Source organism: Hippoglossus hippoglossus, chromosome 24 (genome assembly GCF_009819705.1).
Source record: "Hippoglossus hippoglossus isolate fHipHip1 chromosome 24, fHipHip1.pri, whole genome shotgun sequence".
Taxonomy (NCBI): domain Eukaryota; kingdom Metazoa; phylum Chordata; class Actinopteri; order Pleuronectiformes; family Pleuronectidae; genus Hippoglossus; species Hippoglossus hippoglossus.
Genome location: NC_047174.1, coordinates 14,665,680 through 14,809,858, shown reverse-complemented (window position 1 = coordinate 14,809,858; position 144,179 = coordinate 14,665,680). Strand labels below are relative to the sequence as shown.

At 42.3% G+C, this 144,179-nt stretch overlaps 4 protein-coding genes and 2 long non-coding RNA genes across 16 annotated transcripts; 3 read left to right on the top strand and 3 right to left on the bottom strand.

Moving 5' to 3' along the window:
- Positions 1-32,812: 32,812 nt before the first annotated feature.
- LOC117758423 lies at positions 32,813-34,371 on the bottom strand. The gene is made up of 2 exons (XR_004613284.1): positions 34,166-34,371; positions 32,813-32,915 (listed from the first exon to the last, which is right to left on the bottom strand). It is a non-coding gene; the product is annotated as an uncharacterized LOC117758423 (long non-coding RNA).
- A 55,309-nt stretch (positions 34,372-89,680) lies between these two features.
- Positions 89,681-105,223, top strand: agbl5 (ATP/GTP binding protein-like 5). Of its 9 annotated transcripts, none has more exons than XM_034580073.1 (18): positions 89,698-89,868; positions 90,688-90,742; positions 90,945-91,243; positions 91,847-92,018; positions 92,195-92,361; positions 92,530-92,707; positions 93,225-93,403; positions 93,948-94,479; positions 94,576-94,745; positions 96,630-96,765; positions 96,974-97,191; positions 97,273-97,475; positions 98,093-98,269; positions 102,329-102,471; positions 102,606-102,658; positions 102,781-102,977; positions 103,743-103,876; positions 103,973-104,666. In XM_034580073.1, the coding sequence occupies exons 3-18, from the start codon at positions 91,029-91,031 to the stop codon at positions 104,048-104,050; spliced, it is 2,952 nt and encodes a 983-aa protein (XP_034435964.1). In that variant the 5' UTR covers positions 89,698-89,868; positions 90,688-90,742; positions 90,945-91,028; the 3' UTR covers positions 104,051-104,666. The 9 variants fall into 9 exon arrangements, with proteins under 9 accessions (XP_034435968.1, XP_034435964.1, XP_034435965.1 ...); XM_034580071.1 differs by having other exon boundaries at positions 89,724-89,868; positions 90,688-90,716; positions 90,969-91,243; positions 97,270-97,475; positions 103,973-105,223; XM_034580070.1 differs by having other exon boundaries at positions 89,724-89,868; positions 97,270-97,475; positions 103,973-105,223.
- Positions 105,224-105,650: 427 nt separating this feature from the next.
- On the bottom strand, positions 105,651-107,258 carry ost4 (oligosaccharyltransferase complex subunit 4 (non-catalytic)). Its single transcript, XM_034580085.1, has 3 exons — positions 107,041-107,258; positions 106,106-106,243; positions 105,651-105,785 (listed from the first exon to the last, which is right to left on the bottom strand). The coding sequence occupies exon 2, from the start codon at positions 106,240-106,242 to the stop codon at positions 106,129-106,131; it is 114 nt and encodes a 37-aa protein (XP_034435976.1). The 5' UTR covers position 106,243; positions 107,041-107,258; the 3' UTR covers positions 105,651-105,785; positions 106,106-106,128.
- A 167-nt stretch (positions 107,259-107,425) lies between these two features.
- On the top strand, positions 107,426-115,454 carry selenoi (selenoprotein I). 3 transcript variants are annotated; one of them, XM_034580081.1, is made up of 10 exons: positions 107,426-107,587; positions 110,259-110,327; positions 110,898-111,006; positions 111,299-111,373; positions 112,344-112,606; positions 112,688-112,796; positions 112,874-112,922; positions 113,011-113,191; positions 113,767-113,946; positions 114,172-115,454. In XM_034580081.1, exons 1-10 carry the CDS (start codon positions 107,531-107,533, stop codon positions 114,277-114,279), a joined length of 1,200 nt encoding a protein of 399 aa, XP_034435972.1. In that variant the 5' UTR covers positions 107,426-107,530; the 3' UTR covers positions 114,280-115,454. The 3 variants fall into 3 exon arrangements, with proteins under 3 accessions (XP_034435972.1, XP_034435973.1, XP_034435975.1); XM_034580082.1 differs by having other exon boundaries at positions 107,437-107,587; positions 114,172-114,237; XM_034580084.1 differs by lacking the exons at positions 113,767-113,946; positions 114,172-115,454 and adding exons at positions 113,332-113,385; positions 113,428-113,458 and having other exon boundaries at positions 107,437-107,587; positions 113,011-113,205.
- A 10,768-nt stretch (positions 115,455-126,222) lies between these two features.
- Positions 126,223-137,784, bottom strand: LOC117758419 (hormonally up-regulated neu tumor-associated kinase homolog). The gene is made up of 11 exons (XM_034580080.1): positions 136,996-137,784; positions 135,889-136,011; positions 135,581-135,750; positions 132,863-132,918; positions 132,583-132,721; positions 132,253-132,380; positions 129,996-130,131; positions 129,174-129,351; positions 128,932-129,015; positions 127,632-127,902; positions 126,223-127,545 (listed from the first exon to the last, which is right to left on the bottom strand). Exons 1-11 carry the CDS (start codon positions 137,245-137,247, stop codon positions 126,767-126,769), a joined length of 2,316 nt encoding a protein of 771 aa, XP_034435971.1. The 5' UTR covers positions 137,248-137,784; the 3' UTR covers positions 126,223-126,766.
- On the top strand, positions 135,941-137,102 carry LOC117758422. The gene is made up of 3 exons (XR_004613283.1): positions 135,941-135,963; positions 136,491-136,583; positions 137,071-137,102. It is a non-coding gene; the product is annotated as an uncharacterized LOC117758422 (long non-coding RNA).
- Positions 137,785-144,179: the final 6,395 nt, after the last annotated feature.

Here is a 144,179-nt window from a genome sequence, read left to right as displayed (position 1 = left end):
CTGCTCTGTCTGGCTGCTATTTCATTTCTAAATTTCCTACATGGCTTCACAGTTAGCCAATCTTCCTTTACGCCACACCTGATCTACTTTTACTGCGGCCAGTCACAAAAATCCCCCTCAAGTTATTTCTACTATTTCGTCCTTCCACACCCCTCATGCCTTTCTTCTTTCTTTTTTCCCCCCTCTCTCTCTCTTCTCGTCTGTTCCCTCTGCCTACCTCCTTCTCTCTTTCTGTCTAAACTTGCTTTCCTTGATGAGTCCTAGCAGGGAATCACAGGCTCGGAAAAAAGGTAGGGGCCTGACAGAGATTGATGTCTGAGCGCTCCCCCTGATTCGCTGATTAAACCCATCAATCAATATGCAGAGGAGGTGTCCAATGCAAATGGATCCAATCAGGCGGAACGGAGTGGTATTGTCTGTGCGTTGTGGCGAGTGTTAAAGTTAGAGGTGGAGGACGGGCACTTCAGCCCGCTTTGTCTCACCAGGACAGGGACTGAAAATGGATGCGGGCGTCAGAGGAGGACAAGGATTTGAGATTGTAAAGATTGACACCGGATGGTTGTTAATTGTATTCCAGCGGAGAAACAATGGCGCCGAGAGGGTGGCAGACGTTCATTCAAAAGAATTACACAGCGCGTGATCAGTGACTCTCTCCTGCTCCCTGATATCACAAACACGTGCGCGCTCCCTCTCCTCTTGTGTAAACAGGAGAAAAATGGGCTCATATGACTACAGCTGCTAATTTCACATCACACACAAACACACTAACTCACGATCCGTCTCTCGGCTGCACATAAGCCGTGCACGGGATCGCGTGCATAAATCACGACGGCGGCATTCTCCTTGCTTCGTCCCCATCAGCTCGTACACTATCATATTTTCCATGTCTCCATCTTCATCCAATCTTACTGTAATGGTACAGCAGGGACTGTGGCTGGATCTCCCCTCTGGGCCCGGCTGCTCCCTGAAGTATCTGCCTTGCTCTCACTTCAACCCTCATTTTAATACAAGTAGCATCCTTGGTCATTATAGTGAGAGTGTGTGTCCTGCTCGCTTGTCATTGAGATTGGTGTGTGTGTGTGTGAGTCGAGATGGTCGTGAAAGTGACACAGCCAGGATGGATACCATTGTACCCAGGGGTCACGTTGGCCTCTGAGAGCTGCTTGGCATGCAGTCGCTCCGACTTGTCGAAAAATATAGCGGCTGTCGCAATCACCCTAACCAGCTTTTATTTCTGTCCAGTTCAAGTTCATTATTCATGATTGTTCCATCAGTGTTCTATCTCTATCATTCAGCAGTCTCACCCTCCTCATTCAAACCCCACAGAAAGAGAAGGCTGGTCATTTGTTTCAGTAAATGACACAGATGCCTCTCACTCTCCTTATAGACTTATTCCTCCCCTTTTTTGGGTAAAGGGTGGGGGTGAGGCGGTGGTGCATGTGAGGGAATGATACCGTGACTCGTTCTTCCCTCCCTTTTCCTCCTCCTTCATCCCCTCCTCTCTCTCTCTCTCTCTCTCCCCCGTCCACCTCTCTATCCACACCCCTCTTCCTCCTCCCCTTCTCCCCAGCAGGAGACAACGAGCCCCCAAAATGGCTGCCTTGGTGCCAGGGGGACCACAGGCTGCTCTCCCATCTCCCATAATCACCGGGGCGATGCTCGGATGCCTCCCCCATTTGCATAATGCCATCCTGACACTTTCACTTCCGCCATCCATCACCGGCGGCGTGAGTCCCGCGGCCTGCTCCGTCGCTCCGTCTCCCCCTGATTGCGTCCTGTGTTTATCTGCCCAAGCACAAAAGATTGATTCCCCGCTGTCTCTCGGCCTTATGTTCAGCAGATAGGGATTTTCGCCGAATGATGAAGCACCCAGTCAGCTAATGATAAACAGAAAACACATATTCAAAAGGACGGTCTCCCCCCTCTCTCCGGCTTTAGTGTGGCTGCCGCTCGCCTTGGCTTCTCCTCTGCCATGTGTGGGGAAGGGAGGGATGTCAGGTTAAGGAAGTGAACACACTCTGCAGGGAGTTCAATTTGAAACGCAATTGTTTTCCTGTCAGTCCTTTTACATTTTTTCTGTTGATTTGCTCCAGGGGTAAGGGAAAATGAAGGACCGGGAGGAAAGGGAGATAGCAATTAAAATAAAACTGTCGTCTTGATGGCTGCTCTTGTTCTTCTACACACCACAGTGCAGGCGGATCTGACAGACCATGCTTTAAGAACATATCCTGGCTGAAAGATAAAAGCATACATGAGTGCAGCCCAGTAGCTTTTAAGAGGATGGAATTGGTACAAGAGGATTCCCATACAGCTGCTCAAATAGGTACAAACCAAACCCAGTAAGTACATTATTCATTTAATTACCAAGCATCTAACATGATGTTGCATTTAACCTCTGTTTCAGCTCTTACATCCACTGAATGCACGTTATAAGAAAAGCATGACATTATTACATCCATTAAATCAACAAATTAAACATTTTGACACCATGCTCTGCTTTAATGAAGTGGGCTGCATATCTTAAAATGTACTTGTGCACAGTTTACAATGCGATAAATATCCCTCACTCCTATATGTAGGCAGGCGGTGCTACTGTATGCGGGTGCAGAATGCCAATGCAAAGCATTTCAGCAAGTGCACTAAGTCTGCAAAGTTTCACTCCACGATAACAAAATACTATTAGCTGCTGTCACGTACAGGAGAAGAGAGATTATTTTATTTATTGAAATGAGATTGAAATGATAAATCTCTCTCCCCATGATAAAACACTGGGACTCATAAGCCTAGTGTGGGGGATAGGGATTAGAAAAAGATGGAGGCGAGAGAGAGAGAGAGAGAGAGAGAGAGAGAGAGAGAGAGGGAGAGAGCGAGAGAGAGAGAGAGAGAGAGAGAGAGAGAGAGAGAGAGAGAGAGAGAGAGAGAGAGAGGGAGGAGTGAGAGGGGAAGAAATTCATAATGCATAATAAAACAAAAGGTGTCGTGGGAAACATCACTGATATTAAAATCAGAGGCAGACAGATCTATATGAAAAATGCAGATTTGAAAATGTAAATAACCATGGCCCTAGGGGGGAGGGGGAGTGATTCAAAGATAGGATGACAACATGAAGAGAAAGGCATTTATATGGGGGCTTTGATGTTCCTCACATCCAAATTTATGCTACTGACGACCAAAATAATGCCACTGAAGGGGATTTTACACAGTGCACTGCTGGCCCTGTTTCATACCATGATGATATAAAATACATTATGCTTCACATTATCTCAGTGTGAGAATGCCTGGTAATGAGATGATTCACATTCAAGGGGGATACTTAAGATTGCATTTTTTAACATTTCCAAACAACAACATGTTATCTTCACATTAAAGTCCCGCTCAGAAACAAAAGGCGCCCGGATCAGTCCTTAAAACGCCTGTTACTTTCGTGGGAAATCCACACAGTGTGCCTAACCTTAGCCTTTGACGATGACCCCCCTCACTTTAATCCAAATGGATCCCAGATTGCTTTGATTCTCTGCCGGAGTTGAGCTGTCAATCAAAATCAGGAGGAGAACAGACCCCCCCCCACTGTGTTTGGATGAAATATCCCTTTTAATAAAGCTGACCGTCATCGTCGCTCAAAGGGCAAGAGAAGATCACTCGGAAAACGTGCACCCGTCTCTGCCGCGGTGCCAAAATGACAGTGTAGTTAAGTGAAATGTGAGCGGGGGCTATAGTGTTTCTGAACGTATAATTTTGTTGTGTTCAGGTCCAGCGGCTCCACAAATTTAGATCCTCTGTTGTGCGTCTCGCTCCCATGATATTGTTGCATGTGACAGAAGGTTTGTAGGAGTGTGAGAAAAACTATACGAGGAACGCCGCGTTGCCTGTTGCACATCTTTTATGTGTAGGACCACCACCCCCCCCCCCCCCTACCCCCCGCGACTTTTTTTCCTCACAGGAAAAGAGTGGGAGTCGCTGGCTATTTCCCCGTGTAAAATCCACTGCACAAGTTTAGCCCTGTCGCCATGCTTTATAATACTGCTGAACATTACCATTAGGAAGCTGCTCCCACAGCCATTATTTTGAATTTATCATTGTTCTGGCAGCACCATCCATTTTTCACCATCACCATTTTTCTCCATTTTTTTGTTTTGAACAGAAGCTTCATGAGAAGTGAGCATGAAGTCACTTGACACGACTGGATATCCAGATTCATTTGCTCTTCAGGTTTAACATAATGCTCTCCAGTGCTGGTCCACGTCTTGCTCAGTTTTGAGAAAAATCTCTCTTATCACAATGCTGCCATTTGCTCAGAACATCAAGGAATACAATCCTGCGGTGGCAGATCTATAGGAGTCGGGGGTAATGAAGGGGCCACAATTTACAATTATATGTCCAACATCCATGCACAATTCATGATACAGTAAGGTGCACATTTAAGTCATTCCTTGTTTACTGTTGGCTCAATGGTTTTGATTCAAAGCCACACATCATTGAAGATTTTTTGAAAAATGTTCCTTGTTCAAGCACATTGTGTTCTTCAATAAAAAATGCAAATAAAATTAAATGTTTCAAAAAACTTTATATATAACTGACTTTTTTTTTCTTTCTTTTATCATATTATTACTTTCTTTTTTTTATCTTTCTTTTACATATTTTAAACTGCTGACAGGACAGGGGCCAAACAGGTTTCAGCTGGGGCCTGTGCCCCCCTGCCCCATCCCTGTGATCCACCCCTGCAATGCTGATAGAATATATCACAATTTGGATCTTATTCTTTGTAATTCTGGCAATCATTGGTATCACTAATAATAACATTAAATTGACTATGTTAGTTGTGAATGTTACAAAGAAGTTCAATAGGGCAGAACCATGATCTTATTTGGGAGGATACGATTTATCCATAGCCAACCATTTCTAAAGGGATTTAATTAATAGCTTTATCTGAGGTTGACAGATAATTTTCGGAACTGTATGCCCAAGACTGAGAAAAACATTTGGATTGCCAGATTGTTAAAAACTTTGACTAATTGGATTGTATTAGATCACACGACCAAAATCTATCAACTAGACTTAAAGTATTAACAACTTATTAAGCATTCATTCATTTTACCGACACTGCAAAACACTGACCAAGCAGATTTCCACAATCCTGTGAACAAAATAGTTTTCGTAGTTTTGGTTTTTGTTTAATCTGTAAACCATCTGTAAAGTGAATAATATATTAACCATTGCCAAAGCCAAATGCAGTATTAAAACATTTTTTTTAAGGGATTAGAAAGCGTGATTTGGAGAGAATAAGAGGAAGTGAAAGCCTTGCCTTTAAATACAGTGGTTTCGACATTCTGTGCCAGACTACATTTTAGCAATGTTTAACATTTTAGCAATGTTTAACAAGTTAACATAAAAACATTAGCCAAAGTTAAAAGACAAAGTAAGACTCATAGTAAGAAAATAAGAAACATAGTGGGCACTAAAGTGATTAAGACTGGAGCTGTCTGCCAAGTTCACTAACATGGACGTCTTAGCACTTCCACGTGTAGCTCTGCTGAGGTCAGTCTTCCTGAGCCCTTTAAGAGCACACAGGGCCTTCACCCCCGCTGGCTCCACAGCTGCTTTTAGTCAGGGCCCGAGGTCCCTCCATCCTCTCCCTCCCCTCCCCTTCCCAATCTCCTTCCATCCCCTCATCCCTCCTGCCCCTCAGCTTTCTGTTCTTCTGCCAGGACTGTAATCAAGCCTTCAGCTTGTGGCCAGGGCCTATACCCCCGTCCCAGCCCGAAAAAAGCCACCAACAGACTAAACTATGAGAGAAATGAAGGGCAGACACAGAAGGAGGCGAGCGGGGTGTGAGAGATAGTCATTAAAACTGTGCCCTGTATGCCCAGAGAGAACAAGCATAATGTTTTAAATACAGGCATCGCTGCAGTTTGTTTGGGAAAACATTATTGTCGAAAAAGTTCTGGCATCATTAAAGATGGCAGCGCAGCAACAGTACACAAGTGAGCGCTAATCAAAAACATGTGCACCTCAAATTCCACTCATAGCATTGTCTGATTAAGGCCTTTGTCAGGACATTTGTTGGCGGTGAAGGGGTGAGAGTTGCGATTATGAACATTGTCAACATCTTCCAGAGGAATTAGGCCTTGGCTGCGTTTTGGATACACTCTCAGGGGCCGACAATACCTGCTTTCTCCCTTTTTCCAGTTTCATCTTCTATGGCCAGAGGGGATGGTGAATCCACAATGGTCATGTCCAAACAAACCCCCATCGTGTTCCTCGCTGCTGCTCCTGAACATGACGCTCTCTCAGATGACACGATCTGCAACAGCAGCCCATTATTCTGGACAGCCTTTTAGTCCGCTCAAGGATGAGCTGTTGTCAGTGCTGCCTTTCAAGGCTTGGTCCATGTACAGTCTGCCAAGGCCACTGAAAAACAATACTGATCATTACACAGATATGGACAGCCATAATCCACCTTTTTTTGCATACAGAAGATTTGGGCACTACCGAGCCGTATGGGTCATATGATGGTGACAATACAGTTGGCTTTGAATTTGATGGAAAAGAAAGTTCATCTTTCACAAAAAAAAAAAAAAAAAAAGATTAGTGGAAAAGTAAATGCCAATATGGGCAAAAGAAAAAAAATTCAAATAAAGTTCGGTCCCTACTTCAGAAGATCCCTCTTCAATATATTTAGCATCTAAATATTTGTTTGCCTTCTTAAACCGAATTTAAATAAAATAGGTTCACTTTATTTTCTAAAGACATTTGTAAAGGAAAATCCATGGCAGGAAATCCGCCCAAATCCTTGGAAAATCCAATAATATTTGCATAGAGCTTAAAACATGCAAAGTCCCTGCGTACGAATTAAGCTGGAAAGGAAAGCCCTGCTGGTTATGCATTAAAATGGATTGGAAGCAGGGTTTGACTCCTACAGGTAAAAGCCCCGGAGTGACGACTGATTCTGCACTTTGAGGAGACAAAAACCAGAGATGTCCCTTCACAGCTGTCCAACTCTTCACTGTGCTGCCGGATAATCTGTTTGGCAACGCCGCACGCTGCTCCGTGACCCTCTCCAGCTTTCACACCTACCCAGCGAATGGAAAAGACGAGCACAAAGAAATCTCCTTACTGTACGCATAGCACAAGGCCATTGACGTACAGTGCCGATGGATAGATTCTTTTGTGACAGAAAAAGGGAGAGAGACAAACGTGCGGACAATAGACCAAGAGAACATAAAGTTAAAAAGATGAGAACGCAGAGGGGTTTTTCTTTAGCTGAAGTTCTCCCAAGGCCAGGGCTGATTACAGGACAAGGCCTGACACAGTGTGCCTGTGTGCTGTCAACTCGGGGAAAACAAACATGGAATTTATAGCACATTAAGAATTCAACAGGCAATCTATTCAAGCAATTAATGGCATATGAAAATAAGCTCTGTTGGCGTTGAAAGCACTCCAACACGAATGTAGGCCACGACTGTTGTGTGCTTTTGTTTTCCGCTGATTCGCCCTTGAGGATCACAGTTCCACAGCTCACACACTTCACAAAGCTTCCCTGCAAGTTGTTGTGCCCCGCTTTCATATTCCTGTGTTAAAAACGTACAGCACAACTACAATTACAATTCCTCCTCTGTTTGCCCACAAAGCGCAGTCAAGGTGATTCTGATTATACTAAACCATGTTTGACATTGACAAGACATTCAGGACTCGACGTCTTTTGTCATCTCAGAACTGAGAAATTACACGACTTTGAGTAAGCCGCCATGTGACAGTTGAAACTGGGCCCGTAGGGTGAAAGGAAATATGGCATCCAGATATTCTTGTAGGAAAAAAAGCTATGTAAAGTACTGGACATACAGATCTACCTAATTTCCCTGTTTGCTTTAGTGTGTTTATCATTTGTATTTAATTACAGGTTTGGCAGAAACGCTGATCCTGTAGCTGGCTGATTAGTTGTAACCACAAAAATTCACACACACACACACACACTTACGTTTGTGCAGCTATCCTAATTAGGACTTTGCATTGACTCCATTCATTGTGGACAGACTAACCAAAACCTTATTCCTTCCATTTTTTATTGCTGTATCTTCTGCTCTATTGCTGTGTGATCTTTTACTTGCTCTTGATTGTTTCCTAGTGTTTGCTTTTTAACAGCTTCCTATAGCTATAGCTTCCTAGTTTTTTTTAATCTATTAACTTGAGTAGCACCTAGTTACTGTTTTTGAAAGGTGCTATAACATTTTTATATTAATAATATATATTATCATCATTATGATATAATATAATATAATTCACATTTTACCACTAATCTCAGCTAGGACTTTAGAAATGGCATTTTGCCTCTTAAGGACCAGGCTTTCGTCCCCATGAGGACAACTAGCTCAGACAAGGTCGGTGTTTGTGGTGGAAAACGTCTAACAAAAATGAGTACACTCACTCACACACACACACACACACACACACACACACACACACACACACACGCACACACACTCACACACAAACACACACACACGAAGAGAGAGAGAGAGAGAGAGAGAGAGAGAGAGAGAGAGAGAGAGAGAGAGAGAGAGAGACACAAACATACTTTAGGCCTTTGGGCATGCAGGTACAATAAAAGTGACCCCTGACCACCTTTGCAGTGTTCTTTTGTCACTCAGATACACATTCCTGCCATATTTGTACGGTAAAGCCCTAAGTATCTGTGGAGCGACTTTAAACCTCCCATTTGCAACTTCTACTGGACCACTGGAAAACATGTTATACACTATGTATATCTTTTGAGTGAGTATATTATGTAATGTAAGCACATCGGTATAAACTCCCAAATGAAATTCTTCCAAAACCCCAACAGAAACATGCAAGATCGTCATGTTAAAAAAGTCACCTTTTATTTGACAGCATAATAAAATGAAGGTAGCAATGAAGCCACCTGCGCAGTTGGCCTGCAAATTAATGAGTAAACTTGTCTTATATGTCTTTTAAAGCCACAGTGAAGCTAAGTAAGAAAACAGTGGAAGGCTGTACAGTAAACTGGGTTCTGACACCGTGTCCTGACCCGTGAGAGGGATTATGGTGAGGCTTTGACAGTTCAGGAGTTACACAACAAGCACTTAGGACAGGCCCAAAAGCCTCAAAGAAAATATACTTGTGTTTTGGTTCCTTTTTGCCCCAAGGTGTCATATGAGGGTCAGGGTAAAAGAAAAACAGCCGTGAGCGACACTGATTTTGAAGGAGTGCAGCTCCTTCACTACACCTCAGCGGGTGATTTCCAGGTGAAGGTTAAGGTTGTACACACAATTTGCAGGATCCCTCCTATACATTCTTAGAGCTTACTGTATGCATAAAAGTATGGAGACAATGAATGTGTAGCTTAAATCGCCTCATTGTATGGGTGGCCCATTAAAGACAGCATGTACTCACATTCATGACGACAGTTCCAGCAATTTACACATGATAATTCCAAAGATCCACACATGAATGACATGAAGCGATCGTTTCAGCTCTTCACACATGCACAACATTAGTTTCACATGTTGTAACCTCATGAAATGACTCTCAAGGAGAGCCTGGTACAGATTAACACAGTATACATTATAGACCACTGATGCCTCCCTGACATGTGACCAAAATTAATCAGATTTAGATTCAAGTGATCAAACTGTAATTAATCATGTGAAGAGGGAAATGATCCTTGACGCAGCTCCAGCTGCGAGATGCCTCTGTTTGGTCCCGCGTGCCCCTCTTACAGGGGGTCCACCGGGGCTACATTAAGAGGCTTTGTGCCAATGTCACCTAAATTACAGTCACTTAACACAACAGATGTACTGAATGTCGAGCAAATGATGTGCTCGGGTTGGGGCGGCACATTCGCATGCATGGAATAAATTTTACCCGATGTATCAAATGTTATTGTTGCATCCTCTCCCCCTCTCAGTGAATTTGCATTTTGCTTTACGCATTGCATGCTCCACTAACCCACACTGTCTTGTGTCTCAATCTCCAAACAACTCCATCGATGGCTCCTTTATTTGCCGGCCTTTACGCTCTCCAATGCGGCTTGTGCGTAGGTAAATTAAGCGTATTTATTTCAGTGCATCAGTTTGAGGAGATTTTCTCTGCTCTTATAGACTCAGCTGTGGATACGCCAGACGAGCTTAGTTCTGAAGATTATTTTTCTCTTTGTGTGTCAGACTCCTCAGCGGAGGCACAGTCAGATACAGGTATTCAGATGGGAGCCAACACGGACCGGGCCATTGTGCTCTCGGGCGCGCAGGAACAGAACGTTCTGGCATTGCAGGTATAGAGGGGGACAATAACCCAGGGTTGCAGGCACAAATTACATTCATCAAGTTTATCAATAGCAAGTTGGGATTAAAGCCAACAAGCTCACCCTACCAACACCTCCTCCCCCTCCTCTGTAAGTCTGGCTTTCAATGCACAAGTTAATTCTGCATACACTGAGAGGAATGATCTGCTCACAATTATACCTCCTCGGATGGATATTTCATGAAACCAACACAGCTCCTGCCACCACTCTGGCTGCAACTCCTGAGCAAACATCTCTCATCTCTGGGTATAAATAGGAAAAGTAATGCACCGATACCATAGCCCCTCTTTTCATGTGATAGAGAGAGGGAGTGAGACATTACAGGCAGTTTAAAAGATGACACCCTTCAACAGTCTGTAATTGTACTTTACTGGAGGAAAAGAATAAAATAAGGGAAGATATATTCTAAAAAAATCATAAGCCATTATGCTCCAGAATGGGTTTGTGGGGCGGGGCGTGAATCCACATAAAGCGCTGCTGAGAACCTCCAGCAAATTACCCCGCAGGCCTGTGAGGAGGGGGAAATATCACTAATTGCCCTCCATTCTGTCAGGTCAATTGACTCTAATTGGAAAAATAATAAAAAGCATACTACCCCGGGAGCAGCAAGCTCTGAAAACGACAGGGTCCTTTTTGGAAAGAGAGTGAATGAGGGGGGGGGGGGGGGGGGGGGAGCTGAAATTCCTCAGTGCAAATATGCCATCTGAAATCTATCTTTTCCATTGCCATTCCTCCCTCAAAAACAATTACAGCTTGCCTTCCTCTTGCCACTCGGCTGCTGTAATTACAGGAAAACGGGGGCATGGGTTACATACCAAGTGAATATAATAAAATGACATCTGATTAGGCATTAATGTGCATAATGTGGCAGTTTTTACACCTTGGTGTGTGATCACTGAGAGACATTGAGTGTCTGCAGACCTGTGAGTGTCTGTGAAGGAGGGGCGGGGGGGTCCGCTGGTCAGCTGCCGTAGAATTGCCTCCCCGGGGAGCTCGGTAATTTGGAGTCAAATGAGCGTAGTGGGGAGGCCAGGCCACCTACAACACCTAGAATACAGTAGGGGAACAAGGAGGTATTGAATATGAGCTATGCCCCAGGTGTTGGCAGGCAAGGGGGAATAGAGCTAATCTACTATCTACATTACCAAATTATTGGAGATGAATGGCTCTGCTAATATAATCTCCCACCCCGGGGGATGATCCTAAGATTAAGGGTCTGACTCTGTATTCATTGCAGTATTCAGACCTTTGAGTCACTCAAAAGTTGTAATTTTGTTTAAGCCCAGCATTTACCACAAACCAGTCGAGAGTTCCCCAACATGTCCATCCTCATTTGGCGAAAATATAAACAGTCAGCGAAGGAAGTATCATTTTCTTCTCTGTCAAAACTGAGTATTTGATAGGCGATTAATATCACAGTGATCAATTACGTATCCACGTTTTTTAGAATTGAAGGTATTTGGCACAGCTTCTGTATCTGTTTTGTACCAGAAATCAAATTCCACATAAATGTCTTGTATTGGTGAGAGGTTCCATGTGTGCTGTGTTCAATTTCAGTGAGTCATCAGAGGTCATTTTTTTCTTCCTTTGAATTGTTCTTGATTCATGGATCAGGAGCTGCCCTGACCTGAACTGAAAGTAACTCTTATTGTCAGTAATTGAGTGATTAATCACAGTCGAGAATAACATACTGTACATAAAGAATTCTCTGAGAAACAATGTTTTCAGATTCATTTGGATTCAGTGCGATTGCAGGTCGTGCATTGCTTGTGATTAATTCATTGGCATGTAAGGCTTCCGGATGACAAAGACATTCTCCTGTGAGACTCACAAGGCACATCCCCCGCCAGCGACGTCTTGCCCCTAGAGACAAACTTAGGATAAAACAATGACAGGAGCCCAGCAGCACACAAACCGGTGCCAAACAGCACACCCACCTGCTTATGATCAATGAAACCTCACCGTATACTATCTCGGCGTACCACGCCAGCCACTGATGAAAGGCCTCATCGTTAGTGACCGTCTTTGATCGGCTCATCGCTTGTTTTGAAATGTAAATCGACGGGAAGAGGAAAGGGCTCCGTGAAGGAGTGGCATGCAAGGGAGAAAAAGGGGACCCCACCCTCTGGGGAGATTAACGCCACCCCAGTCAGACATGTGTCAAGTGGGGCTTGATGAGTCCTGGGAAAATGAAAAAAAAAGGAGACAGAGGAAAGAAAGCCCTTTCTCTCCCTTCTTGCCTTCTTCTGCACATCCGTGCCTCTCAGATCATCATCTCCCGCCCTTATTCTGTCAACGCCCTTCTTGATGGTTACTGTCAGAGGTGCGCATCTCTTTTGTAGTGTGGTGTTTTGCTGCTGCCACAGTGGAGATGCATCCTTCCTCTGCATATGCACAAGTAGGCAGGGGTAGGGTGGGGGTTGAGGAGAGGGTGTTGGATAGGTGGGGGGGGGGGGGGGGTGAAAAAGCACGGATGCCTGTGGTATCTGCCGATCCTGACACACCTTTGGGAATCAGAAACCAAAGGACAGAGAGAACACATCTCGGGAAATAGTGGGAGCATGATATTTGGAGTAGAGGGATTTGGGTGGTGGAGGTGGGGGAATGTATCAAGGGCGAGACACACGTCTGTGCCATTGTGGATGATAAGACAGGGATGACAGCAAACCAATGTGCTGCAAAACTTTAAAGGTAAAGGTCAAAGACGCCTAGTGGTTTGGTTGTTTAAAGGCCTAATCCCAATCTATATATGGTCAGTAGGGTAAAGGAAAGACAAAACAGGGAGGGATGCGATTGTGTGTTTTGCACACACCCATCGGTCATCCTGTGAAAAAGGAATGTCCCTCCTGCCGCAGGAGCGCGGAGGTGTCACCTTCCCGTTTCACTCCTGCGTCTGTCTGCCTGCGCCTGAAAAGACCATTGCATCATTTGAAGTGACGATGAAATAGAATAGCTAAATAATGTCCCAGCAGGAGGCCGTTTGCAGAGATGATACAATGCGCAAGGTCTGCAAACTAATGGCCAGCTGTCTTATAATGAGCTGCGGCGATCTAGGCCCGCTGATTACCCCATCGCCCCATCGCTGTCCCCACTGTGGGACATTACAGGCACTAAGGGGAGAAGGCAGAGGGGGAGTACAAGTGCAGAGGTGGAAGATGAGGGTGGGACCGTCCCTCTCCCTCGCAGCCCACACCCCCCAAGCCCTCCATCACCACTAGTGAACGCCGAAACCCTCCCAGTTAACGAACTGAGAGCCGTCTAATTAGAGCTCAAAAATTCATGAGGGTCCTCATTAATATTGAATATCTGTTGTGGGCCACGACTTCAAAATAAGCACTTGCATATGCAGATGGAAGGTGAGAGAGAAGGAGGGTGGGGAGGAGGGGAAAAGAGGGAAGAAGTGCATTGTGTGCCGCCAAAGTAAAGGTAGTGATGTAAAGGTGGAGGGAAGGAAGTAGCGAGGATCTGAGGGGGTAGGGAATGTGAAGTACATGAAAAGAAGGGCGACGGATCGGGAGACAGACGAGGAGAGGAGATGGAGGGAAAGGAGAGAAATGAAAAGGGGAGGAGAGGGATAGGGATGAGAAAAAGTGAGGGGCCCCAGAGAGCTGTACCTGTGGAGAAGAGTTGTAATGTTGGAGGATTCTCCTGGGAGAATATGCATGGTCTTTAATGAGGAGGGTGGAGCGCAATGGCGAAGAATAACAAAAAAAAGAAAGAAAAAACATTCTGCGCTTAATCCCTCGCTGAGAGGAAAAAACTCTTTCAAGCAGGTACGCAGAGGTATCACTTTTCAAGTCCCTCACTCCTTCTGTTTTACCCTGGAAAAAAGGTACACAGATGAAAGATACAGTCATTTGAAGATCGTCTGCTACCAACAACCATCATTTGCCTTTGAGATAATTCTGGGTTTTCCACTTCAGATTTAGAGGCATATGGGTAAAGTAGGGGATGGGGGATACACTACATTAACTATATGTCAGCCACTGTGGAAGACATCAAGAAAGTCATTTTATGGTGAAGAAGAAAAAGGCTGACACAAATAAACAATTTCTCATCACATTGGATGGTTGAGCTTTATCTTTGTATCTCTGCAATGATATTCTATCAGAAACTGAGACGAGGGGTGTACATGTCTGCCCTCAGGCCTCAGTCAGGGCATCAGGTCTTGGGACAATAGGTCCCATTTACACTTGTGAACGTGTCACATTTCTAGATCATATCCAGATTATATTTTATCCACCTTTGTTTGTTCATAACCATATAAATGCCTCTTCATTGGCCACATCATACTTACTACGTACTTGTTACGTACTTTCGTCTTGTATGGCTATCCAAGGCCCAAGATACACAACTGCAGTATTTCTATAGGTGCTGTCCTTTATTTGTGGTCTACTGGTTTACATACTAGTATCTAATTTGAAAAACTGTGTTTCAATTGTCTCAAAAGTACATTTCCACTGCCTTATTTATCAAGTTCAGCCATAGCTGTAGCTGAAGTGCGAACTAATCATGTATGTGTGAAATAACGCTGTGCTGATGATTGCGTGACAACTTGTAATTTACCACGGAATCTCTCTAGCTCTTCTGACTTTTTCTTTTTGTCTCTAAAGCTGTTTTCCAAATATGAAATAAAGTTTTGACATTTTCCTGAAATATTCCAGAGTGGCTGTCTGTGAGAATGCAAATATTTGCTTCTGATATTATCTGGAACTTCTCCTGCCAGCCCCTCTCGCAAAATGTCCGGAAATGTCCAAGTGATGTGAGAAAGAAAATGTCTGGGAAATTCACGTTTTTAACACGGGACGGACACAAAAGTGGAAAACCCCCCCCAAAAGAATACAAATACCTCAAAGCGAAAAGAGGAGCCATACATGTAGAAGACGCCTACAAAGATGTCAACTTAGAACGACAACGAGATTCAAGAGCGCTTGGCGATAACAACCAACACCGGTGTCGATGTTGGTTGTTATTGTAAACAAAAACAAATGCTTTATGCAATGGAATATTCATGTCCTGCCTCCTGTATGATCTATTCAGGCTCCACCCCTCGCCTGAATGTTCTGGACGTTTTCCTGTTGTTGTCGTCTGACACGTGCGATCTCCTGCTGCGTTCTTCATAGGTGAAAGGAAAACGTTCTTGTCTGAAGCAGCTCGAGTGTGAGGTAATACATCGTCACCAAGCAGGGATGGATCTTTGCCAAAGTCTAATTTAGCGAACAGACTGGGGGGAAACATTGGGAAACAACTAACATGGTTCTGTCCAAGGATATCAACATCTGCAAGGTAACACCTAAAGCTCACTAATTACTACGCCATATCAACCAAAGTGCAGTTGTTTTCATTGGGCGATATGCTCTGTACTTTTCCTGAGTTAAACACAGACCTCTTAAATTTTAGTTGTCACCAGGGTTGTTAAGCAGGTATCAATCTTCCCATAACTCTTAGCAAGAAAGAAAATAATGTCAAACTTTTCCTTCAAGGGAAAACGGTTAGGGAGTCACTCTGTGAATTTAGTTTTAAGCTCTGTGTGCCTGTGTACCCACAGTATGTGCATGTCTGCAAACATAAACATGCACGTAGGTGAATGCACGTTTTCACACATATATCTGTGTGAGGGCGAGTCTGATTGCGTCAGCCCGTGCAGGCAGCTGTTTGTCCGTGTGTGCTCAGCACTTTGCTTGTGTCCATGTGTGCATGTGTTTGTGTTTGTGTTTGTGGGCGAGGTGACTGTGGCTGGGGCCAACCTGAGCCCTCCTCCTTAGTGTGTCTGGGAGGTCCAGGGGAGTCGAGGGCTTTGGAGGGCGTGGATGTGTCTGCGCTGAGAGATTTATGGGCTTCAGCCAGGATCACTCTCTTTCTCTGGTGCCAAGTTAAGCAGTAGCATAATTAAAACCTCGGAGGAATCTTTTTGAAGTCAACAATGGGCTCTTAGGCAAACCTTAATGCAAACACACATACTGTACACAGACACACACTCAAAGTCATGCACCCACTTGTGCTCCTGTCTTTGCTCTCACACATACAGAAACACACATGCGACCACACACATATACTGTTTGTCCATGTATCTTCACACACAGTGGAAAGATGCAGGACAGATTAGATTAGAGCTCTATTTGTTGCCGAGGAGGAAATTCATTTCCACAGCCAGCCAGTTACAGGTACATTCATACAAGACAGTTATTACTCCGGCATATGATTTGACACAGAACAACACACAATCACAGAGGGAATGCTCTCATATCGAGAAGTCATAAGTGCAGTAAAAAAAAAGGGAAGAAGCAGTCCAGGGTGCTATTAAAGGTAGTGAAAGCATATGGGGCAAAATTATGCATCAATAGTAAATGTGATATTTATCCAGTATGTGAACATATAGGAAAAAAAGACGTGCTCTCCCTCAGTGTACGTTAACATTGCCCTTCTATACGCACACACACACGCACACACTTACTGTACAGGACAATTACTCACATTAAACACCAACAGATGCCATCTTGATTAAATTTGACCGCACAAACACAAATGGAGGCTAGCGGGTCTGCGTTGAGGGTTCCCAGAGCATATGCCGCGCAGGTCGTCAGGAGCCCAGGAAAAAGGGAAGGATCTGAGACCGCCTGCTGTTGTTGGCGTGCTGACAACACACCGTGGAAAATACCCTCTGAGCCCAGAGACGGTGCAGGATCATGACCTGCCATCCGGTCCTGCTCCGAGACTTGGCCCAAAACACAGAGAGATGTAAACACGGGAGGCGAAACTACAGCGGATGTTGGTAATTCACAGTGCATACATAGGTCCTGACCTTGTTAGGCGAACAATAGCATTACTGTGGGGACACGATGAAAGTGTAAATTGGACAATCGGGGCTTTTTCTATAATGAGCTATTTCTGTGTATATGTTTTTTTTCACAGCTCTTGGCGCCACATCAAAGTGAGACATGGTGTCGCTTGTGTATCCCAAGGTTGCAAAGTCAAGTTAGATTCATGCCCTGGACCCATAACGGCGCAGATCAAAAGTATTGGGCCTTGTAATATGATCACAGTGGGAGTTCACAATGTGAGCTAACTCGCTCTTTAGAAGGAGGAAATGAGAAGAAAAAAAAAGTGTGATCCTTATCTGCCATCGCCCATAACCCATGGCGGCGTGGTGGTGGTGGTATGCATCGATAAACTCATAAACAAACTGTAATTACTAGCCCATTAGAGTAAGAAGACCCTCACAAACACAGGCTCATAATCCCTACACAGGAGGGATGGAGGCTTGTCACACATTTTCACATAACCCACTGAACTGAAAAAAAGTGGAGCCAAATACTTAATGATTTGTGACTGGGGGACAAACAAACCGTTTTGATATAAGAAGCTTACGCGCTCTCAAAAGAGATGTAGCGATGTTGACGCTCGCGCTCACCATTGTACACATCGCCTGTGTTTGAGCCTGAGCCCAGCTTAATTTATAGGGGAGGTGATCAGAAAATTGAAGGCAAATTGGTGTTTTATTTGAGGTGGATAAACATGTATTCCTCTGCCGGCAGTAATCAGGAAAATAATCACTGCGGCCTTGACAACAAATCTACTTGAGTGAGTTTATTGATGATAGCCTCCTTGTTTGAGCTGGACCCTGTGGAGAACGGATTGCTTTCCCTGTGTGTCTAGGCACAAAGTCTCTCAACGGTCCTAGCGATGCACAAATCCGTGCTCAGAGAGATTGAAGGCAGGAAACCTGAGTTCATTCATTATACAAGTTCTCACTGCTCTCCGGATGTCACTCTCCGACTCTAACCAGGCCTGTTGTGTTTTGAATGATACCGTGGCTTTTTTATGACATTTTGGACATTAATATTGCAGGGATTCCTTATATCCCCTCTCGATGCCTTTATGTATTCTCGTGGACTTCAAAGGTGCTGGTCAGGTCCTCTAACCTGGGATATGTGAGGCTCCATGTCCTTCCCTTGCCTCCTAGTTGGACAGCAGGGATATCCTATGATCCACTGCAGCGTTTGTGAGCCCATGTGTGTGTGTGTACAGCTCCTCTCCCTAAATCTGCCTCACTCCTAACCTTCTGTGGACGCGGTAGGACTGAGTGATCAAGCAGATCAAGCCCGCGTCTACCTCAGCTCCTCTCTGTGGTGACATTTCTCCAAACCCCAGGCAATCCAGGGTGCCCTGATCCTCCGCAGCCCATCTGGAGGCAGGAGGTCTCGTTGAGCCCTGAGACTTAAGACCAAAGAAAAAGGGACATGGATATTATTGTTAATAGCACGGGGAGAGTCGGGGGAGCGGGGGGGGGGGGGGGGGGGAAATTGGTGTGAAAAGCACTGTATAAATATACAGTATTCTCTGATGGGTGTGTAAAATTGCAGATATGCAATTTGTAATTTTTGCTTTTGTCTTTAAAAAGCACCTCCACTATTTTAGTGTTCCTCAAAGGAGCTAATCATGGTTTATTCATTATGATTTCATAAAATGCTTTTTTCATATCTCTTGAGAAAGCGATGATCAGGGCTACAGCAAAAATTCGTTATTGTATTCCACTCTTTTTTTAGCATTATTGATTTATACAATAATCATTGATCGGGCAAACGTTCCCGTTTCAGCTCCTTAAACGTGAGGATTTGCTGTTTGCTGCTGTTATTTGAATTGAAATATCTTTGTGGTTTGGGAGTGTTTGTCAAACATTACAATCAATTTGAAGAGGCTATTTCCTCTGAAGAAAAGTGCCTTTTTTTTACCATTCTATTTCTATTCTATTCCATTTACCATGTTTTTTTTACCATTAACATTAACATGTTATTGATAATCTGAAAAATAGTTTCAGAACACATTTCTTCTACTCAATTCTGTAAATGTCAATCATCGTTTCACACAAAAAAACCTGCTTTTTGTCAATCTGACATTTTCACACCAAGAGGAAGCAGATTAAACATTAAAATAATATCTCACGCGAACAATAACTTCCTGAGCAGTAATGAACTAGAAAAGCAGTCTCTTTAGGTCGCATGTGGTAAATAATAACTGGTGAGTCCTTCGCGGGTAGAGAGGTATATTAATTATAGTACGTGGTGATGTGTTCAAGTGAATGGTATTAGCCTTTGGTTGCTAATGTGGTTGGTGTTTGACCGGCACTGAGCTCGCTAATATGTCTGTGGGGACACGGGAGGTTCTAATTAATCCTGAGCTGACGGCCGGGCCAGGACGTCCCCCGGGAGGCATCATGGGAAAGAAAAGCGTATCGGCACACTTATCCACAGATTAGACTCAACACTCTCACTGGGATGCTGAAATGGGACGCCGGGCTAAAGGTTTGCAATTGTTCTTCCCCCTACCTGGATAAGTGAAAACAGAAAACGCTTTTGTGGTGTTGCTCAGTAAATCTTGTGTTGTGAGAAAAACTGAAAAATGATCCGTTTTTATATTCTACAACTTATCTGTCAGTCAAATGAGAGCGTCAGCAGATTGAAGCAATAATAATAGTGGGAAGGGGGGAAAAAAGCAGAATATTCATGTCCTGTCTGACTCGCTCAAAGTTTCCTGCGCTGAAAAGGTTGTCTGACAGAGGATGAATCTCATGCATGTTTGTCAATATAATTTTCCCTCCCCTTCACCCCAGAGGAACACGCCAGTCCCTTAAGGTTTCTGACTCAAATGCCAACATCTGTCTGGCAACGGAGCCAGAATGAGACGGACTAGGACACCTTCATCAGAGGTATTCTCCGGTTGACAGAAGCCACAAGGTGGAATTTCAGAGATGAAATAATGGGAGATGTGAAAGAGGCTCGAGTATGCAAATCCCCCCCCCCCCCCCGACACACACACACACACACACCCCTGTGTTAAACAATCCATCTTGATTAATATTTCATGCAACGAAAACGTATTAATCAGGAAGAAAAAAAAAGTTGAAACTTTGCTCCATTCCCAGGAGAAGCCGAGCCTCCTGTTTGTGCCTTTTTTCTGTTACTTGTATAGCGTGATGTCATTTTTCTGGGCGACCATCTTGGAAAAAGCGGAGACAAAACATCTTGTAGTAATGGCCCACAAAGAAGCGGCTTCTCTCTTCTGTCTGGAGCTCATGATAGTTTGAGGAAACCAGGCCAAACGTGCTGAAAGTCCAAAAGCATTGGGATCCACAAACAATTTGGCACGGCTGCTCATACTTATCCCCCCCATTCACAAACCTTCTTTTATGTACGTTTTACTTGGCACCATTCATCACTCCACCCCCCCCCACCCCCCCCCACCCCCCCCCCCAAGCCTACTCCACTGATAGACAGAGCGGGTGAGAGTAGCACATCACGGTACCACACTGCTCTCTACCTCACCGCTTTCATTATATTGTCATTTTGAATTATCAGCTGCGATGGACTGGCAAGGATGACTGACACATTCCTGCGAGCGGAGCAGCTACAGCCTGGCTCTCCAGCGTGTCCTGGCAAGCCGCGACGTGCACCGTGCCAGACGTGAGAGGGCCGGCCAAGTGTCTGGCCAAGGGGCTGCACTAATACCGCATAAATGGGGGGAATCCCCTGCCCCCATGTTGGCTGAAGACAATACATCTGTGTTGAAATGGAAGTCGATATACCTGGGAAGACATGTGCTCATCCTATGATTATATGTAATTGAGTAGGAAAGTCACATAAAAAGGCAGCAATGCAGATATGGTAGGGTGAGTACATTTTAATATCAGCACTGTATCCATTACCAAATGTCAATTTCCAGTCAAGTGATATAATTGAATAAAACAGATGCTCTCTTGCCAGAAATATGAGGCACTATAACTAATGTGTCAGTGAAATCTATCTGAAACGAGCGAGGGTGACAGAAAAGATATGACTATAAAATGTGGTTTTAGCAGCAAATTAGATCGTGGAGCAACGGATTTCACCATAATTTGCATTTTGCATGTAAGCAGTGTCGAGCCAAAAATACTTGGCGCAACACCACAGCGGTGGTCTCCGAGGGCTTAACAACACTGACGGTAGACAAGAGCGAAGATGGGCGAGGAAGACAATGAAAATTAAGAAGGGGTGCAATAAAAAAAGAAAGGACATGCTAATAAAAAAACGAGTCCCCGGTGCAGCAGGGTGACGGCCAGGATGAGGTCTTGTGGGACGTTACATTTCACAAGACGCTGGGATCCACATCAACCAGTTAGCAGCGGTTTTACAGCTATGACTCTGTGGTGAAAACCACTTTGTTGCCTTGGATGTAAATTACGTGTTCATACAGAATCATGGGCTCTGACACTGGAAGGACACGGATTCTGGGTATTTTCTACACCAGGCAGCACTTCAAATCTGTATCAGGAAACTTAACAAGGTGGATGGACGTCTCATATGTAGAAGTCTGGGTGTGATTAGGGTTTGTGATGTGGAATCAGGATAAGAGATGAAGTGAACATGAAGGAAATTCACCCTTCTCTCCTTGCTGTGCTACTTTTCTAAGTAGAAACACAAGGTTACTCACTGACTGCATGTAGTTCTTTTAATGTCCTCGGGACTCCAACTCTTAAAAAGACAAAAGACAGCTCATCTGATCCCCTGCAGTTCACATAAAAATAGTTGTTAGTGAAATTCTGAGCTGATTAGTCAAACAGACACAGCAATTTGTTAGCTCGACAACTAAGGCCGTGAGGTTAGGACAATTTGTTTGAATAATTTTCCTAAAAACAAATTTTTCATCTGGAAAAAGGAAAACAGACGTAAATGACAAAATGAGACATTATAGGTGAACTAAATCAACTACCTCTCCCCTTTTTTTACCTTATCCCACGCTGATATTCCATGACATTCGGGCTCGTGCTCGTCTGAACATATTTGGAATAAATCATCAGTTTCCAACAGTGTGAAAAAGCAAAACAAGCCCTCTCTGCGAGACACGTTCACGTCGGTTTCCCCACACCCTTCACTGAGAATATTGTGAAATCCTTTACTAATTTGTATCAGGGCAAGGCTAGAGGAGGATTTGTTTCACCTCATTCGATCCACATTATCTTTTTGCATATCTTAGCAGACTTTTACAACCACAGACGCACACACACACACAAACACACACACATGGTCCAACGTAAGAGCCTACACACCCCACCCCTTGTGAAACCACAGCTGAGTCTCTTGCAAATCAAACTTGCTGTCTACAGCTTAACAGGGCTCTGCCATCTCTCTGGCCACGAGAGCAGAGGTGGGCCCCAGGGCGCGCACACACACACACACACACACACACACACACACACACACACAAACTTTCCGCACTGGCACGTCTGCGAATGCTTGGTCTTTTTCCAGTGAAAATCTCATCCTCGGGGTTTGCGTGTGCATCATGTCAGCCCCCAAGTCCGTCCTCACCTCTCTGTGATTCTTGGATGGCTCTCAAGATGGGTGTCAAACTTCTTGGAAGCAGACTGCGGCAGATAGAAGGGCATTGTCAGCCATTTAATCCCATTCTGGTGCACATGTACATGCATAAGTGGGCGTTCAGAGGAAAGAATGCCTTGGAGGACCTGTTGACTTCTCACACTGCAGGAATGACTCTTGCCGCAGACAAACTGAAGCAATTCGAGTGAATAAAAACTGTCCTTTGACTTTGGTGTGAAAAGATATTTCCTTCTTATACAGAAGACGTCTGAAGGCTGAAAATGAGCGCTCGTTTTTTTCCCCCCTCTCTCTCTCTGCATAATTTCATGTATTAAAGAGAATGAGTGTTTAAGGCCACAGCTGAAGTGACTGAGGACCAGTCGCTTAAACTAACTCTGCCCATAAACATCCTGACGCCAGTTAATTGTTGGTTTGAAGATCACCCCCACCCCTCCTTCCCCTCAACCTTGCTTTTCTTCCTCTCACTCTCTCTCCCTGTGAAATCTCCCCCATTCTCAAACAATGAACGTAATTTTTTTTTTACAGAAAACGTGAGGTAAAACGGGTGAGGCGAGGAGGGAGGAAGCAAGAAAGGGAGAGCGCTGGAGAGATCGCAGGCACTGGTGGTGTGAGAAGGGGCGTATGGCACCCATTATCTTGTTTATTAAAAGCAAGTTTCTTTCCCTCTGCTCCCTCCTCCCCATGCAGCTGACCGCAGATATTTCCAAAGGCCTCGCTCTGCTGCTCTGTGCCTACTTCACAGGCTGCTGCAAGGGTCACAGAAGTTGAAACCAGAGGGTGTCAATCGCCTGTTTCGCTTTGTGACCCGATGCAAGAGTGTGCATGTGTGTCAGCTGTGCCTGTTTGCATGTGCATGTGCATGTGCATGTGCATGTGCATGTGCATTGCTGTACATAGTTGATGTGTGTATGTGCATTTATTGATGAAGTCAGAGTAAAAGAAACTGCAATGAAAGTCAGATTTGTCAGTTGTTGTAGCAGAATTATGTTGAATTTGCACTCTAGATGAAAAAGGTGCACCAGCTCCAATAAGAGCAAATTCATATTATTTAATCAATAATCAGTCTCAAATCATGAAGCCAATAATTACTGATTCAATGGTGCTGCAATTCCCTACAACAAGCCGGTTGAATAATATGAGATTAATAAACTTATATCTACTGGGAAGGGAATCTTTGCAAAGATGATAATTCAGAGAATATGCTAAATGGAATAAATGAACCACATGGATTTATAGCGGAGAAATTGAGAGGTGATGATTTGGGTGACGGTGGTAGATGATATGTTTAAGTGTGAAAACGTTAACGGCAACAAATCTGTGAGTGAGTGGATGAATCAATGAGTGTAAATTTAGAGGTTATAATTCTGGTAATGACATCAACCCATAGCGGAATCGGATAGTTGGACTGAGCCCACTTGGATTAGTGCCACTGTGCTGTGGACATCTTTGGCTGGAGCTCAGACCGTGGTACAGTGTCTGACCTCAGCTTCAGGTGGTCTGTTCCAGAGTTCTGCCAGCTGACCAGGGTGAGGCCTTGATCCTCTGCAGGCTCTCAGAATGAGACGGTCGGTGCAGGCATGCAGTCTGTGTATTTCTGGGGGCTTGGTGTAGGAACCGGCTGATTAACTAAGTTTCATAATCGACTTTGTGAAAAACTCTTGAATTGGTCATACGATACAAAATTCGTGATGAAGTTATTTTAAAAGATTTATAAAACAGACCATTTGATGCAGTATTCTTCCAAACAGCTGGCGAAGATATTGAGCACGAAAGTTACTTAAACACGCAGCTAAGATAAAGGAATTCTATAGATAGACTTAAACTGGGAGACACTTTAAAAAGGAAAGATGATTTGAACAAACTAAGTATATAAAAGAAGAAGAAAAATCAAAAGGCAAAGACAAAAGGAGGAAAAAGCAAAAGAATTAGAAGCAAGATGTGTGTAAAGAGACAAAAATTGACTGCTGTTTTTGTCCTGTGGGTTTGTTCACACTGTGATCTTCACTTTGAGGGAGAAGTAATGATTTTGTATATTCAAATTTTGTAACCTGATGTATAAAGGATGAGGCATCTCCACCAAGACCCAATAAACATTTGCTGTTTGGAAAACGTAATAGAACAATGTAAGGCAAAAGATGATCTAGAGAAATGTAGGTTACAGGGAATCAATGATGGATCAATGTACAACATTATAAGTTCTTCTTCTACAACAGTGTCATCAACATAAAATCAATAACATTCCTAACAGACATTTATAAATGCATGCAGCGATATGAGTAGGAAAATAAAATATAAAATCACTAGTTGCAGTTTATTTATATGGTCAATGTATAGTTGTATGCTATATTAAACAAACAAATAAATTAAATTAAATTAAATGTGAACATTATTCTCACTTTGCTTCAGTCATTAAATAAAATGAGTTAGTTTTCAGCAGAGACTGGAACGTGGTTTTATGGCCTCTCTGTGATATCTCCTGATTACCCCCCCCCCCCCCTGTAGAAGAAGAACCGGTAATGGCTTGAACATGGGTTCTGGGCATCTTTGCATGTTGACCGCCTTCGGCCAGTTCCGTTCCGTGTCAGACATAGATCCACTTTGTCAGGTTAAGAGCAGTTTGTTTGGAAGAACCACGTCCCTTGTTTGTGAATCCTGTCTGAGATGGACGTTTTATGGGATGAGGATTGGGTGGAGGTCGAGCTGCAGGTCACATGGTGCACCTCCCGCTTCAGTGATGTCTGAAGACTGGCCAGGAATGTCCGCTGCATTGTGCAGGTTCAATGGTAACAGAGGGGAAAGTGCAGAGGCCACAGCACAGTGCGCAGCAGTGAAGGGGAGGTCTATATTTTAGAAGGTAGAGTGTCAAACATATAACAAACATATATTATACACATACAGGTGTTTATTCAAGGAATGTACAAGGGCTACTAGCTAGGGTTTTGGTGTTTTCAAAGTAAATTGTATTTCAACCTTCCCCACACTGAATAATCAGCAACAACTGTTACTAAGGCCTTTCTAACTTTGCATTCATCCCTGGCTAATAATGTAAAAACAGATGCAGATTTACAACTCAATGTTCAGATGATTATAAACAACTGTCCCTTCCTTCCAGATAGAACAGATCCATGAATTCGCACACGTAAGCGCTTCTGTATGCATCAAGGCGTTTTCATCAGGATGAGGGTAAATTATTTAAGAGCTTACCACATCTACCGAGAGCACCTTTTGATACTATTGGTTACCATGAATGCAACATTTTTATTACTGAGTGCAGGAAAGCGTAAGTCTCCTGAAACTCTTCAGACTGTCTCTTCAGCTTGACAGGTAACTGTCAGCATACTGACATTTTCTATAGGAGAGAGTCACCAGTGTCTTAGCCTGTTACGCATGCCTGTGGCTCATATAGGGTGGCAACGCATTGATTGACTGACACACATACAGACCAATCAGTGTTAGATTCAGATGTTTAATGTTTAAAAGCATTTCCTGTTTTGTGTAGTCTTAATGACGTCATGGATGACATCACAGGAACAAACCAAGTGGAGGGAGTTTTCTTTTCTTCAGGAGAGTTTGTTTTGTGATTCCCAAGTAGTGCTTGTTATGTTTTCATTTTCTTCCCTTTGAAAGAGCCATTTAATAAAAAATGTATGAGCTTTTATAGTGGGGAGAACAGGTGGGAAGATTGTGTTTGCAGGAAGTACCTGCAGGAAGTACCTGCCCTTGATGGTTCAGGCTGAAGGTGGGAATTGCACACCCTATTTAAACAGCCTGGAGTTTCTCATTCCAGAGGGAGAAGCAGAGGAAGCAGTGTTGCCTGTCTGGTGTTGCTGAGACTGTTCACTAAATTATATTTTTCTTTTTTTACCAATTTTTCTTGGTACTTTTATTTTGGAGAACACTGTAAGTAAACCAATCACCTTAAAACCAACTAAAAGTCTGCTCAGTCTGCCTACCATTTTTTTGGGCTACTTTACACATTCCCAAAAGCTTTCAGAAAGAGGTTTAAAACGAGATTTAAATAGAAGCTAGAGAGGTAGTGTGTCTGAGGACAGTGGGCTTAGAGTTCAGGGTCCAAGAGCAAAAGCTTGACTTCCCTTTGTCACAAACTGTGACCTTTGTGGTGGAAATGAGTCTTTAATATTGGCCTGTTAGTGTTTTCCAGTAAGTCACTCCTTTTTTGCTGTTAGTTCAATATCAATAATAAACATTGTTAACAAATTGTCATATTTACTGTTACAATTGTAAGTAAGTATATATACTTTTTTTTTAAAGGACTACTGACACAATAGGGATACTTCAGGGGCCATTTAGATTTCAGCTAGGGCCGGTACCCCCCTGGCCCCACCCAGGGATCTGCCCCTGTGGTCACGGTATCTAAACCTGCATGTCCCAAGCAAAATATCAGCCTCCTCACCAACTAATAATCCTTAGATACTGAAACAAAGAATCATGGTTCTAGTATTTTAGTGACGTTACTCCTACGGTTGATATACTGTAAAAAGGTTAAATGATAAAATGACTTTAACTAATATGATGAGGAGAAATTTAACTTATAACCTATTTGGCTGTTTATCCTCCACACTCCACACAGAGGTTAGATCTATGCTTCATTGTTCACATGCTCAAACAGCATGATTTACATTTAATGTTACACGAGAAGAGGCTCTTATGATGAGGGCTAACCAGTGTGATTGATGTAGTACGAGTGTAAACTTCCTCAAATCTACTTAACCTAACTACTATTGCAATGTACATTTGTTGTGTAATGATATGCTCCTTGGCCTTGGCTGCGTCACTGCTAGCGGGTAGTTTAACATTTGCAGCTCACATTTGATTTGATTTTATCTTGTGCTTTTTTTTTTTAAAGCCTAAAAACTGACACCACTCTCCATCTACTTTCTATAGGCTACAGAGTGTTCTTCTCATGGCAGCCGCATGCATGCAGCTACAACATGTGGAGAAGTCCAAAGCTGACATGTCGAGTTACGGTTACAAGGCTATGATTGGACAATCGCTGCTTGAGGGAGGGGTCGTGTAAACGGTCAGTTTATACATGTGTCATTTCCTATGGTCAGTTCTCAACGTTGGGTTAACCACTCTGAAGACCTCTAGAGGCCCCCAAAGCTCCAGGCTTCCTGAGAGTCGGCTTATTTGTGGGAGCATATTGAAAAATTGACCCTTTGCACTTGTGAATAACAGCATCACCTGACATGACCAGGGCCCTAAGGCGGCTCCTGCACTATTACCTGAAAATGAGGACCCTTGTTAAAGAGGGGGCATGTGTGCAGATTGTTTTTTCCTCAGTTGTGCTTATATGCTTCATAATTTAATTTTAATTCAAATTAATATACAGAAAATCTGAGACTCAGTAATATTACGGCATAGAATAAAACAACACACAAACAAATGGGGGCTCCACAGCTAATTTATGCCCCAGGGGCCCCTAACAGGTTAATCTGACCCTGTATGATAGCAGCTCAAACTGTCTCCAATCAAACATTAGCACAGAATATTAACTTCATTAACATCAGTGGAATATTCCCTCTGGTAACACTGAGGATATCCAAGACGATGGTGCAATTTAAAACCATTTAACTGTAATTACCCTAATAAATTGTAACACACTTATCAATTTAAATCAGCAAGGACAACATGCAGGAACTGTGTCCGTGTTCAAACTCAATCAGGAAAAATGAAAAGTATGAATTTCTCATCCTCGCACTGAAGCTTTTCTGTGCAGCTGACTCCTTGTGGCCGGAGTGACTCATGCATTTAGAGGTGAATTCACATGTTATCCAAATGTTATTCCGTGTAATCAGTAACACCCCTCACGCCGCCTGTGGTCTGGCTTTATATGTTTTCCATACTGTATCAAGATGCCCGCATTTTACCAAGCAGACACTGAGTGGTCCTACTGTATATGAAGTGAGGCAATTTGACTGCTGCTTAAAACGGCCTGTAAAACATCAGAAGAGTTTTTGTATATCTTCCATCTTCTGTTGATTCAGACAAAGTGAAAATCCAACCCCGACACAAAACTACGTTCATGTGTTTTTCATTGGCAGCGATCGGTCCTCAATATGAATCGTGCGCATGACTGACTTAATAATCCCAGAGCTGCAAATAAGGCAAGAGGCACTTGTGACGCCACTTGTATATTTTGTGTAGATGAAGTGTTGACACTGGGTAGACATTTCTCAGGGTGACGTTTTTGTGGTGTGGGTATTTTTTCGCTGGAAAACTGTTAACACAATACAGATTTTAAACATGAGTGATTTAACAAAAAAAGAAAAACATAGTCTTGCCCGTCGCAGTTGTAGCAGCTCCAGATCATTGTCATAAACATCACAAATTAACATTTTGGTATGTGTGGTTTACAGTTTTGGGCGAGACTGAGACATGTTTGCACACACAGACCCAAGTGTCATCAGGAGACTGTTAGAATAAGTGCAACTTAACTTTTTAAGGCAGTGTTTTGTTTTCGTTTTTTAAAAAGTTTTAACACCTTGACGTTTCCCAATTTAATGTAAGTTGCTTTTAAGCATGATTTTAAACTGATAACTAATGTTTGCTCCAGTGGATCCTTGTTTACACACTGTTTGTTTTTGAAATTGTGTTTTAAGAGTTTCACAACATTTAATTCATAGGTAGTCTAACATCAACTTTGACCTCTCTAATGTTCTGATTGACCCTAAATATAGCGAAGGAAATATACAACAATTTATCTAATATCCATAGCATAACTTATTGTACATTTCAACACGTCATTGTCTATGAATGACTTTTTGGAAAACAAAAAGGATTGTATATTTCATTGTGTATAACCACAAACATGTGTTCTTCTTCACCAATAATGCTGCTGCAGCACGAGACGGTGTCTAATGTTACCTGCCCACTCTGATTGGATCCTCTTGTTATTGATTACTTTTAAAATGTAAATGTGCTTCATTACATCCGACATTCGTATATTTTGTCAATATTTTGTATTAGGTGCAAGCCCATTGTAGCAAAGGTGGTAAAAGCACACATATTCTTTACATACAAGTTGAACTACAGATACTTTCAATCTCTCTATTAAGTAGAATTATAAAAGTACAGGCTGTGAAATGTATGAAGTTTCCCTGTGAAGGTCATTTCTAATGACTTTATCTGCAAAGCAAACTGAGACTAATAATTGAAGAATTGATAAAGTTTAAAGGCTATTAAACTTAAACCACTCTTACTTCAAATAAAATAAAAAACAACAAACTAAAATCAGGGGTTAAAGCAAGAAATGATTTATTAGCATGCAAATTGTTTAGGGGGAAATGTGTACAATGTATTGAAATTAATATTCTTCATTTAAATAAGGGGGGATAGGGAAAGATTCGTTGCTCTGCTTCGTCGTGAACGTTATCAGTGATGTTGGCTGATTCTTCACATTCTTCCATGTTGTTGCTTCTTGTCACGGACATATGCACCACACCTCTTCTCCGCAGTTGAGTTTCCCTCTCTTGACTCTTTTGCGTGGATCTTTTACGCCGTGTTACATCTGTTGCGTGTGATATGCACTGATAGATAGATAGATAGATAGATAGATAGATAACAAGCAATCATCTTTACTGCGTTTTCTTCCATTTAGGTCCAAATCTGTCTTGATGTTGGGAAGGTGGTGCTCGATGATGCAAAATTTAAAAAAAGATTATATCCCTCAAATACAGTAATAAGACAGTAATAAGCTTGTTCTGAAAATGTAAGGAGCAGAAAGTACAGATATTTGTGTTAAAATGTTGCAAGAAAAGGTAAAAAGTCACAAAGTAAAGTCTAGATGACTGAAAAATCTACTTAAGTACACTAACACATTTTGCACTTTGTTACTTCCCCCCTCTGGTTGGAGGCAAAGGTGAGGACGACCACTTCAGCAATTTTTAACAAGGTCAGAAGAAAAGAAAAAAACAATTTAAATTAAATAATTGGTTGATTTTACAATTGATTTTGGAAGTAAAGTAAAAGTCACTAAAGCACAGAGGGCTAAACTTTGCATTTCGTGACATATGTGAGGGGTGCACAAAGACACACAAATACACATATACACAAACAGTGTGTGTGTGTGTGTGTGCGTGTGTGCGTGCCAGTGAGTGAGTGCGTGCGTGTGGTGTGTGTGTTCAGGTCATTGTGTCGTATCATTATCTGACGCATCTACAGCAGGAAAACAACTGTTATTCAATTTGCACCGAACAAATCTCTGAGGCTGTTCAATTCATCAGGGCCAATTACTGATACAAAGTGCTGGAGGTTATCTCCCCTCGCCACATACTGCACTCATTCAGACATCGACCATCGGCTCTGTTATGAATCAGGGTGCTGCCTGCCCGGCTGCACAATGGCCTTACAGTGCCGGCTAGACACTGGGTGGTCCGACTGTCTGACAACGCCCGGCGACTGCTGGACTGGACGGCCGATGATTTCTCTCAGGGACACTGATCTCAGATGTCAGATGAAATCCACCTCAAAAACTGCTGGTGAAAACAGATCAGCAGCGGGGGAGACGAAGCGATGGCGGCGTTAGCAGCAGTCGGAGCGGGCCGCGTCCACGCAGCTGCTCCGGGTCTGTTGGGTTCTGTTTGCCTGTCCTGCTTCGTGATCCCTTCTAATTGGCCGTCATTACACCCCACATTACCCTATCAGGGCATGGCTAGAGGGGAAACAGACCATGGTGGTGGAAGGTATGCTTTGGTAAGTCTGAATTACACAACTCTGGGGCCATGACCAATATTGGCGCAGTCGATAACTGCTAATGTAAGCAATGTAACAGATGCCCACGGTGGAATAACAACAAATATAGTCCGGTTAACCTTCTCGCAAGGCTGCGTTCGACCAGTCAGAGAGGCACAGGCTCAGTCAAGCGCACATGATGGCTCTCATTCAGCTCTGATTGTGTTTCACTCTGTTGTGTTAAGTATTTATTAGTTTTGGCTGTTTGTTTTTTGTCTCGTTTCGCGAGCGCAGATGCATGTTCGTGCTTCTCCGCGCGCATCTGCGTCTCTTCTCCTGTGTTGTCGATTGCGGTTGGATTTAATTAACGGCCGGTGTTTATGAAACCCGTCGCCACGACTTTCAAAGCGGGAAAGCAATCCTTTATGGTAATGATTGGTCCTCAGCCGAACAAACAAAGGTGTGTTTATACAAGTAAATGTACGAACAAGGAATCACTCGAGACGGAGCAGAAAGTGCGATAAAGACGAAACAACAAAGATTACTTCCATACTTTTTTTTCTCTTTTTTTTTCTGTGACTCATGAGTTTAATTGTTTGTTTTTGTTTGGAGAGTCTGCTTATGTTAATTACGCTCTCCTCTGTTTCAGAAAAATAAGAGTCAAAATATTTTTCAGCCCAAACACAAACACTTTGACAGAATGCAAACATGAGAAGCCCCCTCCCCTTCGACAAATCCACACCTTTCAGCCCCGTAGTCGCACACTGAAGGAAATTAAACATCTGTCTTTTCTCTCCCTCACTCCTGCAAAACTTGGCATCTTTGAGTAATTTTTCTTTCTTCTGCTTGTTCTTTTTTTCATGGTCAGGTCTGGGATTCCCTTTGCCGCAGCCGAATTCAATTTACTGCACTTTTTTTCCCCTTTCTTCTGCGGGAGCCCAGTTCTTTGGGATACTTGGGGATAACAACATCAGGGACCGAGACCTCAGCCCAAACCACTACAGGACGAGCCTCGGTCGCCTTTTGACGCGATAGATGACACCGTGGGCCTTGACCCATGTGCTGAGCTGTTGGGTCGCTTGATTGAAGTGCACCACACTTGAGAACATCAGCGCCTTGCATCCATTGAAATAATAAGCTGACCCAGAGAGCTGCTCGCCTTTGAGCTGCAGCCAAGCCATCTGAATCCACTCTGCCCAAATGAGGGCTTATTTTTCAAAGCGTCTCTCTCATGTGCGCCGGCCGACCCTGCACCCATGTTCCGTGTGCGCTGCTTTACTGTATGTGCGCAAGTTCGTGAGTGAAAGGGGCGGCCGATGGCTTCGCTGGAAAGGAGCGCGATCACGTCTGTGGCTAAACTGTTTGTTTGGTGACTCACATGTTCCTGGATAGTTGTCTTTTTCTCAGTTTGGCAAAGTCAGAGTTTTTTTTTCCAGCTGTTTCCCCCAAAACGTTCGGTTTGGTGTTTGTTCATAACCTTTGAGTCAACATTCCTCTGGTCTCTCCTCTAATGTCGTGCATGGAAAGTCCAGCTGAAACAGGATGAGACACAATGATGTTAAAAAACTAAAAACAGCCTTATGACGGTAGTGTATCATGACCTTTCTGTGAAGTAGCTAAGATAATGTGCACAGGATTTTAAGAACATTTCGAAATTTTTACTTCAAATGTCCATTTTTCAATATTTTATAGACCAAACTGATATATATCAGAAAAATAAACTGCAGATCAACTAAAATAATTTCTTCCTTGTGCCTCCTTGTCCTTAGAATAACCAGATGTGAATACAATAATTTCCATATAGTCCAGAGGTGCCTTCATTATCTTTAAACTCAAATAGAAAAGTCACATGGTAACCTGATGAGTCCGGAGACTTTAAATCGCAGTCATTGTTTGGGTGAGAGAAGGTCAAGAAAAGTGAATCTCACCTTTATTATTGTTTAAGTCTCTCAGTGTAAACACATGGAGGTGCGGAGGGATTTGTTCTATCAGATATTGCACTGAAGAGCTTCTCAACATGGTTTCCATTTTCAGTAATTTCAAACGGCCCAGTGAGACGTCCCGAGCTCAGGTTTCGCTAATAGCACTCGCTAACCAGCGTGTCCCGGCGCTTCGTTCCCCCTGCCCCTGTTTTTTTTCCTCCCCAATTTGACAAGTCTTTACAACATCTGACATGTGTTTGAATTCCAAAGGCCGACTGGAGACTCCACTTTTTCCATGCTCATCTACCCTTTTTAAATCTTTTTCTGCATCTTGTTTTTGATTAGAACTGTCGGTGGGCCATCGTCACTCCGCGGCCCATAATCTGCCCCACCCACGCAGGCTACAGTAGCCAGTCAGCAGAAAAACATGAATGGGAATTAATCTGCCGTGGACATGTTGCGAGGCCAGTGAAGTTTTTTTCTCCCCCTTTTTATTTGTAGTGGTTGCAGAGAAAGAGTTCGATGTGTGGAAAAAAGAAGAAATATGTCAGTCGGCGGTGAATTCCAACACCTCATGAGAGGGAGGGAAAAGAGAAAAGGAGAGTGCACGAAGAAGAGAAAGAGAGGAGAGAAAGACGTCACCGTGCAATCTGCTCCCTCAGCACAGCTCCTCAGATGTGGTCTGGCACCTAGTTCACAAAGCCAACCAGATCCACACATTGACTTCATATATCTCTGGAAAGGGGTGAGTAGAGGGTGTGCGAGGGGAGGGAAGAGAAAGTGGGAGCGGCGGGGAGGGGAGGGGGGGGGGGGGGTCGTAATGAAGAAAGGGGAAGAGCAAGTCTTTTGTGTTTACTCACAACGAGTCCCTGCCAGAAACTTTAGACCACATGAACGATTCGCTTTTGTCATCTTTGCTGACCCGGTCCCATGTGAAAGATTGATGAGGGAGATGATGAACTAAAATAAACCAATCTCGCAGTCACTCACGCAGACAGGCAGCCGGGGAGGAGGACGAGCAGACAGGCAGGCCCTCGTCACTGAGCGAAACCAGGCCCCTGATCCTCCCCGGCCAAGTTCCCCCTCTCTTCTCTCTCTCTCTCACACACACACACCCCACACACTCGGGATCTGGCTGGTCATTCAGTAGCAGCCTGCTGCCCTCTTTTGTCAATATTATGGCTGTGCTCAATGGATATCATGTTGATCACAGTAGAATAAGTGCAAATAGGACATAGGGGCCAACAGATTTGTGATCCCTCTGTGAATAAATGAAGCTTGTTCAGTTTTTTTTTTGCTTTTAAACGCAGCAAATAAAAATGCCGCAACATATTACTCAAACTGACGCTCCTGCTTTTAAAATATACTCTCTTACAAGAATAATAATGTAGTGTTATGTAAGTAACATGTAACAGAATATATGGGGTGACTACCACAATTGTCCCTCCGTTGCAACAGTCAGAACTGCAGCTTTTATGAATCCATAAAATGATGTCTTGTTTTAACGAGAAAAGAAATTCATTGCTACCGTAATTGGTAAGTGCCCAAATCATTAAGCCCTAATGTGGGGCATTTTCTTTGGAGGTAGTTTCCATTTAAGAGACAAGTGTCTAATTGGTGAGTTGTTGAAAAGCACCACTACCTCCCCAGAGATCGCTTCTGAAATCATATAGAGGATAATTCCCTTTCAATTAAAAGCTACAGTATTCCAGGTTTTGATTTAATTGAATGCGCTTATTCAAATTGCAAGGGGAGGAAGGGGTGGCGGCACCGTGATTCCATTAGGGGTGCTGTAATATCATGAGGCGGGTGTGAAGATTTCACTGTGTCTAAAGGAAAATAGAGCAATATCAGAAATAAATTGCTGGAAAAACAGAGCACTCCAAAGTAGACGGCGGCCGGCCCGGGCGCAGATTGAATAAACAATGTTCAGCGCAGAAAGCATAATGCTGAATAAAGATGACCTGCTGCTTGCCGCTGCTGCCACTGTATTTGAATATTATTGGAATTAATTTGTCAGCCGATACCGAACACTGAGTATTTGTCAGGAGCGTGAATGGATCTCCTGCGGTTTTCAAAGTAGTGGAACACAGCCAGGGGAAAATGTCTCTGTGTGCGTGGAGCTGCAGCTGGGATAAATCAGGGTCAGGGCGACATGGGTGGCAACCAGAGCAATGGACGCATTGCTGAGTGTCGCCCAAAACAAATTCAGCTTCATCTTTCTGAGACTGGAAGTGTTGGTGCTTCGTCAAACCTCAAGTCTAGACTCTTGCCAGTGAGAGGTGAAGTGTTATCTCATTCTCCTCATCTCTCGGTTTGTTCTGTTGTTCCTGCTCATCTCTCGTTCTTCTCACCCGGCTCTCTCCCTCCCTTCCTACCCCCTGGCAGGGTGTCTCACCCACACTGTGGCCTCTGGGCTGCAGTAGCAGTGCAGCGCACAGAGATAAGGCCTGTACGGAGACAAGCGCACATCCTGTATGAGGTTAGGCCCCCACCGGCACATACATGTTTGTGTGTGTGCGAACCGCAGCTCCTTCCCGTCTCCACGCCAATGAGGACAGGGCCTGCGGTTGCAAGGTGCAGGGTGTGTATTGTGTGGTTGTGTGTGTGTGTGCGTGTGTGTGTGTGTGTGTGTGTGTCGACAAAGAGAGACCTGAGAAGCTCTACCACGTTTCTGATCTCATGGTCGTTTTGATAAGCCTGCGAGCGAACAAGGTCAGAGAGGGTGAGGCGACCCTGCCGTTATGCCGGCTGTCTACAGATGTCGGGGTCTCACCGGCTTTCAACTCCACTCTGTGAGGCTCGTCTGCGGTTTTACAGTGTTTGACACTGTTCTTTACAAAGTTTGCTGTCTCTATTTCACAGTCAGATATCCTCACTGATGTTTTTACATGCTGTTTGGCACTGACGGAGGCGGACTGCTGCAAAAGGTGTCGGTGGCCGAGGACTGAAATTCAAATCAGACTCGCAGAGCCATTTGTCCAAGATGGCGAGTGTGTGAGTTGAACTTTGACGGCAAAGAAATAAAACAAAACAAGTTTAGCCACACTTTCCTCACACATCTGGGACTGCAATGCCCTCTCATGGCTGCAGGAGTACACACCACGTGTAAATGGAGAGGAGAGGTAAAAGCAAACCTCCCACAACGCAGCAGTGAGATACTGTGTCCAATGAGGGTGGACGTGTTGGAGGAGAAACATCACATGTTGTCAATATGGAAAGGATGTGGCGCTTCCTGTTCTGCACTGTAAATTGCCTTCACGCGAGCCGCGCTGTGAGGAAGGAGGCTCCTAATGTGGGCATCATAGCTGCTGATGACGTGTGCATTACGAAAAAAAAACTGTTTACAAGCTTTGTGTGAACTTATGAATTTATGTATGTGGGCATGTGATAACAAATTTTCCGACATTCTTAAAGCTGTGATATTACTTGAAAGTACTGAAGTTTGTGCACGCTCGCTGGCTCCCGTGCACACACACACACACACACATCTACATCTACAGGCCATCTTACAGGCCATCCCATCAAAGCAGGGACTATTTCTCCCACTCCCTGCCCGGCATTTTCTCTCTAAATCTGACACCGCTCTCATAATAAGCAGCCTTGCATATCAGCTCCTTGGAAAGAGATGCAACTGCTCAACTGAAGGGAAAGGGGGGGTCGGGGGGGTTGCAGGGAAAGGAAGGAGAGAGAGAGGAAAGGTGGGAGGGAGGGAGGGAGGGAGGAAGATGGTGTGTGTGTGTGTGTGGGGTGGGGGTGGGGTTGGGGGGGTGATAGAAATCGCAAAGACTTCTGTCACTTCATGAAAAATAGCTTCCCCTTTGGACGGAACTTCACAGGCCACAATCAAGCGGTGCCAAGACGCTGCAATCGTGGCAAATCAAGTCAGCATCTATTAATAATATTTCTGGGGCTGCTGCGGTGAGTGCGTGGCGTGTCCTCCCGCTGTCACAGCCCCGTGATGGAGCGCTGCCTTTATCTCAGCCCTGGCACGCTTCTGTCACCGTGATAAACAATTCACACACAAATATGAATAAGGATCCTCCCAGTAGGCCCCTGCACACCCTGCCTTTTCCCCTCATTTTGTAGATGGGGGGAATGTAATCTTCGGGCTTGGTCTTTCTTTCTTTTTCCTCTCTTTCTCACTCTATCCATCACTCTCTTTCTCTCCATCTATCTCCCTTTTCCTCCCACCTCTCTATCTTTCCACTCTCTTCCTCCACACCTCTGTTCCCTCCGTTCTCTTTCTTTTCAATCTGTCTTTCAAAGATATGTAAATGACCCTGAGATGGGACCCCAGTGCGTAGGTGGTGTAGCGTGAATGTCAAAGCCCGGGCCTGTGAACCCTGCACACACACGTGCACGCTCGCACGCGTATGAAGACACGCGCACACCTGCACTGTAGAGATGTCTGCTTTGCATGCTTATTCACAATCATATGTAAGAGTTTCCTGTGGGTATGTCATGCACACACACACACACACACACACACACACACACACACACAGTATATGACAGACAGAAACAAAACCTAAGGACACTGGTTTCCTGATTGTCAGAAATCGAAAGGACCTTGTCATCCACCGCTCAGTTACACAATGCAGCTTCATCACGACCATTGTGAAAATGTAAATATAATCTATCAATTATATTTTCTTGAAATGACTGAGTGAAAAATTATAATTAATGAATAAACCTGTGTTTCATTTCACTGCCTACACCAGCTGTGCTGAGTGTCACCACCACTAACGTTAGATTATTCAAAAATTATTCCTCCTTCACACATGTTTTATTGAACAAAAGGATTTACTATATGATGGAATTATAGGGGGAGTAATTGCAAGAGAATATGTGATGTATAGGAAAAAAAGGACACGGTGAGTTACCTGTAATCACCACACACACACACACACACACACACACACACACACACACACACACACACACGTAACAGGGAAATAAAGACAAAGAGTAATATCACTTCACTTATTGAAGATTAATGTTCTGACTGTAGATAATGGCTGAGTGTCTGTCAGATCGTGTAAAACTCTCCCCTATTGCAATACCTTACTCCTTCAAGGTGGCACGGTATTGATAAACTCAATATGCTTCTGTTTAACTGCAGGTGCCTCCAACTTCCACTGCACAAGAATGAGTGTTTACGCTGCAGGTGAGGTGCTGTCAATTCTGAGATATCAGAACCCATTACAGCATTATGAGGTCAGTGGTGTTTGTTTATCACACAGTGCAGTTTCCAGATGAGTAGTTTACTAATTTAGCAGATTAGTCCTTTGACTTCTCCTTTCTCACTGGATGTGATGCCTATACTGACTTTGCAGTTAGACTCAAATATTGTGCAGAATCATAAAAATATGATACATGAGATTTACACGTTACATTTTTTGTTTGGCGTGTTACAGATTGTGGGCTGCAAGTTCCTGAGGTAAATGTCAGAAAAATTAAGTTTACACTCCAATTAGCTGTGCTGTAAAGTAATTATTATGTAAATTGGGGACATTTGAATGAATAAGAAGTGGCAGAATTTAACATTGCAACAAACAGTGCATCACACTCAAGTAGTGTATGTAAGTAGTTTAAAGGTGCTTAAATTGAGTATTTTTACTCCATGTTACTTTAAACTTCTTCCATGACATTTCAGAGGGAAATATTTTAGTCTTATAGCCACAAGTATTTGATAACTACATATCCATACGAAATACAGTGACTCGAATATTAAACTAAACCAAACTAAACTAAACTGAAATACCCAAATGTATATAATTATAATTATAAGGATAATAATTGTTATTATAATGATTCTTACTTTACTGCGATGTACATTTAGCCTATACGATAAATACAAACTAATACAGGACTTTTACTTTTTGTAATCGACTATATTTACATTGCACTATTTCTGCTTTAACTTTAGATACTTGAAAATATCGGAATATACTGAATGTTCCACCCCTGTCAATAAGTACTAGAACTCTGTCCATAGATAGATAGATAGATAGATGGATAGATAGATGGATAGAGATAGATAGAGAGAGAGAGAAAGCTAGATACAAAGAGATAGATAGATAGATAGATAGATGGATGGATAGATAGATGGATAGAGATAATGTTAAATGGACTAAAAGTCTTTATAGACAGGTTTCCTCCCTTTTCCCCCCTCTTCTTCTTCTGTGGTGTGTCGCAGCACAGTTCACACCTGGTCTGTTTGGTGTCTAATTGTTAGTGGCTGCTCCCTGCCAGGCCTGGTCCCTCCATGTCCGTGATGTAATTGCGTATTTCCGCAGTGAAACATCCAAAGAGGCCTAAATGAGATTTCACTCAGCAGGACGGAGCCTGCGGTGGGGTGCTGATGATGAATGTATTGTAAGATTGATTAGCGCCAGTAAGAAGTGTGGCGGATATGGCCACCAGAGGTTTGCGTGTGTGTGTGTGTGTGTGTGTGTGTGCGTGTGCGTGCGTGTGTTTGTGTGTGTGTCAGAGCAAGACAAGAGGTTGGTGGTGAAAGTGAAGAGAAGTGTGTGTCTGTGACTATGTGCACAACTGTGACTGTGCTCATTTGCATATGTGTGTGTGTGTGTGTGTGTGTGTGTTTGGATGGACTGCAGAGTGTCATTCAGGTGAGAAATGAGACATGGGGAGGAACAGAGGTGGAAGAAGATCTCAGTTGTGTCGTGAATTCAGTACGTAAAGACACACAGACAATAAAGTAACATCCACCACAAAACACATAACCATCTAATTTTCATTCTTAAAGTAAAAGATCAGTCAATGGATTCCTTCTCTTTTTACCAACATTTAATATTAAACCTATAGTTTCATGACGTGAGTCTTTGTTAATGAACCAATCATATGGAGGAGAAAGTACGAGTATGTTCACTCGTCAAAACTGACCAGATTCAATTTCAGCAGAGATAGGAAACCAAAGAGAGATATCGTGTATCAGCACTAATCACACCAAACCACAGGGTAAACACTACAGTTCGAGGCACTATTTTAAATGATCAACAGTAGGCTACTTCTAATAATATCATAATAATGTCCTTTGATTATTACTGTTACTAAATGCATCCTAAATAAGAAGAATAACAAGTCCTTCATTAGTCCCACAATGGGGAAACTTGCAGTATTACAGCAGCAAGAGTCAAAAAGACATCAGCAAGTAATAAGTAACATGCAATACTTAAGTGTAAGGAATATTATAAAATATATAGAAACATGTGAATGTAATTAAACTAGTATGCAGTGTAAAGACGGGGAGAAATATATGCAGTGTGAGGATATTTACAGTGAATGGATTGCACATGAATCGTTTATATTGCACAGACAGATGAATATCGCAAAGTGAATATTGCACAGTTGAGACTTAAAGTAACTTTTCTATAGTTCTTTACCACATTTGGACTCTGTTGTACTGTACTGCATGTGAATAGTTTTTCAGGTGACTCTGCTTCAGTCACACTACGCTGCCAGGTCTATTTTGTAAAAAAAAAGATAATTCAATGTAATAAAATAAAATATATTGGCCTCTTGTGTTTGTGCAATGTGTTCCCTGCAAATTGTTATGTTGTAGTTGTAGTTTTTAATTAAATTTTAACAAGAACAAACAAAGAACAATTGCATTATCTTAGGATGAAATAATAAACAAATATGTAATCTCTGTCCCAAAACAAATTAATAATTATTCCTAAAAGTGGTTAGAGTTCAGATAGTACATAGTATTTATAAAGCTGTAGTAGCAGCTATATGAACTGTTACAGTATTACATCAGTGACAGTAATAGTAATACTGACAATAGCAGCAGAAGTTATGGAAATAATGTAGCGGTTGCTGCAGTAACAACAATAACAATTTTAACAATATTTATTTATTTCATAAGAAAGAGAAGATACTTTACCGAACCAGAAGCTTTAAAGAAAAATCCAAACTCTGCTCAGCTGAAATCAAATCTGTCAGAGGCTTTGGTAAATCTTTAATAAGCCAAAGGACACAAAATAGGCAACAAAAAAAACCTGACTGTCCAGATAAATCATTTGATAGCCAGGTCCCTTCACGTTATGTCAGATTTAACGCAAAATACATGGTGTATGTTCACATACTCATTTACTTGTTTGATTGTTATATGGCAGTAACGATTCAGTGCAGAGGGAGAAAAGGATGTGCTCTGAATTCAAACCCTCAGTGGTTTTAGATTGCACTGCACCTTTTTCCACAAAACAACTGCACCTACACAGATACCACTCCAAGTCCATATCAACAGTTCTCAAGTTAGCGCAAGATACTGCATAAGCAAATAATATCTATCGACGTTTATTCGATATTCCATCAATTCTGCAGCACATCAAGTCTTTGTTGTCTTTACAAACCTGATGCTTTTTGATTTTTTTCCTGAAAAGAAACGAGTCCTCAGATTCCATTTAAGCATGGCAGTGGCATGGCAGGACACAGGCCTCTGGGCTTTGGCAAGGGATCACTGTACCTCTTTCATAAGAGGCAAATGTCTGTGCATCCCTCTGTACTGGAACCCAGCCACAGAACACAAAGCCAGAAACGCCACACGGACAATTCCCCCCACTCTGGTTTTTAATGGTGGTACACAGAGGCAATAATCATAAAAAGCCAGGATCTCTTTCTGAATGGTAACTGACATTTGTCTCCTACAGTAACCGCAGCACTAGCACTGGGCAATTTCCCCTCAACATGCAAAACTGTGGGGACAAAATGTGGGACCTGCCATTCTCCATGCATATTAAAGACACTTGTCATCAAGACGTCACCCAGGAGCTATGAGAACAAGAGGTACAGTTCCTCTGAGACAGACTCACTCACCATCAAAACCATGAAATTAGACCCAGGAAAATATCCTTGTGATGGGAAAAATGCTACACTTTAGTGCATTTTGCATATAAAAAAAACTGAAACGGATGCATGTAAATTGCCCGTGCCACAAAGACAAATTGGTAATTCAGGTTTGGAATGAAAATGACACTAAAGTGCAAAAAGGAAATGGTGCAGCGTGAAAGGAATAAGGGTTGTTAAAATGTCACATTTGAGATTCTGGGCCTTTAGGAATCGAGATGTATTGTTAGAGAAAATGTGATAAACACAAGCCAAATGTACGGGGAGCAAATAGAGCTCCATGTACACCGCGTTGTCTTAGTCAACGTGTTCACAGCGACGCCCACAGAACAGACACAGTCTGATGAATGTACAATTTGTAGTTATATACCTTCTCGCACCTAAGTCATAGGAACTCATACGTTTTGTGTATAATGACAAAAAAAAAGGAAACATGTACCCACACAATGACATTGAAAGTGTAATTCTGAGTAAATGAAAACCGAATGCTAATGTGTTCAAAGTGTTTACAGATCTGAGAAACACATGCTTATGTACTTACAATGAGAGGTGGCACGTGGCCATTTTCAAACGGTTGATATCTGCGGCGAAAAATAAATAGTTTTCATTTGTTGCAACGTGTTAATTCCACGTTCGACGTGGCTGATAATTTTTCAGCCACTCAAACCACTTTGCACACAGTTAACACCTGAACCTGCAGTCGGTGAACAAAACAATAGACTTTACTTTGTTTGTTGCTTGTATTCAGACACACACACACACACACACACACACACACACACACACACACACACACACACACACACACACACACACACACACACACACTCACACTATAGGTGCTGGTGACACAGACCCCCCTCGGTTTGTCCCTGGGCTCCTTGGGGCTCAAGACCAGTGCCCTCCAAGATGACAAATGGCCTTAATGAAATTGGACAACTCAGCATACATGCATAAGAGGATGTTAAATATTGATAGTCAAGATCAACGTAGCGGTGCATATTCCACTCTTTAATATTTTAAGTGTCAGACAGTCCTATTGTCTATCTATTGGGGGGGTAAATCACTGTCTGTGTCCCCCCCAGTTCTCTTCTGAGACACATATGATGATGGCCGGGGCAGCGCTCACTCAGCTACGGATGAGAGCACCTAGGCCTGCACTTTGCATATATGCTCAACAAAAGCGGGTTAGGTGGGGGGTCATCTTTTCATAAATTTTCATTCTGATGGAGTGGGGTTATGCATTTGAAAAACCTCACATCCAAGAAAACCGTATATTCCTTAACAGATTAGGCAGCGACGATGAAAAGTCCATCCTGACTTTTCCACATTGAAGAAAATAAAAGGATGCTCTCAGATCTGGCTGAACTGAGGATAAACATGAGTCAAAGGATGAGGGGTTTTTTTTGTGCTTTTAATCAATTTATTAATCAAAGTAAAGGCTTTGGTTTCATCCGTTGGACGAACATGTGTATTTACATATTGTTTATTATTATTAATCATGTTTTTAGTTCACTCAATTCTATATGTGTAGACATGAAATTCTCTGTTTACAAATGGGCTTGATTTTTTTTAAGTCTTTTTATTTTGTTAGTACGAGTTGGTTTCCCTTATGACATCTCGTGCTACACTGCTAACAGTCACAATAAACCCAGGTGCAGTATTCTGTGTGCCACACAATAATAGTGCAGAAAGTGTTGTGGCGTGCCAGGTGGTTCCTGGACCTGGTCAGGTGTCGTTGGTGGAGCCACGGCCAAGCGCAGACTCAGGGTACCATTCAGACACACACACACACACACACACACACACACACTCTTGGCTGCCTCCTGATCCTCCACTTGTACCTTTGTACAGTTGTTCCTCTGAGACATGTCCGCTGGCGTCTCCTTCGGTGCTAGGGGCACCATCTGAGAGGGATTGACAGTGTTCAGCAGTGTTGTCACCGAGTGTGGTAGGCATGTGTGTTGGCAGGTGGTGCCAAGCTGTGGGACTAAAGTCATTTTTAGTTTTTTCTCTTGCCCACAAAGTTGCTTGGGGCCAAGGCCGGGGTCCAGCCAGGAGCACATCACTGTCTTTGCCTTCTGTGTTAACCAATAGCGAAGCCCAGGGCAGGGCACATACAAAATAGTAGTTATTAGATATAACTCAAGTTCTACGAGTGTACTGGGGTTTTATAGGAGATGGCAGTCTGCAGTTGCAACACCCTGATTGGGCGATGAGTGTTACCATCTGTGTGAGAGTGAAGAGGCAGAGATGTGAAGGGGTTAACCAATCAAAGCCCAATAGAGTGTAACTCATAGAGTCGGAGTTGCATCCTGTAACAACATTTTTTTTACGTAAAATATGGATAGTTTAGGTTTCAAATATGTAGACATGCCAACACTAGAATATAGTACAGTGTACTTATCACAGTGGCGGCGCTACACCTCAAGGGCGTGTTGTTGCGCAGCACAGTAGCAACAGCAAAGATCACATGAATAACCATTATTCAAATCGATTCAAATTACGGGGGCATTCAAAGTAATCGGCTAATATCCTACAAAAAATCAATTCCACTCCCATTTGGACACAATTGAATGCGTCTGAAGAGGGCAATTATTAAACACACAGATCAGATCCATAATTGGCAGGGGGGGGGCATACATTGTCATGAGGACTAATGCACTTCCTCTGAGCCAAGAGCCACAGCAGGCACTTAGCGCAGCCTTGGTTGCATTGTGGGGGCTGACGGAGCTGGCAGCGGATAGGCCGAGGGACTGCCAGGACTTTATGAGGAAGGGGTGAAGAGTGGTGGGGCAGGGAGGGCAACTGGGGACTTTGCTTAGCGGGTCCAATTCCCCCAGCAACCCCCCCCCCCCAGCTCACACCCCAGCCCTCCAGTCGCCCCCCTCACCCCCCACCCATCTTCCTCTACATCCCCTGGAGGCTTGCTTCACTATGGGTCCCTGACACACCGGAGGGATGACCCTGGGAATCTCATTATGCATACAACCAAAGTGTGCCCCCCCACCGCCACTACCACCAGAACCACTGCTGCCGCCACCCTCAACCTTACCGCCAGCCGCCCCCCACTAATGCATTTGCATACAGAAGACAGACCAAATAAGGTAATAAATCAGCGGCCTATATTCAAATGGTTTGCAGGGAGATTGAAACCCCTGCATACACTACCTCGAGTAAATTCACCCACATGCCGTGGAGCAGATACCCCTTCTCATCAGTGGACACAGGCACTGCGTCCACCGGACACCCTAGATATAAATATATATCCTGCTCCACTGCATTGCCGAAGGATGAACTACCTCAATATATCAATATACATATGCTTATATCTCATATGCCTTAGGCAAACTAACTGCCTTGGTTATAAGGCTTGGCTTTCATGGCACCCGAAGGTCACAGCTCATACTGAGAGAGGGGGACAATTTGAATATTGCACTTAATGTAGGTCGTTGGACACCACCTCTACCAATTCACTTTGCCTCATCAATAATGAAATTGCCATGAACATGGAAATCAAAGTAATTTCCTTAAGGTGGAATTATAGGGGTTTCAATTTTCTTTCAGCGGGCCCACATGTAATCGAGCTGCCTTTATGTGTGGGCAACAAAGTGATACTTTCCCTAAACTGATATGATTCACATACAACACGAGGGAAGTGTGTTACAGCGCGGCACACGCTTGATATGGCTGATTATAAAAGTCTCGGAATAAATAAATAGGAATGTCTGGGCTGTTGTGCATGCTTGAATAGGACACAGTGAGACGGAATAATAAAATCAAACCCTAAACAGAGTGAGATGTATTTGTGTGTGTGCATGTGCTGACTGGCACAATAAAGCCAGCCCACTATGATTGCATTATGATCTGGTGGAAAATGAATTCTGCTTAACAAGGCGACCCCCGCACCCCCCACCCCACACACACACACAGGCAGCCCCACCTACACGCACCCACTTCTATTCCTTTATTTTTCAATAAAAATGGGGAGAAAAAAAGATGCATTTTAAGATACATGCAAATAGCTATCCATCAATCAATTTGTTGGTCCCAAAACCACCATCAAAGGGGCAGAGGCTGTGAAGTATGCAATTCCCCATCAACAAATGGAGGATTGAATCTGAATCCTTCAAGCTTAATTAATGGGAAGTCTGCCACTATTACTTGGTTTGTTTAACGCGCCTCACACAGAGGGCAAGTTGTCCTTTTTTGACTCACTGCACCGAATTCCACTTGTTCAACATCACTGAACTGCTTTTCATGCACAAAAAACAATCCATCTCATTTTTAATCCTTTCCTCTCATGGGTCGACATGTCATTATTTTGATCCCTACGTACAATGGCTTCACACATTCATATCGCATCACTCGGAGAGTGTGTGGCAGTAATTATCACGAGGCGGAGATTTCTATTTGTAGAAAAGCTACCTACAGTTAGGCAGAGGCACTGAGGCAGTAATTTCTGTTCCATCCCAAAGTTCAGCCCCACACCAAATACCTTTCTGCACTAGATAGCCAATTACATCTCGGTAAACACTGACTGGAAATCCTATTTTTACTGACGCATCATCGCAAATCTATAATAAAAGCTAATAAGAAAAAATACAGAAGTTTGTTCAAAAATGTCAAGCTTGAACTTTCTGTAGGGAACCAAAATGGAAACGAGTCAATGTAAATAATGGTTTAATAAAATCCCCTCCCGTGTAAAGCCAATGTGAATTTCACCAAAATACGGGAAACTTTTCACCCTCTTGAGCTAATAACAAGTGACAGGGAGAGGGCTTAAACAAAAGATCAGTCAAGCTGATCTTCATTTGAATATTCAAATCCTTTTTAATAAAACTCAGCTTGATTCATTTCCCATAGATTTGCCAAAAACCCTCATTTTGCATTGGAGAGAACATCATTTGAATTTTAGTGGAAAGGAGAGACAGAGAGGGAGACAATTTCAGCTGTTTTCCAGTCGTTGTCCCAAAGTACGAAGAACGACTACTTTCCCAAATATTAAAAACTTGTCTTCTGAACACACACGTTAAACCAAGTTTGCAAATAAGCTGCTACAGTAAGAACATTTTAAACCATCGGTTATCATCTGACTTGTTGTCAGTGGCAAAGTATCAGCTTTATCATTTTGAGAAGTTTTTATGACAAGGTGTAAAACAAACATTGCTTTTATAGTACATAAAAAAACAGAAGTTCACCCAAAGTGCTTTACAACCACACTAAATGAAAAAGCAATGCAAGTGTCGATAAAAAGAGTAAGTAGTGTGATGATAGAATCAAAATCAATTTGAGAAGTCAAAGGTTTAAGAGAGAGTCGACAGAATAAAATCAGGAAAAAGATAGATAGATAGATAGATAGATAGATCGATAGACACAGTAGCATAACAAAGCTGTCACTGTAAAGAGGTATGTGCTAAAGGAGATATTGACAATACAAATATTTTAAATATAAGGTGATTAAAAGACACAAGACATTAAAGATACGGTAAAATAAATAGAATACAATAATAATAATATCACTGGACATTAACACAACAGTGAGGTTGACTTGGCCTGAATTAAAAGCCAGACAAAGCAGGTAGGATTCAAAATTAGATTTAAAATTGTGAATAGTTTGACGGGTTCCAATGTGGGACAGGAGCTTGGGGACGGCAACAGAGAAAAGACTGATCCCTTTAATATAAGGACGAGAGTTGAGGACTGGAAAAAGTTGTTTTGAGGATGTAATAACTGACCTGGGAACAGAAAACTGAATCAGGAGATCACTAATATATTGTGGGGCTAGAACATTAAAAGGCTCATAAACAAATAGTGGAATTACATAGTTGTACAAGTGCAAGTGAGCCTGAACAGCAGTGGTGTGTTGTCTTTGTTAGTACCAGGTTAGCAGGTTATCCACACTTTAATAGGCTGCGGTTACAATAATATATTTTTATTTTAAAGTCAACCGTTTTAGCTTTATAGATATTCTTTGTCCTTACTAATATGTCTGACCATTCACATGCATTGGTCACTTGGCAGTTAATTTATATAGTTGCACAAAATACTACAAACGAGGAGGAGAAATAGTGAAAAGTAAGACCTGCGTATTCTTTGCTATGAATTTAAGAGTTTCCAATTCTTGTACTTTGTTATCCATATTGCGTTTAGTGGTCATAGTAGAGGCGTGACTGATAAGACCCAATCAGGAAGCGTCAATTATACAGATTTCTAGACCAACAGGCAACTTTCGGGTTTTCAAACTTGAACGGGGACAGCAGTACCATCTAAAAAGGCAAGGGTCACCAAAATTAGCTTATCACGGTTGAACGACTCTCACCACGTAGGTCGCAACAGTCATTTTAGAGTCTCTCAGCATTCGGTTTAAAGACCAGATTGCTCGTTCAACTCTGACCTGTTGTACTTCACGTAGCTGTGAGCACATTTTTCTGTGAGACAATTCAGACGTTCTAACTTTTTTTGCTCCAAACAAATTGCTACTTTATTGTAGCAATGTTTCTGTTATTCCCAGGCCTCTGTGATTACAATGTACATAACTACATTATTAACACAACAGATAGAGACAATCGATTAAAATGCAAAAAAAATCAGATCTTAGTACATTAAACCAGAATTTTCATTGTTGTCTTTTTTTTTTTTTTGCCTTTTACATGGTGTGAATACGTCTCCTTTTTGACTCCCCTGTTCTCAAGGCCTCAGCACTCATAAACAAAGTGATTTATTCAAACTTTCCATATCAGAGTTCTGCTATCTAATTACTTCAGGGGGACAGCATATTCCACTCGCCTATGAGTTATGGAGAACCTTCTTTATGAGTGAAGTTGATGGAGGATCAGGCGAAGAGCTCATCATAAATCCTCAATAATGCAAACGTTTGAGGAATATCTCAAAATAAAAATGCAAATGTGATTAAGAATGGGTTAGCCTGTGCTGATATGGCAGCTTGTATCATCTAAAGAGATGCAGAGCTCCTACAGGGGGAAAAGTGCCACATACTTAGGTGGCACTCAGATAAATAAATAACACTTGCATAGATGCTGTATGGTAATATCTCCTCTACAGCACGCACATATGTCCTGCACATGTAGACCCACGCACACACACTTGCAGCCCCACACCTATGAATGCACACACTCGTGCAGCCAGTACACTTGTGAAAATGAAAGTGTGCCCAACATTTTAATCTCACACCTACGTGGCCCTAACGAGAAGGCATAAACTTTTAGGAGGCAGGATGAAGTGGAGGTTTGCAGATGCAAATGGGGCACGCAGAAAATGGCGGAGGTACAATGCAGAAGCTTGTTAGTGACTGAGAGGCGAACAGTGAGGACGATCGCGACACCTCGTCACTCGCCTTTTATCTCTCGTCACTGGCAGATGAAAAATCACTGTGAATCTGCCACATCCGTCTGCATTAACATAACAAAGCCTCGGAGGAGAGAGCAAGGGAGAGGTAGAAAGAGAAAGTAGAAAGAGCGAGGGCGAGAGAGAGGCCATAGCGACTGTCCTTCTCAAATCAACCCAACGTCCGAGCCGATGTGCAGGATTGACGAAGTCTCTGTGCTTTTTAGGCCATTATTATTTATCCTTTCTTTCCCTCTCACTGGCTTTCACACACACACGCACACACATGCACACACACACACACACACACACACACACACACACACACACACACACACACACACACACACACACACACACACACACACACACACACACACACACACAATCACACAGGATGCAGACAGTGAGAACAGATGTCGAGCTGCCACCTAAAGAAGATCCTCCCCAATCTTAGCATCATCTCACCACTCAGCCAGTCTTGTCAGCACAATAGACAGGACGGAATTACACACAGGTCTCTCTCTTTCTTTCTTTCTTCAAAAAAAAAAAGAAGGCAAAAAAAAGGGAGTCTTCACCTCTTTCTTTTTTCTATCTCGCCATTCCTCCTTTCCACCCCCCCCCCACCCCACCCCCACCCCCCACCACCACCACCACCACCACCACACACACACACACACACACCCCCCCATGCATCTCTCCATACAAAGCTCATTGGGTGGAAAGAGAGAGAAAGAGGAATGGGAAGGAGGAGGGGGTTGAAAGACATTATGCATATGAAAATGTCCTGAAAGAGGTGTGATTTATGTATGCATTAGATGCAGATTCCATTACGGGCCAGTGGCTCAAGTGAGATCTTTCCAGGAACACCGAGGCGACCTGATCAAACTCAGTCTCATTACTGGCCATGCGGGCAGCGGGGGAAACGACTGACGGATGAGAGAGAGGGTGCAACAGAGTGAGAAAAGGAAGGGGGAAAAAAGAGAGATAGAGGAGGCATATTTACAACCTGGACACACACACCTCACCCACAGGGAGAGAGTAAATTGCAATCTGCCCTCCAAGACTGAGGCGGATCACAGACAGCCGTTCACCTGAAAGACGTGGGAGAGACAGAGAGGAGCAGAAATTGATGACAAGAAAAGCGTGAATATACAGTATGGCCCTGAATAACTGTGGTCAACTGTGAACATCACTGGCTTGTGTTCAGGTGTGTTCACCATTCAGCTGCATAATTTCCCCCCAAAATGGCCTCGCGCGCCCACTGAGTGTGTACTGTATGTGTTGCAATCCATATGCATTCTTAAAAAATATATATGCAAGTGCACGCCTGTAGGGAGCCCGGGGGGGGGGGGGGGGGTGGTGGAGGAGGGTTGTTTGGCTTGATAATCACGTGGCAGCTCGAGATAAGGAAAAAGTGTTTTGTGAAAAGAAAACATGGGCGGCAGTCCTCCATCCCGGCTGACCCCGCCGCTGTAGCCCCTGTGATTGGGGTCACCGTGGAGATTCCTCTCTGGCCAGCTAATGTGATTGCATCGGAGCAATCCCCTTAAACGCCATCAGCTCTGATCTGCATAGTAATTGGCTTGACTCTCCTTGGACGTGACCTTGGGGAGGGGCGCTGTCACTCCCGCCGCCCGCTCCTGTACCGGCAATCATACATGCACATACACCTAAAAACACACACACACACACATGGACGTGGTACGGCCAAGGATGCAGGAATGGACGGAAAAGGTGAGGAGAAGTTGCCCTACACGGTTTGCTGGGAATTGACTGTGCAAAGTGAAGGAAGAAATTCAGTTGACAGGTGTTAATAAACTACCAGGAAGTGGGTGATATCTCGCAATCAGCGTGTACTACAAGATAATGACAAACAAAGTGCTGCACGCAGATGTCTGTCACTGCGGTGCAGGGGAGCCGTGTGGAAACACAACACTTTAGGTGAGTTAGCACAGGTACAAGCTGAAGTTATCCGCTTTCTAAGCTGAGAGGAAGTAAGGAAAACAGAGCTGAAAGTGCCCTCACGTCTTCTTTTAACTATGAAACAAATCCCTTTCCACGATTAACAGTAATTCATGAAGAAAGTACAGTGAGATATACGGGGTTAAGTCATGCTGCTGCAATCCCGTTTTTCAAACACCCGGTAACCTTCTCTCTTTTTGTCCTTCTTGCATCAGCACTATTTGTTGAAGATCTTAACGAAAGACAAAGAAGCAAATGTATATTTTATGAATGTGCGCCTCTGGTTTATCTTCCTTTGTGGGGCTTGTGTATACAATCGAAACCAGCTCTCGGAGAGAAAAGCGCTTTTTCTTCTCCTGTCCCCCGATGTCAACGACAAGGTAAGTTGTGGCTTTGGCTGGCTTTTTGATATGCATTTCAAACGGGGGAGAAACTTCACAACCATTGAGGCTAATTTGCAATGGAGATTTTTTTTATTTATTATTATTATCATCCTCTGCTTCGGAAAGCAAAACAGTCAAGGGTGTCAAGCGAGTGACAAGTTTGTTTTCCTGTGATGATTTCCGCAAACTTGAGGTCTGTTCTGTTTTGTTCCTTAGACAGTTTGACCTAGTTGGAGTGCGAGCACGTCCCCTCTCTCTTTCCCTCACTCATGCATTGTTAAAGCCGTGGGCCCGTATTAGACACTCCCAAGTCATCACATGTCAGAAGACGCTAATACAAACTGTGGGTGTGTATGGGGAGGGGGAGAAATGTGAGATTTTGTTTGCATTAAGGAAAAAAAGGAGCTTTCCCTATAAGGTCAAAGAGAATCTAATCAAGAATCAAGATTTTTTTTTTTTAGGAAATGACTCTGAAGCAGCACAAGCAAACTGTCACCGCTGTGCAGCTCCACTACAATGAATTAAGTGACACTCCCTCGGCTCTAAGTCTGACATTAAACCGCCATCTATCCTCGCTCCCCGAGTAACCCTCCGCATGGCCGCAGAAGTGCTGGATAATTCATTTGAAACATCAGCAGTGAAACAGGCCCAATGTCTGCGAGAAAAAGTTTCTGAGGCATCCTCAAATGGTTGGGGGGGAAAGACTGGGACCCAGAGGATTTGACTGGAGCGCACCCAGCAATACTCAAGGAAGGAAAAAAAAAAAGGAGTGCTTTGTTAGAAGAGCGAGAGGCATCCCTTGGGCTGTCTCTTTGAATAAGCTAGGAGTAAAGCATCCACCAGCACCACCAACCCCGCCACACACACCCCTCCACTTCTCCTCTCACTCACTCACTCCGGCTCCGTACCCACCGTCTCCTCCCCCACTACTTCACCCTCCCTCCCTCCCTTCCTCCCTCCCTCCCTCCCTTCCTCCCCTCCTCTCTCCCTTCAGAGCGACAGAGGTATAATTGTGCCACAGGGTTTTAGGTGGTGTGACATATCTGTCACCTGCCGTATCGTGCTCTCCAGAGGAGCCTTGCCTTCCTGTTGGGTATCGTGGGGGAGAGAAAGAGAGAGGGAGAGGGAGAAAGATGGAGAGTGGAGATGGCGGCGGGCTGTTTGTTGACTTTTGTCACCGCATTGATGATTTGTAAACTTTCCGCCGCCCCAAAGTTTTGTTGCCACGCTCGGGTGCAGGAGGTGGCGCGGCGGCCACATCGTGCGCTCGGTGGCTCTGGCTCATTTTGAGTGTCATTAAATCTAATACATAGCCACTGGGAGCACACAACAGCCCTGTACCCTTTCATAAACTCCGGGAACACCAGGTATTATTGCCGACACGTCATGCTCCTCAACATATGCTAGACAATATGGCCCTGCCGGTTGTCCCTCCTGAGGGGATCGTCTGACTTTAAATGAAAAGTCCCCATTTTTACATAAATTATGAAATTATACGTGGTCCTGAGCCGTCTCTCTCCAAGAGGCCTCCGCTCTCTTTCTTTCGCCCTCTCACTTCACAGCCAAATCAAGGATTCTGTTGGCAGTGAAATATATTGAATTTGACAACTCCAAGAAAGACTTTCTGAAGGATAGCGTTTTATTTTGGGTGACCTAATTGTACGCTCCCCATGGCTGCTCCTTGTGCGGTATCTCACTCACTCCTGAAACAGCTTCATTTCTACATTCAAATTATTCATCATCGCCTGGATTTATTTCCTCCTTTCTTCACTTTTCATACCTTTGGTGTTCTCTGCGGGGATTTGAGATGAGGAGGGAGTGAAAAAAAAAAGTGATTCTTTGTTTTTTTTTTGTTTTTTTTCCCTTTTTCGCGAGCTATTGTTGAAACACCTTAAGTCTCTGGTGTACGGCAGAAACTGAAGTGATAGACAGGGCTGCCCTATTTACAGCCAGATTAAAAAGAATCACACAGGAAGACTGTGTTAAATGATGATTGTCTATGACATTTAACAATTGATTAAAGAAAGATAAGTTTTAATAGGTGGTGGTGGATGGGTGGGTGGGTGTTGGGGGAAGGGGGAGGGGGGAGGTGTTCTTCTCGGCAGCAGTGTTTCTTTATGCATGCCATGCGCTGCTGCCTGTAACAATGAAATGATAAATTTAACATAAAACATCTAAGTGTATCAAAAAGAGAGTCTAGCTACTAAAGCAAATGAGGATTTAAAAAAGGAAACTTGTACAAACACAGTGGGACTTTTTCCTCACATACTGCACACAGAGGAGCATAGCACACATTTTTATTCGAAAAGTAAATCAGATTTGTTGGAAATATCCTCTCTGTTTTGGTCCGAGTTGATTCCATCAAAAGTGATTTTGTTTCTGGGTCTGCAACATTTTTAGAGTTTAATCTTCACCTTTAAAAGCTACAAATAAGACATAACCTGCCTTATAATTAAGGTTGATCTTTGTTAATGTCATATGGAAGAGAATGTTTAGCCTAACTTATTGGACTATTTGCCAAAATGAGAAAGAGGTTAACTTGCTCCAATTTTTCAAGAATTTCCTTGTCAAGCAATATTTTTCTCTAGAAAAAATTGTTTTATTCTGACTTTTCTGTGCTATAACTACAGCCAAACATTTTTTCCAGAACCATATTCTAGTCGAGTGTGTGCATCAGTAACATCTGTCACACATCATGTCAGTCCATGTCACAGCATGCTAATTGCATGTGCACTGGCCCCAACGTAAAGAATAAGAGCACCTGACACGACCACAGCAAGAAAACACTCCCCGACGAGAGAGTAAGTAATAGACGTGCGCTGACAAAGAGGCACTGAAAGACAGACAGAGGTGGTGGGGAAGTTACTCAACTAAGTGAAACTCCACGGTTTGTTTTTTTTCCGAGACTAAAGGACAAAAGTGACAGATAGCGTGGGATATTCGTGTTTTCAGAAATAGAGTCGCTGGCGGCAAATGTCTGGGTCAGTGGTTATCAAAGTCTGACTCAGAGCTGCAAAGTAAAGATTTGAATGGTATAGGTATTATTCATTGTTTGAATTTTTATCATGAAAATCTAACTATTTGACAAACTTCCAGAGAACTTGCGTGTTAGTGTAATAATACACTATACACAGGTGTCTAACAAGATGAAAGTTCCATACGTGAGCCCACACAGAAGCATGTACAGGAAGGCCTGGAAACAAAATCAGGGAGTTTTTTAAAGACGACACAGTCATTGAATGTTCAAAAAGTTTTAATACTGACTGAAAGTATGTTACACATGATGGAAATGGATCTTTTTTTTTCTTCTGCCTGCCGGCTGAGTGTATGTGCTGTGAAATATTTCCATCCAAAACGTTAAAACACAAAAGCACAGATGTAGAAATTTCACAGGAGCAAATCCCGTTTTCCACTAACAGCCAAACACTGACAAATACAACTTCATCTGAGAGTTTAATGAGTTGAATTGTATAGTGCTGTAAATAGTTTCTCTCCGTAGGGCACTGCGTTGGCCTGCGGACGGTTCCTGGCATGTCTGTGAAGTGTGGCGGTGCCCTGTGGGGATGGGAACACACACAGACACACACACACATGCACACATTCAGCAACCCCACCAGCATCCCCCCTCGCAACAGCTGCCGTGCTGCAGGAGGCAGCCGTACCCCTCGCTGATCAAATCTTGTCCGTCACATTTCCCCTAATTAACGGGCATCTGCTTCCCCCATTTTCCCTACATGGCTACACACTTTCCCTCTGTAGCTCCAATCATCTGATCGTTATGACCTTTCACCTCTCCGAGCTCGTCTGGCTCAGAGCGTGCCTGCGTTTGCACCGCCTGCCCACCCTCCTCCCTGCTTATACCTGCCCGCCACACACCAGCTGGGGAAGATGCAAGGGCACGCAAACAAACCAGTGTTCATCTGGAAGACAGACGTCACACTGCTGTCTTTTCCAGTGGTTATTATTGCTGCCAAAGTTGTGGTAGAAATCCCTCATTTTGAGAAATAACAGAAACTTGCAGTTTTTTATTTCGTTTATAAAAAAAATTTTGTTTCTCAGAACCGCTGGCTGTGCACGAAATCACTACCAACTGATCACAATATAATCGTTAAAATATTTGTGTATTTAAAAAAAATAATTTTATGAAAAGACAAATCTGAAAAAGCAAACAAGTGAAGAAGAAGCAGCGCATCACGGCACAAACCGCAGCAAAAAGTGAATTCCTACATTGAAACATCAACCTGCTTTTTACTCCAAAGTATTAATACTAAGTGTAAAATGAACATTTCATATTTATTATGGGATTTTCCACTGGCCGACATTGTTGTTGCACATATTAATCCTGCGACAATGACGTAATTAGTCAGAAAGCGTTTTTTTGCCAAGCTCAATTTATAGTCCTCTACATAGAAGTTAGTGGATGATACTGGACACTGTCTCACAACAGAGTAATGAGAAGTGGAGACAAACTTTCAGATTCCTTTACAAAGCCAGGAATGCTCCAAAACAAACCAAGAACTGAACTCATCCTCCAATCCTATATTTTTCCAAAGAGAGTTGGCTCCTTCCTACTGTCAAGAAACTTGTGCTGATCTCATTTTGCTGACGAAAACTTACAGAAGTCTTACAGCACTACAATGATTTTTTATTTCACTCCGACGAATGACCCCACAGCCTGTCGTCAGTGTGAGGAAATCTTGTTTTTCAAGGGTGTTTTTGTGTTAGGGTTAAGGACAGAGGACGACGATGATGATGATGATGTGTGTGTATGTGTGTGTGTGTGCGTGTGTGTGTGCATTCCGTCATTTACAACACAGAAGCACCTGAGCAGGCACCAGCTGGCAATGTGAGAGGTGCGCTCTAATTTAAAATGCATCTCATTAGAAGCAGCAACCCATAGCCCGTCACTACTCTTCCTTTGTATAAAGACACAGTGTGGAAGAAGAAAAAAAAAAATCTGCTAATATATTTCTCAGAATAAATAGTTGACACAGGAAATTTACAGCTAATAAGTACTATTTTTCATTTTTAAATATATATTTGTTTTGACCAATCGCAGTTTTCGTTTTTCCCCGTTGAAGTTTGACCTTGAATTAGCCTCTGTGCATTTCTATTGAGTCGAGATTGAAGGCTTTTGTTTGTTTGTTGCTATTGTTTAAAACCCATTTCCCATTTGCAGGGAGAAATATACTTAAGAGAAGTGTTTATTCATTTGTAGAGATGGCTCCACTGCCAAGGAGAGGAGACTTGATGGAAGCTCAGATTCATTAAAACTTAATTAATATGCATCATTATGTAAATGAGGGTGCAGTTAATGAGTTTTTAAAAGAAGCATTCCTTAATTAGTTCACTTTTAATGGCATCATCATTTATCTTTTTCTTCTTTGAAGCAGAATGATGCACTAGATGCGGGCAGTTCTCAAATGCTAATCTACGTTTTATCATCTTATTTTTCTGATTTCCATGTGATAGCGTCGACATCTCGAATCTTGTCACTAATGAGGGACGTTTACACGTTTTAATGTCAGTTATTTCAATTCAAGACACTGCAAAAAGAAAATATCTGAAAAGGGGAGGAAGGAATCCAAACAATCACAGAATGCTTATCACACATCCTGAGAAAAAGGAAAAACATGTATAATTAAAAAACGTATCGGCCAGGAGGAGTTAAATCCAGACCCATAGGCTACTCATGAATGTGGTCTTTTTTTCTTCTTTTTTTCCCTCCCTCGGCTCATTTTGGAGAAGAAAACCTCTTTAACAGTTCCATTTCCCAGAGAACAACACTGGCAGGGTGTCAGAAGACTTGACAAAAAGTGGAGACTTCTGACAGTGTCACACTTCTGGATAATTGGTCCCCGGCACTTCCTGTAAAAAGTGAGCAAACTTCCTCCTTTGCAGAGGGTCCCAAAAAAACTTTCTTGACAGTGTTTGCACCTTAACCAACACCGCAATTTCTTATTCGCTGCCGTGCATGCCACAATGTTGTCGAAACTATAACTGCACATGCAGGAAGTGTTTTTTTTTCTTTTTTCTCAGTCATTATCAAATCCTGATAGCGCGTGAGTTTAAGAGTTTTAAACACCTCATTTTTTAAAGGAGATTGTTTTTGTGTACGTATCTAATCTTACAGCGGTGCACATTTGAAAACTTAAACGTAAAAATAAATAAAATGCGAGCTGTCATTTAATGTTTTGGAGCTTCTCATGAGGTGTTTTACAATGTAAAAAAAACATTATGTGAAGTGTATGACCTGGGACTAGTTCATCCACACACACACACACACACACACACACACACACACACACACACACACACACACACACACACACACACACACACACGTCCCCACCCTTTCACATCTTCTCCTCTGATGAACATTTTGATTGTTCCGCCTCAGAAGGAATCAGTTGCATCATTTCTCTTAGGGCATCGGCACTGGGCGGTACAAGCCTTTTGCATTAACAATAAATTTATCATGCATGAGTACGGTCCTCTCCTGTGAATTGATAAGTGGATGTGAATAGGAAAATGCAGTATATTGGTTGACACGCCGCGCCTCGCAGCCCTAATGTGGACACCGATTTTATGTCCAAATTCACATGAGATGGTTAGGGGGTTTTTTTTTTTTTTTTAGGAAGAGGCATCATACATTTTTATATAATTTCTTCAAAACAATGTGAGAGTACAGGACTTAACCGCAGTTTTACAGGAAGTTTAACTTATTAATTTGTAGCAGAAACAAATATAATAAAATAGGATTATTATTATTATTATTGTTATTATTATTGTTATTATTATTATTATTATTATTATGATCATTAGAATCATTATTATTATTGCTGCTTCTGTTGTTGGAATGCCTTTGTTTTGCTATTATTATCTCTCTGCTTCCTCTTATAGATGAAATGCAGCAGTTTCTCTCATTATTTAGATGTGCATTCCCGTGGAATCAATTCTCATAGACACATATAAATTATTGTTTAACGAGAAGCTGTATCCTATAAATTATTCAAAGCACCTGGGATTACAATACGAGATCAAATGATAGGAAAGAAAGAGCACTCTGCTGGAGGCAGCCCGCACACGAGCCATCACATCCCCAGTTTGATGTTCCACACAATCTGCTTATGCAGGAATAATTGGAGAGTAACAGACACCATGTGTACAGATACACTGGCCCCGCGTTTGTACACCATATTTGGAAAGAGGTAATTGGGCCGCTGGACATGGTCAGCAATGTCACCCTAACTCGTGTACCTACACGTCCATGCTCGGCGCAGGCAAAGTTACAGAGTAGGCTTGTGAATAACAAGAAGGGGGAAAAAAATCATCTTGTTTATTCCCTCCTGCAGGAATCCTTACAAAACTTACAAAGAGTAGAAAAAAGAGAATGAAAGTTAGGGAGGAGCTACTTGTTTACAACTGTCACACAGACATACAGGGGAGCAAACTGTAAAAAGACAAATTTCACGGCCCCGTTCCCTGTCTGGATGAATTTAAACAGCAGGTTTCAGAAGGTAAGAATACAGAAACAGTAGAATTTATTGGTGTGTTACGGTGCCCTGATGTGTTGTAAAAAGGACACTCCGGCAGATAAGGAGAAAGCCATTGTGTGGCGTGTGACTGATGGAGAAAGGGGATTTAAATTGAGTCCTCAGTCATAAAATAAATAATGTGTGTGTCACCAAAGTGGGGAGGAGGAAGAAAGAGAAAGGAGAAAGATGACAATGAGCCGCTCTTACAGGAACCCAGGGCGTTGTAGGCCGCAGCCGTCGGAGGGGATTGTGGGACTGGTAGAAACGGGAGGGATGCAGGTGCACTGATGGACGAATGTGGTTTTCTGAGTGTGTGTGGCTGCGAGGTGGGACCGGAGGGGGGCACGAAGTTGCCCCCGCGAATGAGTCAAGCGTAAGGAGGCAAAAAGCGGTTAAGAGCGAGTGTATGCAATGGTTACTATAAGTGCAGTTAGTTTGCTTTGCAGAAACCTCAAGCAAATGCATTAAGAGCACATCCAGGTTAAAAATGTGAAATATTAAAACTTCAGCAAGCAAAAAAAAAAAAGTTGAGGCCAGGACAAGATGTATGTGCCTATGTGTATAAAACAAGCAGCTGGTATAAAATATGTGAAATACTCTTTCTACAAAGTGCAGTAAGTTTAACAGGTGCTGCAATACCTACAACAGGACTTCTTCTTTCCTCATGAAGCTGAAACTTACCTCTCAAAATAAAAAAAAAGATACAAAAAATGAAAAGACACAGAGACTAGAAAACTCAAGGAGGAATAGGGATTAAGATGAAGAAAGGACGGGCCGTGGGGAAGGAGAGAGTGAGGGGAGGAAAAAAGTATAGAGGGAGTGAGAGAGTGGGAGGAAAACAGGAAGAGGGAGATCATAGTGAGGGAAAAGACGAAGACCGAAAGATCATAAGAGATGCATATGCATTTGCACACGAGAGAGAGAGAGAAAGAAAAGAGGGGGAGAGGGAGCAGGAGACCGTAGGGGACTGTCCCCATTCCTGCACCCCACGCTGAGCGCTCCTCTCCTCGACCGTGCCACTTCCGATCAGCCACGCAGACGAGCCTCAGCCTCCACGACGGAGCTACTGGGACTCGGCGGTGCCAGCTAAAGGCTGGATCCCTTCTGAATATACTGACGGGAGAGCAAGAAGTTTGGGCTCTCAGTAGGCATGTTCCTCCCTCTCTTATTCATTTCAATTACAAGGGGCTTGTATTCCTGCAGGGCAAGGCCGTGTCGTGTGATCCACTGTAATTCAGCGAGGGCGACATGGAGAAGACACACTGATGCACCATTATCTGCATATTATATGTAGCTGGGTGCATTAGCGGCTGCGGCGTGAGGGGAAGCAGGTTGCTGAAAGGTGACAGAAGTCAAAGTGATATAAACACACAAGATCAAGATAAAAAGATATGAATTTGTCTTTTTTTACATCTTAAACACGGAAAAGGAAATGCCTCATTTACGTTTTGCTGCAGTTGATCCACTTGCTTCTGGTTTCAAGTGCTGCCTGGTCCACGCTCTTGAAATATTTGAAACCTTTTCGTTGAATTGTCTCATGGCTGCAAGAACTCGAGATGCAAATGCTTTGCGAAGGTTCCCCCCTTATATGAATTCTGTACCGCTGCTTGAAAACACACACATGCATTAACTCGCACGCACACACTGCCATCATAGTGAGGCATTGTTGCGCTTCCATTGTTCGAGCGTAGAAGATAAACACAGAATCTGCGTCTTTTACGAATCATATATTATACTGACTAATCACCAACTCTAAGACGTGCCTCGCTTGAGAAAAATATATTTAGAGAGCCCTCTACCTGAAGTCTTTCAATTTCAGTCGAATCTGGGTGTTTTGTAGTACGACTTCCTTTTCAGCGGGGCCTCTCTTTGTGCAGGCACAGAATGTGTTTTATTTGTATTTATGCATATGAATAGCATACGCTGAATGCCAATGATTAGATGGCTTAAGTTCCCCTTCGGAGTTCATATCCTCCATAAAACTGTCCAATTATCTGTTCATAAGCTGAGAGGAGGATATGTATGCATGCGTCTGAAAGCATGCCCAACAGTGCCACCTAGCCCCTGAGAGCAGGGGGGGACTGCTTTTAATATCTTCCTCTGTTTCTGCATTTTATCTTTATGATCCATGGCTGTGGAGCCAGTGTTGTTTTTGTGTTTTATTCCAAGCGTTGCCCAACTTTCATGTCTTACAATTGGTAGTTGTTGTGTAAAATATGTTGTGGGCAATTGAAAGTCATTGCATTCTGTTTTTTTATTTTAATTTTTTTAAAGGTTGAGGCGATAGTAATAATTTCCTTTCCGTACAAAGCAGGAATCCACAACACCCTATTGTTAAAATTCGAGTGAAATTCCAACACAGCATATAATATGCATACCTTGTCAGTGGTGCAACATTATACCTCACTGTGAGCGAGTGAGTAATTTTTCGCTGTGTGAGTCTGAGTCTGAGCAGGGGAGTTATTCTCTGCCTGATAACTGCCAAAATAACAGCAGATAATTAGGCCCTTTAGAGCGCTGGGTGTCTCTTAACAAAGGCACCTGCGTTTCCTGTGGTGATTGCCGTGCACCCCGAGTGATTGTCATTTTTAATCTAGCACTCCTGCTGAGACTTCTTCGGCAGCAGCCTACTCTGTAGGGTGCCAAAGGTACCTGCATGGGAAGCGTGCAGGCGTTGGCGTGCATGTGCGCGCTGCATGCGTGCAAGTGTATCCGGTGAGCCAAGCATGTGTCGTGCATGCACATGAAAGAAGACATGTAAAAAAAAAATACCTAGATGTGAGATACCCTTTATACCTTTGTGGATGCACATGTGTTCTTGTGTGCATGTTTTCATGTGTACAAAGGGGTTTATGTATGTGCAATGTAAATAAAGGTGCACTCTTCATAACTATGCCATAATCGCCACAAGCTGAAGTGGTTGACATTAAAATTGACATCACACCAGGGCTGAATGTTATCAGTCCGCCTCTGCAGAGGAAATTAGTTTCCCCACACTCAGGTTTGTGTATTCATAAATGTGGCTTATACTGCTGGCAACCCGCAAATGTTTGCAAATGTACAGGAATGATTTTCAGTTCATCTGAATGAAATAATTTGTTCTGAACATCCTCCCTCATCTGACTGCGCTGACAAGAAACAGACACCCTCCTCTTCTCTCCTCCTCCTCCTCCTGCTCTCTCTCTCTCTCTCTCTCTCTCTCTCTCTCTCTCTCTCTCTCTCTCTCTCTCTCATCCCAATAAAGAAACAAACAGAGAGCCAAATAAACCCGTTGCAATTCCTCTCCAGTGCAGCCATCCACATCCTGGACTGTGCCAGGTTGGGGAAATCATTGGAATTGTTTACCCACCTCCCCGCCCAACCAGCCCACCACCACCACCACCACACACATGCACACCTCCCATCTTCATCTCCCTCTCCTCCTCATCCTCCCCCTACCACCACCACCACCCTCCTCCTCCTCCTCCTCCTCCTCCTTCTTCTTCTCCTCTACAAAATGAGATGCCCGCGTCTGATCGCCTGAGCCAATTTGCAGACCCATGTGGCACCCTTCCCTTCAGACCTGGGCATTGTGCCTCTCGCTCCCTGGCAAAGAGGCGAGGAATTATTTTTATCCCCCAAACACGCGGATATGCACCGATGATTTCAAATGCCTGCCTCGCACATTGTCAGGGATGATTTTGGCCAGGTGCCAAACCTATTATATTGATCTCTCTTTCTCTGTATTTCAATGGCCACAGACAATGCAGATTTACTGCAGAACATATTAGGGAAATAAAAATCAGTCTCAGCCACTAAACTCGCTGAAACCGATGGTGTGCATATGAGCGTTGGTGTCTGTGCATGATTGTGCTAAGGGATTGTAATTTCTGTTAAACACAACATTATTCTCAGGTATATCTCCATGGTACCATATTGCCCAGTGTTTTCATTACTTAACCTAATATGTAGCTCCCTCCAATCAAATGTCTAGTTATACTCTGACATATTCTCATTATGTCATCGGATATCAAAACATTTGAGCCATTATTTTTTTTCTACCTCAGCTTATTGCTTTGGCATCTAGATCTTTCTCCTTGGAGTGCGTTGTTGGCAATGTCGACTCTGGCTTTGGTTGGAAACGATGAGACCTGCGATGTTTGCCGTGGTACACACGGGAATATTCAAATGTTGAAACTGGCAGGGAACGGTGCTGTCAGCTAATGAGCGTGTCTATGAGAAAATGATTTGGTTGTTTCCTGAGAGGGAAATCACAGAGAATGGCTAAATGGGAGCTCTCCGAAGAGACTCTACAGAGGCTCGGCGTACGGCGATGAGACCGTGTTGGGAGGCCGGCGGATTGGATGAACACTGTCTGTCTGCCACTGTGCCAATGTCATTAGTGCTGAGGACTGAGAACGACCACAATGTCCCCTTTGATTGCCATTAGTGCCTGGAGCCAAACAAAGAACCAAACAAAAGGCCCTGAATAGACTTGAAGTGGAGGTCATGCCAGCCACCAAGAGACTCTAACAGCAGAGAGTTTGGTGTCCTTTAGACCAGCAATTTCCAGCTTGTTTGGCACCAAACACACTTAAACAAGACAAAACGTATCTGTAGTGCACAGTAAATGGATTGATCTCACACACCTTTCAAACTCTCATGTGAAACCCTTCTGGCTGATCCTATAAAGAGAGAATATCAGATGTAAAGAGCTCTTTTTATGTTGAGATACAATGTGCAATCATGACATAATTTTGCTCCAACAGACGTTTTATTTTCACTGACACCGCTTTAATCCTGGAGCACTATTTCCATTACCATGTTAAAGGTACCCTGCAGAGAGTTGGACCACTGGAGGCACTGTAGAGCAATGTTGTGATGAGCCATTCCCATATTGTTTGTATATAACGCACATGGAAGCAAATATATGCTATTTTTTTATACTGCAGAAAGCAATTTAGATTAAAAGGCTGAGGAAATACGGAACTACATTTAAAATATTTGTGATTATATAAACAAAAGTGTAAAAATAGTTTATTTTCTAAAAAATGTAAACAAAACTCGTCAAGGTACAGGTACAGACTCTGACAACATTACTTATCCATCAGCTTCACATAAGAGCAACAAGACTTTAAATTATCACTTAATTATGGAAACGAGGAAAAATGGATCAGTATCACATTTTAACATAAAACGTTTCTCTTAAAATGTGGCAGGTTCATATTCTATCGTGATAACTTTTCCTGTTATAACATAAACATCTCATGTTATAAAGTGATAACTTATCTCATCATTCAAATGTAAAGCTTTTCACATTAAAACATAAAACTTTTCACGTTATAATGACGTGGTCAGTCGGCGATCATCTCCCTAACAGTCAGAGTCCTGACAAAGCAAATTATTTAACTTTTTCTCAGTGTGTTCCTTCACTTTAACTTTGACAGATGTTTATTCAGTTGTGTATGTTTAGTGGTCATATGTAATATTATGTTTTCAGGGATATCACACACACTAGAAATGCAACATTGGCATTAAAATCCAAATCAGGAGCCATCATGCAGCGACTCTGTGAGTGTCCCACTGACCTGACACACTTACCATGCATGGTCAGCCGTGACGTTAAACTAATGTCTACATTGTCTTTACCTGAATTTGCACTGTACATGTCTGTGAAATGAATCACAAAAACACAATGAGCAACAAGTTGAAATCTTCAGCAAACTCCAATAGAATGGGAATAATTCAAATATAAAAAACTATATAATTCATTATGGAGATGAAACCAGTGGATTTTGCAATGCACACTCACACACACAAGCACACACACTAATGCAGCATCCTCTATTTCATGTAGAATTTAAGTATCTACTATCTAATACACTCACAATACATTTAATTTTGTTTTCTTATCACTGTGCTTGTTTCCTATTAGGATTTTCAGATTCTCTATATTGAATTTATCATAATCTTTCTTTCTTTCTTTCTTTCTTTCTTTCTTTCTTTTTTTCTCTCCTTTTGATTTGCGTTTTTGTTTGTGTGTGATTTATTGTGCAGCCTCTCTCAGTGTGACGCAGCATTTCAGTGTGTATCTGATCCCAGCCACAGTCAGATTAGCGGGGTCGTCCTCATCTCGTTGCAGCTCTGTTTTAAAATGGAAAATGAATTTACAGCCTGGAATAAAGAAACAGTTGATGAGCGTTTTCTCTGACCTCTGAGCATCTTTGACACGAGTAACACCTCATTGTTTGGCCTTGAGTTTTCACTCGCTTGTTTAGACAGACATCCTTTTGTAATTGAGGTCATAATGTCTCTGATTTTGTGTTGATGTTTTCCTCGCTCTTAAAAGACGAAAAGGTGCAATGATAACGCTTTAGAGTGGTAACGTAATTGAGGAGAGGGTATCTGTGCTCGTGCCGTGGTCCTGCCCAGGCATTTGTTCATACAATGCACGGATGCAGCATCTAACAAGAGCAAGAACCTTTCACAGATAACATCAATGACAGAAAGAAGAAGGAGGAAAAGATTTATTGGCGTATTCATTTTATCCTAAACACCATACCTACGTAAAAAAAAAAAAGGTCATGGTGACTGTGGTGGCTCCACATAGTCACCACACTGAGCTCCTTGACATTCACAGATACTGTATTTACACACAAATGATTGAACATATCTACTATTCGACACTGTCAATTTTTTGATATTGACATTTTTGCAAAATATTTGTGTTTGTGCTTGATTCCTTTGCGTCTGTGCTTGTGCGGATCCCATAAGACTCCTCTGGCTGGTGTCCCATCACAACGCGTCTCTTGAACGAGAGACGTCTCGATGGTGCTCAGATGGAGAGCGTATTGTCAGAGGAGCGGCATGTGACTAATCAGCACCGGGCTTGGCTCCTTGCTTCCCAAACCATATTCTGCTGATTCAAAAGATCACGGAGACTCCGCGGTGATGGAGAAGCATGATGGGGGCCCTGCCAACCTGTGGGGTTCATCATACGATAGAAAGACAATTGACTGATCTACTCTGGTGTCAATGATCAAGCAAGTTATGGATCAAACATTAGGTGACTCATATCTAAGCAGCAGTGTGAATTACTGTTGTTTGTCCCTCCCGCCACATGTCACCCATCTACCTTTCTCCTTCTTTCTCTCACTCCCTTTTTATCTCTTCCTTTCTCTCTCTCTGGTCATTCGCTGCCTTCCTATACGTGCCTTCACACATAAAATGGAGGGCAGAGCTGAGGTTTCAATTCAGAACAAATTTGTGGCGCTGCCGGCCCCCTACCCGCTCAGCAGTTGCCGAGGGGACCCAGGGGAGCCCTATCACAGCTCTATATGCAAATGTCCTTGCACCTGGGCAACAGCGTGGGCATGCTGGGACTGGGAGCTTATTTATGCAAATCTCAGGGAGACAGTCACAGCACATCACAGAGCCGGCCATAGACACTGGTGGCCATATCTCCCCGCCAGCACAACAACTAGTTTGAAAGAAAAAAAAAAAAAGTGGAAAACATGAAAAATGTGGACTGAGTGGCAAGAGAGGAGGAGAGGAGTGACAGAGTCAAGGAGATTGGGGAAATGTGGAGTTTATGGTAAATAAAATGTATGGCTGCTGCAGATGGTACAATTCGGTGGGTTCCTTTCCCCTGATGTTCAAGGACATTCAGGATTACAAGTGACGAGTGAATTCATAGTGTCGGCGTGAACGTACAGGTATGTGCAAGGTAATAATTATTGAGTGAGATAATTAATGATGAAATGCTTGATTTCCATGTGTGTTTGTCTGTTTGCATAATGCATAGAAGACAGCACACACACACACACACACACACACACAAAAAGCATGTGCATGCACAAGCCACAAAGGTGTTTGTTTACCATCACAACACCACTGACAAGAGGCAATAACGCTGAATGTGTTAAAACGCACCGCGGCGAAAGGAGAACAAAACCAATCTTTGTGTCTCAGCTGGCCCTGCCTCCCGACTGGGCCGCAGCACCGCGCGAGACATCACACAGGAAAACGCTACCTCTTCGCACACAACAGGCCACATTAATGTGCAAATGTATGCAAGAAATTTTCAGAAAAGCCGAAATTACTGAGCCAAATGAGGTAGCTGCACTCAAATTGTTGGGATTATGAATAATTACAGCACTTTTTTTTTTCTGGAACTTTCCTCAGTTTCCTGGGAAACAATGACTTGAGTGGTTTAATTGAGGAAAATCCAAATTTGTGGTGAAGTTATTGTTTTCCAGCTACCAATACCCATCTTATTAAATGTTGGGCTGTAATACATTACTTATAATGATGACAATTAATTACTAATCTGGGCAGTGGACATGGAGGAGAGGCGCCTCATACCGTTGTATCTCACCCAGAGAATGATGCACCAGCCCGGGGACTGACTGGCAGCTCTGACGCTCTAATCACCAGAATGCCGCCTCTCTCCATCTAGTTCAAAACCAGGAGAATTGAGAAAGGAAAAAAAAAAGACGAGAGACAAGGTGGTTAAGAATGATGGCTTATGACTCTTTGTGGTTTGATTGAGAGCAGCAACAAACTTGGATATGACGTAAAGTGCTATAAAAAATGTAGATGAGTCCATCATGGAAAGCAGATGAAAGGAGTCTTTGGAGATGTGGACCAAGAAAGAAAAATGTCGGTGAAGGAAATGACTTAAAGAAAGAGCTAGAAAAGGGAGGGGAGGAGATGAAGGCAGGCTAGGACGGCTGTTGTTATTGTGTTTGATGTAGTGCTTGACAAGAGAGAGAGTTTAGAAATCCTTGTGTAGTACGAGGCAGAGGAAGAGAGAGTTCATTTAAATGCATGCTCACTCAGGGCCCATACGGAGTGGGTGTCTGCTGAGAATTCATCATGGCCTCGCTGATAAAGCCTCAGCCTCTTAGCGAGGGGAAAGGAGAGACAGATCACTCTCTTGAGGTGAGATTGCCTCGTGGATGGACACTTGTTATGTAGAAATACACAACACTGACGGATATTACTATAGCACTTTCGGACCGGTTAGTCATCCCGCCATCCTCCATCCATCCATTCCACCATTTCCCCAGGTTGAAAATGAAGTGCTCTTCGGGGACCGCGAGCTGCAGACTGCATCAGTGATTAGAGCTTCTCAACAATTAGGAGGAAAGTTTTCAGAGAAATGAATCCATCATTTCTTTGCAAAAACAAGAAGTAGTGATTCATTAAATTTACAAAGGATCTGTTTAATTCTTATTAGACATGTTGAAAACATACAGCTCGACCAATCATTTAAGATTAGAAGCTAGTAAAAACCCTGTGTAAGTGCAACAAAGGATTTTAACTTAAAGGTTTACTTCACATTTTCATTTGTAGATACACAGATCTATACTTTAAATCACATTGACTGATCATTTTTTTCCATTTGGGGGCAGCACAACAAACAGTTAACAAAACATTGACATACTGTACGATCAGAACTGTTCACAAGCAGTTGTTTTGATACATTTATCAGACACACTGTAACATTAGCATGTAGTCTGCAGTTGAGTCTCTAGTCACCAGCCAAATAAATCCAACATTCGCTGTACTTTTACATCTGATTTGGTCTCCTCCACCTCCTGAGGGAAATATCTGTGTTTTTAGCCGTTAAATGCTCCACTAGCTTCACCAACTCTGTCAATATCTTTGTCTTTCTGTCAATTGGTGCTGGATATCATTTGTATAGTATGTTTTTAGAGGGTTTGGGGGTAAAAACAGCCTTTGCAAAGAGGACTGATTAATATTAAATATGAACCAAAACAGTATAGTTGTAGTCCATAAAAAAACAATAAGGTAAAAGATGCTAACATGTCCCCTGAAATGGAAAAGTGGGATGAAAATTCTTTGTGGGTTTATCACTGTGACTCTGTGAATTTTGCATCGGGATTTGATCCATTTTGAATATGATTTAAAAGTTAAAGCAGATTTAAACAAACTATTAGCAAGAAGACTGGCATAATCAATCGGTCTTAATTGGCACAATGTTTTACAGTGTGTGCCAACAGCTTTTGTGGGAAATCTACTTTATTACTTTAATGCTCAAAAGGAGATTGGTTTATGGCACAAAACAGATGTTTGCCAGCTCAGCTGGGGCTACGCGTTTAGAGCTTCTGGCAATATCAGATTCAAATGTTAGAGCCAAGGAATCATGACAGAAAAATTACACTTTCTGAACCTTTTGATAATAATCACACCAAGGTATTGCAGTTTATTTGACAATCATGGTGACTGGCATATTTCTTTAGTTCTTTAGTTATTCTGTATTTTGTCCAGAATGATGTATGTAACATTTGTACATAAATATACACAGACCGAATTTATGTTCTTAATTTTGCCAAAGCAGCATTAATGTGAAATAATAATTTAATGACCATCATTCAGCTTTGAGCAGCAATTAGCACAGATCTGCAAACAAAGACAGGAGAACAATGGCCATAGGTGGCAAGTGTGTGTGTGTGTGTGTGTGTGTGTGTGTGTGTGTGTGTGTGTGTGTGTGTGTGTGTGTGTGTGTGTGTGTGTGTGTGTGTGTGTGTGTGTGTGTGTGTGTGTGTGTGTGTGTGTGTGTGTCTGTGTGTGTGTGTGTGTGTGTGTGTGTGTGAGTGAGATTGTTTTTCATTTCCTTGTTCCAAAAGGACTGTACTGTGGTTAAGCAATTACTTGAAATTCCAGTTTTAATTTTAGTGTTTAAACAGTAACATCCCTTCAACATTTAAACATACAGTGTGTCATACTATCAAATATCTTATGTCTTATGTACCTACCTTGTACACCCATTAATTTTCAATTTTCTTTTTTTATTCTTTCTGCTTATATATATATATATATATATATACATATATACATATATACATACATATATACATATATACAAGCATATATTTAATATATTATATATATTGGACACAGTGGTTACATAATACAACACAGGTGCAGGTGAGGTTGTCTTTAAGCTGAATCAGCACACTTTGCTTTTTGTTCTTGTTTGCTTGTTCTGGCAATTAGCTTTTGAACCTGCATCATGTCCTTGGACAGAACAGTCCTTCCTACATGTGTCTGCCCCTCTGCAGAAGCCTCCTGCTGCTCATCACAATGGATTTCCACAACCAAAACCTTTCTCTGCCTATCCTCTGTTTTTCTCTCCCTCTTCCATCTGCTCCCACACCGGTCTCCTGAAAAGTTACAGATCTTTATACTAAATCCTCATCTCGAATGTGACAGACGGGAAAACTTTTTCGGAGTGCAGTGTGTTTTGGGGGCTGGCATGGCTGCGGCGTCGGTGGTGGTGAAGTAGGCAGCAATTAGCGTGGCGCTAATGAACTCCCTCTCATTATCAGTGAATCAACAGGCCTGTGCTAATTACGGTTAGCAGGACAGACTCCTCTCTCCCACTGCGACGAGCTTCAAGGTCCCTCTGGAGCTGCAACACACGGGATGGTCTGCCAGCAGCCACAGGTGCAAACCACTCACTGCCAATGTTAAAAACAGAACATAACACATGCATTTACACACACACACACACACATAAACATGGGGCTCAACAAACTCTCTCTACCATGTTGTGGTCATCTCGTGCAGATGGCCCAAACACACTGTCTTTTTGACATTTTTATCAAATAAGTAAGGATGTGAGAGAGGTATGATGCAAACACTTGAAAGCTTTCACCTATGCTTTGTTACGTGCACATGTTTTTCAGCATGTATTATTCTTTCAATGCTGAAATACATTGCAGTTTATATTTCTATAGTTCTGGCCATCATTCCAATGTTAATATTAAAACATTTTCACCAGATGTTTCCAGCCACCAGACAGTTGTTGTAAGCAAAGCCATTTCATAAAGTCTGGAGAATGTCCACACAACTGGGTCCTGAGTTTGCGTTTCACATATGAATAACGCAGCAGGAGATTCTCCGCTCTGACGTGTTCACAACAACACAGAAATCTGTGGAGTGTCCAGGTGAGGGGTGGCGATCACATGACACCGACATTGGTTCTTATCACCAAAACCTCTCTTGACATCTTCATCATCTTGAGATATTTGTAATCTTTTTATTTATTCATTTTTGCATCTGTTGCATGTTAGAAACGTAATCAACTTGCCTACTCACTCTCTGTAAATCATCCAGAGAATGTCCTTTCTGCATTCTCACATGAGCTTATTCGGACATTCTCTAGAGTTTTTACTAGGGAGCTGGCAGGAGAAACTCCGGAGAATGTCAGAATGAGCCTGAGACTACAGCTGGGTATTTCCTGGAGCATTCACCACGAGCCTCTCACTCTGACATTTCCGTTCTCACATACAGCCCCTCCGGAGAATGTCCTGAGATTATCTGAAGTCCAGTGCTTTTCTGAAAGCAGCTCAAGAAAAGCTCAGATTAACCAACTGCATGCTACCTGCTCCGGCACCACTCAGCAGACAGTGAGAACTTGGTGAGCATAGTGGTGTGTAAGGCGGCTGAAGAGCCACATATGGTCTTCAGGAGATGGTGGAGACCAAAACAGAGCTCGAGGAAGACTGAAGAAGTCACTTATTTATGTCACAACTCAAAGCTAAGTGGATTTTTCTCCATGTTATTATGATAATTTGTCACTTTGTCAGTTTCAGTGACTTGTTATATTTAAAGCATCTGGGTTGGCCTCCAAGCAACCAAAAACCAATTAAGCTATTGACCTCCCATACCTGCTCAAAATACGTTTTTTATCTGATGTCAAAAATACAAAACATTCAGCCGTTTACCTTTTAACTGGCATATTACTACACAAGCTGTCATCTGTCTCACAACAACCTCCCAACATTCACCGGCTCTGCAAACAAGTGTTTTCCAATAGACACAGCAAGATCCTTTAATCAAACCGCAGGTTGTAAAGAAGCACTGGCCCTCGCCTATCAAACACTTTAAATACTTATTGAAAAGCACAAGTTCCAGCTCCATTGATAAAGGGACTAAAGGCTTTTCAGTGAGTCACTGAGGCGAGCAAACACCAAAAAGATTCTCCATGTCAGCCCACAGCATGAGCCATAAGATGGGACCTGGGCATGTAAAATAGACCCCCTCCTCTTCCTTTCCATCCATAACTTAAGTAGAGATCAGTGGCTAACATTCTTAATCCCAAGGGGGTGCTTTCTGAGCTGTAATTTAAAAATAGCGTTTTAATAACACACCACTGCTACAGTACATTAATCTCAGAATTAATTATCTACCCCACCCCCAGCCTATTTGCTTGAAAGAGGCTCCTTGCTGCATTTCTTGTGTTTTAGTTCTATTTATTCCACGAGTGAGCGGATAAAGAGATGCATGTGGAGTGTCTTGTGTGTCGTGCAGTAATTATGCAGTAGCTAGTATATTACCAGTATGTATGTGAAAACCAGCAAATGAATTAGAGCTGCGGGGTGTCATCTGCATAAGTGGTCAGCAAGGTGAGATATTCTTAAACGGTGTGCGCAATTTAACTCAGACTGAACAGTATAAACAATCAACAATTCAATTAAAGAGTGCATTAAATAAAAATTTGAGTGTAATGTAAAGATATTGTAGCACACAGCTGCAGTATATGGAGAATAACTTCCTGTTCGTTTACATTTTTATGCAAGAAAATGTTTTTAATCAAACGTCACTCCCAGCGATAGAGAATCAATTCCGAAGAGAAATTAAAGAGCACAACGTGACTGAGAGCCGGGCCTAAAGGCACCGCAAATATTCAAAAACAATATTAAACTGTGATAAATAAAATATGAACCTTCTTTGGTAATATAGCATTCAAGCGTCAGGGGACGTGGGCACTTAATGCAAGTTAATGAAACACAAGAATCATGTTTAAAGGCACGGCAATCACTGAGCATTTGTCGAGAGGTGGTGATGGTGTTGCTGAGCCCTCTGGCAGAAGTTGCAGGCTGACAAGAGATCAAGTTGCACACTGACACTGATTATTAGTATATAAGCCGGGCATGTTAATAATAAAAAAATAAAAAAAGACAAATCCTTCTTGTTCTCTTTCCCGCTCGCTTCGTCTCTCCCTGATTGACTGACTGACTGACCTCTATTGTCATAGCTCCACAGCTGACAGTGATATCCACGCATACATCATTTTGTATGTTCCCGGCTGAGCAGCGGCAAACGTGCGTGAACTCTGCATGAGGCAGGTGCCCCCGGGTCTGTGTATCGCAGATAACCTTTACAAGGAGCTGTAGTTCACGCCTCCCGGCCCCCGCACCTTCCCGCTATCACATCAAAGGATCTGGATGTGGTTAAATTCAGGCTGGGGAGACAGTCGGGGCTTGGCATGCATGACTGATGTCGAGTTTGTAACATTAGGTATCATAAGGTGTAATGTAGGAGATAGCATGAAGTGTAAGATTGCATTTGAGCGTGTTGAAGGAAATAGGAAACTGTTTGACAGCTCTTGGTGTTTTATGGTTTTTCCTGTTGGTCCTTTTCGGCTCTGGGTATCTGACCATGGCTATAAAAACAAAGACCTGCTATTAATTTGTGTTATGCAATGTGTTAACTCAGCCCTCCTCTGTGTTTCTTCCTTCCTTTTTTGCTTGTTTTGTCGCTCACACACACAGAGAATCCCTCACAGACTTTTATGTTTCAATTGAGGTTTGATTGAGTTATGAAATATACAAGTCCTGGAACCAAACCATGACAAAATGACACACATTTTGTTGTTTGTGGCACGACTCCACTCAGATTTCTGTGTCTCCTACATGACATCCTATTAATTTTGTTTATATCAAGGCAGGTGGTTGTCAGTAAAAGTCATTTCGTCAATCAATTTTTTTTTTCGGACTGACTATTTTTCAGATGAAAAAAGAAGTTGCTAATTTTGTCAGTGCTCTTTCTAGACACTGCAGGTTTAATTGCTAATTGTTAACTGGGAATGAATGCATTTGCATATTAATTAGTTAGCCCATTTGCATTTTTAATTTGCTGCCTTCAAAGGGGGTGAGATAAAAGGTCGCACAATTCTGAATAATTTAAATAATTTATGCTCCATTGGTGAAAAGAAGCTGAACAGAAGTGTTCTGCGGATATTAACCCCTGAGAGCTTTTACCGAATAAAGCACTCCAAAAATTGTTTTAACAAATCTAATTAAACGGAAAAAGGTCTGAACACACAACCACCCAGAGCACTAGGAGCTAGAGTGTGTCCTCGGGAACAAAAAACGCTCAGGAGAGAGTGATGGAGGGTGTGTGGATATGGAGGACGAGACTTCCAGCCCTCCATCCGGATATGAAGGCCTCTCGTAGTCTTTTCATCATTCAGATTGATCAAATACCCCTACAGGAATGCTGATGGAGTCAGTGCTTGGTAATAGTAATTCTCTCTGAAGTTAAGCTGCTCTTTGCAATGTGTCCTACTCCATAAGCAATCAAAGAGATGTATGTACTGTGGTGGATCCTTGAAAGTTAGCTGAGACCAATTTCAACTATGCCTCCAAGTTGTCATTTTAATGAATGGACATTTGTAGCACAAGTAAATTCATCAGATCATCACAGGGGAAGTAACGACAAATGGAAACTATTTGTGGACATGTGTTCCTAATCTATTCAAGTGTCCATTATATTAAAAAATCTCAACAATATGAAAAAAACAACTTTCCATTTTTGGATGCATCGAGCTGATATTTTTCGCTCCCTCCTCTTCATCCAGGTCCCAACTGCATTGTGTGACTGTCTCCTCTCCTTTGTCCCAGTGATCTTAATTACAGGCCCTGGGCCCTGAGCAGAGAAGCCCATTTAAATCAGAACACATCCAGCTTCCATTATGGGCTTGGCATTTGGTCTTTGTGCCCATGCTCTTAAATTACATGCTGCCAATCCTAGTGGGCACGGGCAAGACGAGGAGCGGAGGATGGGTGAGAGATGAGGTGAAAGCAGGGATGAGAGAAAGGAGAGAAGGGGCCGAAAGTAAGAGTGGAGGGGGGGTGGGGGGGGCACAGGCTGCACTTGTCGACGGAAGCCCCCCCCCCCCACCCCCCACATCCCTCTCTTCTTCTGCCCTCTTTATCACCAGATAACTTATGTAAAGTAGCAGATGAAACCCATTCCCATTCACGTCAGCCTGATTGTCAGAATAAGCTTGCATTCCTTTGAAAAGTGATTGACCGCCTGAAAGGGTACAAATTAGGGGCCTGTTCATCTTTTCTTCTCCGGTCGTGGGGTTTATTTGCGGCATATTCACCCAGGCCCAAAATTAAGTGAACTCAGGCAGGGATGAATGGGAGAGCTCTGATTGAATAATTGATTTCCTTTGTGCGGCCTGTGTTTAAGAGGGATAACTAGACATCCTTTGGAGTGTAATGATTGTAATTACTGCGATGACTGGTCATGTCAAATATGACACGGAAAAGGACTGTTATTAACCTTTATTCTCCACATCGAAAAAAAAAACTAACCCAATATCCTCTTGTCTTTCCCGTCTGCATATGGGTTTCACCTCTGGTGGAAGCATGGCCGCCGTAGGTTGAATGCATGGATGAACTCATTCCCTGTCTTCTACTCCTGGTCCATGAAAGGTAGATGGGTAATTGACTGTGCAGTCGGACTCACTGGTGTGCCAATGACTCACACGGCTAGTGAGCCTTGGGGTAACTCTCAAAGTACAATGCATTATGGCTGCAGAATTGAAGTGTAAAAGATAGGAGTTATAGCCGTGTTCATGATATCTGTCAGATTCCCTTATGCCTTGACCTCTCAAGCAGCGCAGCCCTGAAATAGGCTCTAATGCTCTTGACGCATTGAGGGCCTCAGTGAAACAGACATTTATCACAGAGTGATCAGGCACAGTCTGCTGAAGTTGCCGGACACTTGTTTCATATGAATCGCAGATCCACTGATCTATTGACTTGTCCAAACAGGGAGGTCTAAAGCTCCAGCTTTAAAGCTGCACGTACAAACTTCACTGTTGGCTAAGAGTTAACCTAACCTCTGACCCATGCACTCTCAATGTATTCGTCCTCTATACAATTCAATATTGTAGATAGCGGCTGTTTTCAAACCTTTATTCTGTTTTGACTGAGCACATTTGGCCATTAAAATCTACAATATGTAACTTCAGCCACAAGGGGTCTCGAAACAATAACAAAAGACTGTAGATTGATGACGGGGATCATGGGAGTTGTTTTCTTCCCCACCATTGCCAATGAAAATCTACATGACCCGACTCTGTAAATCATGTTCACCCATAAGGTAATGCATCAAAGTTTTATTCATGTTACGCAGCAAACAGCAATGACTAACTGTGATTCATTACGAGTGACCAATACAAACAGAGGAGGAAAAAAACAGCTGACTGGCAATAGGACGTGCTGGCAGTGTGTTTTTCCCTGTGTCATATTTCTTTTGTCCCAGTTGGTCCCAGCAGAGAAGGACAAAGCCACAAGTAAAGCAAATATGACGCAATTAAAAGGTGAATGAAATATCCTGTTTCTCTGGGTTTGAACATTGTTGGTAACAATTTGCATGATGTAAATACGCAAGTCAACAAAAATAAATAACCAGACACAAGCTGTTTTAGTCATTTTAATGGAGAATTGTTTCATATCATGTATTAAAAGCTGTTGTTTTTTCACTTGCAGGCAGAGGAGCAACCTTTACACAAAAAACTCAAGTTCAACTTCATTTGAGGTTGAGTCTTATGTGTTGGCAAACTGTGTAAGTATTTTCACATGAGGAGGAAACACAAGACATTTAACTCTAGCTCCAAAATGCTCAACTACACAAGTGGCAAACTTTGTCAGCCTGCCATTTGGTGCTGAGCACTTTGCACACAGTAGGATAATCTGTGTTTTATTGCCGAAGAAACTGCTGCCCCAATGAGAGACTGATCCAAACTCAAAACAATGAGCTGAAAGACACTATAATGTTTCACAGAGCGGAGGACGACTGCAGAGCTGAGCAAGAGTTCTCTGGGAGGATTCATCACTACAAGCGACTCCTTCCACATCGTAATTTGATCCATTTTTAATATAATATTGATTAATGCAGCATTGAATAGAGTTGTTCCACTGGAGCAGTGGAGATTTAAAGGAAACCCCCAGTTATCTAATATAAATTACATGCACTATCTCAATATTAGAGACCAGCTCGGGTTTAATTTTTAAAATGTAAACACAAACTAAACACTGCTGAACTGCAAAGGGTGAAGGTTTGAGTGATGATGTCACACTGAGGCCAATCCCGGAGCTGCTCCGTAGACGGTGAATAATTGAACAACTGCAAGGCCACTGTGACAGCCCCCATGGTGATTTCACAGGGATATGTAGACATTTTATGATTCACGGCTGTAAGGCCTACAGTCAAATAAAACTAATTTGGATGTAAAATCTCCATTCAATAAATCCACAGAGTCAGTCCCTAATACGGCGTCAGTGGACCAACCCCTTGAAGTGTCATACAGTTATCATTCAAGACTTGGTGCCGGGATTTCCGGTAGTTTTGTTTTCCTCTTTCTTCCTCATTGCCATGCAGCAACAATCTACAGCTATTTGTCCGATGCACCGTACACCATTAACAGACCGCTACAGCTCCAGGCAGATATTTTAGAGACATTAGAGTCTCTACTACGTAACCTGTCACTGTAAAGCTCAGGCCTGGTTGCCCTTCAGTTGAACCTCTGGAGTCTGCGCTGCAAACCTTGCCAGCTGTGGAGACGACGGAAAAACTTCATTTGCAACTCCATTTGAAGGCTTTAATTAGGTACCACTAGCCCTTGTAGAGGGGGAGTATGATGAGTGAGCACCAGACAGATGGCACCGGGGAAACTGTACTACATTTTCCACATGACCCAAAGAGAGGCATGTCATACCAATATCTGTTCATGTTAAAGAACTGAAAGCATCATTTTTTTAGGGATGACAATGTAAGTCTGTCCGTCTCTCGCTTTGGCCCGGAGCAGAGGTTTTCAAACCACAAGGCACCCGAAAGGCAGGACAGGGAAGCATGAGGCAAAGATCCTGTGTGAGATCAAAAGAGATGCCTGCACGCTGTAAACAGAAAACAGTGGGAAGTGAGCTGATTTTGCAGTGGCAGCATCAGTGTGTGTGACACACAGCTCACTGAGGCAATTAAGATGCTTTTTAACCAAACACAGCGCATCCTCAAACAGCGAAAACCAAAATGTCAGAAGTATGACAAATTGTTTATCAGTTGGTCCAGAGGGACTCGCTACGTCTCACTGTGGCCTCAGTGTGGGATTTTTTTTTATGGAGGTGCAGGGTGATGATAACATATGACCTGCATTTCAAGGGGAGAGAACAAGGTGTACCTTGAGGGTCAAAGGCCTCACGCTGACATGCACTGGCTGGAAGGGCCCATGCCCTCTTAATAACCTTCACATAGATATTCATAAGGTAAGGTTTAAGATATATAGTGTGTGTATTGACAACTACTGGATTGATGGTGATGACATTTACTTCTGTCACTCCCCGAGAGCAAATAACAATCACTCTTCCCATGACTTTTCAGGTGGCGCTATCACCAGTTCAAGATTTCAATGTCAAAGTTCATTAATGTTAGCCTCAGCTGAACTCTGTGTAAAGGTTAATAAGCAAAACTGCAATTCAAAGATGGTGAACAATGCAGAGATTACACTTGCTAACCACCAGCATGTTGTCAGTGTCATTGTTAGCGTGCTGGCAATAACTTGAGCAATTAGATAAAAGCACTTAAAGCTCCACAGAGCTGCTAGTATGGATGGAGTCTTTTCACATGTGTCAAGCTGAAACTTTCTCAAACAGCTATGTCTTCTACTTATTTGCAAACCGGGGGAAACAGCAGGAGAATTATTCCTCTGTGGAAGCGTATCTCGGTGTAATCAACATGAATCCAAGGTGACTTATTAATGAACAAAGAAGACACTAAATTACTGAGTTTAATTTTCTATCATTATTTGCATTCAAGAGAATGATCTCAAAGGTGAGTGTTAATGAAAGAACACACTAATTCAAAGAGACAATCTAAATTAGACATGTAAATATGATCAATAATGACTTTTTTAAAAAGTGAGTTTTTCCCATGAGTCTATAAATGAAGACACACATTTAGTGTGGAGTTGGTCGCGACTGTGCCATCCTGCTATTTGTGTTCCTTAATGACTTTCTAATTCCTCATCAGTGGGTAGCTAGCCTCCACAGCAGGCAGACAGAGAGCAGTGGCAGGGTGCCATCCAGGAACAGGTGCTCCTCCATGTTGTGCTTATGGTGTCTGTAGGCCTCAATTACATCCTGTGGGTTGCTCTTAAATTGGGAGTTTTTCAGTGGGCTCAGTGTTTCACTTCAACTGCACATACATTTGTGGCGCCTGCTAACTTGGCTGGGTGTGTTATTAATGTGGTGGTAAAGTTAGCTGGTTGCACAAACTGTGACAGTGATTGACAACTGTCAATCAAAAAGTCTTGCCAAGCAGTTCAGGAACATTTACATTTGAATATGTGTCCATACTGTTATATTGGAGTGGAAATATGCAGTAAAGCCCATTAACCTAAGAAATGATTAAGTTATCATTAGAATATATTTGATTGGATGTTTACAACAGATGCAGTTCAGTAACATCACAAGTTAAATGTTTCGCTATTTGTTGACTAATAATGTCGATTTATATAGAAAATCTTTGCTGATCCAGATCCAGATATCACAAAAATAACCTTTCAATGTTGCAATTATGTTGTATTGATTTGTATTATCATAATACCATTTGTGATACAAGCTGGCTGATATTTGCCATTTGGATACATAATCACTTTGTTATCTCCATTTTAGGCCGTTTGCTAATGTTCGCAATCACTAATCTAATATTTTGTCTTTTATAGTGATTCATTAACAATAAAAAAAGAACATTTTTGAACACACTTGAAAAAACACTTCAATTGATAACGCATCAAATAAATTAAACTTTGCAGTTGTGTTAGAATAAATTGTTAACATTGAACACACTTAATTCATTTGTGTTACCGATTATTTTTATATATTTTTAAGTTGGTAAGCACATTTCTTTTCTGTGCACAAACAGAACAGAAAATTGTTACTCCAAAAAATATTTTTTTGTTTCTATTTGTTTTCCTGTACTTTTCTTTGAGGCTTCACATTCATCATTATTGACAAATAGTGTTTTAACAACCTCCTGAACTACCTTTCATGCTCCGCAGACTCACTATTAAAGCACCACCTTTCTCCCCTGCAGTGTAATAGGTGCTGCTTATTCACAAGGGAAACACTATGATTAGAACCAGTATCACAGGTAACGTACTAATCATGTTTGCATAGAAGATTAGCTTGAGAGAAAACACCTTGATCACATGTTGCCGAAGCAGCTTAAGGCGAAAATACAAAAAGTCTCTGCACCTCATCTTCACCTCACCTTTTTGTTTTTGTGTTTTCTTTTACTGTTTCTGTTTCTTTGTTGTCATGAAGGTTCCAGAGGCTATTGAGTGAATATCAAGTGCAATGTGGCTGTGACATTGAAAGTTGTATTGTTTTGTTGAACACAAGAACAGAATATTTACAATATTGATAATACAATAAGACAAAATACACAATAAGTAAGTCACAGAAAAATTAAATTACCAAATAATACCTGGTGATGGAGGATGGAGTTTTCAGGCTTAACAGCCCATCAGTGTCGCTCAATGAATTACAGCTACTGAAGGAGGAACAGTGAGGAACATGGTTGGAAGAGCAATAAGTTCATGGAAAAGCTTGTGACACCACTTCCCTCATTAAAACTGCAAGAAGAAGAGGATCAGCAACCACAGTCATTTCCAATGTAATGGATGAAGAAACAAATATTTTACACTCGTGTCATTTTTTGTCTTTTATGTTCACAAATGACCCACTCTGATTATGTGCAAACACAAGTAGAGACAACAGAAAACAATAAGACGCTTTTGCCAAATGGATTATGCCAAATTCCTGCGAGAAACAACTGACACACACACACGCACACACACGCACACCCCAGTTAAGTCTGTCCGCCATGACACTTCTCCACCACCACACTGGTCAGACCACTCAGAGCAGCATAACAGCACACATCTACCGGGCCTCCTCTGATCTCACCCAGGAAGGAGACAACACTTTCATATCAATAGCCTGTCATCTCACAATGTGGCATCTTCCCCCTTTGAAGGTACAGTAGCATTGTTGCAGTTGCTCAGATGTGAAACTCCAGCTTTTATCATCCTGTTTGGGGCGAGTAGGAGAGGAGTGGGAGATGAAGGAAGCGATTTATTTTTGACTTGGACCCACCAAAGTGGAAAGAAGCAGCGTGTTGACAGGTGTGTGAAAGGAGCACTGCTGGGGCAACTGGGGAACATCAGAGACCAGTTTAGAAGGCTTCATAAAGTCCCTGCGAAGAGAAGGTGCAGCAAATCAACTCGTACCAATCACAAATTAGCAGTGAAGGTTCTATGGTTTCGTGCACACGCTTTTAACATGGATTATCTTGCTTTAAGATTAAGACATACGTGTTAAAGCTTGCTAACATGCCAATTCAGATTTGCTCCTTGTCCTGAATTACCAGGCAGCTGTAAACTACAAGTCCCAGTCCACAGCAGGAGGATCACTCCTCCCATTAGCCTTGGCAATGTGCCTACGACAAATGTGAGATCAGTGGTCGTCGGGAGGCCCAGTCGGGACGAGACCCTCTGTCACTCACGGCGACACATGTCATAAACTCATTGTCTTGCCATCAATCTGGGGACCTAACCACCTCAACAGCAGATGGAGGCCCAGCAGGAAGACAGGGGGCCATGCCCCGAGTCTTTGGCCCACACAGAGTGCACACAGTGCGTGTAAAAGGGGCCACAACTATGGGGGAGCCCCACACCCTAGACTGGACCTCCTGTGGATACACCTCTGGATGAAGTCCTAATGTTGTCCATGATTAATTAGAGATAAATGTAAGTACCCCCATCACTGCTGTGTAAGAAAAAAGGATCGCTTTTGATTTGGACATTTGTCTCATAATATATTTATTTAAAAGTGTTAATCCACAGATACATAGCCTCCACTAGTTGTAAGCAATTACATTCACCTCACAACTGCATCTCTCAGTAAATATATATTAAGGCCCAAAACCACAGTGAGCATCAGCATCCCTCCCAAATTTAGTCGTGAAAATAGCGATAAACATGGTCTGCAAGGGATAAAGACGTCTTGCCACCCTTGAATGGGGAAATGTAATGATATTCATAAAGAGACCACCTATTGGGGGCACATGAAAAACTGTTTCTTAGCAACAACATACAAGCTCTTACAAGCTACATCTTGGGAAATTTTTGACCAGACTGGGATGCAAACAACAGAAAACCTTTAACTAGGCCATGTTGCGAGTGTTGTGCTCCCTGCGGCTGAGTATCTGGGTGTCTCGTATAATAATAATAATAATTACTTTATTTGTATATATAGACTGTCAATACAAGTAACAAACTGCTTTACAACAAACAGTATGAAAGTCACAAATAATAAAAATAAAGATACAGATAATAAAAATCATACAATGACAGCTTTTTTTATAGAGATGTGTCTTAAAAGAGAGATTAAACATGTAACCGATTTTTCTTATCTCTTCTGGCAGATTGTTCCAAAGTGTAGGGCTCCTCACAGCAAATTCTCTATCTCCCTTGGTTTTCAGTCTAGATTTTGGAAAGGCTACCATTGTCTTCCCTGAGGATCTCAGACTGCATCCTGGCTCGTAGGGAGATAAATGGTCTGAAATATAAACCCTTGCTTTAAAAGTAATTAAAAGAGTTTTAGAATCAATCCGAAAATAAACACGCGCAATGATGCTAAAACAGGGGTGATATTGTTACATTTTTGGAATTGTGTTGAAAGCAGACGGTGGATTGATTTCTGAGTAAGACCATTATAAAGGGAGTTATAGTAGTCGAGGCAAGAGGAAATTAGATTTCTAGCTAAGTCTTAGAAAGTGGTGCTAGTTCACCGAGGTTTGCCATGATATCATTCGTGCTGGAGGTGGGACCAAAGACAATAACATCGAATTTGGAGAGGTTTAGTTGGAGAGAGTTGTTTGACATCCAGTGTTTTATTTCAGCAAGGCACTTGTTAGAGGTTTGTGATGTTTGACTGTTCCCTCCGGCTAATGTTACATTCTGCATATCAACAAAACACAGTGAAGAGAATACAGGAAAGTTTGTGGTAGCTGGTAAAACAAATCTCTACTCTTTTTTGTTCAGTTCAAAAATGTTACATGAGTGATCACAGGTCATACGATTAACATCGATTGGAGTGGAAACTCTGTACTGCAATGGTCATATACTGGTCAACCCGCAGAAACCATTTCACAGCGTCAGTTGAAGAGAAAACTCTGATAGCTGTGCAGCATTTAAAAGGTCTTATGTCTGCTCGGTGTAATTAAAGATGGAGTCCTGTTCATGACTGTGCCGTGGGATTACCTGAGGTGTAGTGTACTGATGCACTTTCCTCTCAGGATGTTATCCGCATCTGTCATGGGGGACCGTGATTCAAACACTTTAATGCATGAGGTCCATCTTTCTGTCAGCATCGTAGCGTGTGCAGTTACTTCATCTAAGAGTGTTTGAGTGTGATTTCAGTTGTGCTCAAATCTTAAGAATCCTTGTTATCATCCTCTTCATTTAAAAAGGTCATTTATTACAGTTAATCAAAGCAAGTTGAGGAAAATGATTCTAACACCAATACATTTTTTTTTTAAAGTGCACAATGATCTATAATCCTGAAAAATACATCATAAAATTATTCATCAGGAGCTTTCGACTACTATCTGGTCTCCACATCAACACATTAAGGTGAAAAATGCAAGCGTTCAAAATCCTTATTTTATTTCCCTTGAAGACGGAGACATTTGTAGAGATTAGTGCAGGTAAAGATAACTCTAATCTGCAGCAGGGTACGCTGTCACCGACTGACTGGTCCGTGAACGGTGTGTGTGTGCAACCATGCCTCTGCGGCGGCTGAGGAAGAGGCCAGTGGAAAGGCTTCACTGCCCTCTTGTGTTGAAAAGATATGACATTAATCCAGCTCGACCGGTCGACCTTGCAACAGGCCTTCTATGGATCACAGCATGTGTGTTGAAGGGGCCCAGTGTGTCACATGGAGGGCGTGAAGAGAAGGAGAGGTTTCTATTCATAATTCTGTGCTGTACCTGATGAATGTAAGTTTGATGGTTTCAGAGCAATACCAGGCTTTGAGGGGCTGGTAGGTCAGTCATCTCAACAGTGAGCTGATTCTGAGAGGGAAGGAACAGACATTGCACAACGTATGGATAGATCTTTTAGTCTCTTTAGCAATTTTCTGACTTGACTTGAGTGTAGTTTTTGCATACGAAGAATGCAGCAGGAGATCGTCCGGGGAGACGCTTTCACAACAACAGGGAAATATCCAGAACATTCAGGAGGGGGGCGGTGTCTGGGTCGGTGCAGGAGGAAGGACATGATGTAGGCTGTAAATTAGGTCTCTCAGGGAGGGGGGCTTCAACTGATTGAGTTAAAGAACTCTTATCAGGTTTAAACCTCCTCAATGAACTTTCTATAGAAGGACAAGGCCTCTTTGTGGCCTGTGGAATCACGGAGGAGGAAGAGGGGTTGCTGGATGTGCACGCCTGTACTGACGAGCCTTTTGTCACAGGCACTGATTGCTGCAGAGAACAAGGATTCTTTTTTTATGGCATTCTCTGCAGGAGCTCGATCAAATACAGGTGCTAGACATATTCAAGGATTTTGACTTTGTTGCTAAGAGTTATATAAAACATTGATTCCGTTGGTTAAATATGAAGCTACAGCCAACAGCTTGTTATCCTAGCTTAGCATAAAGACTGGAAACAGGAAGAAATAGCTGGACTGAACATGAGACAACTGCTGAGCTGAGGGAACGTCATATCACCACTCTAAACCTGGAATATGCAGTGTGTGTGTGTGTGTGTGTGTGTGTGTGTGTGCTTTCTTCAGTCATTGATGCACAAGGAAACACCACATTGACAGTAGTGGATCAGCTATCAATCAGCCAGCTGACGAGCACACATCTTGCAGACACACGTCTTGCACACATCTCCATGTGCAAGATGACGTTACCTCTGTGATGACATCACCAGGAGCAGCAAACTGAAATTATTTTCTAGAATGTGGATCATCAATTATCCTAAAAGGAAGTTAAAGTGAGTACAAAGCCTTTTGTACATGGACACAGTAACTTCCTGCAGTCTTCTTCTTGTGTGGTTTCCAGGCATATAGTGAAGACTGAAGCCAAGAAACAGTCCAGCTCATAACCCAGTGTAAAACCATAGCTTGTCATTTTCAGACCATGGCTTTTGTCCAGATTAAACAAATGGGATATCATTTACAGAAAAAAGCTAACCAGCTGTTGGCTGGGGCTTCAGATTTACTGTACAGTAAGATTCTTAGATCCTTTCTCATTCAGCACTCAGCAAGAAAACAAATACATTTTAGTCAACGAAGCACCGAATGGTTTGGCTAACCTTGTCTGCTTATGTTGTCATATTGAGGCCTGCCTGGTTGTGCTGACAGGTAGTCTGGGAGTAGATGGCATTGTGGAAGACTCTTGGTGGCTCACTGCAGACTTTGGTTCAGGACTGAAAACCTTTTTATTTTTGCCATCAAGCAAAAGATTTTCCTTGTTGATGCATGTGGCTGAAATTGTCGTGTCCTTTACATATTTTACAGCTGTCTGCCGGGCTGTAGAATTCAACAGCTCAAATCAAAAATCCATCTATCCATCCAATATCTATACCTCTCATCCTTTGAGAGTCGCAGTAGGAGCTGGAGCCAATCCCAGCTGACGTTGGGCGAGGGGCAGGGTACATCCTGGACAGGTCGCCAGCGTATCACAGGGCCAACATACAGACACAATTATTCATACATGGGAGTCAAACTAGGAGCCTTCTACAATTACAGTGCTAACCAACTTTACACAATTTCTACAATATCATTCTACAAAATAGATTAGAAAAAGAAATGAAATAAAAAATGCGTCAGTGAAGGAAAGAAGGAATCAGGTCTATTTCCTTGTTTTTAGACTCGTCTGTCCAATCAGCCACATAGTGCTCTATTCAGGTGAGTTGACAACATGCAACATCTAAAAATAAAAAGCAAGCTTCACTTATTTTTTTACTACAACCTGAGTGTAAAATTACAACATAAAAACAACAAGAAGGAGAAGAGTTCAAATTTGACCTTAAAATCAAATCCTTTCTTTTGTATTGTCCTCCATGAGTGCATGGGGCTGTGTACTGGTTATTTCGCTCCAGATTTCCCATCAAGAGTCTGAGTTTAGACTCCAATCCTGATGGAGTGAACAAGACATATATTTCAGAAAGAGGGAAGAACTGGAGTAGCTGGAAATAAAATATTAAAACTGTTTTCTCTCTCGAAGAGAAGCACAGACATGAAGAAGAAGCATTTTCATCTGCTTACGAAAATGTGGACATTACTTGCAGTTTTACTCCGACTTGGCTCCTCACTTTCAGTGTTCTGGGTACAAACCAGTCAAGATGCTGCCTGTCTGCAACAGAAGGTGCTAACAGCACAATGTAACAGGGTTAGGGTTAGGATTAGGGACAATGTCATGCCATTGTTCCACATAGGCTGGGCTCTTATTACATGAATGATCACTTGTATTTTACCAACAAAGATAGTTGTGAATTAATTTCTGATGAGGAACACATACAGGTTGGATGATGTTTGTTTTTATAGACTTGACAACATTTAACAATATTTTACCGCCGCCGTGGATGTTATGTTTTCACCTCTGATCGTTTGTTTGTTCGTGGGTTTGTTTGTTTGTTTGTAAGCAAGATTACATAAAAGCAACATGACAGATTTTGAGGAAACTTGGTGGAAGGATGCGGTATGGATCTTTTTTTCACCGATTTCCCAAGGAATATTTCATGGATCTTGATAAAAAGAAATCCAGAAACATTAAGGGGATTGATAACTATGAGTGTATTAAATTTGGTGCGGCTTGATTGAATTACGGGGACTGTTGGGCCTTGGTGGAAGTATGTGCTCTTCCGAGGGCCATTCTACTTCTTTTTAAATGTTCTGCCATTTTCTCCTCATTCAGGTCTTTGACTTTAGAAATTGTATTCTATTGTATTTGTTTACGTCATCCTTTCATGCCAAAACATCATTTTAAAACTTCAACATCAAAAGCTGAACACAACTACTCACTTTTTCAATCAGTACAGCAAAATAGTCTAACGGTACCATTTGTAATATCAACATCAGCCTGTTCTGAACTTCCAATCGCCAAATAACGGTGCAATCCAAGAGGAAGCAATAATCAAGAGGTTGAGTTGAGATGAGTCAAAGTAAAAATACAGGGAGATAGAGTTGCTTGGTAGCAAATGTAGAGAAACCAAACTAAATATCCATGGCAGCATTATCATTTTGCATAACTGAGTAAGAAATGATTTTGGATACAGTCAGTCAATCGTAGATATAATATCAGTATAATGATTTATGGTGGTATAGGTAAATATGGAAACTTGTTTTAAATGAAAAATACCAAACAGGCAACATCATTATTTTCCATTCCTCTGGACCTTAAAGCAACAGTTCTTCCAGTTTAGCTGCTGTTCAGCTAAAACTATGTGCTCTTGACACAACAATACAGTTCTGATGAAATCACTTGTTTAACCAGACCTACTTTAAATGGCTGCTATGCATAAAAAGTAACAAATGGACTCAGCAGCATTTCTCATAAGACATCAAGAAAACAGATGAAATTTGGGATTTCAAAAATAAACACGTGACCAACCAGAAAAGGTAGATGGAAACTACAGCATTTTCCAGTATTCATATTTCTAATTCTGACTGAGTGCATGGTGTCACCCACAGATAACTAGAGGATGTAAAAAATGTGGCAAAGACCACTGTTTTTTACACAATACATTTCCTTGCTGTTTTTAAATAAACATGAACTATTTTTTTCCACAAGAATAATCATACAAATCCAAATCCATGCAGTGTGACAGCACAGACCCTCGGGATATGCTCCTAATTTGTTAGTATAAATAATTCTATACATCTGTGGCATCTGATTTTGAAAATACTTTTCCCGAAACCATCAAAACGTGTAACTATTACATGAGATCGAATAGACATAACCTTTTTTTTGTAATTATTACTACAACAAATGCGTTTTCTTAGAATGTGTTGAAGTCTGTTCATTTACAAAATATTTATTTTTTATTAAGTCTGCAGGAGACAATGTGCAGGAATACTCTGCAGATTTGACTTCTCAGGTTTTTGGTCCATTGTCTCAGACATAATGTTATTTTAACTCCTGGGTCAGAAGCTAGGCTTCATAAAAGATGTCTACTGGCTATTGTTTTGGATTTTCTTTTTTCACTTATATTTCTTTTTCCTTTTTCTTTTTTTTTTAAAGTTATGTTGTGTTTTGCTCTTGTATATTTGTTTTATGTAATACTGATTGATTTTGACACACACAGTCCAATTTGCATCGTTACAATAATGTTGGTGATGCTATTGCTTAAAAATGATATGTGTTTGAATATAATTACAGTTGTTATCTTTATCTTCTAATATCTGAAAGGAACACTTCCATCTTGTTTTGATACAACTCTTACTGGATCAGCACCTGTTACAGTCACTTTGGCCAATTGTTGAAACTGTAAACCAAAACATTCTCTAAGTGCAATTGGAACTACTCTTTCATGGGACATCACATTTCTACAGCATGTTTGGAAAGGGTAGTGCCTCACACAGAACATTTCATTCATGCTTCAAAACTTCGTCATTGTATGAGCTTTACGGGTCAAAATGGTCATGGCAGTCAAATATAGATTTGTTTCTTATTTACAAATCTGTTTTGTTCAACTATTTTGTGATTGAACTAAGAATGTTAGTTTTGTCTAGCTGAATATCATTGTGGACCTGAGTGTTTTAGATTCAGATTGTACAGTTAAGTTAAATGTAAATCTAAAGATTTAGACTTTGTTGTGGGTAAAAAATATACTAGGAAAACTCAATTATACAGAAAATCTGATCTTATCTCACCTTACCTTACCTTACCTTACCTCCCCTTATCTTATCTTACCTTACCTTACCTTACCTTATCTTATATTGATAAGTTGCAGGTGATAACTGAAACGGTTAAACAACGTGCAGAAGTTGTGAAGAGATTGGCAATCTCACAGAAAATAAACTCAGTTCCGTTTTTTCTAGACAACTGATGTTTTGCACACGTGCAATTTGCTCGAATGAATCAGAAGTTGCCTCAAAGAACCGAGCCAGAGCGCGTGAGAGGAACTGTAGCGACACTGCGGGAGAGGAGAGGAGAGGAGAGGAGAGGACATCTCCAGGCAGCCTTCGTTTCTCCAGAGGAACCTGAACGCAGCGCACAGAGCGATGAATCCAGGGTTGAACAGGACGCTGAAAACAAAAAATGGACACTGATGGAAAATAATCCACCGAGGCTGGTAAATAATCACGTCAACACACTCGTGCTGCTGAACACGTTGACTAAGAAGAAACGTGCATTTGTGGCAAAGACTCGTTTCGACCAACGGCTGCTAGCTCGGTAGCTAAGTTAGCCTCAGTAGCTTAGAGACGGAAGCTAACGTCATTAGCTCTGTCTAAGACTCAGTGGAAGGATAATGAACACTGGGGGGGTGGATACAGTGCTAATCATTAGCTTGCGTGTTGTTATTTTAACAGTGTTAGTCGAGTGTATCGCCTTGTAGCCCCCCCCCACTTCCCTCCCCGTTGACTGTGCTGCATATGTCGGTCAGCTGTTGTTCAAAGCAGACAGCAGCCATTATTTTATCCTTCAGGATGTCACAGGTGCAGTCATGCTCTCATACGTGTTCAGCAGCCATGCATCACTTCCTCTGAGGCAGGGGTTCGGTGGATGAATGGGTCCTGCAGATAGTGTGGCGTCAATGTGAAGGATATTGTTTAGTTTTGACAATGCGTGTAGTTTCGTCAAAGGCCTCAGGGGATCGCTGTTGTGTGTTGACTTGGCAACGAAGCCAGTGTTTGTGTCTCCTACGTCTACATGACATCTATTTATCTCTGATCATACTAGTTAGACTGAAGCTTCCTCGGGCTTGGTGCCTCTACTGTATCTTCTCTATCTGTAGTTCAGAGTTGACTGTCTTTAATGTGAATTCAAATATCTGCATTGTTGTAAGTCATTATCTCAGTTTATTGAGATCATAATAATGAGAAGAAGAAGTAAACAACATTATCTTCAATATCTACCTCACCTTGATTTCTGTGACCTCCGTTTCACTCAGACCACAGCCTGACGTGTCCATCAGAAGGAGCCGCGTGCTGGTCTCGTCAACACAGGTAACTCCTGGTGGATCTTTTAATGATGTGGGAGGTCACTCATTAGTATACAAACACTCATTACTGACATAGATAAACAGCATTCATCTGTGTCATTGTAATACAAGGTTGCTCCTTCTCAGACTAAAGAGTTTTCTGTGTTTGTTGGAACCATTTATCACAGTGTAAATTATACATTTTTATGTTTCTGATTCCTTGACAGGCTGTCTGTGTGAGGCCTGTGACCGGCACACCACAAAGAACCTGAGGGGAGGAAAAAAAAGAAAGAGGCTGAAGGGTCAGAACCATGGAGACTCGCATTGGTAACATCGTGTTCAGCTCCAAGTTTGACTCAGGGAACCTGGCACGTGTGGAGAAAGTGGAGAAGGGCAGCTCCAGCCCTGCCTCTGACACGACTTCCAGTGGGAGCGCACCCTCAGGATCAACCCTTTGCCCTGATTACGAGTTCAATGTGTGGACGCAGCCAGACTGCGCCGGCACAGAACATGAGAATGGAAACAGGTAACAAATCTTCTGCTTTTGTACCACGTATTTGTAAACACAACCAGTATACTGCATTACATGTAATCAGGGATGAAATGGTACACATAGGTCGAATTCCCAATGGCTAGTTGATTATTGTGATGATTTGGTCAATACTGTCCAGCATCAACCAAAGTTCGCAAATCTCTAAGACACAAGGCGCAGCAAGCAACATGAATATGTTATGTGTATGGCTGCGACTAGCAACTGCTAGCATCCACTTGCCAAATTGTGAAATTTTTACCTGACTTTCATACATTTGGGGTCATTGTCTACATTAAACATAAAGAGTTGTCAACCTGTCTACTCCGTTCCTTCTCCACTCAGAGAAACTAGACTGTGAAAAAGCAAATTAGCCGATATTATACCAAGACTTTTGAAAAACAACAAACACAACTTTGCACATTTGATTTACTGCAGTGCAGGAAGTTTTCATTGTAAAAAAAACCATCTTAAAAAATGTAAGCCTTCTTCCTTTAATTTTGATTTTGTACATTAGATATGGTGTTTGTTGGCTATACTAGTATTTTTATTAGTGATAGATATACTATATATACATAGTGCTTCCTGTTTGTGTTTCAGATCATGGTTCTACTTCAGCTTGCGTGGCACAGCACCTGGGAAGATACTGAAGATCAATGTGATGAACATGAACAACCAGAGGAAGCTCTACAGCCAGGGCATGACTCCTCTTGTACGCACTTTACCTGGCAAGAACCGGTGGGAAAGGATCCGAGAAAGACCCACATCAGAGGTACACAAACACACAGACACACACACACACACACAAACGCACTCAGAGGCTGTCAGGCAGAGGATGTGGGCACCAGGAGCCATTGAGGCAGAGTGTCGTCAGTCTGACTTTTTTGACTAGCTACAATTATCTTTCTAATAATATCTCTCCTCCTCCTTTCTTCTGTCACTTTCCAGATACTAGATAACCAGTTCATCCTCTCATTCACTCACCGGCTGTCAGAGGTGCGAGGGGCAACCACCTACTTCTCCTTCTGCTTTCCATTCTCCTACACTGAGTGTCAGGAGATGCTGCAGCAGTTGGATGCGAGCCACCCCAATGCTGCTCATCTCAATCCAAGCAGGTACAACGATTACAACTCACCCCTATAATACAAGCAGTACCTGACATTTCATACTGTTTTTTTATAAGTAAAATGACCAATGACTTATTGGCTGTTTTTTGCGCCTGTCTCTTTTCTACCATCGTTCACTCCCTTGCAATCTCTCACCTTGCCTGTTCTCTCTGCCAGTGCACCGGCCAGTGTGTATTATCATCGGGAGTTGCTGTGCCACTCTCTAGATGGCAACAGGGTGGACCTGCTCACTGTGACCAACTGCAGCGGGATGCAGGAGGAGCGAGAACCCCGTCTGCCGAAGCTGTTTCCCGACACCAACACTCCAAGACCACATCGCTTCCCCAACAAAAGGGTATCACTCAGTTATACATACAAACTGTATTCTCTGCTGTAATATTACACCTTTTATGGCTTTGATGATTTTACACTGAAGACTCAGGCTGCAGCCACCCTAATATATTATAGTTTTAAAGCATTCACCACTGGTAATCAGATGTTTCCAACACTTACTACCACTTCCACCTTGTCAGTCCAAGAAAAGAAGTACCTGCTCTTATTTTTCACCTTAGCTTTTTCTTGTTGGTGGTATTTTTTGCAACTAAGAAACCAGCTGCAGAAATGAAAATCTGCTTCCTGTTTACATTGCTCCCAGTGTACGTGAATGGTCTTGTTGTATGCATTTTCAGGTGTGTTACTGTGGATGGGGATTACTACTGTCATGGAGCTAAAACACTCATGTGGTTGGAGACTGTTTTCGTTTTAAAATGCTGTTTTAAAAATTGGTATCGATGTAGCCTGAGGCTGATGTGGAATCACCCAATAACGTCAAAGTGATGAAGCTGATCATTGGTATTTTTGTGTGCCTGCAGGTGTTTTTCCTCAGCAGTCGGGTGCACCCAGGGGAGACTCCCTCATCCTTTGTGTTTAACGGTTTCTTGAACTTTATCCTACGAAGAGACGACCCACGTGCTCATGCACTTCGGAGCATGTTTGTGTTCAAGCTCATTCCCATGCTCAACCCAGACGGGGTTGTCCGCGGACACTACAGGTAAGAATGTTGACTCTGTCAGATAAGCGCAATTTAAATTATTTGTTTTGTGATCACATGATTTGCATTTAACTCATGATCCACTTTTTGTTTCTTGTAAAGTTTGTGTAGCTTGTAGCACGGTGGCTTGGTGACACTACAACTGCGTCGTTTTCTCTTATATATGATGTTTAAGAATCTGTAACCCGGTTCCACAGTGAGTACGTAAATGCACTGTTGGTCATAAGGGTGTCAGAAGAGCCTGGTTGAATGAGACATGTTTGTCATTTCAGCAGTTGCAGGTTATCAGGTTTTAGGTATGAAGGTCTCTGCTTCTTCTTTTGATCACCAAACCCCTGGAATGATGTGTATCTAAAAATAGCACCTGTACCATCTGCTCTTCAAACAAACACCAGCATGTTATAAGTATACCAGAATAGCTCAGCACTAACTGATGCTGATTTACACAGGAAAAACGTGTAGAAGGGCTTCTGCTGTGTTCAGTCATCAATGTTAGAAAGGCCTGTTTTTTTTAATGAAAAAACGTTCCGTCTCTGTTGTGCAGGACTGATTCCAGAGGAGTGAACTTGAACAGACAATACCTGAACCCCATCCCTGAGCTGCACCCATCCATCTACGCAGCCAAAACACTGTTGCTCCACCACCACACACACAACCGCTTGCACAAAACGCAGTGCAGCACGCACAACAACAACGTTACAAACACACACACCACTCCCCTCAACACCAAACCCTCCAATCAACACCCTGCCCCTCCCCCCACCGCTCCTGAAATCAGCTTGAACCAACGAGTTGCTGAGAAAGATGCAAATCCTGCGCAGCCGGAAGTTCCCATGGTGACGGAGGAAAACGTCTGGGTGAACACGGAGATGGGGAAAGAAGAGCCGAAAAGCTCATCAAGCTCCCCAGACACTGTAGCCTCTGTTACTGCAGAAGAAACAGTCCCCCTGGTGGAGGAGCAGGAATCGGTTCCACCCCAGGAGGGAGGTGTGGCATATTATGTGGACTTACATGGCCACGCCTCCAAACGCGGATGTTTCATGTATGGGAACAGCCTTTCTGATGAGAGCCAGCAGGTTAAAGATGATTTTATTTATTCAATCTAACCATTCTCTTGGAATCTTTTTGGATTCATATTAAATGATATTAAGTTATATTCTTTCTGTCTGCAGGTAGAGAACATGCTGTACCCGAGGCTGATTGCGGTTAACTCTGCTCACTTTGAATTCCTTGGTTGTAACTTCTCGGAGAAGAACATGTACGCTCGGGACAAGAGAGATGGGCAGTCTAAAGAAGGCAGCGGGCGGGTGGCCATGCACAAGGCCATAGGGCTGCTTCACAGGTGAGACTTTAACAGATACACAGCACGTAAACAGTGGTTGTACGGTGTAGTCACTTCCGATATAACAGTTTTTCATCTATATACAAAACTCTAATGGGCTTTGAAGATTCAAACGTTTTGAGAAAAGCCGGGAAGAGTAATTGTTCCTTTGTTAGTCTTGGATCTACAGGACTGTCTCAGAAAATTAGAATATTGTGATAAAGTTCTTTATTTTCTGTAATGCAATTAAAAAAACAAAAATGTCATGCATTCTGGATTCATTACAAATCAACTGAAATATTGCAAGCCTTTTATTCTTTTAATATTGCTGATTATGGCTTACAGCTTAAGAAAACTCAAATATCCTATCTCTAAATATTAGAATATCATGAAAAAGTATACTAGTAGGGTATTCAACTAATCACTTGAATCGTCTAATTAACTCGAAACACCTGCAAGGGTTTCCTGAGCCTTGAAAAACACTCAGCTTGGTTCAGTAAACTAAATCACAAGTATGGGGAAGACTGCTGATCTGACTGCTGTCCAGAGGACCATCATTGACACCCTCCATCAGGAGGGTAAGACACAAAAAGAAATTTCTCAAAGAGCAAGCTGTTCACAGAGTGCAGTTTCAAAGCACATCCACAAAAAGTCTGTTGGAAGGGGGAAATGTGGCAGGAAACGCTGCACAACCAAGAGAGATGACCGCAGCCTTAACAGCATTGTGAAGAAGGGTCGCTTCCAGAATTTGGGGGAGCTTCAAAGACAGTGGACTGAAGCTGGAGTCCAGGTATCAAAAGCCACTGTTCACAGACGTGTCCGGGAAATGGGCTACAATAGCCGTATTCCCATGGTCAAGCCACTTCTGAACTCAAGACAACGGAAGAAGCGTCTGACTTGGGCTATGGAAAAGAAGCACTGGACAGTTGCAGAGTGGTCCAAAGTCCTCTTTTCAGACGAAAGCAAGTGTTGTATTTCATTTGGAAGTCAAGGCGCCAGAGTCTGGAGAAAGGCTGGAGAGGAGCAAAATCCAAGTTGCTTGAAATCCAGTGTGAAGTTCCCACAGTCAGTGATGGTTTGGGGAGCCATGTCAGCTGCTGGTGTTGGTCCACTGTGTTTCATCAAGTCCAGAGTAAATGCAGCTGTGTACCAAGAGATTTTAGAGCACTACATGCTTCCGTCTGCTGAAAAGCTCTATGGAGATGAGGATTTCATTTTCCAGCATGATCTGGCACCTGCCCACAGTGCCAAAACCACCAGTAACTGGTGTACTGACCATGGCATTACTGTCCTCGATTGGCCTGCCAATTCCCCTGACCTGAACCCCATAGAGAATTTGTGGGGTATTATGAAGAAGAAGCTGAAAGACACCAGACCCAACAATGCAAATGAGCTAAAGGCCGCTATTGAAGCATCCTGGGCATCCATAAACCCTAAGCAATGCCACAGGCTGATTGCCTCCATGCCACGCCGCATTGATGCAGTAATCCGTGCAAAAGGATTCCCAACCAAGTACTGAGTGCATTAATGGACATTTTCAAATGTTTGATTTTGTTTTGCTGTTATAAATCTTTTTTTTACTTGGTCTGAGGAAATATTCTAATTTTTTGAGATAGGATTTTTGAGTTTTCTTAAGCTGTAAGCCATAATCAGCAATATTAAAAGAATAAAAGGCTTGCAATATTTCAGTTGATTTGTAATGAATCCAGAATGCATGACATTTTTGTTTTTTAATTACATTACAGAAAATAAAGAACTTTATCACAATATTCTAATTTTCTGAGACAGTCCTGTATATATACATACTGTATGTTCACAGTTTACATGGCTCAGGCTTAAATTAAATAATTGCAGAAAACAACAGCTGTATAGTTCCTCATGTTGCTGTTGTCGGCTTGTCAACAGCTACACTTTGGAGTGCAACTATAACACGGGAAAAACCATGAACACCATCCCACCTGCCTGCCATGACAACGGACGGGCAACCCCGCCCCCACCTCCATCATTTCCCCCAAAATACACTCCGGAAATATTTGAACAGGTAAGGACTCGGAGACGAGAGTAGATTGTTGCACAAGTACCTCATCTCATTCAGACAGGATTGTAGTTTTTGGGAGGGTGCAAGAATGAACAACTTTTTAATGCAGTGCATCCTAAACTACTGACTCCCTGTCAGTTGTTTATTGCAAACAATACTTATTATAAGAGAAGGCAATTCTTACGTTAACTCAAGTGATGCTGTGCACCAGGTGGGGCGTGCCGTAGCCATCTCAGCCCTGGACATGGTTGAGTCTAACCCTTGGCCGCGGCTGGTTCTGTCAGAGCACAGCTGCCTGACAAATCTCCGAGCCTGGATCCTCAAGCACGTCCGCAACACCAAAGGCCTGAACACACACAGCCACGCCCACCCCCCAACAAGAATACACCACAACGGCAGCAAGGCTTCCCCGCCAAAGAGTTTCAACAAGTGAGTTTCAGTTCTTTTTCATGTAAAACAAGTAAAACATTTGATTGACTTTTGTGTTGTTTTTTAAAATTTTCCTGGCAGCTGTCTGTCTGGCTCAGCATCAGAGAACACCCTCAGCCGCGTTCGCTGCAACAGCCAGAGTAGCAGCAGCCAGACGCCCTCCCCCAAGATGCACAACTCCCCGAGCTTTACTTTTGGCTGCCCTCCACCCCGAACTCACTCGCAGCACAACAGCACGCACACAAGCGGACGTGGAGGCAACAAGACACTCGGGCCAGTCAGAGGTAAGCTGATCTCTCAGCTCTCTTAGTGGTGGCCGTCTCATATCACCTTTCCCTGGGTGTTGCTCCACTCCACTCTTTTATTCTCTCAACATCTTATATTCTATCATTTGATATCTCTCTTTACTATTATTTATGTAAATGGATATTGGTGGTTGCTAGTGTGGTTCTTCTAGGATGCCAGATTGATGTGTCAGTGTCTGTGACAGTTTCAGGTTTACAATAACAGTGATGTTAAATTTGCGAGGCAGATTTTTTTATATCCAAAGCGTGAAATAATGGATCCCTGTTCTGGATGTTTCTGGCCTGTAATATCAGCATGACCTGGGCGTGACTCCCCCCTTTGCTGCTGCTTGTGCATGTATGTTGTCCCTTCCAATGTTAGATTTACGTTTTAATGAGCCCTGGTCTTTGTCACCAGCACCAAATTGAGTGTGTGGTTGGAGAAAGTTAAATTTTTCTGTAACACACATGTATTCTAACTATATCCCGTCACTTTGCTCCCCCGGAGCATTATAATATCTGCTGTGCCTTAGTTCACGGCTCTTTTTAAGTTTGCGTGCCAGACAATCCTCGCATGTCTTAGAGCCTGTGTACGTTATGTGTCTCCCTCTCTGTAGAAACTAAGCCTCAGGAGAAGAGACGTCCCCCCCACCACCGCTCCATCCTACGGTCTCCCAGCAACAGCCACGCACCCTCACGCCCCCCTAACTCACCCCCTTCCTCCTCCTCCTCCTCATCTTCCTCAGTGTGTGCGGCGGGCTCCTGTCCCCTCCCGGCCTCCGTCAGTATGACAGGTCTGTACTCCCTCCAGCCCCCCAGCCTCTCCACCTTGCTCCCCTCCCTGCAGGCTCTGCCCCGCCCAGGGCTGCTCTCCAAACTGAGCCCCCTGCTCCGTCAGAGCCTGCCGCCAGCCAGCAACACTCCAAATGGGCCAACCCAGGACTGAATCTAACCCTGTGGGTGCCTGCGTCTGTGTGTGTGTGTGAATGTGTTTGTGTGTGTGTGCAGACTTGAGTGAGTGTAAGCTCTTTAAAATTGCTTCGAGTAACAGATAAGAGGTGCGTTAATTTATATCTGTCTTTCCAGAAACCTGCACCTGCCTGGTGCTCATTGGAGGCTAAACAAGTGCAAATCACTGTTGTGTGTGTGTGTGTGTGTGTGTCTGAATGTGTGTGTAATTGTGTGACTGAAACATCATTGGTGCTAGCTCTTCTCACCTTTTCCTCTGATATGGTAGTTTTTTTCTCCTTCGCATCATTACACATATCTGCATCATTACACATATCTGCAGTATTACACATATCTGCAGTATTAGCACCTTCAGATAATGAAGACAATAGAGAATGCGAGTGTCAAATTTATGACTGAATTGTTTTTTCCTTTCGTTATCGACCTTAAATCGAGCATTGTGTAACACACACCCCTGTGACATAGTTCTGTGGAGTTAGTGGTTTCAGACCCGTCAGTGTGAATGTGTAGCAAAGAGAGGCAGTTGCTTTGGCTCATGTTTTCCATTGTGCCCTTGCACACCCGATATACAGTAGATATTATCAGTACATTATACATTAATATTATGAATATTATACTGATGGATTACATTACATTACATTGAGTAAGTCTCTTTTTCAGTCTGTTAACTAATAACCTAAGAGGAATTACCATGTTACTGTGATGACATTTGGGAAATTGTTTTTAAATATTCTCTCTTTCACAGTTGCTCATTATAAGCTACAACATGAATTACTTTCGCCATGTTGCACTTTATTATAATTTATAATTTATTGGTTTTATTTAATTTTAAGAAACAGGGTTTGCAGAACATTGTGTGCCCTCTGTCTCCGTAAAATCGTTTTAAACACTTTCTGATCCATTGTTTCTTTTCTCAGTGTCTTTGTATTTCACTCTGTGGTGATTATATGTAAAAAAGAAAAAAAAAGGTGCAAGTCGCAGGCCGATCACATCGTCAAGTCATAGAAACTGTTCAGACCTGGTATTCACATCTGTCTGGAGTGATCCGATCACAACAGTCAGTGGTGGTCAAATGCGCCCTGGTCCACATATGAAGGACCACTTACTCAGCTCATGGCCTCTAACCCTCTACACTGTCCTTATGTTGAATTGTTTGTGGCCACAATATCAACTCTGCCCGCCACATAATGACTGATACTTTACTTAAATTGGTAAAATCTCTCTTCCTAGCAGAGCCACCAATCAGGTCTGTCCTGACCCTGCTCGCTCTCTCTCTCTCTCTTTCTGGCCTGTGCCAACACACACATGCACACACATCTGCAAATTCAGACCGGGTAAAAAATATATAATTTGGTCATGACAAATACGAATGGCATCCATGTTTATTTGCATTCAGGATGCATTTTAAAGGGCTATTAATTTAATGCCATGTGTCAATACCAGGTCTGAACAAAGCCTTAGTTACACTGTGAGTGAGTTCTCAGTTGAACTTAACATTCTGTTGTAAATATTTAAATTTCTTGTGACTGAAAATCACATTTAAAAGGCCTCTTGTTTCATGTTTGTGTGCAAATTAGAGCCTCATTTCTGTGATGAAATGTTATGAAACCTGTATCATTCCAGTGTCGGCCCAGTCTTGGTCCTGACATCATGATATTCACAGAGTAGCCTACAGCCAGAATCCTCATGTGGACCATCACTGGCTTAAAATCTGCATGGATGGTGGAACCAAGGTGTTGTAAAAAAAGAAGGGTTGGATTCGTCATGCAGCTGCCGACAAGCAATATCATTTAATACTATTTGTTTGTTCTAACTGTGCGGCTCAGTCAAAGCTGGCAAGTGTTAAGAATTTTCTAATAAGATTCCAATATTGTTTTCAGTGTAAATAAAGAGTAGAGTCTTACATTTTATTACTTGTTTCATAGAGCCGATCATTATTTATTCAAACGCATCTGTGTGTTTTATTTGTGTAAATTGAATTTGACAGGTGTGTAGTGAGCTGACGATGGTCAAAGTGAATATATTTTGTGGTTAGCAGAGGTGAGAAGTGATCTCGTTGTCTTGGTCGATATGTAAGACTCAAAAGAAAAATCTTGGAATTATGGTAATTTGTCTGTAATCCAGTTTTGTGTGCTGTTATTCAACTACTTGATGATGGTCTGTGTTGTTAGGACCAGCCATTCTAGGTGCTCTGAAGATGCAGAGGTGGGATGTCTGTGATGTGGAGAGGTTTCACTAGCAGCTGAGTAACCAGACCATTGACTGTAGCTATTGTCTGTTCCAGCATTGTTGTCATGGTGTGCCTTGTTCTGTTGTAAACAGTAGATTTAGGAGGCTGTGCTCATCCAGTTTAACCAGAAAACCTGCAACGCGAAAGGAAAAATAGAAAACTTATAATTCAGTGGTATTTCCAGTAGTCAGGCCTAAACCGTGTTAAATAAAATACAACTGCAATTAATCATTGGATATTAAGTTAAATTGGCATATTTAAGACTTTGAATATGAGCAGCACTATGCTCTCTTACGTAAACTGTGAGCTCCAGAAAATGTCCAGAAAATTGGATCAGAACATTTGCCTTCACATGTGAAAAATACAGCAGGAGATTGTGCCGATGTCAGATGCATTCACAACAGCATGAAAATGTCACGCATAGAGCATGCAGGAAGCAGGACTTAAATTCCAAAGTAAAAATCTTGTTTTTGTTTACAGCACGTCAACACCGGCCCTGAAAAGCTCTCAAATCTCATCGTCTTTCCAAGTCTCCGTTGGCGTCTTCTACGTAAATTTTTTTTATCCAGAGATATTTGTATTCTTCCAGTTTTGCGTCCATCTCGTATGAGCAACATCATCAACATGCCCGCTCGCTGGCTGTGATTTTTCCTGACATTTTCCTGCCTTATTCTCACACGGCCTCAGACATTTTGCGGCCATTTTACTGAGGGACCGGAAGTTAAAACGTTCCAGAAAATGTCCTTAGCAGCTGACTCGGACATTAGCATTCTCACATACAGCCCCTTTGGACAATTTCAGCCAAATGTCCGGACTTCGGTGCAGGTCTGAAAGCAGCTATAGATGAAAAGAGTTGAAAGAGAAGCCACTTTGAGAACATGTTAGAAGTGAAAACAACCCTCTGAAAATGTGATTGTCATTTTGTGCTTTGGCAACATTAATGTCTCACTCCTTTTGATATCACTACGTTGATGACTTCTCTGTATGCCCACTTCATTCAGCAGTGGGAGCTATGTACAAGGGGCTTTCGGTTCAGACGAGTGCCCTGCAACATGAGTGCACTGTAGTTTTATTCTGCTTTCTCACTGTGAACTCTGATGTCCTGTTTCCCACTTGTTAAAGCTTAAATACCTTCACACAGAATAACACAAATGGAGAAAACGCACTGTATGCATCATCACGTTCTCATCTCGGTCTTTCTGATTTACACTCCTCAATGAGAATGTTGTTTTTTTCCTTCAATGTGGTGCTAACCTTCTATACCAGACATAAGTGTTTGTCTGTGTATCACCTTCTTGAATGTGCTGCTGTCCTTTATCGCCTCTCTGTTTAACCTCTGGAATAAAAACTATCCTTTTGTGAAGCAACATCTGTGTGAGTCCTCTGCTCTCAATCCACTCTGTTGTGTGTAATCTTTATTTAGTAGCTTGCATGTAGAGTTGCACTTGGCAACAAACAGGTCAAAAAATGTTTTTATGCAAATAATATGTGTAACATTTGTACTTAATTCAAAATACTTAAATTCCCTCCTCGTTTTTGTCCTTAAATAATGTCCGTCTTTGAATGTGGTGTTACTCAGTTACCACCCACTGTTTCTCCTTCCCCCTGTTGTGTTTTACCCCCTTTATTCATGTTCCCTTCATCTGGTTAACAGGCCTCAGCTGTCCAGACTCTCAGGCTGGTGGACCCGGTTCAGAGGGTTTGTCCAGAATGCCTTTCCCCATGCGTCCTGGCCGGGTGGGGAGAGGGTGCCGAACTCTAACGGTCACTCGTCATTCCACAGAGGCCTGTAAAGAGGTTAGCTGACTTAGCTGGCTCCCTCACACAGAGCAAATTCTCCTCACTGTCTCATATTACATGTTTTTCTATAACATCATATATACAACATACAGGTTTACAAAGTCCCACTTTAATATCTCCTTCTGTCACAGGCTGCTAAAGACTCGGGACCTGATCACATCCTTTCCTCTATCAAATTCAGCAAGTGAGTGCATCTGTGATAATGAGATTACCCATCTGCATGTAATATATAGTAGCCCTCTTCTTGCAATGATTTTTTTTTTTATATGAGTGGTGAGAATGTTAACCTCTTTGTTGCCTGCCCAGGTGTGACCTGCAGCCTCAAGTGAGCCGCGTCGCCATTCGGAGGATGGGGTCGACTGACGTCCCTTCCCCCCCACGCGACAGTAAAACAACCCCCTTTAGAAATAATGCATCCTTACCTGGACAAAAAGATGAGTCGGCCACCATGAAAGTCTGGAAGCTGCTCAGACCAGGTCTCCAACGGCACCTGTCGCTGTCAGGCATGTATACATTCTAAGAAAAGATGGATTTTTTACATGACTTAAAATGTGCATTGATCAGTATTTATTGAGTGGATCAAATGGGTGCAAAAAGAAATTGTCATGAACCCAAAAAGAGTTATTAGTCTACTCTGCAATTCCTGTTAGTCCCGTACTGTCTTGAAGCTCATTGTTTTAGCTTCATGGCTTCCAACTTTACGTTTTCTAAACTGCTGATCCCATTTGTATACTTTTACCACTTAAGCTAGATTAACGGATGACTCCCAATACAGGCATCACAGATGATATTTCTCATTGTTTCATAATGTTCAAAAGTCTCTGCAGGTTCCAACAAGTAAAATAAGACTCTTTAAGACTTTTCTAAAAATCTATATCAAGTATAACCAATATGAGGGAATATCCGAGTCCCACGTCCCCACAATTGAAGATAAGGTGAAGTAACCTAGTAGAGAATAACCCTTTAATAGTCATGTTAACTCACAAACTACAACCAGGGACTGTAGGTAACCTTATCTTTCCCACAGCCAAGGCAAGTTACGTTAACTGTGTATATGTGAAGATTACACACTGGAAAGAGGGAAGTCAAAACATTTATCTTAACAAAAATTAAGCAGAAGTAGCAATGTTAACATAATCTGGACCTACCTGAAAGTATTTAAGAGCTAGTATGTACCATTTTAACATATTTAAGACTTTTAAAAACCCACAATCCAGATTATTGAATTTTAGACTTTTTAAGAGCCCATGTTTGATTTCACTCTGCAGGTGTATCGGGGAAAGACGGTGCCATACAGCTGGCCTCGAAAGCCCTAATAAAGAAGAGCACCGACAGGAGTTTACACTACACATGCAGTGATATCATAGAAACTGCACCTGAGGTGGATGAAATACTGAAACAGGTACAGACATATATGCACCTTTTATATCAAATAGAACAAAATACCACATTCTAGTGAGACAAATGAATGACTGAACCATGCATGATGTCTTCGAAGGTTGAGGAACCTCCAGCGATGCCTCTGCCTGAGCCTGTGAACATGTGTGACACAGTGACCCTGTGTGGAAAAGCCTAGGAACTGCACAGAAGAGGAGGAGGAGGCGCTTTGTGTGTACTGGACCAAATTGTGATCAAAACCATTTAGAACTTCAGGAGAGGACATTTTATCATGGAGCATCCTAATGTGAAATACTTTGTTTTTGTCTGAATATATTCAGTATCCTGAGCGTGCATCCATGCTCTTCAACATAATCATACCAAGGAGCTGCTCAGTACAACTCATGAGCAGGTTCCTGGAGAGGCTGAAGTGCCTTGCTCGATGACACCACATCAGTGTTGTGGCAGGGGAAAGGCACACGCTTTCCCCAATTCAGCGATCAAACTGAACAAGAGCCATAGACTTGAAATATCTTTAAAACATTTCGGTTACTATCACTGTACCTCACATTTTGTGTTTTCCTTATGCTCCTCACACAAAAAGAAAAACGCAATCTGACCAATATAACTATGCACTGATGAATATACTGTAACATTTTAGCCACTTAGTAAAAATGTACCATGTCACCTTTACAACCTCTTTAATTTCCTTTCTGTATTTAGAGGCAAACGTGTGAGTGAAGTGTGAATTTAATGTAATGATTCCAAAAGTTGTTTGTGGTTTGAAGACGATGCCCATAAAAGGTATTAATTCACCTTGTTTCACTCATGATTTATTTTACCACATTGGTCGACAGAGAAGAAACTGAAATGTCAACTTATAAAGTAATCGTCAAAATGTAGTTTGAGTTGTAGAGCTGTATGTAGCAAATCATTTATGAAAAATACACATGTATCTGGACGGTCCAGGCAGCCACGCTCCAGAGAGGACAGTCAATAAGAAGAGATGTGGGACAGCTGCACAATCTACATCACAGCATCTATGTGAAAATGACATTAATGGGGGAGGCCACCAAAACATATGGAGCCAGGTGGGGGGGCCGTGTCATGTGGTGAGAAAGCTTCTCTGCAGCGGGACCTTGGAGGCTTGTGGAGCTGGAGGGTCAAATGAAAGCAGCAGACTACAGAGAGGTCCCAGAGGAAATGTGAAGTACAAGAGAGCTGTAACATGAGGCTCTTTTCCCCCAAATACACATAAAGTCAGAGTAACAGGAGAGGCTTGAGTCCAAAGTTGATACATGAAAGATTCCAAAGGTGGGTTAATACTTTTATGAGCATTGGGCAAGATATATAAGATATATATAAATATATTGACATATTTTAGATAAATAAGGCAACCTGATGTAGATTATACAATGTTAAAAACTTGAAGCATGAATATTCTTGAAATAAACATTGCATGCTTTCAATTTTGCACAATTCAATAACAATCTATATATCATGTGCTGTGCTTTCTCCAAGAATCCAGGCACCTTCATTTTTTACATATTTTATGTTGAAGCCTTGTTTAAATGTTTAAATGTTCACTCTTTACTCTACATTGGCAAACAGAAAAACCAAATTTTTCATTTTATTTAAACAATTTCGGGAAAATATTTGTCTATATCTTAGCAAAATCTTAGCATATGGCTTGAGCATAAAATGTGAAAAAAGGTGAAGGTGTCTGAATACTTTCCAAATACACCGTACATGTAGGATAACTTAAAGGAATTTAGTAAAAAAAAAAAAAACAAGGCAAATGTCCTTTACACATTTTTATTATACAAAAAAAGACAAATGTGCAACCATAACAACATAGAAATTCATCTCTTGGAAAGAGGCTGGGATGATGTGGAATGTTGTTTCCAAGGTGGCGGCTTCAATGCCCATCTCATCTGTGGGGACAAAAATACATTAACATGTGTTTTACCACATTTATACTGATGTTCAGATATCATGGTTAATATCAACAAATTAGCCATGTAGTGAATAGGTAAAACTCTAGAATTCTCCATGAGCCATGCATGTTAAGATTTACTTCTATGTTTTACACCACACTGCTGCTTTCAATCATTAGTCTGCTGAATGCACCTTTTACCACAGAAGGGACTTTTAAACTTTTACATTTGTTCACAGTGGAGCAGGACTGACAGTAGTAACCACAAAGAAAGTGGTGAAATGACCCATCTTGGACACACACACGGATTGCACTCACATCTCCGATCATGTTGGCACAACCTACTCCTGCTTCTTTGGGTTATTGACTGCGACGTAGTGATACAACACAACCAGTAGGAATAATGACACGCCAAGCATGTTGGCAAATATGGCGAGCTGCACGTCAGTCACCATTCTGCAGAGAAAAGAGAGACATGGTGTAACAAGTGCAAGGTTAGGTTAGTTTTTAATCATATTTTTGTTCCCTCTGCCAAGGAGGTTGTGTTTTCACCCCTGTCCATTTGGTGGGAGGATGTGGGTCAGGGATGAACTTTGTAGGGCAGATCGGGGAATTATTTCACACCTTCTTTAACATTGTGAGATAAGGTGTCTATCAACATTTTGCTTAATTTTCAGAGAATACATGGATCTTGCTGAAAAAAAATCGGACATGATTGTTCATATCAATGTAATGCTGGTGTGAAATGAACTAGCAGAGATGTTCATTTCACAGATTCAGATTATCATAACTGAATACAGAATAACAGTTGGCATGATGATCTCTGCTAGTAACTAGAAAAAGGGAGGAAAATGCATCTCAACTCTTAAAAATTAAAGAGATATTAGTAGTTGGCAGTGACATTATGTTTGGTGTGGTGTCAGTAAAGCATCTACAACCACTGACGTGTAGGTTTGATAAAAGAACATCTGGAATAGCGAAAGTGACTTTCTGACCACACGACGCCAAAGACCGAGTGAATAGCTGACTTATGCATATGAATTTGTAGAAGATCACTCTGATAAATCACGGCCACTTCTTACGAATGTACAATCAATGAGTGTGATGTTAGCCTAGCTAACCAGCTAGCTAGCCGACTATTACACCCGACACTGGTGAAACTAGCCAATATAGGGGATGCTACATACATAGCATCAACATAACTATAAAGAATAGCCCCCTGCAGTGTAAATGTAATCACTGTAACTACTCACGTTAACTCTGATCGCGGGTTTCGATCTCGGTTCAAGCGAATCTCCAGCTGCACTGGAACGGACAAGCAAACCGGTCTTACTTCCGGTTTGAGGGAAAAGACACGTCAAGCATTGCAGCGTCATAGAAATAGAGTGAATAGAGCAGGTCTCAGTGATCGAGAGATGCAAATAAACACCTCAACGAACATTAGCCTCTCTCGTTTTCTCCAGAGACGCCATATTTAAGTACAGTTGTAATAGTTTGGGGACATTAAACACAACGCACTCATGTTTTTCTCTTCTATTTTATCGTGGTCATCCAAGCCAGGGGTGGCGGTAGAGAGCCGCGGTCAGCATAGCGCTCACCCTCTGCAGGAGGGGCTGAAATGTTTCGACATCACCGCACCCGGCGTGAACGACAGCGGCTAAAGCTACATGGTGCTCGGACTCGGCAGCTAACGTTGGGGATTTGATATTCACTCATCTCACCGTTGAGCCACACTGCGCCACCATGGCTCTTTACGAGTATGTCACCCAGGAGCAGCTGGCGGGCTTCGACAAATACAAGGTAGGATTCAAAGACTGTAGTAGCATGTTAGCAGCTAGCATTGAGCAGACTGTGTGTGTGTGTGAGTGTGTAGGTGCGCGTGTGTGCGTGCATGTGTGTGTGTAGCTGTCACGATCTGTAGGGCGCTTGCTAGGAAAAGAACAGTATGTAAAGTTAGCAAAAATCGAACCGGATGCAAGTAACAAGTGTTGAAATGGTTCACTAAAGCTTGTCTTAGATCTATTTGCTATAATTGTCATATAATTTATAATTTTTATGTTTTTTTATTATTAGCCTTTGTATAATAACAATAAATTGATTGGTGCTCAGACATGGGGCCAGCTATTCAAAAGCACCATCGGAGTGTTAAAATATTTATGTAAATGTCCTGATCTAGGATATTTAATCAAAGCGTAACGATGAGATGCTTGACAATCGTCTTTTAAGCATCATACATACATTTAAAGTCAGAAGAATAAAGCAAACCAAACAATCGAACGTTTCTAATCGATTAATTTCGGTCTGCGAGGGTTTATTCTGAAAGTGGTGACCGGAAGTTTATTGTTTAGCGTGCCAGTTGACTTTGGCGCACTGTGCTAATAGTTAGCTAACGTCCCTTTCTCCCTGCCGGTGTTTGTATATGAAAATGAGGCCAACTGCGAAAACATATTTCAGACCCCCCCCCACCCCCCCACCTGTCTCCTTTATAAACAGAAGACTTCAGTGATGTGTTGTTCTTCTGTTATTACACAGAAGAGAAAGTAAAACAGCTCGAAGCAGTAGACTGATGGGAAACAGGTACAACAGACAGGGACTGACATCTCAAATCCCTTTTAGAGACTCTACAGTGTCCACAGACACGTGTTGTAAAAGCACTACCTCTCCCACGAAGTTTTTAGTGTTTACTGGGACAACAGTGTGGTAATACATGAAACCAGTGGCTGACAGGGAAAAAAAAAAAAAAAGGAGTGGCAGTTATTCCATTGGAAGTCAAAAGGCAGTCCAGTATAGATAAGAGGAAACATTGTCCCTTGCTGAGTGTACAGGTTTTAGTTTATCTGTACAATTTGTGTCCCTGAAGTGTACAGGCGAGAATCCCTGGCGATAAGCGGTGTAGTTGTGATGTAAGGCTGTTCTCTATACGCGATGTGTATACATGTTGTCCTGCCCATGTTCTCTGTCCCCGAACCATCGAAGCTGAGATCACTGAGGCTTTCACTCTAATACAACCTCTTTTGATTAGTGTAGGAATCCACTTCCCTGAGGTGATCAGCATGTGAGACCCTTTTCCCCATTATAGCTTTTTGTAAGTGGTGGCTACGATGCCTCAAGCAGAAGTCGAGGGGGACAAAATGACAGTGAATGAAGGGATTGTAGCTCTTTTTGATAAGAGAACTTGTTTTCTCAGAAGGTGCGAGCATGGGCCTGCATGCGAGCTCGCGCGTTTAAAGCACATGGTCAGATTTATAGATGGTTCTGCTGATGTTCTCGCTGCATTTTTCACGCTGCCACCCAGCTCTGTAATGCTCACTTCCTTTGCAACACTTCACACACTCTGCAGTGCCACTTCTCTTGGTAGGAGAGTAACGTGTGTCTCTGTCAGGGAATGAATGTGGTTGGCATTTGTGTAGGCATGCTTGCACAAGACGAGGGTGGAAATTGTAGCTGCGCTGTTTGTTACCGCCGCCAAGGAGGTTCTGTTTTCATTGCTCAATATCTATCTGTCGGCAGGAATACGCAAAAAAAAAAAATCAGAAACAATTTTCGTTGAAACTTGATGGAAACGTGGGGTATCAGCCAAGGAAGAACCCATTTATTTTTTGGAGCAGATTTGATTAAAGGGGCAGATCCGAGATTTGTCTTTTACTCACCTTAACATTGCATTATAGGACGTTTTTCATAAATTTTGTGAATTGAGATCTTGATTTTTTTTTAAAAATGGATAGGCTTGTCGTTCTAGGAGTGTCGTTCTAGTTGTGTAGTGATGATTAATCACATTGGCAACATTTGTTTGTTTTAGGACCAACCTGTTTGATATTACATAACATCGAGACAATGTTGATTCACAGTGAACTTTCCCAATGAAGTCCGAGAAAAGTTAAGTCAAGGGTGGCTTAATTTAAAGATGTCTCACCTAAATGATCAAGCATGTTCAGGTTCCCTTGATTCAAATTTTTTTTTAATAACCATGAACTGGATGACTGACAATCTTTGCAGACTTCTTAATGAAGCATTTCAGTGTGGTCAAATTTCCTGTAATCTGTGAATCAAATTTCTCAGAATATATTAGAAGATTAATAGTGCATGCTGAAAAAACAGTGCTTTGCTATAGTGCTAATCTGTGCCCTGCAGTTTAGACTGCTATATTGTTTCCATAGTAAGCACATTTAATTCAAACTTAACTCAAAACACAGCCATATACACACCTTGTATGAACTCCAGGGACGTTGCGCTGTAGCACTCGCACTTGTCCGTCACGTCTGGATAAAGTTGCAAAGACTGGAATCAGGTTTGCTTTGACCTGCGTGATGACAGGCCACCAAAATACTCCAGTACAGAAGTTACATGTGGCCTTTTCTTACAACTCCTGGTTTACTTATGATCATAAGTCAAACAGATAAAAGTAGATGAACTCTTGTTGTTTGATAATCACATCCTGACTGATTACGTTACTGAATGTGTTTCTTTGCAGTACAGCGCAGTGGACTCAAATCCCCTGTCCGTCTACGTCATGCACCCTTTCTGGAACTTTGTTGTGAAGGTGAGAAAGACCTGTTCAACTTGATCTGTGTTTGGGCGTCTGGTCGAGCTGCATTATTAATGAGGTTTCCAAGCTGTCCACTGTGATACAGTAACAACACAGCCTTACACACACACACACACACACATTCGTATTCACACTTGCACACACACACACTCTCCTTTGTCTCAGTGTCAGAACACATCCGTCTCTGATCGTTAATGTCTGATCTGGACTGTGGAGAATGGCGGTGGGTTGTTTTGATGCATATGCACAAACCACTCATCATCTTTTCGATGAATGTTTCCATTTTCCTCGTAAACAGCTCGATCAAGCACTGATGCATTAATTTACTTATCTGTATCAAACCATTGTGTTTACATTAATCTCAGCTTGACTGAAACCTGACATTACTTGTAACAAATGTATGTTCCCTTTCCTGAAATCATCTCTGCCCAGAATATGTGACGCAAATAATAGCTGTCTCATTATGTAAACACTGTTATTATTACAACAAGAAGATTGACAGTGGTATTGTTATAGTTATTGTTTTGAATCTCTTTTTGTCTTTTCTCACCTCCTCCTCCACAGTTTCTACCGACATCGCTGGCTCCAAACCTCATTACATTTACAGGCTTTATGTTTCTTGTGTTGAACTTCCTCATGTTGGCCTTCTACGACTTTGACTTCACTGCCTCTGGTAGGTCTTCCGCATACTTGACTTTTGCACTGACCTCTACAGAAATGCTGGTAAAAACGTTTCCATTGCACACTCTGATCAATCACCATCAGTGTCAAAATTACACACAAGTGCAAGAATAAACTTAAGCAAAGAACATGATAAGATGCTGATTCATATTTTTAGGGACCATTCTTCAGTCAGATTAACTCAAACTCCATTTGTTTGGATCAGACTATGGTTAGCTGAGATTAGGTGTTGAATACTGTGTCTCTGTGTGGTATGATGTGTACTTACACTATTTGTGTCTCAGCTGCAGCACATGTACACGTGCCTAGTTTGGTCTGGGTTTCTGCAGGGATCTTCAACTTCTTGGCGTATACACTCGGTGAGTCCTAACCCCCGTCACCCCTGTGTGTTATTCTATCTCTCTCTCTGACTGTGTGAGAGGCTCGGGGGAAGTCCTCCTCTCCAGTGGCCCCCAGGGCTGATCTCACAGCTTAAAGCAATCAGGCTACAAAAATAACTGTAAAGGCTTACCGTATGTGTAACATCCTGGAGACATGGATATATATTTAATTGCTTTTAGTGATAGTGAGTGTGTTGTCTGTTCAAATGTGATTGTGTTGATGAGAAAGCCACGTAGCTCTTTCATCAGGTAAAAGCAGATACCAATGTCAACAGGATGCCACATTGATCAATCAGCAGAATCATCATCTGAAAATACGGTTCTGACGTGAAAAAATGGATGTGCAATTTAAATGTGAATTTATCTGAATGTGGAATATGATCATGCTGCAGCATTTGTACTGTATCAACCCGAAACACCTTCACTCTGCTGTCAACAACACATAATGACGACTGTCAGTATTCAAAGGATGTTGTGTTTTTCGAGAGACTGATGTATTTGTGCCACATTCGCATTACTCTCCACCACAATCATTACACTTTTCAGTCAGTGATTCAAATACTAACGAATGTCTCTGAGCTTATCATACCTGCAGTGGAAGAGCGTGCATACCAAGAGTAGATGTCCTCTAATATTCTACAGGCTGCCAGTCAGTGATTCTAACCATTGACCCTGTTCAGACCTGGAATCAACGTCCGTCCTGAGGGATCTGTTGGTCGTCAGCTCTAAATACTGATCAGAGGTTGTGACAGTAAATTCAGTGACGGGAAGCAGCAATGTGAATGTTTCTTAAAGACTTGGTGCAGTTATGCGAGTGTGAGCCGCAGCTTTAGCGGAAATGTGAGACATGTAAAAAAAAAAAAAAAAAAAAAATTAAGTTTATGTTTTTCAATACAAATTTTCATATGGATATGTTGTGTGTGTATTGTGCCTCTTCCGTGTGTTTTAGATGGTGTCGATGGAAAACAGGCGCGACGCACCAACTCCTCCACACCACTAGGGGAGCTTTTTGATCACGGCCTGGACAGCTGGGCCTGCATCTACTTTGTGGCCACTGTTTACTCCATATTTGGACGTGGTGAGTGCGGTGTGGGTGTGGCCACGCTGTATTACATCCTGTGGGTGGTGCTGTTTTCCTTCATCCTGTCTCACTGGGAGAAATACAACACTGGCATCTTGTTTCTGCCCTGGGGATACGACATCAGCCAAGTGGTAAAGACACACACACATAAACATTCTTATTAACATTAACACTCCAGCCGTCTGATGACCTGGTGTCTCGTCTCCTTCCAGACCATCTCCCTTGTTTACATGGTCACCGCTGTGGTTGGCGTGGAAACATGGTACGAGCCAATCCTGTTCCACTTCCTCTACAGAGACCTTTTCACCTTTATGATCATTGGTGAGCCGTGACTGGTCAAACTAGATTCATTCACTCTGTCAAAGCAGCTACACTAATCAATGTTTGTTGATTTCCAGCTTGTTCTTTCACTGTGACCTTACCCATGAGCCTCTACAATGTCCTGAAGTAAGTTCAGTTTTCATCAGCGTTTCATTATATTGTAGAATCGTCTTCACTCAGCGCTCTGAACTCTTTCCTCCCCGTGGTGTTTCAGGGCTTATCGCAGTAACACTCTGAAGCACAGCAACCTGTACGAAGCCTTCCTGCCCTTCCTCTCTCCTGTCCTCCTCTTCATCTTGTCCACCATTTGGGTGGTGTTTTCTCCATCCAACATCCTTGAGCTGCAGCCCAGGACCTACTACCTCATGGTGGGGACAGCATTCGCCAATGTCACGGTGAGAGTCTGCAGATTTTTCAACACAGTAGCTGCTTTCAGACATGCACTGAAGTCCGGACATTTTCCTGACATTTTCCAGAAGGGCTGTATGATAGAACCCAAATGTCTGTATCAGTAACTCCATGCATTTTCTGGAAGTCTTTCCGCCAACCCTACTTTTAACATGTCCAGAAAATTTCAGAGTGAGCCCATGTGAGAACACTGCAGGAAAATGTCCAGAAAATTCCTAGCGAGCGCGATTCTAACATGATGAGAACAGATGTGAAACTGGAAGAACACAAATATCTCAGGACTAAAAAGAGGAGCCATGCACGTACAAGACTCAGACAAAGATTCACAAGCTTTTGGCAGAAGTCAAAGTCTATGTTGATGTGCTTTAAACAGTGTGTGACCCTGACAATCTCCTGCTGCGTCCTTCATATGTGAAAGGAAAGTTTCATGTAAAGTTTGTGCAAAGTTCATGCCTGAATACAGCTACACACACACACACACACACACACAGATACATGTTTTGTGGTTTTGATAACATGAAAGTCCCGTCTTCAAGTGTTCATGTTTGTGTTAATTTCGCAGTGTAAGCTGATTGTGTGTCAGATGAGTAACACACGTTGCCAGGCGCTCAGCTGGCTGTTGCTGCCCATGTCGTTGGTGGTGGCGTTAGCGGTCACTGGAGTGGTCGCCAGCGAGACGCTACTGCTGTATCTGTGGACAGCTGCTGTCATACTAGCACATATACACTACGGTGTATCAGTGGTAAGAGCACACACAAGGATACTTCACTTTTCTATTTTCCTTTTATAAAAAAACCTTTCTTCGTGAGTTGAAGTTAAAGTGAATCAAATTTATTGAGAGACTTCAGAATGACAGACAGAATTTCGAGTTAAAGTCTTGTGTAGGTACATGTTTGACATCACATACTTGGATTTGAATGAGATTAAAATAAAGTTGTTGTTTTTTTTGTTTTATTTTATTTTCTAGGTGCAACAGCTCAGCGACCACTTCAACATCTTCGCCTTCTCCCTGAAGAAGCCAAACAGTGACTGACAGGAGGAGGAACGAATTGGCTTGAAAGGAGCGGAGGTTTAAACTCCTCCCCTCCTCTACTCTACCGACACTTCACTCTCATCACCGCGGAAACCACATCCCCTCCCCTCCATCCACGACGACGCCGCAAGTGGAACGGACTATGGCCCCATTTTCCGCTGTCTCCAAACACACATTCCGAACCAACCAACCAAACCCTGTCTCGGCGATGGGGCGGGCCCAGGGGCTCTGGCTTCCGTCATTGGTGATTGGCTAACTTGGTTAAGCCAATGAGGTGCAATTGTTTCCTACGGAAATGTGCTTCAGTCATGAGGACAAGAGCCCTGACGAGCCATGCAAACACACACACGAACAAAAGTTATTCTGCTTTCATGCAGATCATTTATATCTTGTGGCAGGTATTCCCATACAAACACACACACACACACCTAGTTATACACTCGCATAGTATTATGAATGTATAAAATGCCTTGGGAAAACATAATTTGAGTTTAAAGCATTTACAGAAAGTAGTGCTATTTCAAAACTGACCAAACCTCTGAACTCTGACCACGTGCGGCTCTCGCGTTCACAGCTGCGTCCAAAGTTTAAAGGTTCAGTCACCTGTTTTTCATGGGATGATTGGAAGTTGGAAATCTCTGATATATGTTAATAACTATATATATATCTATATATATATATATAGATATATATATATATATCTATATATATGTCTATATATATATAAACTGTATGTGATGGGTTCGGGGCAATTTGGTTTCAGTGAAATGAATCTTTAAAGAATTATGATTGGTCCTGTAAAACAATGAATTAACACCAAATTAATTCCACATTCAGCTCTGTAATGATAGCTGTTAAGAGCAAATAGAGTTAACCTCTGACATTTTGAACTCTACTAATGTTTGACCTCTGTCTGAGCACTGGCCTCCTAGCTCTCCCTACCTTCTGAGGTGTCGCGGTTTCATGCTAATTCGTTCAGTTTCTCTTTCTTTTCTTTTTTTTTTTTTAACATACATTTATTTTATGGTATCATTTGTTGGTCTGTCTCCAGGGCAGTGGTGTGTGGTCTAGTGGCGCAGCGCTTGAATGAAGAGTGTGTCCAAAAACCAGTAACGGAGCGGACTCACTCTGAGGGAACAAACCGTTGCACAGGACACCGCAAACACCACACAACAGTGCCTAGTGTCACACTCTACAGCTCTCACACACACACACACACACACACACACACACACACACACACACACACACACACACACTCACACTCACACTCTATGTCACCACACCTTTTATATTGTCTGTCAGGTAATTTGTGTGTTGCTGCATTTGTTTTTGTTTTTCAGTCTTTAAACACTGTTCCTCTATGTGACTGTTTCCACGGTGAAGATGGAGATTCAGTAGTAGCTGCAAACTGGGACAAGATGACAAGTTCTCAGTGTTTTCATAATACAACATAGACAGTTTGTCAGTGTGACTGTAGTTTGGATGAAATAATTTATTTTGTGTGTCATCTGACACTTTCACCTCCCTTTTAGCATTGTTTCAATGTCAGCACTTAATCTGTCTGGACATTTATCTAGAAAAGTTCAAGCTCGGCCTGATCCAAACCTAAATGATCAATGTCGAGCCGAGACTAAGGAAATCTATGAGTCGTCTTATTATTTTCAAACCTTTACTCTCAACCAGAATGGGAACAGACTGGTGGAGCGCTGGTTCACATATCACACCTCACTTTCCCCTGACAAAAACCAGGTGGAACAGATGTGCTACAGTTTGTATGAAGGAAACTGGTTCTGAAGAACCAACTGTTGGGAAAGCCTTGCACTTGCCTTGTGGATGGTAAGTCCTGTCTGGAGTTGACTGAACTGAACATTAAGTCTGAATGTGAGTTGAGGTAATTATGGTCATGCTTACCGATTAAATGGTGCATAGGAAATATCATGTAAAAATATACTTGTATCTTGGACTTCAGATTTGCTTATGCTTTTCGTTCACTTGTTTTTTGTACATACACTGTGAGCAACAGTGAACATGTACACCCAGAGTGTCACTGCAGTCTTGTCAGGGAGAGCAGAACATCCAACTCTACTGCCATAACACCCAGTGCAGCGGCCCATGGTGGTTTCCCATAGCTCTGCACTGCGGCTGTGGAAAGCTCGTATACGGTCAAGAGCACATTGTAATAGTTGACAAGTCCTTTTTAATAAAGCCCCACATCTGTAACTGTAGAGACTTGAGAACAGCTGATTGTGAGATGCACTGTGTGTATGTGCTGATCCATGTATGTATGGGTGTGTACTCTGTATGTGTGAATATCTGTGTAAATACATACATTATTTCTTCATTTTTGTATTTTATTTTTTGGAAACGGGATTGTTTCTCAGTTGGTTGAATTTTTTTTTTTTCTTGTGCAACTCTTGACGGGTGAGATGCTCGACCAGTAGAGGAGAACCAATCAGCAGTGATCTTGTCAGGTTCAAGCCTCGCAAAGCTTCATAGCTGTCGAAGCAGTTCCTACATCTGACAAACGTTTTATGAACAATTTTCATCTCCGCTGCCCCACTCGCTGATTGGATCGTTCTCGAGGTCACAACTCTGGGATAGTTTGGAGGCTGCAGAAACTACAAACACTGCTAAATGCAGACAAGCATTTCAAGTCCAAATTAGCAAAAGAATCTGCCAGCAGAGTGAGATACACATAAAGAGACTAAACAAGGCAGAAAAACGTTAAAAAAACACATTTCTCATTGTTGGTAGATAAATTCCTTCTGAGTTTCCTGATAGTCAAACCTCCATTTTCACAGTTACTTTCTCTGGGCATTTTTCTGTACTGTGCTCCTCAGCTTAACTCACCACATTCTAGGACAAACTGCCCCTCCTCCTGGATTAATGACCCAAACCTTTCAAATTGTGATTAAGTTGTTGTAAAATGCTGCTCTGGAAAATACTCCAGGGCTCCTGGGTGGCTACTTGTGACGTTGTATTTAACCAGTGGAAGAAAAGACTGTCCAGAATCAAATAAAAGTCAAATTTTCTTTAACCATGTCAATGTGTCCGAGGCAGAAACGTTTGTGATAGATTTTAAAGGCTGAAGTTTCTTTATTCTCCACTAGGGACCAGCAGAGAGCAGTTTTGAGCCTTTTTTACTCAGTACTCAAGTCATTGTGTTGAAAACAAATACAGAGGTTACATACAGATCATGGGCTGTTGTGTGTGTGTGTGTATATATATATATACTTTTATTCCATTGCTTATACACATTTCTTAAAAATATTAGTTTTTCTTTTGCCTTCATCATTTCTCCTCCTTTCTGTCTTCCCTGCCTTCCTCTGTCAGGTCTCCTTTTTGTTTTCCTTTCTCCTCTCCTCACTTTCTTCTTCTTTCCTCCTCCCTGTCTCCTCTCCTCCCTTACTTCCTCTGTCCTGTCTCCTCTCCTCCCTTACTTCCTCTGTCCTGTTACCGCTTTCCTCTGACTTTTAAGTTTGAGAAAAATATGCCCCAACACCCCCCCAAAAGGAACAGCTATAAAACTGTAAATATATTCAGTGGCTTAAATCTTTTTTCCCTGAGTTCTCCTCTCCTCCTCTTCCTCTCTCCTCATCTTCCTCATCTTCCTCTCTCCCATTTCTCTTGCCTCTTCTTCTCTCCCTCCTCTGTTCTTGAACGCTAAGTTGTGATTATGAGTTGATAGTTGTGTTGCTGCCACTGAATCTCTTGAGAGACTTTATGAGGCCTGATGTGTCCCAGTGGCTCCACAGGGCTTCTCTCCCGCATCTGTCAACACGCAGCATCTTTCCACTTTGAAATCGCTTCCTTCATCTCCCACTCCTCTCCCTCTGTGTGTGTGTCTGTTGGTGAGTCTTTGATTCTGTGTTATTCTTCTCTCTCCATGTGTTCTTATACTGGGAAGACTCCAGTCATTGGTCTGCAGCTTCTGCCTAATAATTAATTTGCTGTTCAAACGTTGAAGCAAACGTCTTTGTCTGTCTGTGTGTCTAAACTCCCTTACTCTGCTGTAAATATAAAAATATTGTATAAAAAACCCTACACTGTAAATATGGAATAATTGTATAAATTCTATTACCCTCTTTTAAATATAAAGATTTTGTATAAATTCCATTGCAGTGTTGCAAAAACAGAAGTATAGTTATTACTGTGTTCTAAATGAGAAAATACTGCATAAATTTCATAATTGTGTGATAAATAAAACTAAATATTATGAATATTCTGTTGTGTATCATTATTTTAGCAGGTCAGGGGTTGATTTTAGGAGAGACGCTATAATCTGATCGAAAACTTAACCTCTTTTAAATAAAGCTTTAATAATCTGCCTGCTGTGAATAAGTGTTTCTATTTACCTTTGGGTGAAAGATGCAGATTTGATGGTAGCTGGGTTGCAATAGTTGTTTTGATTTCATTCAACGAAAAACAATGGTACTTTCAATGCCACAGAAATATTGTCCTTGATATTTAGTCAAAAACCTCTGGAAACAATCATGACGACAAAGCAACAGAAACCAAATGAAAATACAAAACAGGTGACGAGGTGTTTATTGTTTTGGCCTGAAGCTTCTTCTTGGTTCAAGCATGTTTACCGTGAACCTGGCCAGGACTCGTAACCATAGTAACTGCGGAGGTGGGAGTGTGCTGATGTGGGACCACATGAGGAAAAGGTCTGACAATCATGTGGATGTGAAACAGTAAAACATAGTAACAAGTCCTGAGTGTAGAGAAGTTTGCTTTCATCAAACCACTTCATGTAAAACAATGCAGACAGATGGGAGAGAAGTTGTGCTAATCGAACAAGTTGCACTACACAGGGCCTCCAGCAGATGGCACTGTAGGTCAACACATGTTATAGCCTCCATGAATGTTGACTCACAGCTGAAGATCAACAAGACAGAATCATCAAAGTCAAGTTTCTGTGCACGTTTCACACATTTCCCTCTGACTTCCACAGGTTGATTTTATCGTCATCTTCACAGTTTGAACCTGAGCTGAACTGAACGCCTCTGACTCATGAGACTCCCTGTGACAGACTTCATTAGTTATTGATTGTCTGGTAGAAAACAAGAGAGAGAGAGAGTCTGTGTACAAAACCTCTTCTCCAAGCTCCTGGTTAAGGTTGGTGGTAAGATGTGAGCTGTGGTTACATTAAGGTTGAGGCATGAATTGGTCACAGTTAAGGTTTGTTTCATTTGTCCACTATGAATGGAAGTCAATGCATAGTCCTAATAAGGATAGCTGCACAAATCTGTGTGTGTTTTTAAGGCCTCGCGGGGATCAAGTCAGAGGGGATGGAGGGTTTTAGAATATTAAAAACATTTAATATTGAATAATCCTGAGGGAGAAACTGCCAGAAATCGTCAAAGCAGCAGAGCTGTGTGACGAGTTTGTGTTTGATAAAGACTTCTCTGTCAGAGTCGGTGTGTTTGAAACTTGGAGGCCCAGCATGTCTGTGTTGGATCGGCCGTGTGTTGTGAAAGTGGAGGTGCTGAGTTGTGCCTGTCATAACAGCTGGCGGCACCGACGCTCGCTTATCAGAAATATGACTCTGATGATCCAGCAGTGATTCATTCAGACCATGAGCTGGAAACCAAAGCCGTCATCCACCTCTTTCTACGTTACGGTTTCACTTATTCCACTTGACTTTTTCCTTTATTTTACACTCATATAGTTTTATCTTCCTCACAGGAATACACAATCAAACGTTTCAAATGGGAACATTTAACTGCAGAAGAAAAGAAACGAGGGTCTGCAGTGTCTCCTGCAGCTTGGGGAACTTTTCCACCGTCCAAAACATTTTATTTATTTATATTTTGCTAAAATATAGATGGGCTCAGCTGCAGGGGAACAAACTACACCCCTTTCAGAACAGTTTTAAGCCAAATGTTCCCTTTGTGAAGAGTTTATAAATCAGACTCAAATCATTAACTCATGCTTTATGGATCAGTTATAAGTCACTGGTAGATTCAAGTTTTATCCTCCTCCAGCAGGACTGTTTTTTTATCTGCAGGGCATCTACACCAGTTTTTCAAGCATTTATTAATGACATGAAAATTGATGACTCACTCTCGAGAGATTGTTCACAACCTGGAAACCCAGACTGAGGGATTAATGTAACTATTACAACTTATAAACCTTTTATAAAAGGGTCCCTCATGAGGAAGAATACATGTGGAGCTTAAAGCAACATTATGACATGGAAATGTTTGACTTCTGTGTCCACAGAGGTAAACATCTCAGCTGCTTTAACATCTGCACTGAAGTTCCCTATATTTTCCAGAGGGGCTGTATGTGAGAACGCACGTTTCCTGCAAGATTCCTGGTAAACTGTCTGAGTGAGCCCATGTGAAAAAACAGCAGAAAGATGTCAGGAATATTCACAGCGAGCAAGTGGACTCTTCTGTGACATGTCAAACATGCAACAGACGCAAGAAATAATACAAATATCTCAGAAGGAAAAAGAGGAATCGTACACATGGAAGACGCAGATGAAGATGGCAACTTATAAAGACGACAAGATTCGAGAGCTTTTGACCATAAGGGCCGACGCCGGTGTTCATGTGCTGGAAAGAAAAACACTTAAAATACCGATAGTGACTTTAAACCAAAACATACAATCGATTTTTTTATATTTTTACTGATTATTCTAGAACTTTTTATGGTTTAGGTCTATTTTGTCAGGCATTTTGAATTCTCTTAATTTTAAGCCTGTCTAACCCAGGATGACAGCTCAGAGAGTAGATAATCTAAATCCACCATATACTTGTGTTATAATACTAAGACGCCAGATAGATAACAACTGGAGGAGGTTTTTTAACATCTCTGTGAGACGGCCACATGGAGACTAATGTGATTTGGTGAGATTATGATTCTTTTTGCAAGGACAGCTCAGGTCTGATGATGGGAACCCACCTTTTAACTTTCCACATGGCTCATCAGCCTCATCTCCCAGAGGCACCAGGTATTGAGAATAAACACTTCTGCTTAAAACATCCTCCGTCTCCAGAAAATACTCCAGTCCTTCACCCTGCAGGATTTCCCTCAATCTGACCAACTTTGTTTTCTACAAAACGTCATAAACTTTGAGGACCCTGACAGGAAAACTGGCCTCCACTATGAAAACCAGCTCCTCTGTTTTCTGATAACCAGACTTCACTGTGCACGTGAACGTCAAGCTCCCGAGTGCTGAGGTGACGCACTGTCCCTCTGATCACCGCGTCTTTTAGTGAATTAGCTGGTGTTGATCTAAAGCTGACAGTTTATCAGAGGTGGCATTAATTAAACAGTGTTCGGATTGGGTTGCTGTGATGCTGGGCATTTTGTGCGCCGCTGACCCCTGTGACACACACACACACACACACACACACACACACACACACACACACACACACACACAGTAATGGTGGGCAGCCGCAGACTAGTTAACCACTGCACCACCCTGGGCCGCTCTCCCTGCGAGGTGACACTCAATTATGGATGAGCTTCATTAGAAACCAGACACGCCGGAACACAGGCCTGCCCAGACTGACACACACACACACTGACACAAACACACACAAACACACACACACACACACACTGTGATGGGCACAGCGATTATTCTCAGAGACACCAAAGACTATTGAAGTGCTAATGGGGTAACACCATCCACTCCAATCCATAACCAGTGCACTGTTACCTCTGTGGCCTCCAGGTGACACAAGAATCCATTTTCCACATCACTGCCATAATTAGCAAATTAAAATCAGTGTGGAATTATGATAGAAATCCTCAACTTTTTGTTTCTTTTGTTTGGTTCTGGTCTATCAGACAGTAACGCTGCTCCTACACTGTCGACTGTATGTGGAAGTTGATGTTGGGGTCGGGTGCATATTCGTTCCTTTGTCTTGGTTCTTAATCCTGCATTTGTTCCATGAAGTATCGGATACAAAGGACACGTCCGTCATCAATCATCAGAATAGGGATTAAGCTGCTGAGTCACACATCCTCAACGTGCACATACACACATCGAATTCAAGTTTCCACTTTCAGAATGGAATCGGGTTATGTCACTTTGTGTTTCACTGCCTCCTCTTCATCCACATTGTCTCCAATCACTTTCTTTTCCTTTTTTTTGTGATAGCAGCATGGCTCTGTGCAAATGTGTCTGAAAAAATAAGTTCACATGCTAAATACAAACACACAAACACTACACATCTGTTGATGGCAAGTGAGGAAATGACCACAATAAAAAAAAGTCAAGCATTAACACACTGATCGAAGTGGTGCACAATGTCTGCATTTATACTAAACTGCACTGAATGTTGAGTTACACCCTCAGAGGACCTGGTTAAGTCTTCTTAGTTTGGAGTAAACAACAAATACTTCTCTAATAATTAACGAGAGCTCAACACTAACAGATAAAACATCAGAAAAAACTTGGGCCATATAAACAAGACCAGGCTTGTTTAGTGTCCCACATGAACACACACATGACTCACTCCCTGTGACCACAACTGTCCGTCTCCATAGAGTCTCATCTGATGGGGCGGGACGACAGCTCAAACTCTAAATCAACTTAACCCACATTCTGCCGTTTAAGAAACTGAGAGTTGAAACTGAAGTCAGAGAGAGGATGTCAGAAGATGAAAGAAGTGCAGGAGTGTTTCAAGAGAGTTTAGGGGCTCAAACCTGGGGGGGACCCTACATTGATCAAAACAAACTCCCCTGACTAACACATGATACCAAACCACATCATTAGCAGGATTACGCAAAAATTACTCAACCAATTCCCATGAAACTTGGTGGAAGGATGTATTATGGGTTGGGGTAGAACCTATTACATTATGGAGGGGATCTGGATCAGAGGCCGGATCCAGGACTTTTTTTTACTTTCTTTAACACAACACAAAGGCCCGGTCACCATTGGTCCTCAGCCGGGACTGTGTAATGGCCAGTAGGGCCTTCGCGGAGGACCTCAGGTTACGACCAGACACTCATGGTGTCTTTAGTGAGGACTCTGGCTGCTGCGGTTGGGGCGAGCTGTAATCTATGTAGACTCTGTTGGCTCAGGCAGGTGAAAAGAGAATTGCAATAATCCAAACGAGAGGAAATGACGGCATGAACGACAATCTCCAAGTTTCTTCTGGATAAAAACCCACTGATCTTTGAGTTTCCTGAGCTCGTATGTGTCTTCATGAGGGAACTGTTGGGCCTTGGCAGAGGGATGCACTCCACTGAGTGACAGTCTAGTTCCAATCACCAGAGATTCTTTTAGTATCAAAGTCCTAAACAAAGTGCATAAACTTAAATAATAGTAAAGTAGTAAAGCTTCAGTTCAAACCCCATCACCATCCCATCCACACAAATTTAGACCAAAAATCTCAAATTACGAAACTTTTGGCAGAAAGCTGGTGACATGGGGCTTCATTAGCGGTCGTTGCAGTCTCCTTTAGCCGATCATAGACTGCTGTGAACTAATGCAGCAATTGAGCTCAGGGTCCCTGTGTTTCCTTCCCTGTTGCGACACACAAGTTCTTTAATCACACACCTCACCCTTAGATATTCCTCAATACGCCACCCCAGACATATGTTTTATACCTGTAAGCTTGTGAGCGTTGATATAGCTCAGACCAGGTCCTGTCAATGCACAGGCCTAATAACTAAATATTCTAATACTGTGGACAGCTCAAGTCTTTGGACTTGAAACCAAAACATCTCAAGTCTGAGGAGTCAAGTCCTCCTCCTTGTAGCTTGAGTCTCAAACCTTCACCTCTGTATGAACTCCTCTCTGTTCTAATCCTGCCGGAAAGGAACAGTTCTATGCACAACAGAACATAGAACCGTGTTCTGTTGTGCATGGCCACTAATGACTCATCAAGCAGAACTCACACGTCAGACATCTCATTTTAGGTTGTTCACACTGATTGTTTGATCACATGGAAACTTTAAGTCACTGGTTGATGTCATGGTTACAGGTACATGCCCTTCACACAGAACACTGTAAGATGCATGTAAACACAACGGTCCACTAGCCATGAATACATCTGTACACGCAGCATGCATTATTCATCTGTTTTCCATACCTTGTTTGTTGCGCTTCATTGTTCTTATGTACGTGCACCGTTCAGGTTAAGTCCTGTCAAGGTCAGTTCTCAAAGGGAGGAGGGGGCTGCATGTTTGTTCAGAGCAGAAAACATGTCTGGCATCAGAAGCAAGCTTTCTAATGTCATTGATAGGTTCTCTGCACGAGTATGAATGATACGTGTTTATGGAAATTATATCAAAAATGATCTTGAATAGTTTCTGGATTACTTGTTTAAAAGTAAAGCGCTCTTGTATTTCTTTAAGCTTACTCAACTGTCTGTGCTACTCGCGTTTAGTGTCTCGCTATTGTGCAGTGTGATTGTCTGTGTTTGTCTGATACGGTATCAGAGCTTACTGGTTCATATCACTAAGTTAAGTAGCCAGAAAGGTAACTGGAGTGGGGGATGTATCCACCTCAGTGGGTTCAATCTGTCTTCATTGGGCACACACAGAAAATGCATGCCAACAATACAACCACACACACACACACACACACACACACACACACACACACACACACACACACACACACACACACACACACACACACACACACACACACACACACACACACACACACACATTCACACATACACAAAAACGCGAATGTATCAGTTAACAGAACCTGAATAATTGAGCAGTCCCGAAGAGCGCCATCAAGCAGCAACCAGATTCTTCCACATCTTTGCAGCGCACCAGAATATTAATGATCCAGAGACGGTGGCATCGGGAGAGGCGAGGGCAGAGACGGAGGTGTGTTTGAGGGACGAGAGACTTGTCAGAGATTTGAGAGCAAGATTGTGGACACTTTTTGGCATCGATTGGCTTTGCACTCGTATGTCCATTCATTTAGTAAACACATATGACACCCTACTAATGGTCTCCAAATTCTGCTAGTGTGCAACGAAATATATGAACAATGGTCAATGTAAACTTCAATAAAAAAAATAATTTTATCTTCATTTAAAAAAAAAAAAAAAGAAGTTTAGATTGTTGCAATGTTTTGATGATTTGGACATCTTGATGATCACCCATAACATAACACTACAAATCGTAACTGGAGAAGAGGCAGATCCTCAGTTCACTGAACAAATTGTTTTAGGAGCTCTGACAAATCCTGAGTAGTTATCAAACTAGTACTGAACTCACCAGAATCTCATTTCTAATCCTACGAGGTGCCCGGTCCCTACTGACCCTGAATCTGAAGCTGCATCCGTACATCCACTGAACTATAGATGATTTGAAATTCCCTGAAAGGGCTGTATGTGAGAAGTGTCCGAGTGAGAGGCTCCAGACTTTCTCCAGACTTTCTCCTGTAAGCACTCTAGTTAAAACTTCAGATAATGTCCTTATGAGCCCGTGTGAGAAAACAGCAGGAGATCATCTGGAGGATTCACCACGAGCAGATTGGCACATGACAGATTCCAAAATAGAAAAAGAAAAAACAAAACAAATATCTCAGGATGAAAAAGCGGTGCCATACACAAAGAAGATGACGATTTTTTAATGTTTCAGTTTTGACAAGTAAAGTCTGTTTCCTGTGTTGTTAACCTGCAGCCTAATGTAGAAAAGCATGCTAATGCTACTTTATTCTCTACATAAACTAGCATTAGCTAGACCATTGACCTTTAGCACGTGTTTAATGGTAATAGTACATAGACGGTATTTACATAGAGCCTTTCCAGTCTTATCAACCCAAAGCGCTTTAGAGTAAGTCACATTCACCAATTCACACACACAATCATACAGCACGTACACACACCCGTCATACAATGAGGCACAGCCATCAGGGGCAATTTGGGGTTTAGTGTCTTGCCCAAGGACACTTCAGAAATTAGAGTGAAGGAGTCGGGATTGAACCATCAACCTTCGGGTTCAAAGACCCATAACAAGAAGTTGGGAGTAAGGGTAGAATCTAGAGCTTTTGTTTTTACTTTGACTTTCAATGTTAGTACAAAAATGTGGTTAAGAACAGTGAATACAAACAGAACCATGAGTCAGGGCGTATCTTGCACTTCACATTGTGATGGGAGGAACGTACCATGTTGAAATCCAGGAGGATAATGGTTCAATGATATAAAAAAAAAAAGTCTTGAAGGCCATGTTTGAGGAGCTTAGTCTGAGTTTACATTTTTGGCACTGCAGCATATAAACTGTACATACTGTGTGGTGTTTGGGACGGAGTCTTGTGGATGAGTGATGCATGACCGCATCAGTTGAAGTGGAGAATATTAAACTTTCTTTTAGTAGCTGCAGTTTGCACATTTCATCCTGTTTCTGCACAGTCCTAATATCTCAGTACTGCATACGTTGCAGCTATAACTACTGTAACTACATCTGACCATTCATAAGAAGTCTTCTCTGTCGGCCACATTTACAAGCTGGTATTTCTGAATTAGCTACTCCCTGTCTCCCTTGTCAAAACAATGCTGCTCTGTAATGCCGTCCTATCTGTGTGTCAGTAGTTCATACTGTGTAGCTGGTTCTTCTTGTCACTTTTCCCTTGCAGGGCAGCAGGCAGCAGCGGCAGGTTCAGGTCAGCCACCCGACGCTGGAGAGATGACCGTAACTGAACCGAGTTTCTTTTTGCTCCACTCATCACTCCTCCTGCCGTCCCTCTCTCTCCTCCTGCCCCTGCTGCCAACAGGTCCCTCCTCTTCCCCCTCTCCTGTCTCAGGCTCTTGATGACAAGAGTGTGTTGTCTCTGCGAGGGGAAGGCGGGGGGTTTAGACCCATTGACCAGGAGTCCTGGGGGTCCAGGTCGCGTCAACCCCACCCACGTCATCTTCCTGCCTCTTCCGTCTTTTAGCCCCACATTGCGCAAGCGTGGCAGGGGGACGGAGGGGGACGTCTGGGTTGTTTCCATGGAGCCCAGGTGGACTCTGTCTGAGGAGTGTGTGGCGTGCGTGTCGGCCTCCAGGAGCATCCTGGGGGAGATGCCATTCTTCTCTGAAGAATAAAACGTCTGCAGCTTCTCCAGTCGCTCGTTGATGCTCAGGTGATGAGAGTGGTCATCCTGGTGGCGTTTGTCATGGAAACAATCCGACCCAGGGTCTGCTGCCCCGTCCGACCGAGTTGTCCTGAGCAGGTGTGTGTGTCGGATAGGTCTCACCGGGCTGCTGTCTCTGATTGGATCAACGGGGAGGGGGACTTGGCAGGGGGCAGAGTCGCAGAGTTGAGAGGCAGAGCTTTCAGGGGGAGAGAGATGGACCAGTTCCCTTTCTCTAAACACAGACACTGGAACAAAAAAGTATACAGATAAAATATGTCACACACTGTGCTGTGCATGTGTGCAGAATCATTTCTGTACATTAAATCCTTACCCTCAGGAAACAGTGTCTCTCTTGTGTCTACGGTAATGGCGATCTCCTCAGGGGCGGGAGAGCGTGAGGGAAGGCGAGGGGGTATCGAGGGAGAGGCAGAGCGAGGTAGCTGGGGCAGAGAGGGAGAAGGGGGGCGGTTCTCATCATCGCCTCTGTTGTTCTTCCGGTGAAGGTCCTCAGTCTTTCTCCTGCTGCTCTGATATTCAGTCGCCTGTTGGGCCCTCAGAGGTCTGCTGGAGTGCTTCGAGCTCTTTTCACTGGTTGGTTCATTCTGAAAAAGCAATGACACAAATGTGAAACCAAGACTGTTGTCATCTAATGGACCTTTGTAGTATGTTGGTTTGGTTGATTCTCACTAAGTGAGCCACAACTTTTCCTCTGCTTGGATCTTAAAGATGAATTTTGTGTTTCCACCTCCTCTCACATATACGGAAATGAAGCTAAAATATCCTAGATACAAACGCTGCCATGATGATGAGCAGTGAGTCAACAGGAGTGATCATGGCCACAGTATCAAGGTCCCACCGATTCACAAGCTCAACCAATCGTGATTCAGTCTCAGCTGTCAATCAAGGTATTTCACCAACATGTATTTTGACTTTTTAGTTTCTTTCTTCTGCTACTTCCTGTATTGACATTTGAAATGCATTGTTCTAATTTTCCCTTTACAAATTCTACATTTCTCTGTTCATTTGCATTGAGCACTGCAGCTTTGTACTTAAAAAAACAACCTTTTCATTATATTTTATAAAATGAAAAAAGTTTTTCTATTTTTGTAAATTACAGAGTTTGGATGTGAAATTTCACATAAATATGAAATTAAGAAGAGTTAACTCGAAATTACAAAGAAAAATTATTGAATTGTTAGCTGGACATGAGTTTTTAAATAGTGAGCAACATTTTTCCGATAATTATATATTGTTTTTAATGAATTTGAATGTAATTTATGGAAGCAGAACAGATACTGTAAAATATCACAGCAATTTCTTCGGTGTAAAGATGAGAAATAAATGTTATTTGTATTTACTGGAATAACACTTAAGATAACAGGAAACTACTGTAAGAATGTAGGTTGTTCTTACAGTCTGCAGTGCCAGGCTATTTTGGTAAAGCTAATACTTAATTAAAAAATATTTTTTTGACCCAAACTGAGACCCAGACTAAACGCCTTGATGGTTTAGTCTGGTCGTGTGATGATGATAAAATAGTGACTAATACTGTATATAATAATATAAAGGAACATTACTTCAACATCCCTCAGTAAAACCACATCAATGTTTACTGACAATGTCAACGTTACCTGTTGGTGAGTCTTTGATTCTGTGTTATTCTTCTCCCTCCATGTGTTCTTACTGGGAAGACTCCAGTCATTGGTCTGCAGCTTCTGCCAAATCAATCATTAGCTGTTCAAATGTAGAGGCAAACGTCTTTCTGTGTGTGAGTGTGAGTGTGTGTGTGTGTGTGTGTGTGTGTGTGTGAGTGTGCGTGCGTGTGTGTGTGTGTGTGTGTGTGTGTGTGTGTGTGTGTGTGTGAGTTGTGAACCTTGCTGGCCTTGGCTCCTCTCTGGTTCCTGTTGAGCTTGTTGAGCAGCAGATGATATGAGGCCATGATGGCGGATGGTCGGTTGCTGGTGAGCGTGTGAATGATTTCAGAGTGGGAGTGGCCCAGCGTCTCCGTCATGTAAGCCAACACAGACGGGTTGAGATCCTCTGCACACAATCTGGGAAATAACAACAGAGAAGGAGGGGAAAACTATTACAAATAAAAAGTGTGAAAAGTGGAGCGGAGAGAAATGGAATGTGTCCTTCAGGATCTGTTGTTAATGAATAAGTGACAACTAAAGGATTTTGGTTGAGAGCAGTCTGGGGCTGGAACAGTTATTTCCTTCATGTGGATTTCAGGGGACACATTATTGCCAGGAGGAGCCGTACATGATTTCATTTCCACTCTGCGTGAAGTGATAAAACCCTTTGAGACATGCTCTAATATACAGAGCTGTTACCCATCTGACCACAACAATTTTCATTTTGTTAAAGTGATTTCCTTCTCGGTTCTTTTTCCCACATTCTAATGTTTGCTGCAGAACTTCCCCCGAGGCGTCTTTGTATCTCACAATATATTACTTCTACTGAGGTTACACAGTGTCAATACATAGAAGAGGATTTACATATTTTTGCAGTATATGAATAGAATATTACGGGTACACATCACATCTCATTCAAATTTTAAGATGTCTTTATTTTCAGTTTATATTCTGCCAAGTATGTTATTTAAAATATGTCAATTCATTCCAACTTATCGGTTGTCTCTTGGTGTGTTTGTAGTCACTACATGTTAAAGTGCAGTCATACAGTAGATGTCCACCTGTTTTTATGAGCGAGTGTGTGCAGTGGTTTCTTGGCATATCCCTCGTTGATCCATCGCTCCTCCATCGCAGCTCTGACACTGGGTCTCTTGGTTGGATCTGGCTCCAGCAGAGACAGCACGAATGACACGGCCCCTGCAGCAGGAGAACAGATGCCTCAGAGTATTTACAGGACATCAGTGGATGAAGTGATGGAACATTTGTTTTCCTAGTTATCAGAATTTTTCATTCTAACTAGATTATGTTCCACATGGTGCTCATATCACATTCAGTAATACATGTATGAAAATAATAAATAATTATAATAAATAAATATCAACGAATGACAAATATTCTGCACAAATAACTTTGGTTGAATCGGCTTTTCATTGATGAGGAGCACTTTTAAAGCTACCTTAAAATATTCAGCAATAAAAATAACATTTTCATAATAATAAACCCATGTACAATTATTGTACAATTATTACAATTAGGTTTTTGTATTTTTAACTTTTCTCGACTTGCATCGTACCATTTTTGTCTGTAGAAAGCAGCTGTTTAAAAGCTTTAAAAAAAACATGCTGAATGCTACAGTATGTGCTCAGCTCCGATCAGTAGTTGGACAAAGTTAACGATTATGTCTGTTGAACATAGTCGAGCATTTAGCTGCTAAAGAACAGATATTAATTCTTAGTGGTTTTAGTGGAGACTCAAGATCAATGCTAACCTTTAACTCTGGTTGCCTACATAGACAGAAATAAAGATCGCACAGACACTGCTTGTTATCTATATGCAGCTACTACTACAGCAACTGCTGGTAAATGATCACCTACACTCACAGGTGGCCATGGAAGACTCCTCCATTCAAGTTGCTGGTATCAGTTGCCTTTGTCCACGTGGTGAAACCAACACAGCTCGTCTCAAGTAGGGTCAACTCAATTTGTTTGTTAAAGCACTATTGGAAAATAATACGATTTTTCTCATTGATTTGAATTCATAACCCTTTCAGATCAGTTGTTTACACATGGGTAATTGTAGAGAAAAGTGTTGAACAGCAAATAGGATTTATAAACAATGACTAATGTAAAACTGCTAACTTTTGAGAAACCAGAATACAGAGTTTGTTCAAATGTGGCAGTGGTGGTTGGTTTGGGTTCGTTACAGTCAGGCTATGAATTGTATTTGTAAAGCATTTCAAAGGCTGGTGAAGTAAAGTCAATGACACCCAGAAGCAGGATAAACTCTGAAGGTTAGCATGGATGTCTCCGATGTCCATCTGTGGCAGTGATACAGCTGCTGATCTGATCTTGTCAGTTTCACAGCATCAGAGCTGAGCTGGTTTTCCTCACAGTAACAGGAGCTCTGTTTGTTTGTGGTCACATGGCGCCATGACAAAGTAATGGAGTGACTATGTGTGAGAGAGAGACCAAAATGAAGCAGAGAGAGAACCAGAGACACTCAGGTCAGTGTGGGAATGATGCAGAATAAGTGGAGGAAATCTCTCACAGTTCTCGGTTGAACTATCACTGAATCCTAAGTTATGTTTGCATGAGTTATTTCTAGAACTGGCACAAAAGTTCCTGGAGGATTATTCAGGATATGACTTCCAATTTAGTTTTCACCTGTGGTGCATATATGACAACCTCAAACCAAGGAAAACTTTTCCAAATGAAAAATATTAAATCATTATTAGAGGAAAGTCATTTAGTCTGAATGTCTTTTATGGTTTACTTTCTGTCTGTTGGTCATTATATTTGGAGCTTGAGAGCCAATTGGTCATTGAGATGATTAATAGAAAGTGTGAGGTCATTCCGGGTGCATATTTCTGACAGACTTGTCAGCAAGAATAAATAAAACCTGACTTAACATTTTCATAGTGTGACCGTGTAGGTGTGTCTTCCTATTTGGTTAAAACAGCTTCCTCAACCCCATCTTTACTTTTTTTTCAAAGTTCTCAGCCAAGGACATCTACAAGATAGAAAATATTCCAGAGACCCCCTCATGTATGAATTTTATCTAGAGAAAGGTGTTTGACATGTATGACATTGTATGTAATTTTAACGGACGAATCTGTAAACTTTTCACAGACCACCTGACACTGTGCCACGGACCCGCATCTGAGAACCCCTGCTCCAGAACATATTTGTAAAAAAACCCATGGACACTCAAAGCAAACACTCAACAATATAGAGGTAACTGAGTCGTTGGGCTTTTCAAAGTGCTACATACTGGTGACTCAATCTTTGTTTCAGTGTGGGAGGTGAAATGCGGAGCTACCTTTGCTGACGTCACTGGGGATGCTGCCGATGTCCCCGTTCACCATCTTCTGGTGAAGCTGTTTGATGTTGAACGGCTCGACAGCAAAGGGCAAAGTTCCCGTCAGCATGGCAAACATGCTCACACCTCTGCACACACACGCACACACGCACACACACACACACACACACACACACACACACACACACACACACACACACACACACACACACACACACACACACACACAAAGAATGTGTACACACATTTATATTATCCATACACAGCAAACTTTCACAAATATCAACTCCAAGCTATGATGGAACAGGCCGGACAGACTTTATGACTTACACAGACCAGACGTCCACTTTGGGTCCGTACTTCCTGTGAGCGAGCAGCTCTGGGGCTGCGTAGGCGGGACTTCCACACTGGGTGTTGAGGAGCTCCAGAGACAACGACTCTGCCTTCAGAGTGTTACTCAAGCCAAAATCTGTGTGGGACAGCATCATTTCTCCAATGGTCTCCTGTTTACTGCACATATACAGACGCCCTACATGGCTACAGTTCTGCAATATCCTGATCTGTCACTGTCAGTCAAACGTCAATGGAGAAAGCAGAGATTTCAACATACCTACAATCTTTATGTTGTTATGTTCGTCCAGCAAGAAGTTTTCAATCTTCAAATCTCTGCAGAGGAAAAGAAGAGAGACAACAGCTGACAACTGCTTAAAAAGTGTGGTTCATTGTGGTAGTTGAGTTTAATCCTACACAAACTTTTGAAGTTATTTTTCCCCTAGAGGTTTGTGTTTTGGAGCAATTTGCTTGAAAGTCACAGGTGGTTTTTGAATTTAAGCCTTGCTAAGCTTTTCTGTGTATTCATAGACAACCAGAGGAGATGGGACCAGACTGGACCCACAGCAGAACAGGAAACCCCAAGCTAAATTCAGGTGTGGGTAGAGCTCAAGCATTAAAAACATTGTTGAAAAATACTTTACCCTACGTAGATATTTTGGAAATTAGTTTGCTTTTGACTCTGAAATTCTTGAACAAGTGATGTCAAATTGCTCTTTTCCACTTCCTCGCTATTCTCGTTATCTCTGCGTTCACCTGGAAAAGTTGTCTCCCCAAGCACTGCTACTGACCCCGCTGCCTGCTTTCAAACTACCAAGCTAAATGAAAATCTGCGGTTAGGAGAGAGAGAGATCCTCTGTAAAATACAGCTTGGGAATCAGCCATTTTTCTTTTCATCTGCCTTCATCTAACCAACAGACACTTCAGGTCCCAACAATCCAGAGAACTTCGCTCATGACCCGAGAAAAAGTTCAAAGAACGAGAAAGAGCGAGAGCAGACGTCGTCATAAAGGAGAAAACTTATGCGGTAAACCTACTGCATGTGGGTGGCAGGAGGTGGGTTTAAGTGCAAATTTTCCATTTATATCCAGTTTAATCATCTCTGTGTGGGACTTTGGTGGCGAGTGTGTCAGCGCCAGTGTGTGTATGCATGTGTACGAGGACCTGGGTGTGTGTGTCCAGGACAGAGAGAGGTGCTACTGAAGGGCTGAGAGCGACATCGTTGAGGGACTTCATTAGAGAGGAAGTCCATGATGTTGTGATGATGTGTGAATCATGGCGCCGGCGCAAGATGATGAGGTCATTGCCTGGTAATCACATTCCCACCTTCAGAGGAGCCAAGGTCTTAAACCCAAGCCCAGAGCTGCGCGTGTTGTGTGTGGTTACAGCTTAAGTGTGTGTGTGTGTGTGTGTGACTGTTGGGTCTCTAACACCTTCACATACTAAAACGAATAAAATGCCACTAAAATAACAGTGACTCCCACACTGCTCTGTGCCAGACGTTGACTTTCTTGCAGTTTCCTCCTCTGTAAAACTATTAATGCCCTGTAAACTACTGAGTGCCCTGTTCTAACAAGTGTGTTTATATGTTTTTGAATCTATACGGTCTAACCGTAACATCCACCAGGCAACAAACAGCTACTGTTCAGGCGTAGGTAAACATTCGAAGGCCTCGCTTTTTGGACTCTCTGGTTTGTATTCTCCACCTGCACCAAGCAGATAAAATGGTAAATGGTCTGTATTTATATAGAGCTTTGCTAAGCCTTGATGACCACACAAAGTACGTTACAGCACAGTTTTACCATTCACCCACTCACATGCACATTCATACAGAGCATCTATGTGCACGGGCTGGGGATTGAACCGCCTACTCTACCTTTTGAGACACAGATAGACAAGTTGAAATCAAGACAAACCCACATTACAGTTTCCTGATCGGCTTATCCCCACTGCTGGCTGGTTCAGTGAGCATAGCTTTTGTAATATGAAAGCCAAAACATTTCCAGTTGTCTACATTCAAACTGACATCCCTGAAGGCCAATATGAGTTTTCCTAAAATAAGTTAGGGTAGATACAAATCCTTAGTCTTAAGAGCAAATCCACTCCTTCTCCATCATTAAAAAATGCACAGAATTATCCAGAGAAATATACAAATATAATTTCACAGTTTTAGAGTTAAAGACTAAGATGACAAATGTCGTCATCAGTACTTAACTCAAAAGTCCAATGTGTGCTGGAGGTTTAAACTTTCAACATCCCTCTTGTGTGAATTACATATTGGACCAGGACCAAACTAGTTGCGTTAGAAAGAATTCTGTTGAAAAGTTCAAATTTAAGCTGAAACGCTGAAACGCTGAAACGTCCAAATGTGGTAACCATAAACAAAACCTATGGATTGGCTCTTAATATTAAAAGACTCAATGTCTAAAACACTTAACAACAATTTGATCACAGATTTATTTTAATATCTAGATACCTAGAGTTCCACTGTAGTATTTTATGAATAAGGTCTGTTTACAAGGATATGAACTATAGGTTAAAAAAAACAAGTTCACTTTCCCATTTGAGAGGTTTTAAAGAGCTGCTGTTTTTGAAATTATTATATTTGATGAAGATCTTCTTTAAGATTACATCGTAAAACAGGGCTTAAAAAGTGTAGGATGCAATAAGTATGATATGAGTATAAATATGAATGAAACAGCAGCTTTAAATAATTTTCAAGTCTGAGCAAATGACCAAAGGGTCGTGGACAAAGCGTAAATAAGTTGAAATGAATCTCATACCAGTCACAACAGAGACTAATGAAGTAAAGCAGCAGTTGGAAGATGCCTCTGTAAAGGTGATTTCTCTAATTGAGTAAGAGATAGGAGAACTGCACATTGTGTCCATGCTGTGTGTGTGTGTGTGTGTGTGTGTGTGTGTGTGTGTGTGTGTGTGTGTGTGTGTGTGTGTGTGTGTGTGTGTGTGTGTGTGTGTGTGTGTGTGTCTGCAGCCTCACCTGTGCACGATGCCATGTTTGTGCAGGTGCTCCACTGCAGACAGGATCTGTCGGGTGTAGCGTCGCACCTCCCTCTCCTCCAGCCTCTTCCTCTCACAGATCCTGTCCATCAGGTCTCCTCCTGCACACAGCTCCATGGCCATGTAGTAGCTGTTCTCTGTCTCCAGAGTCTGACACAAACAGTTGTGTATCACTAACTGGACAAGATTATTCAACAGCAGCGGATGTGTTGTAACATTGTTATTACAAGCTACATTTAACACACAACATTAATGGACTCTAAATATTGATCTATTTATCTACTTCACCTCCAGCAGCACTACGATGTGAGGATGTCGGACCATCTGATGAATACGAGGTTCTCTCTTCATGTTCTTCAGCACGTACGTGTCCTGCCGAGCTTTTTTCTTATCAATCACCTTAATGGCCACCTAAACCCCCCCCCACACACACACGAGTAATTAAATGTAATTTTTACCATTATATAATCAAAAGAAAGATAAACAAGCTTCCAGAGGTACTTTCAAGAGGTCATACATTATTTCATAATGTTCTCAGTGCTGGAGTCTGAGTCTTTGGTGGGAAACTTTGACACATTTTTATGCTCTAACAACAATTTCCTCTCAAGATAATGATGAGTGAAAAAAGCAAACACCCTCCACAGGAAATTGCTAAAAGTGAAATCATATATATTTTTTCAGATGACTGTAGTTGGTTTAGGTTACCATTTCATCATTAATAATTATTGTAGGTGAAAATGTTTCTAATAAATATGTGTTCTTTATTTCCAAATGAAAAAAAATCCCAATGCATATCACAGTGTGTGTGTGTGTGTGTGTGTGTGTGTGTGTGTGTGTGTGTGTGTGTGTGTGTGTGTTTGCATATATGCCGACTTCACCTCAACCTGCAGAGGGAAGCAAGGGTTAAGAGCAAACACCCCTGGAAATGAGTTCGGTCAATGCTATGGCAACCAGGTCAAATACACAGCGACCGATGAAAGAAAGTTAAATATAAATGCGGGCACACACACACAGACAAATCATAACTGGAACTTTGAATATTTCAATGCAGGGTTGGATTAAATTTACGATTTGTTTGCTCAAATTGTTTTCGAAAACAATAAACATTATCATGTCATGCCTCTTTCAATCCGCTCAACAAAAACTTTTGTTCCTGTAAAAATCTCCTTCAGAGTCATGGTAATGAAGTATCAAGTATCATGTAAATATATGTTGTTCTGACAAAGACTTTGTCCACATGACAAGAGTAATAACAGGCTACCGTCTTCTTCAAACTCAAATGAGTATAATTAAGAGTTACAAGTTGCCATCATGTTATCGTGTGTGTAATGTCTTCCTTCGCAAGTGTGCCAGCCCTGATATCATGTCTCTTCATGACTCAAATCATGCACTGACCTTTTCTCCAGTGCCAATGTGCAGCCCCTCCATGACTTTGGCGAATGAGCCCTTGTTGATCATTTTGCCCACCAGGTAGGATCCCACCCGTTTGGAGTGTGGGAAGCTCCGCAGCAGCTCCCTGGGGACCTTCAGAGAGGGCAGAGACAGCCTGTCCCGCTCCAGCGGTGAGGCTTCCCACTGGGACACTCCTTCGCCTCCCCCCTCCGCCACCATGTCCTCCGGACTAGGCTTCACTGTGGCGGCTGGCATCCCAGACAGGGTCTGGGCCCCATGTGGCTTCCTCTTACACTCACAAGCAAATCCCAAAACAGTTCTGACCTTGTACAACACACATACTAACACACTCAGACGTACACAAACACACACATCCAATGGTTAGTTCGACTTAATATGCTGCTAAAAATAAAGAGGTGATCCAAATCCTTCTTCAGGAGCAGGTGGTTGTCCTTGGCAACAGATTTTTGTATCCTTCCACTATAAGATAAGTAATTCCATTACTCCAGACGGTTTGATAGATGACTCCTCTTTGTTTGTTTCACCTTTAAACAAGTACAGGTGCCTTAAAAGGGTCTCTCTTTCCATCCAACTGGCGTCTCTCTCCTTTCTCACTCCGTCCCTCTCTGCTGGGTAGTGGATGATTAACCGTTGTGTTCTTAGGTCAGCTCCAGTGATGAGGAGGACATTCTACACCGTAATTACCCCCCCCCCCCCGCTGCACCCACTAAGGTACACACAGATACTCACGGTTATACAGTAACCATTCAAACTGTCTTTCTTTATTTCCTGGGCTTAACTTTGAAATTCTGTTTTACATTTTGGTCAGTTTCAGTTTATAACTGACATAATCCAGTTTCTTCATTGTGAGAACAAATCTTATGACACAAGACGTGGACAGGTAGGTAGATGAGAATAAGAGTTTTGGTATACTTGCAGTATTCTTACTAGAGGATTCCAGTAGAGGGCACACCACAGAAATACAGAAATCAGACTAAAGATTGTAGAGCGCTCATTAATCTTTGACTCACACCGATCTTTCTGCCACTTCTGGATTCAGGATACATGCAGCAGCCATCTTGCGTGCACATACACATACGACAACAACAGCAAGTATATTGGGCGTATAAGTTGGCAGAACCTGAAGAATTTTAAATCCTACAAACTTTGAATCACCATCATCATCTGTGACCAAACGCTTTCAACCAGTCATTCTCCTTGTACACACATATTATCTACAGTCACCTATAGGAAGTATTCACTCCCAGATTCCAAAGCTGAAAATATAAATGATCTACTCCATTAATGCCATATTATAATGCTAAAACTTCCCCTGGTGTCATTACCATTACAACTACTAACTTCACTGTTGACCTCTGCAAGGTAATTATCTTTTGTCAGGCCAAGAAAGGTCAGAGGTCAGGGTCAACAACAGATCAGCCCCCCTGCAGCCGGTGGGGATTCAGTCTCTCTGTCACCAACCCTTCAGCGAGGCAGATTTCTGCTGGTCGCTGACCATGAGAGCCAATTATGGTTTTCCCTTTTTTTTACTCAAACGATGCGTTTACATTGTAACACTCATCATTTTGAAGTAGAAACCAAAGTGGGGATGGAGTGATATTGACTTAGTGATATAATACTGGCAGGAGGTATCGGAGCCACAGCATTATGACAGTGGTGACCAATGGAAAGCAGCGGTGAGGTTTTATGCTGATGAGCGATGGCTCGCAATGAAGTGTGTCTGCTTTTCTGCTACTGTGTGTATTAAAGTGTGTGTGTGTGTGCTCGTCAGGGTCAGATTGCAATGTGTTGGTGCTCAATTCTTCCTCACTCAGCTGATGAAAGGAGGGATAGAGCCTTATATCCGTCATGTAACCCAATACACTCACACTGGAAAACACACACACACACACACAAAACCTTACACAACCTATAACTCAGCGACTGCAGTCAACAAGTGACGCTTCAGATGTTACCTCATTTCCTTTAGAACATGTTGATACTGTATAATTTCATTTAGCATTTAGAGAAAACACACATTTGCAGCAGCCATGACAGTGAACTTGCTTTTCTTATGCATTCAGCCTCCGTTTAACTTTGGGGAAATTCAATGAAAACACTTTTTCAACTGTTTTTCTCCCTTTCTCCCGACATTTAAAAACTCTTTATGAGCTGATCTCAGCAACATCGACCACCTCGGGTCCAAACTGCCGAAGCTATAATGAAACAAGACCCACAGGAGATAGAACACATCCATTCTATACACTGGTGTCAACTGTTTCTTCAGAATATTCTGAAATGAGCAGCAGAGCACAGAAGCAGTCGACTATTAGTGGTTTCACATCATTAGAATCCAAATGACTGTAAAAACCCCCCGAAAAACCCCTGTAAGAAAATCATTTATTTTCCTACAAAAGTCAAATATCACATTTTAATCTCTTTCCTATTGTTTGTGTTCATATGCAAGGAGGCCTACACTTCACAAATGGGTCTTAAGGCCTGTGTGTGTGTGTGTGTGTGTATATGTGAGGAGGTGTCACCCTCCCTAATGCCAGTCAAGGGTTTCGAGCTGTGTCTGATGCACTGGAAAGACACAGGGGGAAGAAACCAGGTGAAGGAAACAGAGGAGTGAGTGAAAAACAAACAACAATAGAGGATGAATGAGAGCGAGAGAAACAGAGCTTCACAGCTGGAACAACTTCATAATGTGAATTAAATAGACCTTAGGAGGCTTTTATACATCCTCAGTCATGCCTTGGCTAAATGTTGTGCAAAGGCTTTTCTGTGTGTGTGCGTGTGAGTGTGCATGCGTTCGTTAATGTGAGTGTTTCCATAGTTGCGAAAAGGTCATTAACCATGTTTGTGTGTGTGTGTGTGTGTGTGTGTGCATGGGTTTGTATGTGTAAGAGAATACAAGTGTGTGTCTGTGCATGTTGTGGAGATCTAAATCTGTTTACACAGTCACATTATGGGGACAAAAGGAAGTCCCTATACCGTCATTCATTAAATGTAAAGGTGAAAAAAGGTTTAATTTAGGTTTAGGTTAAGCAAGCAGTAACTCTGGTAAGAGTCTCCAGGAAATCAATGTAAGTCAATGTAATGTCTTCTGAAGTCATAGAGACACGACTGTGTGTGTGTGTGTGTGTGTGTATGTGTGTGTGTGTGTGTGTTTGTACATAAAAGCACACATTTGCAAGTCGTTTCTCAAAGGATTGTGCATGTGCATGTTTTTGATGCACATGCATGTGTAGATGCAATATGTATTTGCATCTACACATGCACATACATAAGCCTCATATGCTTATAGTGTAATTGTTCTTATGCGTGTGTGTGAGTGAGTTAGTGAGTGTGTGTTGCGTTGCGTTGGTGCAGTGGAATGCTGGCTTGCCTGTAGGACTTGGCGAGCTTCTCGGTGGTCACATTAAATGAGAAGAGAAACCCCCTTCTGCTTCCTGCCTGTAATAAATGGATCCCCAGCAACCATTAAGGCATATTTTAACACCAAATAACTCCCCGAAACCACACTAGAGCAGACACAGCTGACCCCCACCCTCTCACCATCTCTCACTCCGTCTCCTTCTCTTTTCATTTCTCAAATCCACTCTGTTGCTCTCACACAAGAAACGAGCAGGAAGCTAAAAGTTAAAATAATCTTTTGGTGCCACAGCGTGATGTACCTAACAGTTATACCTGGCAGGCTGTTGAGTGTTTAATAGAAGTTATGACTCTTTCACAGTTTCAGTAAATGAGCAGCAGTGGCTCCCTAAAGTTACATTCAACCTGTTGCATTCAAGTCATACGACCGTCTCCTCTGTCATAACTGTCACAACTAGGCAGTAAAGACGTGAGGTTGTGTATGAATGAGTGAAAAGAAGAACTGCCTGACAGAAATAAAAGATTGTTGGATCAAGTGAACTGCTCATTTAATACATACTTAGACTCAATATTACACGTAAGCAATATGACAAATTAGAGACTGGAGGGGAATATGTAGAAGACATTTATGACAAAATACTAAGCGATCTTCTAGTAGCAAGAAGGTTCCCGGTTCGATCCACCAGAGACCGTGTCGCAGGACCCTTGAGCAAGACACTGAACTGCTCATGATGCTGCGTCATCAGTCTATGAATGAGAGTGCGAATGCGTGAATGAGACATTCATTGTGAGGCACTTGCAGTGGTTGATGAAAAGAGAAGTGCTCAATAAATGCATACAATTTACCATTCTACTAATTAACTGGTTGTATTTATGATTTAAATAATATAATATGAATAGGTTAAAAGTTGTAGATCATACAGTTAATTATTATCAAAATTATTTGAATTACCAACTTAGCCATTATACTGACCTCACTTTAAGTCTCGTCAATGAGAAGAATCTCGGAATAGACATTTTTGGCAAACTATACACAATGTTTGCTTGTAAATTATTGGAAATAATGATTGTTCAACTGTGGAAGGAAAATAAATAGCATTTATTTGTGTAGTTTGTCTTTCTGATCTCTTGATCAAGTCTCAGGAGTTATGAATGAGTTGGAAAACATGGCTCAGCTAAAGATGATAAAACATCCCTGGTGTCTTTCATTAACATGTAAGAGATATTGTCCTGAAACCTCTTAACAACTATTTAAAAAGCATTGAGCTGGTTTAGTCTTGTAAACATGTGATATGTTCCCACTATGCCTGTGATGGAAACAACAAATTGAAGTCTTATAGGTTGGCATGATATGTTTGATATGTTCCTCCTCATGTCCTCCTCTGTTAAGTTTCTCTGCCCTCTAGTGGACACAACCCAATGATGCAAGGCCATTGCTCTTAAATCCAACAGCTCGACTGAAGTAAAAGATTTGATCAGTAGATGAATCAAAAATTGTTACACAGTACCATCCTAATTATTTCAGGTTGGAGTTTTCATACTGGAGAAATAAGGTTGAATGTAATGGCATAGTGCCGGGGTTCTCAAAGTGGGGCCCGGGGACTTGTAAGGGTCCTTGATGGTTTCTAGGGGGTCCCTGGCAAAAAGGGGTATTATTCATTTTCACTATAATTTCATTCATATGTAACACACTGATGGAATGTGTGACTATTTTGGTTCTGAATTCCATACAAGTCCTGTAATAAAACATCTAAGACCCCAAATCTTGTGGGGGTCCGTAGTCTAATTGGTCAGTTAAGGGTAGAGGAAAAGATTGAGAACCACTGGTGTAGGTGGACGTAATGATGTGTGTCATTATGGGGCTATGCTCTGTAACATGTCAACAGGACTATGAATGGAATATTCTATAAACAACTCATGTAAACAATGTAATCAAGGAAAGCTCTTCTTCTCTGGAAAGAAAATCACACAGAAATAATTTATAGACGAGGTAGAAATATACAACTCTTCCATTTTCCCTTAACACAGTAGACAAACACTGACAAATACTCAGTGTTTAGCCTGCACACATATCCCACAGCTGAGTGAAACCAGTGTGTCATGTTAGCACTCATTGTGTACGGGTTGTTGTCAGAAAGGATTTGGGAGAAGTATGGAATAATAAATGAAGTCCACGATGCAGCTTTAGGCCAAGTGAGTCACTTCATCACAGAATGACTCCTGCAGAGGAGCAAACAGCACAGACTGATGTTGTGTAGCAGCAGGAGAGGATGCATGGATGGCCTCGGACTCGGAGTTACGAAGAGGAGGAAAACAACAGATACTGACAAAGTTCACAGCAGAAATAGAGAAGTGTGAGTGCTCAATTTGAAAAAATGATATTTTAAAAATGATTTAATGTTCATGGATCTTGTGATGATGTCATTGTCTGCTCCTCTGCTATCACTCGTCTAGTTTTATCATCACGAAGGAGGGGGCGGCCGCTTGAAAATCACTGATGACTTCATCCGTGGCCACAGCCTCCTCGTGGCCTGACAGATGTGTCATCATCTGTCAGTGAAACCCACCACCGCTTCGCCATGTCATCATCAGTCAGCGCTGTGTAGCATGCTTAGCGTGTCATCAGTCAGCGCCTGCACGATGCTGTGGTGGAAACCGCTGGTGTTCTGCGGTCTGTGCTGCAGTGACACTGATTAGACACGGCTCTCCCTGGTTTCTAAACAGACAAACAACAAGCTCAGACTTGAAGCCGCGTGTCTTCCACATCATATAGTGTGAAAGCAGACTAAAGACCAGACTATTGCTGCCCACAGAAACGTTTCTATGAGATCAAGTTGCTCCTGCACTCAATGTAACCAGAAATGGTGCTGAATTACCGCTCCGACCAGGCAGGGGAAGTGTATTTTGCAGAAAGTGTGTGTGCCAAGAAAAACTGAAATGGAGAAAGGGCAAAAAAATTAAATAACACTGCTTGTGTGCTTTGATTTCTTAACTCAATTTTACACAAAGAGAATGTGCAGATTTGTAAACGTTGAAGCATCAGATAAACTTTAAACTTATCTGCAGCTACAGTTGAAACATGTCATCCAAAAGAATGACACATTTTGCATTTCTGTTTATACACATGTTTCCTGTTAAGATTCATTTGCAGAATAAGCTGGAAACTAATGACACACTTATTTAACCATCTAATCTAACACTGTCTGTCAGTGTCCATTTCTTGACTAAAAGTTGACTTGCTATTAAGTCCTTTGAAGCTCATATCCATAAAAAAAGTGTCTTTCCCCGAGCCTCACTGCTATTCCCACACAATCCTTACCAAGCCTGAAGTGGGAGTTTGTGTCACGGGTGGTTTAGAGGTTTTTCTTCTGCCAACAAAGAAGTGGTTGGAGAGAGACAAAGAGAAAGTAAAAGAGAGAGAGGGGAGAAAAATGCAGAAACAAAGGGATGAAAAAGAGTCCAGCCCCTTTGAGCCGAGAGGCCGAAAACTGAGCACTACAGCAGCAAAAAGTGCACTCCCACTGTCACTAATGTGGACCGTGTGTGTGTCTGTGCCTGAGCGCATGTGTGCAGATGTGCACTTACGTTCGGATGTGCACTCCTGCTGCGCGTGTGTGTGTGCACGTCTGCGCATGCATACGTGCAAATGTGTATTTGTGTGTGTGTGTGTGTGTGTGTGTGTGTGTGTGTGTGTGTGTGTGTGTGTGTGTGTGTGTGTGTGTGTGTGTGTGTGTGTGTGTGTGTGTGTGTGTGTGCTCGAGCTGCCTGCTGTGCCGCTGCCAAATTGAAATGTGAAAGAAACGTGTTGGAAG

Excerpts from the sequence above, each read along its gene's own strand:
- agbl5 (XM_034580071.1), top strand. The coding sequence starts at position 91,029 with ATGGAGACTCGCATTGGTAACATCGTGTTCAGCTCCAAGTTTGACTCA. Across the intron at positions 94,480-94,575 it reads TTTCTGATGAGAGCCAGCAG|GTAGAGAACATGCTGTACCC; the intron begins GTTAAAGATGAT and ends TTCTGTCTGCAG. Across the intron at positions 102,659-102,780 it reads TCCTCTATCAAATTCAGCAA|GTGTGACCTGCAGCCTCAAG; the intron begins GTGAGTGCATCT and ends TTGCCTGCCCAG.
- LOC117758419 (XM_034580080.1), bottom strand. The coding sequence starts at position 137,247 with ATGCCAGCCGCCACAGTGAAGCCTAGTCCGGAGGACATGGTGGCGGAG. Across the intron at positions 132,722-132,862 it reads TAACAACATAAAGATTGTAG|ATTTTGGCTTGAGTAACACT; the intron begins GTATGTTGAAAT and ends TGTCCCACACAG. Across the intron at positions 127,903-128,931 it reads AATCAAAGACTCACCAACAG|AATGAACCAACCAGTGAAAA; the intron begins GTAACGTTGACA and ends TTGCTTTTTCAG.
- selenoi (XM_034580082.1), top strand. The coding sequence starts at position 107,531 with ATGGCTCTTTACGAGTATGTCACCCAGGAGCAGCTGGCGGGCTTCGAC. Across the intron at positions 107,588-110,258 it reads CGGGCTTCGACAAATACAAG|TACAGCGCAGTGGACTCAAA; the intron begins GTAGGATTCAAA and ends GTTTCTTTGCAG. Across the intron at positions 113,947-114,171 it reads TACACTACGGTGTATCAGTG|GTGCAACAGCTCAGCGACCA; the intron begins GTAAGAGCACAC and ends TTTATTTTCTAG.
- ost4 (XM_034580085.1), bottom strand. The coding sequence starts at position 106,242 with ATGGTGACTGACGTGCAGCTCGCCATATTTGCCAACATGCTTGGCGTG.